Raw genomic sequence first — 144,179 nt, 5'->3', positions numbered from 1 at the left:
ATTCGCCCACATGGGTTTAAACACCTCCCACCAGGCCCCATGTACCCCAGTAGGGGGTCAAATTTCGACATGAAACTTGACAGGACCAAACAAACCGTATCCAAACCATACCACACTGCTTCTCTCCAGAATCGATGAAGAGAAGATTATCTTCCCAAGAGCTCAATCTGATGACTCACCAAGGCTGCTGGAACTGGCACCATGATGGACCTCCTTGTCAATGGCTCCTATCTTCCTGTTGACATTGATGTAGAGAAGTTTATCTTCCCCAAAGCTCAACAAGATGGTTCACCCAGGCTGCTGGAACTGGTATCATGGTGGATCTTACTGTCAATGGCTCATATCTTCCTGTTGACATTGATGTAGAGAAGTTTATCTTCCCCAAAGCTCAACAAGATGGTTCACCAAGGCTGCTAGAACTGGGCATCATGGTGGATCTTCTCGTCAATGACTTGTACCTTGTTGCTGACATGGATGTAGAGAAGTTTATCTTCCCAAGAATTCAACCAGATGTTTCACCCAGGCTGTTGGAACTGGTATCATGGTGGATCTTCTTGTCAATGGCTCATACGCTCTTGTTGGCATTGATGCAGGCAAGTTTATCTTCCCCAAAACTTAAGATGTTTCACGCAGGTTGCTGGAACTGGCACCATGGTGGATCTTACTGTCAATGGCTATTATCTTCCTTTTGACATTGATGTAGAGAAGTTTATCTTCCCCAAAACTTCACAAGATGGCTCACTAAGGCTGCTGGAACTGGCACCATGGTGGATCTTACTGTCAATGGCTCGTATCTTTCTGTTGACATTGATGTAGAGAAGTTTCTGTTCCCCAAAGCTCAACCAGATGGTTCACCAAGGCTGCTGGAACTGGGCACTATGGTGGATCGTCTTGTCAATGACTTGTACCTTGACAATGACTTGTCAATGACTTGTACCTTGTTGCTGACATGGATGTAGAGAAGTTTCTCTTCCCAAAAACTTAAAATGTATCACGCAGGCTGCTGGAACTGGCACCATGGTGGATCTTACTGTCAATGGCTATTATCTTCCTTTTGACATTGATGTAGAGAAGTCTATCTTCCCAAAAACTTCACAAGATGGCTCACTAAGGCTGCTGGAACTGGTACCATGGTGGATGTTCTTGTCAATGGCTCATACGTTCTTGTTGGCATTGATGCAGGCAACTTTATCTTCCCCAAAACTTAAGATGTTTCACACAGGCTGCTGGAACTGGCACCATGGTGGATGTCAATGGCTATTATCTTCCTTTTGACATTGATGTAGAGAAGTCTATCTTCTCAAAAACTTCACAAGATGGCTCACTAAGGCTGCTGGAACTGGCACCATGGTGGATCTTACTGTCAATGGCTCGTATCTTCCTGTTGACATTGATGTAGAGAAGTTTCTCTTCCCCAAAGCTCAACCAGATGGTTCACCAAGGCTGCTGGAACTGGGCACTATGGTGTATCGTCTTGTCAATGACTTGTACCTTGACAATGACTTGTCAATGACTTGTACCTTGTTGCTGACATGGATGTAGAGAAGTTTCTCTTCCCAAAAACTTAAGATGTATCACGCAGGTTGCTGGAACTGGCACCATGGTGGATGTCAATGGCTATTATCTTCCTTTTGACATTGATGTAGAGAAGTCTAGCTCCCCAAAAACTTCACAAGATGGCTCACTAAGGCTGCTGGAACTGGCACCATGGTGGATCTTACTGTCAATGGCTATTATCTTCCTTTTGACATTGATGTAGAGAAGTCTATCTTCTCAAAAACTTCACAAGATGGCTCACTAAGGCTGCTGGAACTGGCACCATGGTGGATCTTACTGTCAATGGCTCGTATCTTCCTGTTGACATTGATGTAGAGAAGTTTCTCTTCCCCAAAGCTCAACCAGATGGTTCACCAAGGCTGCTGGAACTGGGCACTATGGTGGATCGTCTTGTCAATGACTTGTACCTTGACAATGACTTGTCAATGACTTGTACCTTGTTGCTGACATGGATGTAGAGAAGTTTCTCTTCCCAAAAACTTAAGATGTATCACGCAGGTTGCTGGAACTGGCACCATGGTGGATGTCAATGGCTATTATCTTCCTTTTGACATTGATGTAGAGAAGTTTATCTTCCCCAAAACTTCACAAGATGGCTCACTAAGGCTGCTGGAACTGGTACCATGGTGGATCTTCTTGTCAATGGCTCATACGTTCTTGTTGGCATTGATGCAGGCAACTTTATCTTCCCCAAAACTTAAGATGTTTCACACAGGCTGCTGGAACTGGCACCATGGTGGATGTCAATGGCTATTATCTTCCTTTTGACATTGATGTAGAGAAGTCTATCTTCCCAAAAACTTCACAAGATGGCTCACTAAGGCTGCTGGAACTGGCACCATGGTGGATCTTACTGTCAATGGCTCGTATCTTTTTGTTGACATTGATGTAGAGAAGTTTCTGTTCCCCAAAGCTCAACCAGATGGTTCACCAAGGTTACTGGAACTGGGCACTATGGTGGATCTTCTTGTCAATGACTTGTACCTTGACAATGACTTGTCAATGACTTGTACCTTGTTGCTGACATGGATGTAGAGAAGTTTATCTTCCCGAGAATTCAACCAGATGTTTCACCCAGGCTGTTGGATCTTTTTGTCAAAGGCTCATATCTTCTGGTTGACATTGATGTAGAGAAGTTTATCTTCCCAAAAACTTAACAAGATGTTTCACCCAGGCTGCTGCAACTGGCCCCATGGTGGATCTTCTTGTCAATGGCTCATACATTTTTGTTGACATTGATGTAGACAAGTTATCCCAGTACTTTGGGAGGCTGAGGTGAGTGGGTCACCTGAGGTCAGGAGTTTGAGACCAGCCTGACCCACATAGAGAAACCCCGTCTCGGCCGGGCGCGGTGGCTCAAGCCTGTAATCCCAGCACTTTGGGAGGCCGAGACGGGTGGATCACGAGGTCAGGAGATCGAGACCATCCTGGCTAACATGGTGAAACCCCGTCTCTACTAAAAATTACAAAAAACTGGCCGGGAGAGGTGGCGGCGCCTGTAGTCCCAGCTACTCGGGAGGCTGAGGCAGGAGAATCCCTTGAACCCAGGAGGTGGAGGTTACAGTGAGCCGGGATCGCGCCACTGCACTCCAGCCTGGGCGACAGAGCGAGACTCTGTCTCAAAAAACACAAAGACAGAAACCAAAACCAAAAAACCCTCATTCTTCTGGAGCCCACAGAACTTCCACAACCAAAATCCCATGGCCCAGAGGGGTTGGTTTCTAGCTCTGTAGGACCGAGGATTACCCAGAAGCTGTGAGTTGCAGGATTTCAAACGTCCCTTGTCTGGCAGCTTATCCTAAAGGTTAGTGGCTGAGAAGAAGCTTCTGAGAACAGATGACAACCAGGCTTTCCAAGAAAATGAGACTGGGTTTCCCACGCTGCATGTTCTTCTGCCCACAGAAAGAATTCCCCAGGTCTTATTTTTCTCCCAGGTTTGGACCAAAACCTCCCAAACTGAGGTCCTTTTCAGGGGCTACTTACTAGCTACTTTTGTTTTTTTGTGTTTTGAGACGGAGTCTCGCTCCGTCGCCCAGGCTGGAGTGCGGTGGCGCCATCTCGGCTCACTGCAACCTCCGCCTCCCGGGTTCGAGCGATTCTCCTGCCTCAGTAGCTGAGTAGCTGGGACTACAGGCGTCCACCACCACACCCGGCTAATTTTTGTATTTTTAGCAGAGACTGGGTTTCGCCATGTTGGCCAGGATGGTCTCGAACTCCTGACCTCAGGTGATCCACCTGCCTCGGCCTCCCAAAGTGCTGGGATGACAGACATGGGCCACCGTGCCCGGCCAGCTATCGTTAAACAAAAATAAAATTCTAAGCCCCCACAACCATCGAATTGCACCCCTCCTCTCTGCCAAGGGCATTTTGGAGTTAACATTGAGTATGAAGCTCTGATTTTTTTTTTTTTTTTTATCTTCCCCAAAATTCCTATCTAAGAGGTCTGGGGAGTCATGCCCTACAAACCTTAAATTCTTATCAGATGGGTTTTTTTTCTTCTTTCTTTTTTTGAGATGAAGTTTCGCTCTGTCACCCAGGCTGGAGTGCAGTGGTGCAATCTCAGCTCACTGCAACCTCCACCTCCCGGGTTCAAGCCATTCTCCTGCCTCAGCCTCCCGAGTGGCTGGGATTACAGGTGCCCGCCACCACGCCTAACTAATTTTGTATTTTTAGTAGAGACGGGGTTTCTCCATGTTGACCAGGCTGGTCTCGAACTCCTGACTTCAGGTGATCCGTTTGCCTCGGCCTCCCAAAGTGCTGAGATGACAGGCGTGAGCCACCGTGCCCGGCCCAAACCAATGCATTTCTTAAATGTATTTGATTGATGTCTCATGCCTCCCTAAAATGTATAAAACTAGTTTGTGCCCCGACGACCTTGGACACACGTTCTCAGGATCTCCTCAGGGCTGTGTCACGGGCCATGGTCACTCATATTTGGCTTAGAATAAATGTCTTCAAATATTTCACAGAGTTTGACTCTTTTCATCGACAACATGAAAAACTGGTGGAGACTATGATGGAAGAGAAGGTCGGACAAGCCTCATGATACCCCTTCAGCAGTTTTATTTTATTTTATTTTTTATTTTATTTTATTTTATTTTATCTTATTTTATTTTATTTTATTTTATTTTATTTTATTTTATTTTATTTTGTATTTTAGAGACGGAGTCTAGCTCTGTCACCCAGACTGGAGTGCAGTGGTGCAATCTTGGCTCACCGCAACCTCCTCACGGGTTCACACCATTCTCTTTTTTTTTTTTTTTTTTTTTTTTTTGAGACGGAGTCTTGCCCTGTCGCCCGGGCTGGAGTGCAGTGGCATGGCAAGCTCCACCTCCCGGGTTCACGCCATTCTCCTGCCTCAGCCTCCTGAGTAGCTGGGACTACAGGCGCCCGCCACCACACCCGGCTAGTTTTTTTGTATTTTCAGTAGAGACGGGGTTTCACTGTGTTAGCCAGGCTGGTCTCGATATCCTGACCTCGTGATCCGCCCGCCTCGGCCTCCCAAAGTGCTGGGATTACAGGCGTGAGCCACCGCACCCGCCTACCCCTTCAGCATTAAAATGAACAATGACCTTAACTTGAGCCAAAACCATTGGCAATCTATTCTCTCTGAAGGCTGCTACCCAGAGGCCTGTTTCGTTTTTTTTTGTTTTTTTTTGTTTTTTTTTTTTGAGACAGAGTCTCACTCTGTCGCCCAGACTGGATTGCAGTGGTGAGGTCTGAGCTCACTGCAACCTCCGCCTCTGGGGTTCAAGCAATTCTCCTGCCTCATCCTCCTGAGTAGTTGGGATTACAGGTGCCCACCCACCACACCTGGCTCATATGTGTATTTTTAGTAGAGATGGGGTTTCACCATGCTGGCCAGGCTGGTCTCTGGCCGAGAGACCTCAAATTCCCGACCTTAGGCGAACTGTCTGCCTTGGACTCCCAAAGTGCTCGGATTACAGGTGTGAGCCACCATGCTTCACCTGTTTTGTCAATCTTATGATCTCTGTTTTTTTTCTTTCTTTTTTTTTTCCTTATGATCTCTGGTTTTTTTTTTTTTTTTTTTTTTTAATTGAGATAGTATCACTGCAACGCCCAGGCTGGGTTGCAATGGCGCGATCTCGGTTCACTGCAACCTTCGCCTCCCGGGTTCGAGCAGTTCTCCTGCCTCAGCCTCCCGAGTAGCTGGGATTACAGGCATGCACCATCACACTCAAATAATTTATTTTTTATTTTTTATTTTTTATTTTTTTGGTATTTTTAGTAGAGATGGGATTTCACCCTGTTGGCCAGGCTGGTCTGAAACTCCGGACCTCAGGTGATCCGCCCGCCTCCGCCTCCCGAAGTTCTGGGATGACAGGCGTGAGCCACCGCGCCCGTCCTGTTTCGTCAATCTTACGATCTTGGCTTTCCTGTGAATGCTGGTCAGCTGTGCCTGAATTCTAAAGGCAGGAGGCTGTAATGAGGCATGTCCGGCCCCGCTCTCTATGACGGCCTGAACCAGACTATTTCAGGATAAGTGTGGAAGATCCTTAGCTGAGGGAACGGATCCATTCAGATGTTTGAGTAGGCATTAGATTTTTATTTGTGGTTTACATTAGTGATAACAGGAGCCTGTGAAGGTGCTGTAAATCTCTGTTTTTTCTCTTCTTTTCTCTTTTTTTTTGGTTTGTTTGTTTGTTTTGAGACAGGCTCTCACTCTGTCGCCCAGGCTGGAGGGCAGTGGCATGATCTCGGCTCACTGCAACCTCCGCCTCCGGGTTCAACTGATTCTCCTGCCTCAGCCTCCTGAGCAGTTGAGATTACAGGCGCCCGCCACCACTACCGGCTCATTTTTGTATTTTGATTAGAAACGGAAGTCTCACCATGTTGGCCAGGCTGGTCTTGAACTCCTGACCTCAGGTGATCCTCCCACCTCAGTCTTCCAAAGTGCTGGGATTACAGGCGTGAGCCACAGTGCCTGACAATTTTTGTAATTTGTAGTAGACATAGTTTCATCATGTTGGCCAGGCTGGTGTTAAACTCCTGACCTCAGGTGATCTACTTGCCTCGGCCTCCCAAAGTGTTGGGATGACAGGCGTGAGCCACCGCACCCAGGCAGTTTTTAAAAATACTTATTTGTACACACGAGCTCTCGCTACATTGCCCAGGCTGGTCTCGAACCCCTGGGCCCCAGCGATCTGTCTGCCTCGGCCTCCCAAAGTGCTAAAATGACAGGCGTGGGCCACTGTGTCAGGCGTGACACTGTTCATTTTCAAGCTTAGGTTTAGCACAGTCTAGACGGCTGTGTAGAAACAGAACTGGCAGAAAAGGGTCCGATCTAAGGCTAATGGATGAGTGAGGAAACCCAGCCAGGCCTGTCTTTCTAGATTCTTCTTGGTGTCTCTGAGCTGAACTCCCTGCTTCTGAGTGTGAGGCAGAAGAAAGAAATGGAATTCCTCTTCCTCTCTGGAATGGAAATCTTAGGATCTTCAGTCGAACAAGGGAGGTGAGCGAATTTCCTTACAGAAGGAAAATGAGAGTCCTCTTTTTATTTATTTATTTATTTATTTATTTATTTATTTATTTATTGAGACGGAGTCTCGCTCTGTGGCCCGGGCTGGAGTGCAGTGACGTGATCTCAGCTCACTGCAAGCTCCGCCTCCCGGGTTCACGCCATTCTCCTGCCTCAGACTCCTGAGTAGCTGGGACGACAGGTCCCCGCCACCACGCCCGGCTAAGTTTTTGTATTTTTAGTAGAGACGGGGTTTCACCGTGTTGGCCAGGCTGGTCTCAATCTGCTGACCTCGTGATCCACCCGCCTCGGGCTCCCACAGTGCTGGGATTACAGGCGTGAGCCACTGCGCCCAGTCTATTTATTTTATTTTATTATAATTTTATTTTATTTTATTTTAATTTTTGAGGTGGAGTCTCGCTCTGTCACCCAGGCTGGAGTGCAGTGGCGTGATGTCAACCCACCGCAACCTCTGCCTCCCGGATTCAAGCGATTCTCCTGCCTCAGCCTCCCAAGTAGTTAGGATTACAGGCGTCTACCACGCCCTGCTAATTTTTGTATTTTTAGTAGAGACAGGGTTTCACCATGTTGGCCAGGCGGGTCTCGAACTCCAGACTTCAGGTGATCCACCCACCTCGGCCCCCCGAAGTGCTGGGATTACAGGCATGAGCCACTGTGCCTGGCCCAACACAGATCTTAAGTCTGAATAGGAAATATTTACAATCGGCTGGGTGTGGTGGCGCACGCCTGTAATCCCAGCTACTCAGGAGACTGAGGCAGGAGAATCGCTTGAACCTGGGAGGTGGAGGTTGTGGTGAGCGGAGATCACGCCACTGCACTCCAGCAGCCTGGGCGATGGAGTGAGACTCTGTCTCAAAAAAAAAAAAAAAGAAAAAGAAAAGAGAGGAGACACATTTACAATCTAGTCCCTCTCAAGCCTGCTAACTGGAGGCCTCATCTGCTTGATAAAACCTGGGTCTCCAACCCTATACCATCATAACCTACTGTGATTCCATCTCAGACCTGACTGACCAGCACTCCTCACTTCCCAAGCACCTATCCGCCAAATATATTAATTAATTATTAATTATTAATTATCATCCATTATTATTCAATTATTGTCATCATCATTAATTGATTATTAATTATCATCAATTAATAATTAATTATTAGTTATCATTAATTAATACTTATTAATTATTAATTAATTAATTTTTGAGGCAGAGTCTTGCTCTGTTGCCCAGGCTGGAGTGTAGTAGTAATGTAATCTCAGCTCACTGCAACCTCCACCTCCTGGCTTCAAGCAATTCTCCTGCCCCAGCCTCCTGAATAGACGGGATTACAGACCCCTACCACCACACCCAGCTAATTTCTGTATTGTTAGTAGAGACGGGGTTTCTCCATGTTGGTTAGGCTGGTCTCGAACTCCCAACCTCAGGTGATCCACCCGCCTTGGTCTCCCAAAGTGCTGGGATGACAGTCATGAGCCACCGTGCCCGGCCTTTATTTATTTATTTATTTATTTTTGAGACAGAGTCTTACTCTGTTGCCCAGGCTGGAGTGCAGTAGTGTAACCTCAGCTCACCGCAACCTCGCCTCCCAGGTTCAAATGATTCTCCTGCCTCAGCCTCCTGAATAGCTGGGATAACAGATGCCCACCACCATGCCTGGATAATTTTTGTATTTTTAGTAGAGACGGGGTTTCACCATGTTGGTCAGGCTGGTCTCGAACCCCAGACCTCAGGTGATCCACCCTCCTCGGCCTCCCAACATGCTGGGATGACAGGCGTGAGCCACTGTGCCTGGCCTCAGCCTCCTGAGTAGCTGGGATTACAGGCATGCGCCATCACGCCCGGCTAATTTTTGTCTTCTTAGTAGAGACGGGGTTTGCCATGTTGGTCAGGCTGGTCTCGAACTCCTGACCTCAGACCTGCCTCAGCCTCCCAAAGGGCTGCGATTCTAGGTGTGAGCCACCGTGCCTGGCTCTCAGTTAAGAATTCTTGCAAAGACAGTTACAATATTTTTTGGTTTACAAAGGCAAAACCTTTCCAAAAGTGTCCGTGTGTTGTGAAAATGGTTAAATCAGGCCGGGCGCAGTGGCTCACGCCTGTAATCCCAGCACTTTGGGAGGCTGAGGTGGGCAGATCACGAGGTCAGGAGTTCAAGACCAGCCTGGCCAACATGGGGAAACCGCATCTGTACTAAAAATACAAAAATTAGGCCAGATGTGGTGGCTCACGCCTGTAATCCCAGCACTTTGGGAGGCCGAGGCGGGCGGCTCTCCAGGTCAGGTGATCGAGACCATCCTGGCTAACACGGTGAAACCCCGTCTCTACTAAAAATACAAAAAATTAGCCGGGCGTGGTGGTGGGCGCTGGTAGTCCCAGCTACTCGGGAGGCTGAGGCAGGAGAATGGCGTGAACCCAGGAGGCGGAGCTTGCAGTAAGCCGAGATTACACCACCGCACTCCAGACTGGACAACAGAGCGAGACTCTGTCTCGAAAAAAAAAAAAATACAAAACTTAGCCAGGCGTGGCGGCGCGTGCCTGTAATCCCAGCTACTTGGGAGGCTGAAGCAGGAGAATCACTTGAACTCGGGAGACAGAGGTTGCAGTGAGCTGAGATTGTGCCACCGCACTCCACCCTGGGTGACAAGAGTGAAACTCTGTCTCAAATAATAATAATAAGGCCGCTTGTGGTAGCTCACACCTGTAATCCCAGTACTTTGGGAGACTGAGGCGGGTGGATCACCTGAGGTCAGGAGTTCGAGACCAGCCTGGCCAACATGGTGAAACCCCGTCTCTACTAAAAATGCAAAAATTAGTTGGGTACGGTGGCACGTGCCTGTAATCCCAGCTACTGGGGGGCTGAGGCAGGAGAATCACTTGAACCTGGGAGGCAGAGGTTGTAGTGAGCTGAGATCATGCCACTGCACTCCAGCCTGGACAATAGGCTGAGACTCCATCTCAAAAAAAAAAAAAAAAAAAAAAAAAAAAAAAAATCAAATAATAATAATACAGAAATAAGAAAAAAAAAAAGAAACTAACACTGTTGCATTTTTCTGTGTTTTGCTTGATTGTTTCAGATGGAAGGGCAAAGTATGTTTCCATGATTCCACCTTGGCTGAACATCTCTGTCCCTACTTTCATCACCGTCCCACAGCCCACCATGGATGTGCAGCTGTAATCCCTGTCGTCCCAGCTACTCAGGAGGCTGAGGCAGGAGAATTGCTTGAACCCTGGAGGCGGAGGTTGCAACGAGCCGAGATCGCACCACTGCACCCCAAGCTGGCAACAGAGTGAGATTCCCTCTAAAACGAAAAGAAATTGAGATGGTGAGAGTTTTTATGTTTGTACCCTCCAAATCTCATGTTGAAATGGAATCCCCAACGTTGGGGGGTGGGGTCTGGTGGTAGGTGTTTGGATCACGGGGTGAATCCCTAGTAAATAGCTTGGTTCAGGCCCTAAGGTAATGAGACAGTGAGTGAGCTCTACTCTGTGAGTTCGTGTGAGAGCTCGTTCTTTTACCATCCTGGCTAACACGGTGAAACCCTGTCTCTACTAAAAATATAAAAAATTAGCCTGGGGTGGTGGCGGGCGCCTGTAGTCCCAGCTACTCAGGAGCCTGAGGTGGGAGAATGGCCTGAACCCGGGAGGCAGAGGTTGCAGGGAACCGAGATAGCACCACTGCACTCCAGCCTGGGCGACGGAGCTAGACTCTGTCTCAAAAAAAAAAAAAAAAAAAAAAAAAGGCCCTAGCATTCCTCTTGCTTCCTTTCTCACCGTGTAATTCCTTCTATCCCTTTGCCTTGGGCCATGACGGGAAACCCTCCACCTCCAGTTCTCAGTTCTCTGTTTCCCTCCTATGTCACCTTCAGATGACATTGAGCATTTGTTTATTTATACTTCCCTGCCCTTTCCAGAAACAATGGTCCCGTGAATCCTTAACCTCCAGTGCTAAGCCCAGAACGTGGCCCTGAGGGATGTGTTCACAAGACCGAGCTCTGAGATTCATCCCAGCACCTGTAAGCGGCTTCCTGAAGGTGTCTGTCCTGGTCTGTGAACATGGGGACGGTGACATCTTTTGCTTGACGAAAACATGACCCAGAGAATGTCACTGCTTGAACAGATGTAGCTTTGTCTGCACCATCTTCTTGTTCCTTGCTGGGAAGCCCCAGTTCTCTCTTTAGAATGAGGGGTTTGGGCTGGGCAGGGACTTTCTGACCTGAAGTTTCCTCTTAGCTGAAAACAGCTGTGGTTCCTGGTGTCCTTAGCCTCTCTTTTCTCAGGGGCAGGGATGGGTGCCAGGAGAGGGAGTGGTATGAGGTAAAGCTCAGAGACAGAATTTAGATGGTGGGTTGGGCGTGGTGGCTCACAGCTATAATCCCACCACTTTGGGAGGCCAAAGAGGGGCATTTAATAAATCCACACATTGGCCACTTGGAGTGGCTCGTGCTTGTCATCCCAGCACTTTGAGAGGCCGAGGCAGGTAGATCACCTGAGGTCAGGAGTTTGAGAGCAGCCTGACCATCACGGTGAAACCCCATCTCTAATCAAAATACAAAAACTTAGCCGGCGTGGTGGCAGGCGGCTGTAATCCCAGCTACTCAGGAGGCTGAGGCAGGAGAATCGATTGAACCAGTTTTTGTATTTTTAGTAGAGATGGGGTTTCACCATGTTGGTCAGGCTGGTCTTGAACTTCTGACCTCGTGATCTGCCTGCCTCGGCCTCCCAAAGTGCTGGGATTACAGGCATGAGCCACCACACCTGGTATCTATCTATCTATCTATCTATCTATCTATCTATCTATCTATCTATCTATTATCATCTGTCTACCTATCACCTACCATCTATCATATCTATAATGATCACTTATTATATCAATTATTCTTTTATTGCATCTATTATCTGTCTATGTCTCTCTTTGTATCTACTCTCTCTCTATATATAGATAGATATCTATATATAGATCACCTATCTATCCTAATCATTTATTATATCTATCATCTAAATTTTATTTTATCTATCTATATGTCTATCTATCGATCTATCATCTACCTGTCACCTACCATCCATCATGTCTATAATGATCACTTATTATATCAATTAATCTTCTATTCCATCTATTATCTGTCTATGCCTCTCAATCTTTGTATCTACTCTCTCTCTCTATATATAGATAGATATGTATATAGATAGATCACCTGTCTATCATAATCATTTATGATATCTATCATCTAAGTTTTATTTTATCTATCTATCTATATGTCTATCTATTGATCTATCCTCTGTCTACCTATTACCTACCAACCAACTATCATGTCTATAATGATCACTTATTATATTGGTCCATCTTCTATTCCATCTATTATCTGTCTATCTGTCGATCTCTCTTTCTATGTTATCATCTATCTATCTATCTATCTATCTATCTATCTATCTATCTATCTCTATCATGTATGTATCTATGTATCTAGGTATCTATCTATGTATGTATCTATGCATCTATCTATGTATCTATCTATCTATCTCTATCATGTATGTATCTATGTATCTATATATGTATGTATCTATGTATCTATATCTATCTATGTATCTATCTATCTATCATCTCTATCATGTATGTATCTATGTATCTAGGTATCTATCTATGTATGTATCTATGTATCTATATCTATCTAGGTATCTATCTATGTATCTATCTATCATCTCTATCATGTATGTATGTATGTATGTATGTATCTATCTATCTATCTATCTATCTCTATCATGTATGTATCTGTGTATCTATCTATGCATCTATCTATGTATGTATCTATCTATCTCTATCATGTATGTATCTATGTATCTATCTATCTATGTATCTATGTATGTATCTATCTATATCATGTATGTATCTATGTATCTATCTAAGTATCTATGTATCTATGTATGTACCTATCTATCTCTATCATGTATGTATCTGTGTATCTATCTATGTATGTATCTATGTATCTATGTATGTATCTATGTATCTATCTCTATCATGTATGTATCTATGTATCTATCTATCTATGTATCTATCTATCATCTATCTATAATGGTGATTTACAGGCCCGGGAGAATTCTGCCCCCAGGGGACACTTGGCAATGTCTAGAGACAATCACAAGAGAATGAGAATGTGTGGACATCCTTGGTGTCGGTCCTGGTACGTTTGCTCCCGGCCCCCGGCGTGTGGATCCCAGGAAGGCTACTCAACAGCCTCCAGTGCCCAGGACGGCCCCACCACAGAGAATCCTGCGGCTCCAAATGTCAGCAGTGCCGAGGTTGCAAATGCCCCATCCTGCATGTCGGGGACAATATCAGTTTGCGTTTTCTTTTTTTTTTTTTCTTGAGATGGAGTCTTGCTCTGTCATCCAAGTTGGAGTGCAGTGGCACGGTCTCGGCTCACTGCAACCTCCGCCTCCCGGGTTCAAGCGATCCTCCTGCCTCAGCCTCCTAAGTAGCTGGAATTAGAGGTGTGCACCAACACACCTGGCTAATTTTTGTGTGTTTTTAGTAGAGACGGGGTTTCACCGTGTTGGCCAGGCTGGTCTCGAACTCCTGACTTGGTGATCTGCCTGCCTCGGCCTCCCAAAGTGCTGAGATGACAGGCGTGAGCCACCGTGCCCGGCCTCAGTTTGCTTTTTCTGCTGATAATGGCTCACTTTCCCTGTGGCCCCACATTCCTCTGTCCACAGACCATCCCTCCAGCCACAGACCATCCCTCCAGCCACAGAAGGAAGGAGGGTGTGACCCCAACCCCTTATCTAGCAACAGAAGGAGCTGTGGCCGGGCAGCTCCCTAGAAGCCGGAAACCTGCAAGCTTTCTGGGGAGGGTGGAGCCCATCGCCTTGCAACGTCTCCTTTCCCAGAAGTTGAAGCACACAGACTCTCAGGCCTGTTTCCAAATCATCCGAGTTACAATTTCTCAACTTCCTGAGGACGGAGCGGAGCCGCGATCCTTCCCGGGGAGGGAGAATGTGGTGGCCCCATCTCCCCCGTTCCGAGGTGGCAGCTGGTGTCTGGACCAGGGGAAGAAGACGCTGGTGGCAATAGATTTTTTTTTCTTTAATTAATTAATTTATTTATTTTTGAGACAAAGTCTCGCTCTGTCTCCCAGGCTGCAGTGCAAAAAAGTCACCATTTTTGTATTTATTTATTTATTTATTTATTTGAGACAGAGTTTCACTCTTGTTGCCCAGGCTGGAGTGCAGTGGTGCGATCTCAGCTCACTGCAACCTCCGCCTCCTGGGTTCAAGCGATTCTCCTGCCTCAGCCTTCTTAGTAGCTGGGATTACAGGCACGCGCCACCATGACCAGCTAATTTTGTATTTTCAGTAGAGACGGGGTTTCTCCATGTTGGCCAAGCTGGTCTCGAACTCCTGACCTCAGGTGATCCACCTGCCTCGGCCTCCCAAAGTGCTGGGATGACAGGCGTCAGCCACCACGCCCGGCCTTTATTTATTTATATTTTTTGAGACAGAGTCTCCCTCTGTGTCCCAGGCTAGAGTATAAAAAAGTTACCATTTTTGTTTTTATTTATTATTTATATTTTTTGAGACAGTCTCACTCTGTCACCCAGACTGGAGCACAAAAAAGGCACCATTTTTGTTTTTATTTTTATTTATGTATTTATGTATTTATTTATTTATTTGGAGACGGAGTTTCACTCTTGTTGCCCAGGCTGGAGTGCAATGGCGCGATCTCGGCTCACCGCAACCTCCGCCTCCCGGGTTCAAGCAATTACACCTTGCCTGGCCTATTATTTATTAATTTATGTATGTATTTATTTATTTTTGAGATGGAGTCTTGCTCTGTCTCCCAGCCTAGAGTACAAAAGGTTTCGCGCTTTTTTTTATTTACTTTTGAGACAGAGTCTCACTCCGTCGCCCAGGCTGGAGTGCAGTGGTGCAATCTCGGCTCACTGCAACCTCCGCCTCCCGGGTTCCAGTGATTCTCCTGCCTCAGCCTCCTGAGTAGCTGGAATTACAGGTACCCACCACCAAGCCCGGCTAATTTTGTATTTTCAGTAGAGACGGGGTTTCTCCATGTTGGCCAGGCTGGTCTCGAACTCCTGACCTCAGGTGATCCGCCCGCCTCGGCCTCCCAAAGTGCTGAGATTATAGGCGTCAGCCACCCCGCCTGGCCTTTATTTATTTACATTTGTTGAGACAGAGTCTCCCTCTGTCTCCCAGGCTGGAATACAAAAAAATTACCATTTTTGTTTTTATTTTTATGTATGTATGTATTTATTTATTTTGAGACGGAGTTTCGCTCTTGTCGCCCAGGCTGGAGTGCAATGGCGCGATCTCGGCTCACCGCAACCTCCGCCTCCCGGGTTCAAGCAATTACACCTTGCCCGGCCTATTTATTATTTATTTATTTATCTATTTATTATTTTTGACACGGAGTCTTGCTTTGTCTCCCAGGCTGGGATGCAAAAAGTTTAACGTTTTTGTTTTTATTTATTTATATTTTTTGACACGGAGTCTCGCTCTGTCTCCCAGGCTGAAGTGCAAAGAAGTTACTGTTTTTGTTTTATTTATTTATTTATTTAATTTTTTGAGATGGAGTCTCGCCCTCTCTCCCAGGCTGGAGTGCAAAAAAGTTACCGTTGTGGTTTTTATTTATTTTTACTTACTTATTTATTTATTTTGAGACGGAGTTTCACTCTTGTTGCCCAGGTTGGAGTGCAGTGGCATGATCTTGGCTCACTGCAACCTCCGCCTCCCGGGTTCCAGTGATTCTCCTGCCTCAGCCTCCTTAGTAGATGGGATGACAGGCGTCTGCCACCACACCTGGCTAATTTTTGTATTTTCAGTAGAGACAGGGTTTCACCATGTTGGCCAGGCTGGTCTCGAAACTCTTGACCTCAGGTGATCCACCTGCCTTGGCGTCCTGAAGTGCTGGGAATACACGTGTGAGCCACCACACCCGGCCTATCCATTTTTATTTTTTGAGACAGAGTCTCACTCTGTTGCTCAGGCTGGAGTGCAGTGGTGCAATCTTGACTCCCTGCAACCTCCACCTCCCGGTTTCATGAGATTCTCCTGCCTCAGCCTCCCGAGTAGCTGGGATTACAGGTGCCACCCACCACGCCCACCTAATTTTTTTTTTTTTCTATTTTTAGTGGAGACGGGGTTTCCCCATGTCGGCCAGGCTGGTCTCGAACTCCTGACCTCAAATGATCCACCCACCTCAGACTCCCAGAGGGCTGGGATGACAGGTGTGAGCCACTGTGCCCGGCCCATTATTATGGTTATTTCTTGATGATATGCTAAATAATGGGTGCTTTATTCAGACTTCCCCTTTTTAGACCACAGAGGGTGGCATTTGTAAACTGCTGGGATTGTAGCACTGAGGATGGCCAGAGGATGAGTGGGTTTTAGCGCGCCTCTTTATTGTAGCCTGTTTTATCAGCGAGATTTTTAATGACCTGTATTTTGTGCTGACCTCTTGTCTCCTTCTGTGACTTAGAATGCCTTAACTGTGGGCCGGGCGTGGGGGCTCACGCCTGTCATCCCAGCACTTTGGGAGGCCGAGGGCCGGCGGATCACCTGAGGTCGGGAGTTCGAGACCAGCCTGACCAACATGGAGAAATCCCATCTCTACTAAAAATACAAAAATTAGCCAGATGTGGTGGCGGGCGTCTGTAGACTCAGCTACTCAGGACGCTGAGGCAGGAGAATCGCTTGAACCCAGGAGGCGGAGGTTGCAGTGAGCCGAGATCGTACCATTGCACTCCAGTCTGGGCGACAGAGTAACACTGTATCCCCAAAATTAATAATAATAATAATAATAATAATAATAATAATAAAAGGCCAGGGACGGTGGCTCACGCTTGTCATCCCAGGACTTTGGGAGGCCGAGGCAGGTGGATCAGGAGGTCAGGAGTTCAAGACCAGTCTGGCCAATATCGTGAAACCCCGTCTCTACTAAAAATACAAAATTAGCTGGGCATGGTGCAGCTGTGGTCCCAGCTACTTGGGAGGCTGAGGCAGGAGAATTAGTTGAATCCGGGAGGCGGAGGTTGCAGTGAGCCGAGATGGTGCCACTGCACTCCAGCCTGGGTAACAGACCGAGACTCCGTCTCAAAAAGAAAAAAAAAATTAATAATAATAATAATAAAAGAATGCTTTAACCGTCTGAGAATGCAGCCCTGCAGGTCTCAGCCTCAATTTACCCAGCCCTTCTTCAAGTTGGATTTGCTGTAGGTTGAAACAACTTTGACAGTGCCACCTGCTGACCGGGGCCTCAGGGCATCCTGACTCCTAACTGCCAAGGGAGACCAGATTTTCTGGGCTAGGAGCTACCAGCCACAGGCCCCTTTTCTGCCCTGTGGCTCCATCCCCACATCCCAAATCCCTGTTGCAACTTTTTCTAGCGTCCCAGCTTGCCCAGGAGGATTTGCAGAGCGCTTCTGGCCCCTAGTGTCCAAAACTTCCAAATCTAAGGCAAGTCCCAGAGGACGGCTGCTCGGGGCCTCGCCTTAGCTGTCTCTGCAGGGACAAAACCTCACCCATGCTTATCATTGCTTTTTTCCTTTTTTTCCCCTCAAGACAGAGTCTCGCTCTGTCGCCCAGGCTGGAGTGCAGTGGCACGATCTCGGCTCTCTGCAACCTCTGCCTCCCGGGTTCAAGCCATTCTCCTGCCTCAGCCTCCTGAGTAGCTGGGACTACAGGCGCCGCCACCACACCCAGCTAATTGTTGTATTTTTAATAGAGACGGGGTTTCACCGTGTTGGCCAGGCTGGTCTCCATCTCCTTGCAACTTCCATCTCCCAGGTTCACGCCATTCTCCTGCCTCAGCCTCCTGAGTAGCTGGGACTACAGGCGCCCGCCACCGCGCCCGGCTAATTGTTGTATTTTTAGTAGAGATGAGGTTTCAGCACGTTAGCCAGGCTGGTCTCCATCTCTTGACCTTGTGAACTGCCTGCCTCAGCCTCCCAAAGTGCTGGGATTATAGGTGTGAGTCACCACACCCAGCCCATGCTGGTCACTTGTATTTAAAAAAAAAGACGGCCGGGTGCGGTGGCTCACGCCTGTAATTCCAGCACTTTGGGAGGCCGAGGAGGGCGGATCACGAGGTCAGGAGTTCAAGACCAGCCTGACCAACATAGTGAAACCCCGTCTCTACCAAAAATACAAAAATTAGCCGGGCGCAGTGGCGGCACCTGTAGTCCCAGCTACTCGGGAGGCTGAGGCAGGAGAATTGCTTGAACCCGGAGGCGGAGGTTGTGGTGAGCTGAGATCACACCACTGCACTCCAGCCTGGATGACAGAGCGAGACTCCTTCTCAAAAAAAAAAATAAATAAAATAAAAAAAAAAATAAAAATAAAAAATAAAAAAAGAAATAGGCTGGGCATGGCGGCTCACGCCCGTAAACCCAGCACTGTGGGAGGCCAAGGCAGATGGATCACCTGAAGTCAGCAGTTCGAGCCTGGCCAAGTTAGGGAAACCCAGTCTCTGCTTAAAAAAAAAAAAAAAAAATAAAATAAAATTAGCAGAGCATGATGGTGCACACCTCTAATCCCAGCTACTTTGGGAGGCTGAGGCAGGAGAATCACTTGAACCCAGGAAGTGGAGGTTGCAGTGAGTGGAGATTGCGCCACTGCACTCCAGCCTGGGTGACAGAGCGAGACTCCTTCTCAAAAAATAAATAAATAAATAAATAAATAAATAAATAAATAAATAAATAAAAGTAAAAAAAGAAATAGGCCGGGCGCGGTGGCTCACGCCCGTAATCCCAGCACTGTGGGAGGCCGAGGCAGGTGGATCACGAGGTCAGGAGCCAGGAGACCAGCCTGGCCAACATGGTGAAACCCCATGTCTACTAAAAATACAAAAATTAGCCGGGCGTGGTGGCGGGCGCCTGTAATCCCAGCTACTCGGGAGGCTGAGGCAGGAGAATCGCTTGAACCCGGGAGGCAGAGGTTGCAGTGAGCCGAGATTGCACCACTGCACTCCAGTCTGGCAACAGAATGAGACTCTGTCTTCAGAAAAAATAAATAAAAAATAAATAATAATAAATAAAAGAAGAAAAATAGGCCTAGCACGGTGGCTCATGCCTTTAATCCCAGCACTTTGGGAGGCCGAGGCAGGAGGATCACTTGAGCCCAGGAGTTCAAGACCAGCCTGGGCAACACAGCAAGACTGTCTCAAAAAAAAAGAGAGAGAGAGAGAAAAAAAAAAGCAGAAAAAAAAAAGCTGCTACTAATTTGATTCTGCCACCACTAGGAAAAAGATAAAAGGAACCTACATATATTGTCATACCTGGTTCTGACGTCCCTGGAGGGCAATCTGGAGGAGGTGTCTGGTGTCATATTTAAGGGGGCCAGGGACAGCTGTTTTGGTTTTTCAGTTTGGGTGGAATTCCCAGGACCAACAGGCTTTTTTTTTTTTTTTTTTTTTTTTTTTAAATTTGAGATGGAGTCTCGCTCTGTCTCCCAGGCTGGAGTGCAGTGGCACCATCTCAGCTCACTGCAACCTCCACCTCCCAGGTTCAAGCGATTCTCCTGCCTCAGCCTCCCGAGTAGCTGGGATTACATGTGTGAGCCACCACACCCGGATAATTTTTGTATTTTTAGTAGAGATGGGGTTTCACTATGTTGGCCAGGCTGGTCTTGAACTCCTGACCTCAGGTAATCCGCCCACCTCGGCCTCCCAAAGTGCTGGGATGACAGGCATGAGCCACTGCACCCACCTTTTTTTTTTTTCTTAGACATGGAGACTTGCTCTGTCACCAGGCTGGAGTGCAGTGGTTCCATCTCGACTCACCACAACCTCTGCCTCCGGGGTTCAAGTGATTCTCCTGCCTCAGCCTCCTGAGTAGCTGGAATTACAGACGTCCGCCACCGCGCCCGGCTAATTTTTGTATTTTCGGTAGAAATGGGCTTCACCATGTTGGCCAGGCTGGTCGCGAGCTCCTGACCTCAAGTGATCCACCTGCCTCGGCCTCCCAAAGTGCTGGGATGACAGACGTGAGCCACCGCGCCCGGCCAACCCTCAGACTTTAACAAGCTCCTAGCCTCTTCCTAGCTGGCTCTGGCTAAAAGTGGAATCCAGGAACCTCAATGGCCTAGAGGCGCTCTGCCGGATTTGGGCCTTGTGGTCTGGGCTGGACAGAGACCTTGCTGGTACAATGTGACATTTCCTGTCCCAGAGGCAGCTCCCGCAGAACGAGCTTCAGGCATCCCCAGGAATCCTGTTCGCAAACTCCTTGCACAGCTCCCAGCGTCCGTGATGTGGGATTAAACCAACCTGCTGGGTGTGTTTGAGGCTTGCCAGACAGCCTGGCTCCTGAGTGCCTCAGGATTCCCGCTGTGAGCTGCTTTTCCAGTCCTTTGTCTGACCCCTTTTATTGCCGACAGTCGCTGGGGGCTGAACCGGCCAGGGCTGAATCCGCAGATGGTGTCCCTGGCCCCTCTTGTGTCCAAATCAAAGGCCTGTCCCAGAGCAAGGACTGGGCGGGCTCAGGGGCCCGGGGCCTGTAGTTTAATGAGCTCTGCACGGACATTTTAAGCCTCAAGTATGCCAGAGGTTGCAAGTTCCTTTGTGTGTAAAACCAGATCTTGGCCAGGACCTTCAGCAGGAGGCCAGAAGTAACTCCTACCAGCTTAGCGTTCCAATAACGGAACGCTAGCCATAAGTGGGTTTCTCAGGAGCTCTCCACCCAGGAAAACCTGAAGGCAGCCGAGGACAGGCAGAGGCAGAAGACGGGGGGACGCGCCTGGATGGTCTGGTGGCCGGGCACGGCGGCCCCAAAATATATACTTTGAGTTCCAAATGCCTGGACTCTGGGAATGAGACCGTAGTTGGAATTCCTTCGCAGATGTCATTAGTTAAAAGAAGGGCACTGGGGCCCGCCGTTAAATTCAATACTCCTGGCGTCCTCGGGGTAACAGGGAAATCCGAGCCTGGAATTCCAGGGCTGGGGGAGGGATTCCTTTAACCCTTTCTTCTCCGGATTGCTAGGACTGAATCAAGCCCCCAGGACAGTGAACCCGCAGAAAGAACGAGCAGAAAACTGACAGCTTAAGTAACCCCGGAATCCCTCCCCTCCACCGCCACGAGAAAAGTCCGGGGCTTTCCGGCACCCTTCAACTCAACGGGTGGGCACAGGCTGGCTATTTTCTTTCCTTCTCCTTCTTTCCTTCCTCCTCCTCCTCCTCCTCCTCCCCCCTCCTCCCCTCCTCCTCCCTCCTCCTCCCTCCTCCCCTCCTTCCTCCTCCTCCCTCCTCCCCTCTCTTCCTCCTCCCTCCTCCTCCCTCTCTCTTCCTCCCCCTCCTCCTCCTCCCCCTCCTCCCTCCCCTCCTCTCCTCCTTCCTCCTCCTCCTCCTCCTCCTTCCTCCTCCTCCTCCCCCTCCTCTCCTCCTTCCTCCTCCTCCTCCCTCCTCCCTCTCTTCCTCCTCCTCCTCCTCCCTCTCTTCCTCCTCCTCCTCCTCCCTCTCTTCCTCCCCCTCCTCCTCCCCCCTCCTTCCTCCTCCTCCCTCCCCCTCCTCCCCCTCCTTCCTCCTCCTCCCTCCTCCCCCTCCCTCCCTCCTCTCCTCCTTCCTCCTCCTCCTCCTCCCTCCCCTCCTCCTCCTCTCCTCCTCCTCCCCCTCCTCCCCCTCCTTCCTCCTCCTCCCTCCTCCTCCTTCCTCCTCCTCTCCTCCTCCTCCTCCCTCCCCTCCTCCTCCTCTCCCCTCCTCCTCCCTCCCCCTCCTCCCCCTCCTTCCTCCTCCTCCCTCCTCCTCCTCCTTCCTCCTCCTCCTCCCTCCTCCCCTCTCTTCCTCCTCCTCCCTCCCCCTCCTCCCCCTCCTTCCTCCTCCTCCCTCCTCCTCCCTTCTTTCTTCTTTCTGTCTTCTCCTTTTCCTTCTTCTTTCTTCCTTCCTTTTTTTTTTTTTTTTGAGACGGAGTTTCGCTCTTGTCCCCCAGGCTGGAGCGCAGCGGTGCGATCTCGGCTCACGGCAACCTCCGCCTCCCGGGTTCAAGCGATTCTCCTGCCTCAGCCTCCCGAGTAGCTGGAATCACTGAGCCACCACGTCTGCCTAATTTTTTATTTTTAGTAGAGACGGGGTTTCTCCGTGTTGTCGAGACTGGTCTCGAACTCCTGACCTCAGGTGATCCACCCACCTCGGCCTCCCAAAGTGCTGGGATGACAGGCGTGAGCCACTTCGCCTGGCTCGAATTGTTTCATGCACGAGATCCAGGAATCCTCTGCAGGGGTCTTGGGACCTCCTACACTGTTTTTTGGGGTTTTTTTTTTGTTTGTTTGAGATGGAGTCTTGCTTTGTTGCTCAGGCTGGAGTGCAGCGGCACGATCTCGGCTCACTGCAGCCTCCACCTCCGGGTTCAAGCGATTCTCCTGCCTCAGCCTCCCGATTAGCTGGGATAACAGGCACCCCCCACCACCCCTGGCTAATTTTTTGTATTTTTAGTAGAGACGGGGTTTCGCCGTGTTGACCAGGCTGGTCTCGAACTCCTGACCTCGTGATCTGCCCGCCTGGTTTTGATTACCGTATTTATCCAAATCCCGGAACCTGAAACCAATTTCTTTCTGGGGGTTCGACTGCCACCTGCTGGCCGTGCCTGTGCTTGCAGGAGTGTGATGCTGGGAGAATTAGGCTTGGAGCCTTCATTTGTGGGGTGGGTAGATTTTCGGGCGGGCAGAGCAAACCCCGGGTCTTAAAACAACTGGAATTTATCCTCTCTCAGTCCTGCAGACCAGGAGTCTCCAGATCCAGGTGTCTCAGGACTGCACTCCCTCTGGAGGCTCTAGGGGAGGATCCTTCCTGCCTCTCCCAGCTCCCGGGGGCTCCAGGTGACCCCGGGCGTGTGGCCGCATCATTCCAGTCTCTGCCTCCATCTCCACGTGGCCTCCTCCTCTGTGTCTCTGTCTCCTCTTTTCTCTGATAAAAAACATCAGTTAGGCCGGGCGCGGTGGCTCACACCTGTCATCCCAGCACTTTGGGAGGCCGAGGCAGATGGATCACCTGAGGTCAGGAGTTCGAGACCAGCCTGACCAACATGGGGAAACCCCGTCTCTACTAAAAATGCAAAAAATTAGTCGGATGGGCCGGGCGCGGTGGCTCACGCCTGTCATCCCAGCACTTTGAGAGGCCGAGGCAGGCGGATCACCTGAGGTCGGGAGTTGGGGACCAGCCTGACCAACATAGAGAAACCCCGTCTCTGTTAAAAATACAAAATTAGCCGGGCGTGGTGGTGCATGACTGTCATCCCAGCTACTCGGGAGGCTGAGGCAGGAGAATTGCTTAAACCCAGGAGGCGGAGCTTGCAGTGAGCCAAGATCGTGCCACTGCACTCCAGCCTGGGGGACAGAGTAAGACTCTGTCTCAAAAAATAAAATAAAATAAAATAAAAACATGAGCTATTGTATTTTGCACCTATTCTAATCCAGGTTGATTGGATCTTGACATCCAGGCGTCCCTGGGCTTGTGGCCACATCACTCCAATGTCTGCCTCCGTCTCCACGTGGCCTCCTCCTCTGTGTCTGTGTCTCTTCTTCCCTTTAATAAGAACACCTGTCATTGCATTTTGGGCCTATCCTAATCCAGGCAGATCTGATCTTCAGATGGTTAACAAATGAATTCTGCAAAGACCTGTTTCAAAATAAGGTCTCACTCCAGGTTCTGGCCTTTAGGATGTGGACAGATATTTCTGAGGGCCACTGTTTTTAATCTAGTTCCTTCCAGAGGCTCTAAGGGAGGGTCCTTCCTGCCTCTCCCAGGTCCTGGGGGCTCCAGGCATCCCTGGGCTTGTGGCCGCATCACTCCAGTGTCTGCCTCCGTCTCCACGTGGCCTCCTCCTCTGTGTCTGTGTCTCCTCTTCTGTCTCTCTCTCTTTTTTTTTCAGATGGAGTCTCTCTCTATCGCCAGGCTGGAGTGCAATGGCGTGATCTCGGCTCACTGCAAGCTCCTGGGTTCAAACGATTCTCCTGCCTCAGCCTCCTGAGTAGCTGGGACCACAGGCGCCGCCACCACGCCCGGCTAATTTTTGTATATTTAGTAGAGACGGGGTTTCACCGTGTTAGCCAGGCTGGTCTCGATCTCCTGACCTCGTGATCCGCCCTCCTAGGCCTCCCAAAGTGCTGGGATGACAGGCGTGAGCCACCGTGCCCGGCCCCTTCTGTGTCTTAGACCCACACTCATGGGATTTATGGCTCGCCTTCATCCAATTTACATTTTAATTACATTTCCAAATAAGGTCCCATTATTCACAGAGACTGGAAGTTGGGGAACTCAACATACATTTTGGGGGACAGAATTCGCCCCTTAACAAATGATGCTGGTTCCTCTCCCTGCTTCTGCCTCTGGTTGTCATTGGCTGTAGAATGTCTGCCCTGGAGCCTTCAGTTTTCCTGCATGAAGAGTTCATCAATAACCCATTTATAGGCCGGGCACGGTGGCTCACGCCTATAATCCCAGCACTTTGGGAGGCCGAGGCGGGTGGATCACCTTTCTTTTCTTTTTCCTTCCTTCCTTCTTCCTCTCCTCTCCTCTCCTCTCCTCTCCTCTCCTCTCCTCTCCTCTCCTTTCCTTTCCTTTCCCTCCCTCTCTCTCTTCCTTCCTTCCTTCCTTCTGTCTTTTCTTTCTTTTGTTTTTAGAGTCTCGCTGTGTCGCCCAGGCTGTACTGCAATGGCGTGATCTCGGTTCACTGCAACCTCTGCCTCCCGGGTTCAAGCCCTTCTCCTGCCTCAGCCTCCTGAGTAGCTGGGATTACAGGCACCTGCCACCACGCCCCGCTAACTTTTTGTGTTTTTGGTAAAGATGGGGTTTCACCAAGTTGGCCAGGCTGGTCTCAAACTTCTGACCATGTGATCCACCTGCCTCTGCCTCCCAAAGTGCTGGGATTACAGGCGTGAGCCCCCGAGCCCGGCCCAGACTTTTATTTTTTTGAGACGGAGTCTCGCTCTGTCACCAGGCTGGAGCGCAGTGGTGCGATCTCGGCTCACCGCAACCTCCGCCTCCCAGGTTCATGCCGTTCTCCTGCCTCAGCCTCCCGAGTAGCTGGGATGACAGGTGCGCACCATCACGCCCATTTTTGTATTTTTAGTAGAGACGGGGTTTCACTATTTGGCCAGGATGGTCTCGATCTCCTGACCTTTGGTGATCCACCCGCCTTGGCCTCTCAAAGTGCTGGGATGACAGGCGTGAGCTGCCGCGCCCGGCCGGCCACGTTGCTTGTTGCTTCTATTTCCTGCTGGCTGCAGAACCGGTTCTGCCTGAAAAAAACCTGTCAGCGTCCTTATCTCCCGGAGTTATCTTGTCTGTGGGTGCTTCGGAAACCCCCTTCTCACCTCCAGCACTTGGCTTGAAAAATCTTCAGAAGAAAACAGACATCCGATGCCTTCCAGAAGGCCAGGACGCTCTCTGGTTTGCCAAGTTTTGAGAAAACATCCTGGGCTGGGAGACCCACAAACTGGGGTGTAACTGCCACGTGCTGGGTCCTTCCTGGGCTGGGGGGGACCTTCCTGGGCTGGGGAGCCTCCCAGTATCTTTGTTACCAGCCAGCCCACGCTGTTTTCTCCTGAGGGGTTCAGTCCTAGGCCTCAGGGCACGTTCCCACACCCCAAAAGCAAGCATTGAAGCCACAGCTGGGATGACTCAGCTGGGATCGGGAGGCACTGCTGTGTGTTGGTTTTTTAAAAATTTTTTTGAGGTGGAGTCTCGCTCTCGTCGCCCAGGCTGGAGTGCAGTGGTGCGATCTGGGCTCGCTGCAACCTCCATCTCCCAGGTTCAAGCAATTCTTTCTCCTCAGCCTCCCGAGTAGCTGGGATTACAGGCGCCCGCCACCTTATTCCCCCGTGTCTCAATCTTGACTCAGAAGAAAGCCCATCCAAGCTCTTTAGGCCCAAACCCAGTGCCAGGAAAAAATGCAGGAGAGAAAATGTGACCAGGTTACTGCGTTTTATGGTGTCACCCCATGGATGATCTTCACCCCAAATCTCCATCCCTCACAAAGAGACCACCACTCACCCCAAATCTCCATCCCTCAGAGACAGACCCCCACTCACCCCAAATCTGCATCCCTCAGACAGAGACCCCCACTCACCCCAAATCTCCATCCCTCAGAGACCCTCACTCACCCCAAATCTCCATCCCTCAGAGAGACCCCCACTCACCCCCAATCTCCACCATCGCTCAGAGACCCCCACTCACCCCAAATCTCCATCCCTCAGAGGCAAACCCCACTCACCCCAAATCTCCATCCCTCAGAGAGACCCTCACTCACCCCAAATCTCCATCCCTCAGAGGCAAACCCCACTCACCCCAATTCTCCATCCCTCGGAGACCCCACTCACCCCAAATCTCCATCCCTCACAGAGACCCTCACTCACCCCAAATCTCCGTCCCTCAGAGGCAAACCCCACTCACCCCAATTCTCCATCCCTTGGAGACCCCACTCACCCCAAATCTCCATCCGTCGCAGAGATCCCCACTCACCCCAAATCTCCATCCCTCACAGAGACCCTCACCCCAAATCATCCCTCAGAGACACCCACACACCCCAAATCTCCATCCCTCAGAGAGAGACCCCCACTCACCCCCAATCTCCACCATCCCTCAGAGACCCCCCACTCACCCCAAATCTCCATCCCTCGCAGAGACCCCCACTCACCCCAAATCTCCATCCCTCAGAGAGACCCCCACTCACCCCAAATCTCCATCCCTCAGAGACCCCCACTCACCCCAAATCTCCATCCCTCAGAGACCCCCACTCACCCCAAACCTCCATCCCTCACAGAGAGAACCCCACAAATCTAAATCTCCATCCCTCACAGAGAGACCCACTCACCCCAAATCTCCATCCCTCAGAGACCCCCACTCACCCCAAATCTCCATCCCTTAGAGACAGACCCCCACTCACCCCAAACCTCCATCCCTCACAGAGAGAACCCCACTCACCCTAAATCTCCATCCCTCACAGAGAGACCCACACACCCCAAATCTCCATCCCTCACAGAAAGACCCCCGCTCACCCCAAATCTCCATCCCTCAGAGACCCCCACTCACCCCAAATCTCCATCCCTCAGAGAGACCCCCCACTCACCCCAAATCTCCGTCCCCACCTGCTCAGTGGTCCCAGGTAATCTCTCCTCCCCTCTCCTCCCTCCTTTTTTTTTGAGATGGAGTCTTGCTCTGTCGCCCAGGCTGGAGCACAGTGGCATGATCTCAGCTCACTGCAACCTCCACCTTCCAGGTTCAAGCGATTCTCCTGCCTCAGCCTCCCGAGTAGCTGGGACGACAGGCGCCCGCCACACCCGGCTGATTTTGTATTTTTAGTAGAGGCGGGGTTTCTCCAAGTTGGTCAGGCTGATCTCAAACTCCTGACCTCAGGTGATCTGCCCGCCTCCGCCTCCCAGAGTGCTGGGATGACAGGCCTGAGCCACTGCGCCCGGCCGAGAAGGTAGCCTGTTGTGACTTACTTACCCAGGAGCTAGAAGGCCCCCACTTCCAATTTTACCCCTGCCTTTCTGGACAGAAGCAATCTGCATCGTACACAAGCTGATCAAGGTGTCATGTCTCCCTAAAATATATAAAACCAAGGGGTGCCCCGGCCACCTTGCACACCTGTTCTCAGGACCTCCTGAGACTGTATCATGGGCCACAGGTCAGTCATATTTGGCTCAGAATAAATCTCTTCAAATATTTTACAGAGTCGGCCGGGCGCGGTGGCTCACGCCTGTCATCCCAGCACTTTGAGAGGCCGAGGTGGGCAGATCACCTGAGGTCGGGAGTTCCAGACCAGCTGGACCAACGTGGTGAAACCCCGTCTCTACTAAAAAACACAAAAATTGACCGGGCGCGGTGGCTCACGCCTGTAATCCCAGCACTTTGGGAGGCCGAGGAGGGCGGATCGTGAGGTCAGAAGATTGAGACCAGCCTGGTTAACACAGTGAAATCCCGTCTCTACTAAAAATACAAAAAAAATAGACAGGCCTGGTGGCAGGTGCCTGTAGTCCCAGCTACTCTGGAGGCTGAGGCAGGAGAATGGCGTGAATCTGGGAGGCAAAGCTTGCAGTGAGCCGAGATCACGCCACTGCACACCAGCCTGGGAGACAGAGCGAGACTCCGTTTCAAAAAAAAAAAAAAAATTAGCTGGGTGTGGTGGCAGGTGCCTGTAATCCCAGCTACTTGGGAGGCTGAAGCAGGAGGATTGCTTGAACCTGGGAGGCAGAGGTTACAATGAGATGAGATCGCACCATTGCACTCCAGCCTGGGCTACAGGAGTGAAACTCCATCTAAAAAAGTATATATATTTATTATTTTTATATATTTATATAATATATTATATATATTATAAATATATATTTATAATATATTATATATATTTATAAATATATATTTATATAATATATTATATAATAAATATATATTTATATAATATATTATATATTATAAATATATATTATATTATATATTATAAATATATATTATATTATATATTATATATATTATAAATATCTATTTATATTATTTATATATATTTATATATATTATATATATATACACATTACACAGTCTGACCCCTTTTTTTTTTTTGAGACGGAGTCTTGCTCTGTCTCCCAGGCTGGAGTGCAATGGCACGATCTTGGCTCACTGCAACCTCTGCCTCCCGGGTTCAAGTAATTCTCCTGCCTCAGCCTCCTGAGTAGCTGGGATTACAGGCCTGTGCCACCACACCCAGCTAATTTTGTCTATCTATCTATCTATCTATCTATCTATCTGTCTATCTATCTATCCATCTATCCATCCAAGACAGAGTCTTGCTCTGTCACCCAGGCTGGAGTGCAATGGAGCTATCTTACCTCACTGCAACCTCCGCCTCCCGGGTTCGAGTAATTCTCCTGCCTCAGCCTCTGCCTCAGCTTCCCCAGTAGCTGGGATTACAGGTGCCCGCCACCACACCTGGCTAATTATTTGTGTTTTTAGTAGAGATGGGGTTTCTCCATGTTGGGGACGCTGGTCTCCAACTCCTGACCTCAGGTGATCCGCCTGCCTCGGCCTCCCAGAGTGCTGGGATCACAGGTGTGAGTCACCGCGCCCGGCCTCATTTTTGTGTTTTTAATACAGACAGTTTTTTGCCATGTTGTCCAGGCTGGTCTCCAACTCCTGACCTCAGGTGATCTGCCCGCCTCGGTCTCCCAGAGTGCTGGGATCACAGGTGTGAGTCACCACCCCCCGGCAGAGTTTCACTCTTTTTTTTCTGGACAACACCCAGCACCAAAAGGATGGCTCTGGAGGCTCCTCCCTCACATCCATGCGTCAGTGCCGTGGGTGGGTGAGAATATTCCTAGAAGATACCGGTCATCATGGAAGCGCCAGAACCCGGTGAGCCAGGTCTGGCCGTGACGTTGGAACCCACGGACGGATCCCTCAAAGCCCACACACAAATCAACTGCAGGTCAACTTCCCTGTCTCAACTCTGCCGAAATCTACCCCTGCCCGGGGGACACCCAGCACACGGGGAAGTTAGGCCAGAGGGGAAGTGGGAGTGGAGAGAAACCGCAGCTAAATGGAGCCGAATTGTCTCATGTTGGCAAATTTTACAAAATTGATCCCATGAAGGTAGGCGCTTCTCAGAACCCGAGACAAGCCGGACTCCTGGGTAATTCACTTGTCTCTTACTTTTGTGTTTTTATTTTATTAATTAATTAATTTATTTTTTGACACTGAGTCTCGCTCTGTCGCCCAGGCTGGAGTGCAGTGACGCGATCTTGGCTCACTGCAACCTCCGCCTCCCGGGTTCACGCCATTCTCGTGTCTCAGCCTCCCGAGTAGCTGCGATTACAGGCGCCCGCCACCTCGCCCGGCTAATTTTTTTGTATTTTTTAGTAGAGACGGGGTTTTACCGGGTTAGCCAGGATGGTCTCGATCTCCTCACCTCATGATCCACCTGCCTTGGCCTCCCGAGTAGCTGGGACTACAGGTGCCCGGCTAATTTTTTTTTTGTATTTTAGTAGAGACAGGGTTTCACCGGGTTAGCCAGGATGGTCTCGATCTCCTGACCTTGTGATTCACCGGCCTCGGCCTCCCGAGTAGCTGGGACTATAGGTGCCCGCCACCACGCCCGGTTAATTTTTTTGTATTTTTGGTAGAGACGGGGTTTCACTGTGTTAGCCAGGATGGTCTCCATCTCCTGACCTCATGATCCGCTCACCTCGGCCTCCCAGAGTGCTGGGATCACAGGCGTGAGCCACTGCGCCTGGCCGATTTTTATTTTACTTTATTTTTGAGGATGAGTGGGTTTTTCATTGCTGTGTGGACCCAGAACATGTGAGACAGGTCTCAGTACATTTATTTTATTTATTTATTTTAATTTTGTTTGAGACAGAGTCTCGCTCTGTCGCCCAGGCTGGAGTGCAGTGACGCGATCTTGGCTCACTGCAACCTCCGCCTCCTGGGTTCAAGCGATTCTCCTGCCTCAGCCTCCCGAGTAGCTGGGATTACAAGTGTGTGTCCTGCGTAGCTGGGATTACAAGTGTGAGCCACCACACCAGGCGAATTTCCATATTTTTAGTAGAGACGGGGTTTCACCATGGTGGCCGGGCTGCTCTCGAACTCCTGACCTCAAGCGATCCACCCGCCTCGGCCTCCCAAAGTGCTGGGATGACAGGCGTGAGCCACCGCGCCCGGCCTATAGTTTCCATCTTTATGTCTGTGGGTGCTCAGTCCTTAGCTCCCACTTTTAAGTGTGAGCATGTGGTATTTCATTTTCTGTTTTTGTGCTAATTTGCTTAGGATAACGACCTCCAGTTCCATCTGTGTTGCTGCAAAGACCGTGATCTCACTCTTTTCCTTGGCTCTGTAGCCCTCCACGGTCTTGCCGATGAGAAGAGTGAAATACGGCTGGGCTCGGTGCCTCACGCGTGTAATCCCAGCACTTTGGGAGGGCGAGGCAGGTGGATCACCGGAGGTCAGTGTGGCCAACATGGTGAAACCCCATCTCCACTAAGAACGCAAAAATTAGCCTGGGCGTGGTGGCAGGTGCCTGTCATCCCAGCTACTCGGGAGCCTGAGGCGGGAGAATCGCTTGAACCCGGGCGGTGGAGGTTGCAGTGAGTCGAGATTGTGCCACTGCACTGGTCCAGCCTGGGTGACAGAGCTAGATTCGATCTCAAAAAAGCAAAACAAAACAAAACAAAAAAAGAAGGGAAATAAATTAAACAGTCAAACTCGTCAGGCCTCTGAGCCGAATCTCAGCCATTATCACCGCTGTGACCTGCGCAGACAAGAAGTGTGGAGCAGCCAAAGACAAAAAAAAAAGACATAGGAGTGAAACAGCCGGTTCCTGACTTAACTGATGAACTAAAATTACAACATTTTACTATATGGTCCCTTGTCCCTGCTCTACGTTAGCGAATCAGTTGACTTTGTGCCATTGGTTTTCTAGACAAAGACTTTTAGGATTTCTCCACCATGCACCTTGCAACCCCCTCCTCTGCTAACAATCGGAAACCACCTTTGGCTGTAATTTTCCATCACTCCACCCGACTCCTACGAAGGGAGGAGACCATCCCTCATCTTGTCTTATGCGCAATGTCTGCCTCCAGAGAAAGAAGAAGTAAAAACGAAAAGGCAGACATGAAATTCATAAGCAGACAGCCGGGCACCATACCCTGGGGCCTGGTAGTTAAAGATGGACCCGTGACCTAATCGGTCCTGTTGTCTACAGATCCCAGACATTGTATAGAAAAGCACTGTGAACATCCCTATCCTGTCCTGTTCCGTTGTGATGACCAGTGCAGCCCCCAGTGACGTACCCCCTGCTTGCTCCATCCCTCACGTCCCTCTCACGCAGACCCCCTTAGAACCCTTAAGAGGGACACGAATTGCCCACTCGGGGGGGAGTTCGGTTGTTGGAGACGTGAGTGTTGCCGATCGATGGTCCCGGCCGAATAAACCCCCTTCCTTCTTTAACTCCCTGTCTGAGGCGTTTTTTTTTTTTGTTTTTTGTTTTTGAGATGGAGTCTCGCTCTGTCGCCCAGGCTGGAGTGCAGTGGCCGGATCTCAGCTCACACGCAGCCTGTTTGGTGGTCTCTTCCCACGGACGCACGTGACAAAACACTGTAAAATATTTGCAGAGATTTATTCGGAGCCAAATGTGAGTGGCCGCGGCCCGTGACGCAGCCCTCAGGAGGTCCTGAGAACAAGAAACCCCATCTCTACTAAACTGCAAGAATGAGCCGGGCGTGGTGACGGGCACCTGGAGTCCCAGCTACTTTGGAGGCTGAGGCAGGAGAATCGCTTGAACCCGGGAGGCGGAGGTTGCGGTGAGCTGAGATCGCGCCACTGCACTCCAGCCTGGGGGACAGAGCGAGAGTCCATCTCGAAAAAAAATAAAAATAAATACAGTCACAGATTCAGGTCTCCCTGACAAGGCTGCAGTAAGGAGTGTGAATAAAGACGTACATCTCAAGATGCCCAGTGTTGAGCCACAGTGTTCTGAGGCCCTTGATCTCCGCAAGCCTTGATTTTTATCACAAAAGCAGCAGGAACTGCAAGAAACGGTGTGTGCGATTCCGATCAGAGAGACTTTCGCAGACCTGCCACCAACGGAAACCTCCTCTTTCCTTCTGTCTCATTAGGAAATGTATTTGTTCACGTTAATTGATAAATAAAAACTGTGTGAAGTCCTAACATTTGAGACGGGTCTCATTGAACTTAGCTTCTTTTACCAAGGCTGAGGATGCATTCCCGTGACATCTCAAAAAAGAAACAAACAAACAAAAAAAAAAAACAAGTTCCCAAAGTACTGGGATTACATATGGGAGGCACCATCCCCGGCTGGTTTTTTAAATTTTTATTTTATTTTATTTTATATTTTTTTGAGATGGAGTCTCACCCTGTCGCCCAGGCTGGAGTGCAGTGGCGTGATCTCGGCTCACAGCAGCCTCCGCCTCCTGGGTTCAAGCGATTCTCCTGCCTCAGCCTCCTGAGTAGCTGGGACTACAGGCATGTGCCACCGCGCCCGGCTAATTTTTGTATTTTTAGTAGAGACGGGGTTTCACCATGTTGGCCAGGCTGGTCTCAAACTCCCAACCTCAGGTGATCCACCTGCCTCGGCCTCCCAAAGTACTGGGATGACAGACTTCAGAAGGCACCACCCCTGGCCGATTTTTTTCTTTTTTCTTGAGACGGAGTCTCACCCTGTCGCCCAGGCTGGAGCGCAGTGGCATGATCTTGGCTCACTGCAGCCTCCGCCTCCCGGGTTGCAGCAATTCTGCCTCAGCCTCCCGAGTAGCTGGGATTACAGGCATGTGCCACCACGCCCGGCTAATTGATTGTATTTTAGTAGAAACGGGGATTGACCGTGTTAGCCAGGATGGTGTTGAACTGCTGACCTCAGGCAGTCCACCTGACTTGGCCTCCCAAAGTGCTAGGATTACAGGCAGGACCCACGGTGCCTGGCCATTATTTTTATTTATTTTTTCCGAGACAGAGTCTGGCTCCCTCGCCCAGGCTGGAGTGCAGTGGCGCGATCTCTGCTCACTGCAATCTCCGCCTCCCGGTTCAGGCCATTCTCCTGCCTCAGCCTCCCAAGAAGCTGGGACTACAGGTGCCCGCCACTGCACCTGGCTAATTTTTTTTTTTTTTTTTTTTTTTTTGAGACGGAGTCTCGCTCTGTCGCCCAGGCTGGAGTGCAGTGGCCAGATCTCAGCTCACTGCAAGCTCCGCCTCCCGGGTTCCCGCCATTCTCCTGCCTCAGCCTCCCGAGTAGCTGGGACTACAGGCGCCACCACCACGCCCGGCTAGTTTTTTGTGTTTTTAGTAGAGACGGAGTTTCGCCGTGTTAGCCAGGATGGTCTCGATCTCCTGACCTTGTGATCCGCCCGTCTTGACCTCCCAAAGTGCTGGGATTACAGGCTTGAGCCACCGTGCCCGGCCAATTTTTTTTTTTTGTATTTTAAGTAGAGACAGGGCTTCTCCATGTTGGCCAGGCTGGTCTTGAACTCGACCTTAGGGGATCCACCCGCCTCGGCCTCCCAAAGTGCTGGGATGACGGGCGTGAGCCACCGCGCCCGGCCTTTGTTTTATGCATTTTAAGGAGACACATGAGATCTCAAGCAATATATGGAAGAAGTAACACTGGTTCTGTGCAGAAAGTCGGGGAAAACTTGAAGCAAGGAGGGGGTTCCCAGGTCACAGGTAGGTGAGAGACCCACGGCTATAGTCCTCTGAGTTTCTGATAAGCCTTTCCAAAGCAGGCAATCAGAATATGCATCTATCTCCGTGAGCAGAAGGATGACTTTGTATAGAAACGGAGGCCAGTGTGCCCAGAGCACCTGCTAGCTTGGGGAATTTTCTTTTCAGCTTAGTGATTTTGGCCAGGCTGGTCTCGAACTCCTGACCTCAGGTGATCCACCTGCCTCGGCCTCTCAAAGCGCTGGGATGACAGGCGTGAGCCACCGTGCCTGGCCTTACAGCTTGGTTTTATACTTTTTTTTTTTTTCTTTTTTGAGATGTTGTCTCACTCTGTCGCCCAGGCGTGAGTGCAGTGGCATGATCTCGGCTCACGGTAACCTCCACCTCCTGGTTCAAGCGATTCTCCCGCCGCCTCCTCCCAGGTAGCTGGGATTACAGGTGCCCACCACCATGCCCGGCTAAGTTTTGTATTTTTCGGAGACACCAGGTTCACATTGTTGGCCAGGCTGGTCTCAAACTCCTGACCTCAGACGATCCGCCCGACTCAAATTTCCAAAGCGCTGGGATGACAGGCGTGAGCCACCACGCCGGCTCGTTTTATCCATTTGAAGGAGACATGAGATCTCAAAGAGAGAGGATAAAGGCCGGGCACAGTGGCTCACGCCTGTCATCCCAGCACTTCGGGAGACATACTGAGGCGGGCGGATCACGAGGTCAGGAGTTCGAGACCAGCCTGACCAACATCTACTAAACATCTATGCTAGTCTCTACTGAAAGCGCCGTCTCTACAAAAAATACTAAAGTTAGCTAGGTGTGGTGGCAGGTGCCTGTAATCCCAGCTACTTGGGAGGCTGAGGCAGCAGAATCCTTTTTTTTTGTTTTTTGAGACAGAGTCTCACTCTGTCGCCCGGGCTGGAGTGCAGTGGCCGGATCTCAGCTCACTGCAAACTCCGCCTCCCGGGTTCACGCCATTCTCCCGCCTCAGCCTCCCGAGTCCGCCACCTCGCACCTCAGCCTCCCGAGTCCGCCACCTCGCCCGGCTAGTTTTTTGTATTTTTTTTGTAGAGACGGGGTTTCACCGTGTTAGCCAGGATGGTCTCGATCTCCTGACCTCGTGATCCGCCCGTCTCGGCCTCCCAAAGTGCTGGGATGACAGGCGTGAGCCACCACGCCCGGCCTGGAGAATCCTTTAAACTCAGGAGGTGGAGGTTGCAGTGAGCCGAGATCTCGCCACTGCACTCCAGCCTGGGCAACGCAGCGAGACTCTGTCTCAAAAAAACAAAAAGACAAACAAACAAACAAAAACCATTGAATGAAAAAAGAAAGTCAGTCTGAGACAGCTACAGACCATAAGTGCAACTATTAGACATTCTAGAAAAGGCAAAACTGGCCAGGTGTGTTGGCTCACACCTGTCATCCCAGCACTTTGGCCGGCTGAGGTGGGCGCATCACCTGAAGTCAGGAGTTCGAGACCAGTCTGGCCAACGTGGAGAAACCCTGTCTCTACTGAAAACACAAAATTAGCCAGGCGTGGTGGTGGGTGGCTGTAATCCCAGCTACTCCAGAGGCTGAAGCAGGAGAACTGTTTAAACCCGGGAGGTGGACGGTGCCGTGAACCGAGATGGCGCCACTGCACTCCAGCCTGGGAGACGGAGTGAGACTCCGTCTGAAAAAAAAATAAATAAATAAAAAGCAAAGAATGGAGACAGTACAATGATCAGGGGTTGCCAGAGGTGACAGGGTGAGAAGAACCGTATAATAGTCGATCCAGCGTCACTCTGTGTTTGTGCAAACGCACAGAAGTTACACCAGCAACAAAGAACTCTAACATGGGCCGGGCGTGGTGGCTCACGCCTGTAATCCCAGCACTTTGGGAGGCTGAGGCGGGCGGTTGAGGTCGGGAGTTCGAGACCAGCCTGACCAACATGGCGAAACCCCGTCTCTACTAAAATTACAAAACTTAACTGGACGTGGTGGCAGGTGCCTGTCGTCCCAGTTACTCGGGAGGCTGAGGCAAGAGAGTCGCTTGAACCCGGGAGGTGGAGGTTGCAGTGAGCCGAGATCGCACCACTGCACTCCAGCCTGGGCGAGAGAGTGAGACTCTGTCTCAAACAAAAAAGAACTCTAATGTGAACCGTTATTGACTATTCCGTTCATAATATATCAGTATTAGTTCCTTGTTTGTAACAAGCATACCGTACAGGAAGCTGTGAGTTGGGGAGATGATATGTAAGAACTTTCTGTACTTTCTGCAAATTTTGCCATAAACCTAAAAACACTCTAAAAATAGCCTGTATAAGTTTTTTTAAGAAAACCACTTCGGTGATTTCCTTTCATACCCATTGTAGTTGCTTTCATGGATCTCACGGATTTCTGGTAATGATGTTTACGTATTACCTATAGGAGGTTTTCTTTGGAGTAACTCCACACTTTTCCAAAAAAAAGGGCAGCTGATGGTAAATCAAGGGTAGGAAAATGGTGGAATAGAGAAGTGAAGGACCATTTACCAAATTATATTTTTATTATTATTTTACAATAATAAAGGAATATGGCCGGGCACAGTGGCTCACACCTGTAATCCCAACACTTCGGGAGGCCGAGTTGGGCGGGTCACCTGAGGTCAAGAGTTCAAGACCAGCCTGGCCAACATAGTGAAATCCCATCTCTACCAAAAATTAAAAAAAAAAATTAGCCGGGCCTGGTGGTACACGCCTGTAATCCAAGCTACTTGGGAGGCTGAGGCAGGAGAATCACTTGAACCCGGGGGGTGGAGGTTGCAGTGAGCTGAGATCATGCCATTGCACTCCAGCCTGGGCGATGGAGCGAGACTCCATCTCAAAAATAATAATAGTACTACTACTACTAATAATATCCATCTGTTCGTCAACCCACCCACCCACTCAGTCACCCATGTATCCATCCATCCATCCACCCACCCATCCATCCATCCACCCACTCATCCATCCATCCATCCATCCATCCATCCATCCATCCATCCACTCATCCATCCATCCATCTATCCATCCATCCATCCACTCATCTATCCATCCATCCGTGCATCCATCCATCCATCCATCCATCCATCCATCCATCCATCCAGCCAGCCAGCCATCCATCCGTCCATCCATCATTATTATGACGCTTGTTAAGAGTTTTTTGATTTTGGCTGGGAATGGATCTGAGTTTCTGGAAAAAAATATAGATGTCAGAGGCCTCTTCAGTGACCAGAGGATATGTCACCTACGGATGGCATGAGGTGGGGGAGTGGTGGCAAGACACTGTTCTATGGGTCCAAGCTTTAAGCACTGTCTGTAGACCAAATAAAGTAGGACATATGTTCTCAGCTGGGAGGTGAGCAAGACTTGTGTACTCACCCATCCCATCTACACATTCACCCACTCATCCACCCATCCACCCATTTCTCAATCCATCCATCCACCCACCCATCCACTCGCTCATCCTCTCATGTATCCATCCATCCATCCGTCCATCCATCCATCCATCCATCCATCCATCCAGTCCTCAGTCCATCCACCCACCCACCCATCCACTCACCCATCCTCTCATGCATCCGTCCGTCCATCCATCCATCCATCCATCCATCCATCCATCCATCCATATATCCATCCATCCACCCACCCACCCATCCACTCACCCATCCTCTCATGTATCCATCCATCCATGTACCTATCTATCCATCCATCCATCCATCCATCCATCCATCCATCCATCCATCCCTCAATCCATCCATCCATCCATGCCCTCACCCATCTACCAACCCATCTATTTATCCACCGACTAATCTACCAACCCATCCACTCATCCATCCATCTATCCATCCATTTACCCACCCACTCACTTATCTATTCATCTGTCCACCCACCCATCCACCCATTCCTCAATCCATCCATCCACCCACCCATCCACTTACCCATCCTCTCATGTATCCATCCATCCATCCATCCATCCACCCATCCATCCACCCACCCACTCACCGATCTATTCATCCATCCACTCATCCACCCATTCCTCAATCTATCCATTCACCCATCCATCCACCAACCCATCTATTTATCCACCAACTCAACTATCCACCCATCTATCCATCCATCCATCCATCCACTCACCCATCTGTCCATCCATCCACCCACACACCCACCCATCCATTTATCCATCCATCCATCCATCCATCCATCCATCCATCCATCCACCCACCTACTCATCCATCTATCCATCCACCCACCCACCCATTCATTTATCCATCCATCCATTCACCAACACATCTACCCATTCCTCAATCCATCCATCCATCCATCCATCCATCCATCCATCCATCCATCCACCCATCCATCCATCCACCCACCCACCAACCCATCTATTCATCCACCAACCCATCTAACCATCCATCCATCCATCCACTCATACATTTATCCATTCATCCACCCACTCATCCATCATCCATCCATCCATCCATCCACCAACCCATCCATTCATCTACTCAGTCATCTATCCATCCATTCATCCATCCAACCATCATTCATCCATCCATTCATTCATCTACCTATCCATCTACCCATCCATCCATCAATCTGTCCATTCATCTATCCATCCATTCATCTACTCCTTCCTCCCTCCACCCCCCATCTAACCATCCATATAACAATTTATTTATGTTTTATTATTATTATTTGAGATGGATTCTCACTCTATTGCCCAGGCTGCAGTGCAAAATTGCAGTCTTGGCTCACTGCAACCTCTCTCTCCTGGGTTCAAGTAATTCTCCTGCCTCAGTCTCCCAAGTAGCTGGGATGACTAATTTTTGTATTTTTAGTAGAGACGGGGTTTCATCATGTTGGCCAGGATGGTTTCGAACTCCAAACCTCAAATGATCCACCAGCCTCAGCCTCCCAAAATGCTGGTTTTACAGGTGTGAGCCACCACACCTGGCTCATATATCAATTTATTTATTCTGCCAACTTTTAGCCTCCCTGTGTCAGAAACAGAGTAGATATACCAAGCTCCTGGGAGGTGTAGACCCAGACTGATGGAGTTCAAATATATCAGTCTTCATTACTGTATTATTTGTTAATTTTGGTCTCCATGCAACCAGGCTTTAAGTTGTAATGTCATGTAATGACACTTTCTCATATCACAAATTAAAAGTGCTCTCTTCATTGAATCTTTTTTTTTTTTTTTTTAGATGGAGACTTGGTCCGTCACCCAGTCTGGAGTGCAGTGGTGCAATCTCAGCTCACTGCAACCTCTGCCTCCCAGGTTCAAGCAATTCTCCTGCCTCAGCCTCCCGAGTAGCTCAGACTACAGGCATGTGCCACCGTGCCTGGCTAATTTTTTGTATTTTTATTAGAGATGGTGTTTCACCATCTTAGCTAGGATGGTCTCGATCTCCTGACCTTGTGATCCACCTACCTGTATTTTAAAATACAATTAAAAAATTGTATTTTTTTAAATTTTATTTTTATTATTATTTTGAGATGGAGTTTCACTCTTGTTGCCCAGACTGGAGTGCAATGGCGCGATCTCAGCTCACCGCAACCTCCGCCTCCCCAGTTCAAGTGATTCTCCTGTCTCAGCCTCCCGAGTAGCTTGGATCACAGGTGCCCACCACCATGCCTGGCTAATATTTGTATTTTTAGTAGAGACGGGGTTTCACCATGTTGGCCAGGCTGGTCTCGAACTCCTGATCTCAGGTGATGCACCTGCCTCAGCCGCCCAAAGTGCTGGGATTACAGGTGTGAGCCAACGTGACCGGCCTATATTTCATTAGGCTCATCTCTCCCATTATACCCTGACCACTTGTCACCAACTATATTCCTTCTTGATATTTCCGTGAGAAGGAAGACTGGGGTAGGGGGTGGGGTGAGTCTGAATGCTGGAAGTCAGAAACTTGAGACAGAGTCAACCGCAGCTGCCCTTTAACCCCCCCCTTTCTAACATTTAGTTATTTATTTAGGGAACATTACTCAAGAAGGTCATCCCTTGTGGTCAGTGTTGTAATTATTCCACCTGGAAAAAATTTATGCACTTAAAGAAGATTAGTGTTTTCTTATTTTATTTTATCTTTATTTTTTTTGAGACAGAGTCTCACTCTGTCACCCAGGCTGGAGTGCACTGGTGCCATTTCGGCTCACTGCAACCTCTGCCTCCCGGGTTCAAGCAATTCTCCTGCTTCAGTCTCCCTAGTAGCTGAGGACTACCGGCATGTGCCACCACGCCTGGCTAATTTTTTGTATTTTTTAGTAGAGACGGGGTTTCACCATGTTGGCCAGGCTGGTCTTGATCTCCTGAGCTCGTGATCCACCTGCCTCGGCCTCCCGAGTAGCTGGGACTACAGGCATGTGCCACCATGCCTGGCTAATTTTTTGTATTTTTAGTAGAGACGCGGCTTCACCGTGTTGGCCAGGCTGGTCTCGATCTCCTGATCTCGTGATCTGCCCGCCTCGGCCTCCCAGAGTGCTGGGATTACAGGCCTGAGCCACCAGGCCCAGCCTTTTTTTTTTGTTTTTTTGTTTTTTTAATTGAGATGGTGTCTTGCTCTATCGCCCAGGCTGGAGTGCAGCGGTGTGATCTTGGCTCACTGCAAGCTCTGCCTCCTGGGTTCAAGCGATTCTCCTGCCTCAGCCTTCCGAGTAGCTGAGATTACAGGTGTGTGCCACCACACCCGGCTAATTTTTTATATTTTTAGTAAAGACGGGGTTTCACCATGTTGGCCAGGCTGGTCTCAAACCCCTGACCTCAGGTGACCCACCCGCCTCAGCCTCCCAAAGTGCTGGGATGACAGGCGTGAGACACCGCACCTGCCCAACAGTTTTCTGTTGCTTGTGATGTCGGCATTGACCACAGGTTCCTACCCCATTACCATGGTCTCCACTGACCTGTCCTCAGAGAGCGGGGTGGACAGGCATAGCCATAACATAAACCATCGTGGACAAGGTGGGTAACAGGTGTCCTTCTCTCTGGCATGTACAACCCCCTACCCTGTTCTACTCATGCAGTGTCTGAAGCCAGCTCTCTCTACAGCCTAAAAGGCTCTGGATCAAAATCCAACCTTGCCTCAAACAAATGAAATCACACGGACTCCTCACATTATTCTGTGCTATAAAACACTGCTGTGGCCGGGCACGGCGGTTCACGCCTGTCATCCCAGCACTTTGGGAGGCCGAGGCGGGTGGATCATGGGGTCGGGAGTTCGAGACAAGCCTGGCCATCATGGTGAAACCCCGTCTCTACCAAAAATACAAAAGTTAGCCAGGCGTGGTGGCGGGCGCCTGTAATCCCAGCTAGTCGGGAGGCTGAGGCAGGAGAATCGCTTGAATCCGGGAGGTGGAGTTGTAGTGAGCCGAGATCGCACCTTGCACTCTAGCCTGGGTGACAGAGTGAGACTCTGCCTCAAAAAATAAAATATAAAATAAAATAAAATAAAATAAAACAAAATAAAACAAAATTAAATTAAATTAAATTTAAAAAAACACTGCAGTACTATGCACATAGCCATTCCCTGTGCCGGAGTGGCAAAACACTTTGGTTAGGGTTCCCTCTAACAGCAAATACTCCCTTTTTACATTGAATTGAACCGAGTAGCTGTAATAATCCGTTTTCAGGAACCACATGTTTCTGTGTCCATGAAAGAGCCATGTCTCCAAACTACAATTCCTGAGTCTCAAAAGAGCCAAGGTGAACCCTGGTTGCCTTCTTTGACTTCAGATTGGCCTCTGTGGCCTGCCACGTCTCCCCTCGTTATCAGCCTACAATTTTCTCTGCTTCCTGTGTAAAAGTCCTGACATGACAGCTCCCAGAAGGCAACTGGAGAAGAAAGAGCTGGAAGCTCCAGTGACCCTGGGGTGTTGGGGACAATGGACAGTCGGGAGGGCTGGGGAATTGTCACAGCAAGGTGGAGGCCACTGGCTTCGGCTCAGCAATTAATCTGATAGCAAACCACATTGCTCCCGGCAGCGAGCCCCTCTTTCTTTTCACGATTATAGAAAACAGCTAGACTAGAGATCAGAGATCACCTCACAATATACATGTTGACTCAATTCAATACAGAAAGTGTCTAACATTATGGTTAACGCATTGCCCTTAGGATCTTGAATTAATGCTAAGAGCCAAGTTTTTTTTTTTTTTTCCTTTTTGAAGTAACACTAGCCTGTATTTTATTTTTAAAAAATGTTTATTTATTACTTTTTTTGAGACAGAGTCTTGCTCTGTTGCCCAGCCTAGCGTGCAGTGGTGCGATCTCGGCTCACTGCAACCTCCGTCTCCTGGGTTCAAGTGATTCTCCTGTCTCAGCCTCCCGAGTAGCTGGGACTACAGGCGCCCCCCCTCCACCATGTCGGGCTAATTTTTTTTTTTTTTTTTTTGAGACGGAGTCTCGCTGTGTCACCCAGGCTGGAGTGCAGTGGCGCGATCTCGGCTCACTGCAAGCTCCGCCTCCTGGGTTTATGCCATTCTCCTGCCTCAGCCTCCGAGTAGCTGGGACTACAGGCGCCCGCCACCACGCCCGGGTAGTTTTTTGTATTTTTAGTAGAGACGGGGTTTCACCATGTTAGCCAGGATGGTCTCGATCTCCTGACCTCATGATCCACCCGCCTCGGCCTCCCAAAGTGCTGGGATTACAGGGTTGAGCCACCGCGCCCGGCCCGGGCTAATTTTTTGTATTTTTAGTAGAGATGGGGTTTCACCATGTTGGCCAGGCTGGTCTCGAACTCCTGACCTTGTGATCCGCCTGCCTCAGCCTCCCAAAATGCTGGGATGACAGGCATGAGCCACCGTGCCAGGCCAGTAGACTTTAATAAACGGAGATGCCTATTGTGGAGAAAGCAAGGTGGGTGCAAATGCTTCACAGAGCCTTTTCCCCAACCCCCAGGAGAGCTGGAGTACACTTTGCCTCCCACTGAATCTGGGCTAACCCATGGTTTGCTTTGGCCAACACAATGTGGTGGAAATCTAGAATGTTCTGGTTCTATCAGCCTTCCAGCACAAATGGGCGGACTGTCAGCCCAGCTTCCACATAATGTAAGTCAACCATCTAGAAGGTTCCGCACCGAGTAAGTCTGCACATAGATGGATAGAGCCCTAGTCTAGCTCTCAGCTGACCTTCTGCCCAGCTTCCAGGTGAGCTTCCAAATCGATGGGCCACTGAGAATGTTCTGAATCTATTAAGTTTGCAGATAGATAGGGCCCAAGTCAAGTTCTCAGCTGACTTTTCACTCAGCCTCCAGGTGAGCTTCCAAGTGAATGGGCCCTTGAGAATGTTCTGGACCTATTAAGTTTGTAGATAGACATGGCCTAAGTCAAGCACTATCAGATGACATTCAGCCCAGCTTCCAGGTATGTGAAGGAGACATCTAGAATATTCTAGATCTATTCAGCCAGCAGATAGGCACAGCCCAAATCAGCTGACATGCAGTCCAGGTATGTGAAGGAACCATCTAGAATGTTCTGGATCTATTAAGCCAGCAGATAGGCACAGCCCAAGTCAGTTGACATGCAGCCCAACTTCCAGGTATGTGAAGGAATCATCTAGAATGTTCTAGAAGGAACTATCTAGAATTTTCTAGATCTATTAATCCAGCAGATAGGGACAGCCCAAGTCAGCTGACATGCAGCCCAGCTTCCAGGTATGTGACAGAATCATCTAGAATGTTCTGGATCCATTAAGCCTGCAGATACACACAGCCCAAGTCAGCTGACATGCAGCCCAGCTTCCAGGTACGTGATGGAATCATCTAGAATGTTCTGGATCCATTAAGCCTGCAGATACACACAGCACAAGTCAGCTGACATGCAGCCCAGCTTCCAGGTATGTGAATGAGCCATCTAGAATGTTCTGGATCCATTAAGCCAGCAGATAGATACATCCCAAGTCAAGCCCTCAGCTGAACTTCAGCACAGCTACAAGACACGTGATTGAACCAACTAGAACACACCTGCCCAGTCAATCCACAAGTTCCCTCCAGCCCCAGTCAACACCATGTAGAGCAGAAGAACCTCCCAGCTGAGCCCTGCCAGCCCTCAGAATCACACCACGTAACAACAAGTTGGAGTTCCTCCATGCCTCTACGTTTCCAGGTTAATGTGTCACATGTCAATTGATAACCAAAACAATCCCGTCACTCAGGATTAGTAAAAAGCAATCTATGGAAGAAATTACAAAGGTCTTCTTAGAGTAGCGGTTCCATGTTGAGCTGCATCCGAAGAGATGTTTGATGGCTGCCATCCTCCCGTTTTCCTCCCAGCTGACTCATGGTCCATGCCTGCTATTGTGAAACACAAACAACACAATATTGGTTTGTGGTTTGGGATAGAGATGATGAAGAAACAGGAAGTGGGGCAGGTGGGTCTGTGTCATCTGCATGACAGACAAGGATGACCTTCAGAACCTACATAGAATAAGTTTCCACTCTGGAGTCCAGAAGGAAGGACGTGCTTTGCCTGCCCCTTCAGACCTTAACGCTCCCAAACGTATCTCCTTGTAAAGGGAAGAGCCAGAGCACTGAAGTGGCTGAAGAATTTCCCTGTGTTCAATAGGAGTTCTAAGTTTCCTTTCAAAGAGTTAATATGTCAGTATGTTCAATTGTTTGCCTTCTACTTTGAAACTTAACTTCCTTGTAAAGCAACCTTTTTCCACCACCTGCTCCACCCTGACTCATTCTGGTCACCTGCTCCACCCTGACTCATCCCAATTACCTGCTACCTGCTCTGCCCTGACTCCCACCAAAGCACTGACCCCGTCACTCTTTAAATTAGCCAATCGGAATTAGTTTAGCCTGTGCGGTCTAACCCTAGCCAATAGGGGAAGGACACAACAACAGGGACCATATGCGTCAGGGATAAGAACCCCTTCCCCTCCTTTGTTCGAGTGTGCACTGCCCATTTTTCCATCTGTAAGGGTGCAGCCCTTTATAGAAGTACCTTGCCTTGCTGAAAATTAAAAAGAAAATTTTATATTTGAGTGTTATTCCTTTTGTGGCACCGAAACTTTATATATAACACCTGGCCACCGGGCATGATGGCTCATGCCTGTCATCCCAGCACTTTAGGAGGCTGAGGTGGGTGGAGTCACCTGAGGTCGGGAGTTTGAGACCAGCCTGGCCAACATAGTGAAACCCTGTCTCTAACTAAAAACACAAAAATTAGCTGGAGGTGGTGGTGGGTGCCTGTAATCCCAGCTACTTGGGAGGCTGAGGCAGGAGAATTGCTTGAACCCAGGAGGTGGACGTTGCAGTGAGCCAAGATTGAGCCACTGCACTCCAGCTTGGGTGACAGAGCGAGACTCCATCTCAAAAACAAACAAACAAACAAACACCTGGCATTTCATCTCGCTCTCCTAACTCCAGCAAACGTGTTTTTCCCGTGGTATCATCCTTCCCAGAGTCATGGTTTTCCCAGAGCCATCTAGAATGTTCTGGATCCATGTTTCTGCGTTTCAGAGGAAGGAGCTATGAAGCCTGGGGGAAACATGCTTAGTAATTGACAAGGAGGTGCAAGAGAACTGGGTGTGTTCCAAGTTCTCCTCAAGCATCATGGGTTACCCCGAAGAGCAAATATTCCTTTTATTAATTTAATTGAGCTGAGTAGCTGTAATAATCCATTTTCAGGAACCACATGTTTCTGGGTCCGTCAAAGACCTATGTCTCCGGATGACAATTCCTGAGTCTCAGAAGAGCCAAGGTGAACCCTGGTTGTCTTCTTTGACTTCAGATTGGCCTCTGTGGCCCTCCACATCTCCCCTCGTTATCAGCCTACAATTCTCTCCTCTTCATATGTAAAATGCCTGAAATCACAGCTCCCAGAAGGCAAGTGGAGAAGAGCTGGGAGCTCCAGTCACCCTGGGGCGTTGTGGACAATGGAGGGTTGGGAAGAGAGAGGAAGGGAGGTCTCTCAACTTTCAGTGGACATCTGGAAAAGGACGGAGACGTTTTTTTGCTTGTCATGACTTGGTGGGGGATACTGCTGATATTTACTGCATATAGTCTAGAGATTTGCTCCACATCCCCCAATGCACAGGACGGGCCTCACAGCAGAGAACGATGTGGATGAAAATATCCTGAATGGAAATTGCTTCAAGGTTGAGAAACCCTCACTTAGTGTGAGAAATTCTCTTTATTTTGTGTTCTTTCTCTCTATCTATCATTCATCTATCTACCCATTCATCTATTCATCCATACTTCTGTCTTTTGATCTACATATCAATTAGTATCTATCTATTTATCTATCTATTCATCCATTCTTCTACCTTTCTATGTATCTATCATCTATCTAACCATTTATCCATCTATTCATCAATCTATCTATTTATCCTGTCTATCTACCTACCTATCTATCTATCTATCTATCTATCTATCTATCTATCTATCTATCATCTATCTACTCATTCATTAATCTGTTTATCTATCTATGTATCTATCATCTATCTAATCATTTATCCATCTATTCAACTATCTAGTGATCCATTCTATCATCTATCTAGTATGTATCATCTAACCATTCATCTATCTATCTATCCATGCATCCATATACATATCCATCTATTTATCCATTCATTCATCTATCTACCCCGCCATTCTTCTATCTTTCTATGTATCTATTATCTATCCATTTATGTTTCTATTCATCTATTCTTCTACCTTTCTATCTGTCTATGTATCTATCATCTCTGTAACAATTTATCCATCTGTTCAGCTATCTATCTATCTATCTATCTATCTATCTATCTATCTATCTATCTATCTATGTGTCTATCTATCATGTGTATTATCTATCTATCTATCTATCTATCTATCTATCTATCTATTTTTTGAGATGCAGTTTCACTCTGTCACTCAGGCTGGAGTGCAGTGGTGTGATCTCAGCTCACAGCAACCTCCGCCTCCTGGGTTCAAGCGATTCTCCTGCCTCAGCCTCCCGAATAGCTGGGATTACAGGCGCACACCACAATGCCAAACTAATTTTTGTACTTTTAGTAGAGACAGGCTTTCACCGTGCTGGCCAGGATGGTCTCGATCTCTTGACCTTGTGATCCGCCAACCTCGGCCTCCCAAAGTGCTGGGATTACAGGTATGAGCCACCACGCCCGGCTCTATCTATCTATCTATCTATCTATCTATCTATCTATCTATCTATTATCTATCTATCTATCATCTATCTATCTATCAATCATCTATCTATTCATCTATCAATCCATTATCTATCTATGTATCTATCTATCATCTATCGATTTATCTATCAATCCACTATCTATCTATCATCTATCTATCTATCTATCTATCTATCTATCTATCTATCTATGAATGAAAGACAGTGATTTACAATCAGGAGTGATTTCGCCCCCCAAAGAACACTTGGCAACCTCAGTGGAATTTTTGGTTGTCACAGCAAGAGCTGGGAGGTGCTACTGACATTTAGTGGTTGGACGTCATAGATACTGCTCAACATCTTATGATGCATAGCACGGCCCACACAACCAAGAATTATCCAGCTAAAATATCACTAGGGCAGAGATCGAGAACCCCTGGGTAAGGGAGAGGCCCAGGCTGGCTTTGGGGACTTCTTCCTTTATGCCTGAAGGTCCCCAATCCAAAAACCTTCCTGACCACAGAAATGAACAGTTCTGCCTCTGCCCTTCCTCCCCCTCCACTTCCCTTTTCCTTTTCTATTTTTTCTTTTCTTTTCTTTTTTTTTTTTTTTTTTTTGAGATGGTGTCTCACTCTGTCACCCAGTTTGAGGTGCAGTCACACGATCTCGGCTCACTGCAACCTACACCTCCCGAGTTCAAGTGATTCTCCTGCCTCAGCCTCCCCAGTAGCTGGGATTATAGGCACCTGCCACCGTGCCCAGCTTATTTTTGTATTTTTAATAGAGACGGGGTTTCACCGTATTGACCAGGCTGGTCTCAAACTCCTGACCTTGTGATCCACCTGCCTCGGCCTCCCAAAGTGCTGGGATTACAGGTGTGAGCCACCGCGCCCGGCTTCTCTTCTTTTTTTTTTTTTTTTTTGAGAGGGAGTCTCACTCTGTCACCCTGGCTGGAGTGCAGTGGCGCGATCTCGGCTCACTGCAAGCTCCACCTCCTGGGTTCAAGTGATCCTCCTGCCTCAGCCTCCTGAGTAGCTGGGATTACAGGCACCTGCCACCACACCTGGCTAATTTGTTTTTTTTTTGTATTTATAGTAGAGATGGGGTTTCACTATATTGTCCAGGCAGTATTGAACTCCTGATCTCAGGTGACCCACTCACCTCGTCCTCCCAAAGTCTTGGGATTACAGGCGTGAACCAGTGCGCCCGGCCACTTCTCTTTTTCCCAGCGCTCACCATGACCGTGTCCAGGGCATACATACTTATTTCAGCTTCCTCTCCTCCTACAGAACGCATTCTTCATGAGGGCAGAGAGTCCTGTCTGTTTTTAGGCCAACCTCCTTTCTCTCTCTCTCTGCAGACTTGCCTGCTTGGGATATAAGAGCATCTATCATCCAGCAGTCACAGTGGACATTGACTGGGTGCTGAGATTCGAACAACGCTCAATCTTTTATGCCTATTGTCGCTTTGTCTCTCGGAGCCAGGTCATATTACTGTCACCTCCCCAGTGCCTGGGAGATATCAGACCCTCCAGAACTGTATCTTGAGTGAGTATTGAATGAAGCCACTTCTGACACCTGTAGGAGAAGAAGTTGTGGAGGGTCCTGGGCAAAGATGGTTCCTTTTCCTTTGTTTGTTTGTTTGAGACAGAGTCTGGCTCTGTCACCAGGCTGGAGTGCAGTGGCGCGATCTCAGCTCTCTGCAACCTCCACCTCCCGGGTTCAAGAGATTCTCGTGCCTCAGCCTCCCGAGTAGCTGGGATTGCAGGCACCCGCCACCATGCCTGGCTAATTTTTCTAGTTTTTTCAGACGGACTCTCGCTCTGTCGCCCAGGCTGGAGTGCAGTGGTGCGATCTCGGCTCACTGCAACCTCCACCTCCCGGGTTCACGCCATTCTCCTGCCTCAGCCTCCAGAGTAGCTGGGACTACAGGTGCCCGCCACCATGCCTGGCTAATTTTTTGTATTTTTAGTAGAGACGGGGTTTCACCGTGTTGGCAAGGATGGTCTCAATCTCCTAACCTCGTGATCCACCCACCTCGGCCTCCCAAAGTGCTGGGATTATAGGCATGAGCCGCTGCACCCGGCCACACCCAGCTAATTTTTGTATTTTTAGTAGAGACAGGGTTTCACCGTGTTAGCCAGGATGGTCTCGATCTCCTGACCTCGTGATCCGCCCGCCTTGGCCTCCCAAAGTGCTGGGATGACAGGCGTGAGCCACCATGCCCAGCCTATTTTCTTTTTTTTTCTTTTTTTTTTTTTTTTGAGACGGAGTCTCGCTCTGTTGCCCAGGCTGGAGTGCAGTGACTGGATCTCAGCTCACTGCAAGCTCCGCCTCCCGGGTTCACGCCATTCTCCTGCCTCAGCCTCCCGAGTAGCTGGGACTACAGGCGCCCGCCACCTCGCCCGGCTAGTTTTTCCTATTTTTCAGTAGAGACGGGGTTTCACCGTGTTAGCCAGGATGGTCTCGATCTCCTGACCTCGTGATCCACCCGTCTCGGCCTCCCAAAGTGCTGGGATTACAGGCTTGAGCCACCGCGCCCGGCCCCAGCCTATTTTCATTCTTAGTAAGGATCACTGGGCACCAACCGCCAAGAGCACATCTGTGGACAGAAATATTAGCGGTGGCCAGGCACGGTGGCTCATACCTGTCATCCCAACATTTTGGAAGGCCGAGGTGGGCGGATATCCTGAGGTCAGGACTTTGAGACCATCTTGACCCACATGGCGAAACCCCGTCTCTACTAAAAATACAAAAATTATCCCGGCGTGGTGGCAGGTGCCTGTAGTCCCAGCTACTCAGGAGGCTGAGGTAGGAGAATCCCTTGAACCTGGGAGGTGGAGGTTGCAGTGAGCCAAGATCGCGCCACTGCACTCCAGCCTGGGCAACAAGAGCAATACTCTGTCTCAAAAAAAAATAAATAAATAAACAAAACAAAAACAAAAACCGAAAAAACAGAAAAATAGGCTGGGCGCGGTGGCTCACACCTGTCATCCCAGCACTCTGGGAGGCTGAGGCGGGCGGATCACATGAGGTGAGGAGTTCGAGACCATCCTGGCCAACACGGTGAAACCACGACTCTACTAAAAATACAAAAAATTAGCCGGGCGTGGTGGTGGGCGCCTGTGGTCCCAGCTACTTGGGAGGCTGAGGCAGGAGAATGGTATGAACCCGGGAGGTGGAGCTTGCAGTGAGCTGAGATGGTGACACTGCACTCCAGGCTGGGTGACAGAGCGAGACTCCGTCTCAAAAAAAACAAAAACAAAAACAAAAAAACCCAGAAAAACAAAAAATTAGCCAGGTGGTGGCAGGTGCCTCTAATCCCAGCTACTATCCAACGTGCTACCATCCAGCGTTTATGGTGTTACGAGGACAATGGCTATAATCTGAGTCCCTGGGTCCGGGAAGCTGGTCAACGGCGAAGGTGAACCGCACAATTGTACACTCATCCAAGAGTCCCATCGTTCAGCAGAGAGCAAGAATCCCAGGCTTAGAAAGTTAGCCTGTCATATGCTTTTTTGGTGGTTGTTTTTTGAGACAGAGTCTCGCTCTGTCACCCAGGCTGGAGTGCAGTGGTGCGATCTTGGCTCACGGCAACCTCTGCCTCCCAGGTTCAAGCGATTCTCCTGCCTCAGCCTCCCGAGTAGCTGGGATTACAGGCGCCCACCACCATGCCCAGCTAATGTTTGTATTTATTTATGTATTTTTTTGGTAGAGACAGGGTTTCCCCATGTTGGCCAGGCTGGTCTGTGATATGTTTTCAAGAAAAGCTCAGGCCAGGTGCAGTGGCTCACGCCTACAATCCCAGCACTTTGGGAGGCCAAGGCGGGTGGATCACTTGAGTACAGGAGTTTGAGACCAGCCTGGTCAACGTGGTGAAACCCTGTCTCTACTAAAAATACAAAAATTAGCAGGGTGGGTGGCGTGCATCTGTAATCCTGGCTATGAGGGAGGTTGAGGCAAGAGGATGGCTTGAGCCCAGGTGTTTGAGGCTACGGTGAGCCCTGATTGCACCGCTGCACTCCTGCATGGGTGCCAGACCGAGACCCTGTCTCAAAGAAAAGGAAAGAAAAGCCAGGCACAGAGGCTGACGCCTGTAATCCCAGCACTTTGAGCGGCTGAGGTGGGCGGATCAGCTGAGGTCAGAAGTTTGAGACCAGCCTGGCCAACATGGCAAAACCCTGTCTCTACTGAAAATACAAAAATTAGCTGGGTGTGGTGGCGGGCGCCTGTCATCCCAGCTACTCGGGAGGCTGAGGCAGGAAAATCGCTTGAACCCGGGAGGCAGAGGTTGCCGTGAGCTGAGATAGCGCCACTGCACTCCAGCCTAGGGGACAGATTGAGACTCTGTCTCGGAAAGAAGAAAGGAAAAGAAAGGGAAAGGAAGGGAAGGTAGGGGAGGGGAGGGGGTAGGGGGAGGCAAAGGGAGGTGGGGAGGGGGAGGGGAGGAGAGGGAAGGGGGAATGAGGTGGAGGGGAGGGGAGGGGAAGGGGGAGGGGAAATGGGAGGGGAGAGGGGAGGGAAGGGATAGGTGGAGGGGAGAGGAAGGGAAAAGGAGGTGGAGGGGAGGTGAGGGGAAGGGGTGGGGGAGGGGAGGTGAGGGGAAGGGGTGGGGGAGGGGAGGTGAGGGGAAGGGGTGGGGGAGGGGAGGTGAGGGGAAGGGGTGGGGGAGGGGAGGTGAGGGGAAGGGGAGGGGGAAGGAGAGGGGAGGGAAGGGATAGGTGGAGGGGAGGGAGGAGGGAAGGAGGTAGAGAGGAGGGGAAGGGGGTACGGAGGGGAGGGGGAGGGGAAGGGGAGTGGGGAGGAGATGGGAGGAAAGGGATAGGTGGAGGGGTAGGGGAAGGAGGTGGAGGGGAGGGGAGAAGAAGGGGGAGGGGAGGGGAGGGGGAAGGAGGTGGAGGGGAGGGGAGATGAAGGGGGAGGGGAGGGGAGGGAGAAAGGAGGTGGAGGGGAGGGGAGATGAAGGGGGAGGGGAGGGGAGGGGGAAGGAGGTGGAGGGGAGGGGAGATGAAGGGGGAGGGGAGGGGAGAGGAAGGGGAGGGGGAGGGGAGGGGAGGGAGAAAGGAGGTGGAGGGGAGGGGAGGGAGAAAGGAGGTGGAGGGGAGGGAGAAAGGAGGTGGAGGGAAGGGGAGATGAAGGGGGAGGGGGAGGGGAGGGGAGATGAACGGGAGGGGAGGGGAGGGGGGAAGGAGGGGGAGGGGAGGGGGGAAGGAGGGGGAGGGGAGGGGGGGAGGGGAGGGGAGATGAAGGGGGAGGGGAGGGGAGGGAGAAAGGAGGTGGAGGGGAGGGGAGGGAGAAAGGAGGTGGGGGAGGGGAGGTGAGGGGAAGGAGGTGGAGGGGAGGGGAGATGAAGGGGGAGGGGGAGGGGAGGGGAGATGAAGGGGGAGGGGGAGGGGAGGGGAGGGAGAAAGGAGGGGGAGGTGAGGGGAAATGAAGGGGGAGGGGGAGGGGAGGGGGGAAGAAGGGGGAGGGGGAGGGGGGAAGGAGGTGGAGGGGAGGGGAGATGAAGGGGGAGGGGAGGGGAGGGGGGAAGGAGGTGGAGGGGAGGGGAAGGGGGTGGGGGAGGGAAGGGGGAGGGAAAGGGGAGGGGAAGAGAGGGGAGGGAAGGGATAGGTGGAGGGGAGGGGGGAAGGAGGTGGAGGGGGAGGGGAGGGTGAAGGAAAGGAAGGGAAGGGCTCAGCTCAGCCCTGTGTGTGGTAATCCTGACCCTGGATTGATTGTGTGTGTGTGTGTGTGTGTGTGTTTGTGTGTTTGACAAGTGTATCTTTTAAAATCGAGCGTCACTGTGCTTCCTGCCTGTAATCATTTCCCTAATTTCCTTTCTGCCTTTTTGAAATCGAGGGTGACCTCTGCTTATGAGTCATGAGCGATCTGCTAGTGGCAGGTTCCTGAGGACCTCACTCTCCACTCCTGTTTCAGGCATGGGACGGTTGGTTCTGCTGTGGGGAGCTGCTGTCTTTCTGCTGGGAAGCTGGATGGCTTTGGGGCAAGTAGCAACAGGTAAGCTTTCACCACCGGCCTGCATGAAATATCCTTTATTTAAGTGCCCTCTTCTTGTCCTATTTTGGTTTGTGGTTTCCTTTGCAACCAGGCACTGTTTGTTTTGTAAAACTTAAACAATGAGTGTGAAAGTTTCTTTTTTCTTTTCTTTTCTTTTTTTTCTTTGATACCGAGTCTCGCTCTTGTCGCCCAGGCTGGACGGCAGTGGCACGATCTCGGCTCACTGCAACCGCCACCTCCTGGGTTCAAGCAATTCTCCTGCCTCAGCTTCCCAAGTAGCTGGGATGAAATGTATTTATAAGTAAATACATGAATAATAACTGTATTTATTGCTCCTGGAATATCCTCTGCTTATATGCACTTTCGGTGGCCAGAACTAGGAACTGTATGTGTGCGTGTGTGTGTTTATCTATGATTGATTGATCAGTACATATATTCATGTTAATCTATCCATCAATTTATCTCATCTATCTTTTCCCATTCATCATCCATCCATCCATCATCCATCTATTATTCATTGATCCATCCACCCATCCATCAAACTATCCATCCACTCATACATTCACCCACCCATCAACCCACCCAGCCTCCATCCACCCATCCATCCACCATCCACCCATCTATTATCCATCCATCCATCCATCCATCCATCCTCCCTTCCACCATCCACCCATCAACCCACCCAGCCTCCATCCACCCATCCTTTCATCCATCCAACCACCCATCCATCCACCATCCACCCGTCATCCATCCATCCATCCATCATCCATCCATCCATCCATCATCCATCCATCCATCCATCATCCATGCATCCATCCATCCATCATCCATCCATCCATCCATCCATCCATCCATCATCCATCCATCATCCATCCACCCATCCATCCATCCATCCATCCACCATCCACCCATCATCCATCCATCCATCCATCCATCATCTATCCATCCATCCATCATCCATCCATCCATCATCCATCCATTCATACATCATCCATCCATCCATCATCCATCCATCCATCCATCATCCATCCATCCATCCATCCATCCATCCATCCATCCATCCATCCATATGCCAACACATCCATCCACCCACCCATCAAGCCATCCATCTACCCATGCATTCACCTACACTTTTATCCATTTATCCATCCATCCATCCATCCATCCATCCATCCATCCATCCATGTACACATCTACATATCCATCCATCCATCCACCCACCCACTCACCTATCTGTTCATCCATTTATCTATCCATCCACTCACTCATTCACCCACCTATCTACCCACGCTTTCATCCACTTATCCATCCATCCATCCATCCATCCATCCATCCATCCATCCACCATCCATCCATCTATCCACCATCCATCCACCAATACATCCATCTACCCATCCATCAAACCATCCATCCACCCATGCACTCAGCCACACTTTCATCCACTCATCCATCCATCCATCCATCCATCCATCCATCCATCCATGTACACATCTACATATCCATCCATCCATCCATCCATCCATCCATCCATCCACCCACCAACTCACCTATCTGTTCATCCATTTATCTATCCATCCACTCACTCATTCACCCACCTATCTACCCACGCTTTCATCCACTTATCCATCCATCCATCCATCCATCCATCCATCCACCATCCATCCACCATCCATCCATCCATCCATCTATCCACCATCCATCCACCAATACATCCATCTACCCATCCATCAAACCATCCATCCACCCATGCACTCAGCCACACTTTCATCCACTCATCCATCCATCCATCCATCCATCCATCCATCCATCCATCCACCCACCCATCCATGTGCACATCTACATATCCATCTATCCATGCATCCATCCACCCATCCACCCATTCATCTATGTATCTGTTCATCCATTTATTCATGCATCCAGTCACCCATCCACCCACCCATCCACTTGCCTTCCATCTATACACCCACCTGTCCATTGATTCATCCATCTACCCATCAATCCCTGCCTATCTGTGTCTATCTGTTTGTCTAACTATTTCTATCATCATCTATATAATTCTATCTATCTAACATTACTATGTATCTATGTATCTATGTATCTATGTATCTATATATCTATGTATCTATCTATCTATTTACCTATCTATCTATCTCTATCTATCCTCCAGATACCTCCACTTAAAACCCAACATGATAAGGTTCACTGTAGCCTGTCTTTCCAAACCTGTAACTCACTTCTTTGACAGTGAGAGACTTGGCTGCCATTATCCAAAATATCATTGCATGTTTGCTGAATTCTAAAATATTCCTATTCTCCATGTTCGGAATTACAAACCCAGACCTCTTGAAACGTCGAAGCTACTGAAGTCTAAGCAACTTTCCAAGCAAAGATAGAAATACTTCTTTAGAGTTGGTCCATTTCTGTTATTTTATTTTATTTTAGTTTATTTTGATACGGAGTCTGGCTGTGTCGCCCAGGCTGGAGTGCAGTGACACGATCTTGGTTCACTACAACTTCTGCCTCCTGGGTTCAAGCCATTCTCCTGCCTCAGCCTCTTGGGTAGCTGGGATTACAGGTGCCCGCCACCACGCCCAGCTCATTTTTTGTGTTTTTAATAGAGATGGGGTTTCACCATGTCGGCCAGGCTGGTCTTGAACTCCTGACCTCAGGTGATCTACCCACCTCGGCCTCCCAAAATGTTAAGATTACAGGTGTGAGCCACTGCACCCAGCCGGTCCATTTCTGAAGTTAGTGTGTATGGTGTTTTGAGAAAGACAGTCAGGTGGATCAATGGGGACAGTTTCCGATGCCACCTTAGGTATCCACAGGGGATGTGTCACTGGATACATGACTGATGCTCCTATCTGTGCATGGCACTAGTGGGCAAACATTACCTTTTGCAAAAACAAACAAAAGCAGCCAGGCATGGTGGCTCATGCCTGTCATCCTAGCTGAGATTTGGGAGGCTGAGGCAGGTGGATCACGAGGTCAGGAGATCGAGACCATCCTGGCTAACACAGTGAAACCCTGTCTCTCCTAAAAACACAAAAAATTAGCCAGGCGTGGTGGCGGGCACCTGTAGTCCCAGCTACTCAGCAGGTTGAGGCAGGAGAATGGTGTGAACCTGGGAGGTGGAGGTTGCAGTGAGCTGAGATCGCACCACTGCACTCCAGCCTGGGCAACAGAGTGAGACTCTGTCTCGAAAAAAAAAAAAAAAAAAGAGGCAACTATAATTGTACCCTTGTTGACATGTCTCTGAGGTTTTTGCAAAGGGTAAGGTCCACCCACTAGTGGCTTGTGCAGATATAAGCGTCAATCGTGTATCCAATGACACATCTTCTGTGGATATGTAAGGTGGCATTGTCTCTTCTGGACCAGCCTTTATGTATTCTGCAGCTCTTGCTCAAGGAATTAACAGGTAACCCGTGCACACAAACCTTGGTTTTCTCTGTCCTTTGACCTTTTATTTGTTATTATTTTTTGAGACGGAATCTAGCTCTGTCTCCCAGGCTGGAGTGCAGTGGCACAATCTCGGCTCACTGCAACCTTCTCCCAGGTTCAAGCGATTCTTCTGCCTCAGCCTCCTGAGTAGCTGGGATTACAGGCACCCACCACCACAAATGGCTAATTTTTGTAGTTTTATTTTTTTATTTATTTATTTTTGAGACGGAGTCTTGCTCTGTTGCCCAGGCTGGAGTGCAGTGACCAGATCTCAGCTCACTGCAAGCTCCGCCTCCTGGGTTTACGCCATTCTCCTGCCTCAGCCTCCTGAGCAGCTGGGACTACAGGCGCCCGCCACCTCGCCCGGCTAGATTTTTGTATTTTTTAGTAGAGACGGGGTTTCACCGTGTTAGCCAGGATGGTCTCGATCTCCTGACCTCGTGATCCGCCCATCTCGGCCTCCCAAAGTGCTGAGATTACAGGCTTGAGCCACCGCGCCCGGCCTAATTTTTGTAGTTTTAGTAGAGACGGTGTTTCACCATGTTGGCCAGGGCTGCTCTTAAACGCATGACCTCAGGCGATCTACCTGCCCCAGGCTTCCAAAGTGTTGGCATTACAGGCATGAGCCACTGCACCCAGCCAGACCTCTGTTCTTTTATTTTTTATTTATTTATTTATTTTTGAGACGGAGTCTCACTCTGTCGCCCAGCCTGGAGTGCAGTGGCACAATCTCGGCTCACTGAAACCTCCATCTCCCGGGTTCAAGTGATTCTCCTGCCTCAGCCTCCCGAGTAGCTGGGATTACAGGTGCCCACCACCACGCCCGGCTAACGTTTTGTATTTTTAGTAGAGACGGGGTTTCTCCGTGTTGGTCAGGATGGTCTCGATCTCCTGACCTCATGATCCATCTGCCTCGGCCTCCCAAAGTGCTGGGATGACAGAGGTGAGCCACCGCGCCCGGCCAGATCTCTGTCCTTTTAAACCAGCATCTCCTTCTTAGGACGAAAGTGCTGGCTTTATGCTGTCAGTTTCCAGCTGTGGGCGCGGTGGCTCACGCCTGTAATCCCAGCACTTTGGGAGGCCGAGGCAGGTGGATCATGAGGTCAGGAGATGCAGACCATCCTGTTGAATATGATGAAACCCCATCTCCACTAAAAAAGCAAAAAATTAGCCGGGGGTGGCGGCGGGCACCTGCCATCCCAGCTACTCAGGAGGCTGAGGCAGGAGAATCGCTTGAACCCTGAGGTGAAGGTTGCAGTGAGCCGAGATCACGGCACTGCCCTCCAGCCTGGGCGACAGAGAGAGACTCTGTCTCAAAAACAACGATAAATTAAAAAATAAAATAGAGTTGCCTGACAGTGAATTTCCTGCATCTCTCTGTGTCTAGGAGAAGGACTACAGATTCAGATCATGTACTTTAATCTAGAAACGGTGCAGGTGACATGGAATGCCAGCCACTACCCCAGGAGTAACCTGAGTTTCCACTACAAGTAAGTGGGCCCCACCCTGGAAGGCAAACCCCACAGCCCGGGGCTCAAAATAGCTCTTCTGAGAGCCGTCAGCGATTGGGAACGCCACAGAACGAAAGTGTGAAGCGTCACACTCGGCAAAAGCCAGAATGTTTGTTCTGTGGAACCCTCAGCCCTCACCACAACCGCAAGCTCATCGCCCCAAACCTTCTCGCCAAGGGATGGCTGACTCACGCTCAAAATCACCTACCTTCTTTTTGTTTGTTTGTTTGGTTTTGAGTCGGAGTCTCGCTCTGTCGCCCAGGCTGGGGTGCCGTGGCGTGATCTCGGCTCACTGCAACCTCCGCCTCCCGGGTTCAACCGATCCTCCTGCCTCAGCCTCCCGAGCAGCTGGGAGGACAGGCACCTGCCACCACGCCCGGCGAATTTTCGTATTTTTAGTCGTGTTGGCCAGGCTGGTTTCAAACTCCTGACCTCATGGGATCCGCCTGCCTCGGCCTCCCAAAGTGCTGGGATGACACGCGTGAGTCACGGCATCCGGCCTGAAAATCACCTAGATTATTAACGGGAGATGAAGAAAGAGATCTGTTCACCCAGGGCTGTGGGTGAACTTGAAATCTTATCTGCTAGGCAGCCGGGGAAGGAAACATTCAGTCTCTGAAACATGTCACAGCCTTACCCGGGGCTGCCTCCACCTTTGTGTCTGCCTGATGTGACTATTTTTTTATTTTTACCTTGGCTTAGTTGGACACCCAGAAGTGTGCGTGTCAGTGTTGGAGGAACGGTTTTTTACCTTTAGTCATGGGTGGTTGATTCTTCAGTTTGATAGCAAAACAGATAAACGGGAAAGTGTACAGAACAGGGAAATTTTAAAATGAAGTCACTCGGAAAGTGAGACTCACCGCGGGGAGGCCGAGGTGGGCGGATCACCTGAGGTCAGGAGTTCAAGACCAGCCTGGCCAATATGAGGAAACGCCATCTCTACTGAAAAATACGAAAATCAACTGGGCGTGGTGGCAGGTGCCAGTAATCCCAGCAACTTGCGAGGCTGAGACGGGAGAATCGTTTGAACCCTGGAGGCAGAGGTTGTGGTGAGCCGAGATCGCGCCACTGCACTCCAGCCTGGGTGACAGAGGGAGACTCCGTCTCAAAAAAAAAAAAAAAAAAAAAAAAGGAAACAATTCCTGAGCCAAGAATTCCCCGGACATTGTTGACGAGGAATAAGCCACTTGGTCTCACTCTGGGTGACAATTTTTTTTTTTCCCTGTGCAGAAAAACCAGAGTGATAGGTGATCTTGGCACATTCTTTTATTTTTTTGAGACGGAGTCTCGCTCTGTCACCCAGGCTGGAGTGCGGTGGCGCGATCTCGGCTCACTGCAAGCTCCGCCTCCCGGGTTTACGCCATTCTCCTGCCTCAGCCTCTCGAGTAGCTGGGACTACAGGCGCCCGCCACCACGCCCGGCTACTTTGTTTGTATTCTTAGAGACGGGGTTTCCCTCATGTTGGCCAGGCTGGTCTTGAACTCCTGACCTCGTGATCTGCCCGACTCGGCCTCCCAAAGTGCTGGGATGACAGGTCTGAGCCACCGCGCCCGGCCATTCTTTTACCGCAAAGGCCCTCCTGAAAGCAGGGGTCTCCTAAGGTGCCATAACAAAATACCATACGCTAAGCAGTTAAGATCAACAGTTATTCTAGTTCTGCAGGCCAGAAGTCCAAAGTCAAGGACAGGCCTCTCCTCCCTTCACAGGCTCTAGGGGAGGATCCTTCCTGCCTCTCCCAGCTCCTGGGGGCTCCAGGCGTCCCTGGGCTTGTGGCCGCATCACTCCAGTCTCTGCCTCCGTCTCCACGTGGCCTCCTCCTCTGTGTCTGTGTCTCCTCTTCTGTCTCTTAGAAGGGACACTTGTCATTCCATTTAGAGCCCATCCTAATCCAGGGTGATCTCATCTAAGATACTCAACTGAATGACACCCGCAGAGACCTTCTTTCTAAATGAGATTCTATTCACAAGTCTACGGGTTAGGACATGGACAGATCTTTTGGACGTCACCATCCCAATCCATTGCAACTGTGTCTGGTTCTTTCTGGAGGCTCTAGGGGAGGCTCCTTCCTGCCTCTCCCAGCTCCTGGGGGCTCCAGGCGTCCCTGGGCTTGTGGCTGCATCACTCCAGTCTCTGCCTCCGTCTCCACGTGGCCTCCTCCCCTGTGTCTGTGTCTCCCCTTCTGTCTCTTAGAAGGACACCTGTCATTGGATTTAGGACCCACCCTCATCCAGGATGATCTCATCTCTGGATCCTTCACTTAATCGCATCTGCAAAGAGCCTATTGCTGAATAAGGCCTTATTCCAGGTCTGGGCGTTAGGACACGGACAGATCTTTCTGACGGACACATATTAATCCACTGCAGCTGTATCCAGTTGCCTCCGGAAGCTCTAGGGGAGGATCCTTCCTGCCTCTCCCAGCTCCTGGGGGCTCCAGGAGTTCCTGGGCTTGTGGCCGCATCACTCCAGTCTCTGCCTCCGTCTCCACATGGCCTCCTCCTCTGAGTCTGTGTCTCCTCTTCTGTCTCTTAGAAGAATATTTTTCACTGTATTTCTTTGCTATCTCATAAAAATATTCTAATTGGATTGAGAGCTCACATTAATCCAGGCTGGAGCGCATTGGCGTGATCTTAGCTCACTGCAACCTCCACCTCCCAGGTTCAAGTGATTCTCCTGTCTCAGCCTTCTGAGTAGCTGGGACTACAGACACCTGCCACCACGCCTGGCAAATTTTTGTGTTTTTATTTTTAGTAGAGACACAGTTTCACCATGTTGACCGGGCTGGTCTCGAACTCCTGACCTCAGATGATCCACCCGTCTCAGCCTCCCAAAGTGCTGGGATTACAGGTGTGAGCCACCATGTCCAGCCTCCTCTTATAAAAACATTCTAATTGGATTGAGGGCTCACATTAATCCAGGAGGATTTTATGTCAGTGCTTACCTAATCATGTCTCCAAAAATCTTATTTGCAGCTAAGATCCCATTCACAGGTTCTGGGAGTTGGGACGTGGGCATGGCTTATGGATGGCCACAATTCAATATACTACAGTAACCATGCAAGGGTTTTTTGTTTGTTTGTTTTTTGAGACAGTTTCACTCTTGTTGCCCAGGCTGGAGTGCAATGGCACGATCTCGGCTCACTGCAACCTCCGCCCCCCCAGGTTCAAGCGATTCTCCTGCCTTCGCCTCCCGAGTAGCTGGGATTACAGGCATGCACCACCACGCCCGGCTGATTTTTGTATTTTTAGTAGAGACGGGGTTTCTCCATGTTGGTCAGGCTGGTCTCGAACTCTGCACCTGCACCTGGTGACACAAGGGGTTTAAATATTTATGAGAGAGCAAGTTTTTCTGTTTGGACAGGTGTTGTAGTTAGCTGTAAAGAAGGGTCATTGAAGTTAGTGAGGAGGGAACCTGGCCGGAGGCCACGGTGAGAATGGAGCGTGAAGGAACGGCCATTAGATTTGTTAAATGCTGTTTTAAGAAATGTCCAGGCTGGGCATCGTGGCTCACGCCTGTCATCCCAGAATTTTGAGAGGCTGAGGCAGGAGGATAACCTGAGGTCAGGAGTTGGAGACCAGCCTGGTCAACATGGTAAAACCCCGTCTCTACTAAAAACACAAAAATCAGCTAGGCTTGGTGGTGCATGCCTGTCATCCCAGCTACTCAGGAGGCTGAGGCAGGAGAATGGCTTGAACCCGGGAGGCAGAGATTGCAGTGAGCCGAGATCGCGCCACTACACTCCAGCCTCAAGGACAGAGCAAGACACCGTCCAAAAGGAAAAAAAAAAAAAAAAAAAGGTCAGCGTGCACACCTGTAATCCCAGAACTTTGGGAGGCCGAGGCGGGTGGATCACCTGAGGTCAGGAGTTCGAGACCAGCCTGGGCAACATGGTGAAACCCCGTCTCTACTAAAATCACAAAAATTAGCCGGGCGTGGTGGCAGGCACCTGTAATCCCAGCTACTCAGGAGGCTGAGACAGGAGAATCTCTTGAACCTGAGAGGTGGAGGTTGCAGTGAGCTGAGATCGTGCCACTGCACTCCAGCCTGGGCGACAGAGTGAGGCTCTGTCTCAAAAAAAAAAAAAAAAAAAAAAAAAAAGAGAAGCTGGATGTGGTAGCTCACACCTCTAATCCCAGCACTTTGGGAGACTGAGGCGGGTGGATCACCTGAGGTCAGGAGTTCGAGACCAGCCTGGCCAACACGGTGAAACCGTGTCTCCAGTAAAACTACCAAAATTACCTGGGCCTGGTGGCGGGTGCCTGTAATCCCAGCTACTCAGGAGGCTGAGACAGGAGAATTGCTTGAACCCAGGAGGCGGAGGTTGCAGTGAGTTGAGGTTGCACCATTGCACTCCAGCCTGGGTGGCAAGAGCAGGACCCCATCTCTAAATAAATAAATGAATAAATAAAGCACTGTTGCTAAACGGTCATTTTAAACCCCAGATTCAGTCGAGATGAGGCCTATGACCAGTGCACCGTCTACATTCTCCAGGAAGGTCACACCTCGGGGTGCCTCCTAGACGCAGAGCAGCAAGACGATATTCTGTATTTCTCCATCAGGAACGGGACGCACCCCGTTTTCACCGCCAGTCGCTGGATCTTTTATTACCGTAAGTATTGTAAAGCCAGCTCACCGTGCTTGTCGGTACTTCCTTCACCTTATTATCCCAAGGACTGAAAACCAAGCTCCTGCCAATCACCGGATCCGTGATTACCGTTAACTCTTGAAAAGCGAGCTCAGCACACTTTTCAGTACTTCCTTCAGCTTATTACCACAAGTACTGAAAAGCTCATGCAAATCGCCGGATTCAGATTACCGTAGCTATTTTTTTTTTTTTTTTTTTTTTGAGACAGTCTTGCTCTGTGCCCCAGGCTGGAGTGCAGTGGCGTGATCTCGGCTCACTGCAAGCTCCGTCCCCCGGGTTCACGCCATTCTCCTGCCTCAGCCTCCCGAGTAGCTGGGACTACAGGCGCCCACAACCGCGCCCGGCTAATTTTTTGTATTTTTTTTTTTTTTTAGTAGAGACGGGGTTTCACCATGTTAGCCAGGACGGTCTCGATCTCCTGACCTTGTGATCCGCCCGCCTCGGCCTCCCAAAGTGCTGGGATTACAGGCTTGAGCCACCTAGCCCGGGTACCGTAGCTATTAAAAAGCAAGCTCACCATGCTTTTCAGTACTTCTTTCACCTTATTACCGTAATGAAAAGCTCGTGCAAATCGCCGGATTCATGATTACCGTAGCTATTGAAAAGCAAGCTCACCACGCTTTGCAGTACGGCCTTCAGCTTATTACCATAAGTAATGAAAAGCAAGTTCATGCCAGTAGCGGGATCAATGATTACCGTAACAATTGAAAAGCAAGCTCAGCACACTTTTCAGGACTTTAAACTCACGCAAATCGCCGGATCCATGATTACCGTAGCTATTGAACAGCAAACTCACCACGCTTTTCAGTACTTCCTCCAGCTTATTACCGTAAGTAATGAAAGGCAAGTTCATGCCAGTCACAAGTTCACGCGGGATCAATGATTACCGTTAACAATTGAAAAGCCAGCTCAGCCCACTTTTCAGTACTTCCTTCAGCTGATTACCCTAAGTACTGCAAAGCCATCTCATGATAGTCGCTGGATCAATGATTACCGTAACTACTGAAAAGCAAGCCCAGCATACTTTTCAGTACTTCCTTCAGCTGATTACCATAAGTACTGAAAAGCTCATGATAATCGCCGGATCCATGATTACCGTAGCTATTGAAAAGCAAGCTCACCACGCTTTTCAGTACTTCCTTCAGCTGATTACCCTAAGTACTGAAAAGCAATCTCATGATAGTCGCTGGATCAATGATTACCGTAACGATTGAAAAGCACGCCCAGCCTACTCTTTAGTACTTCCTTCAGCTGATTACCATAAGTACTGACAAGCGAGCTCAGACAAGTCACTGGATTAGTGATTACTGTAGCTATTGAAAAGCAAGCTCACCATGCTTTTCAGTACTTCCCTCAGCTTATTACCATAAGTACTGAAAAGCAAGCTTATGCCAGTGGGGTGGGGGGGGGGGGGGAATCAATGATTACCGTAACTACTGAAAAGCAAGCCCAGCACACTTTTTAGTACTCTTTCAGCTCGTCACCTTCAGTTAGTTTCAGTAAATTCTGAAAAGCAACCTCATGGACCATTGGCCACTGGAGCCCAGTGCCCAGTTCCTGACTCCAAGTGAGGAGAAACCGGCCTTCCAGAAAGTTCCCTCTTACACACACACTGGTCGGGGTGGAGACCACATGACTGTGATTTAAGGGAATGAATTAAAGCTTGGGTGCGGTGGCTCATGCCTGTAATCCCAGCACTATGGGAGGCCAAGGCGGGCGGATCACTTGAGGTCTGGAATTCGAGACCAGCCTCACCAACATGGTGAAACCCTGTCTCTATTAAAAATAAAAAATAAACAAAATTAGCCGGGCGTGGTGGCGCACGCCTGTAATTCCAGCTATCTGGGAGGCTGAGGCACGGCAATTGCTTGAACCCGGGAGACAGAGGCTGCAGTGAGCCGAGATCACGCCACTGCACCCCAGCCTGGGCGATTTATAAATTCATTATTGAAAAATAAATAAGGCTGGGCGCGGTGGCTCACGCCTTTCATCCCAGTACTTTGGGAGGCTGAGGCAGGAGGATCAACTGAGGTGGGGAGTTCGAGACCAGCCTGACCAACATGGAGAAATCCCGTCTCTACTAAAAATACAAAATGAGCTCGGCGTGGTGGCGGGCACCTGTCATCCCAGCTACTCAGGAGGCTGAGGCAGGAGAATCGCTTGAACCCGGGAGGAGGAGGTTGCAGTGAGTTGAGATCCAGCCACTGCCCTCCAGCCTGGGCAACAGAGTGAGACTCCATCTCAAATAAATAAATAAATACATAAAATAAGGGAATTAATTAGAGATGCTGCCCTCTGGTGCCCTGTGTATACACACACACACAGACACACACACACACACACACACAGATACACACACAGACACACACACAGACACACACACAGACAGACAGACACACACACAGACACACACACACAGACACACACACGCACACACACACAGACACACAGACACACACACACAGACACAGACACACACACGCACACACACACAGACACACACACACACACAGACACAGACACACACACACAGACACAGACACACACAGAGACACACACACAGATACACACAGACACACACAGATACACACAGACACACACACACACAGACAGACAGATACACACAGACACACACACACACAGACAGACACACACACACAGACACACAGACACACACACACAGACACAGACACACACACGCACACACACACAGACACACAGACACACACACACAGACACACAGACACAGACACACACACACAGACACACACACGCACACACACACAGACACACACACGCACACACACACAGACACACACACGCACACACACAGACACACACACAGATACACACAGACACACACACAGATACACACAGACACACACACACACAGACAGACAGACACACACACACAGACACACACACAGAGACACACACACAGACACACACACAGAGACACACACACACAGACACACACACAGACACACACACACACACAGACAGACAGACACACACACACAGACACACACACAGAGACACACACACACAGACACACACACAGAGACACACACACAGACACAGACACACACAGACACAGACACACACACAGACACACACACAGATACACACACACACAGACACACACAGACACACACACAGAGACACACACACACACAAACACAGACACACACACAGACACACACACATACACACAGACACACACACACACACAGACACACACACAGAGACACACACACACAAACACAGACACACACACACAGACACACACACATACACACAGACACACACACACACACAGACACACACACAGAGACACACACACACAAACACAGACACACACACACAGACACACACACATACACACAGACACACACACACACACACGCACACACACACAGACACACACACGCACACACACACAGACACACACACAGACACACACACACACACACACACACACACAGAGGGAGCAGGAAATACTCTCTCACCGTCATCCCACTCACTGGATGTTTTATCTTTTTTTTTTTTTTTTTTTGAGAGGGAGGGTGTTGCTCTGTCGCCCAGGCTGGAGTGCAGTGATGCAATCACAGCTCACTGCAAGCTCCACCTCCTGGGCTCAAGCGATCCTCCCGCCTCAGCCTCCAGAGTAGCTCAGACCACAGACACACGCCACCGTGCCTGGCAAACGTTCTCATGTTTTGTAGACCTGGGGTCTCACCATATTGCCCAGGCTGATCTCGAACTTCTGGGCTCAAGAGATCCTCCCGCCTTGGCCTCCCAAATTTCTGGGATGACAGGCACGAGCCACTGCACCTGGCAGGTTTCCTTATGTGTGTTGAGAACTGGCTGTAAGGAAACCCTCTTTCCAAAATGTTTCTTCTGTATCCTAGAATTCTGTAAGGCTGTGGCTCTTTTTTCCTTTTTTATTTTTTAGAGGTAGGGGAAACGGATCTGTTTCAGAATCCCGTGAGAACGGCGAACTCTTTATTCGCGAAATTACTCGTAGATACTGGGTGCGTTTCCTGGGCTCTAATAGGTCACCACAAACGGGAGGTTTAAAACAACAGAAACTTATTCTCTCCTAGTGAGACGGACGTGTCTGAGAGCCCCATTCCCTCCGGAGGCCCCAGGGGAGGGTCCTTCCTGCCTCTCCCAGCTCCTGGGGGCTCCAGGCATCCCTGGGCTTGTGGCCACATCACTCCAGTCTCTGCCTCCGTCTCCACGTGGCCTTCTCCTCTGTGTCTGTGTCTCCTCTTCTGTCTCTTACAAGGACACCTGTCATTCCATTTAGAGCTCAGCTAATCCAGGGTGATCTCATCTCAAGATCTTTAACTAATTACATCTGCAAAGACCCTATTTCCAAATAAAGTCCCACTCACAGATTATGGAGAACAGGACACAAACATGTATTTTAGGGATCAACATTCAATGCATGACAGTTGTATCCAGTCCCTTCTGAAAGCTCTAGGGGAGGATCCTTCCTGCCTCTCCCAGCTCCTGGGGGCCCCAGGTGTCCCTGGGCTTGTGGCCGCATCACTCCAGTCTCCGCATCTGTCTCCACGTGGCCTCCTCCTCTGTGTCTGTGTCTCCTCTTCTGTCTCTTACAAGGACACCTGTCATTGCATTTAGAGCTCACCCTACTCCAGGATGATCTCATGTCAAGATTCTTAACTAATTACATCTGCAAAGACCCTATTTCCAAAGAAGGTCTCATTCAGAAGTTATGGAGAACAGGACACAAACATGTATTTTAGGGATCAACATTCAATGCATGACAGTTGTATCCAGTCCCTTCTGAAAGCTCTAGGGGAGGATCCTTCCTGCCTCTCCCAGCTCCTGGGGGCTCCAGGCATCCCTGGGCTTGTGGCCGCATCACTCCAGTCTCTGCCTCCGTCTCCACGTGGCCTTCTCCTCTGTGTCTGTGTCTCCTATGTCTCTGAGAAGGACACCTATGGTTGCATTTAGAATGCTTCCTTCTCCGGTATGACCTCATCTTAACTAACTAAATGCACCTATAAGGATCCCCTCTCCCCCACTTTGTTTTGAGATGGAGCCTCTCTCTGTCACCCAGGCTGGAGTGCGGTGGCACGATCTCGGCTCAATGCAACCTCCACCTCCCAAGTTCAAGCAATTCTTCTGCCTCAGCCTCCCGAGTAGCTGGGACTACAGGATGTGCCACCATGCCTGGCTAATTTTTGTATTTTTTTAGTAGAGACTGGGTTTCACCCTATTGGCCAGGCTGGTCTCGAACTGCTGACCTTGTGATCCACCCGCCTTGGCCTCCCAAACTGCTGAGATTACAGGTGTGAGCCACTGTGTCCAGCCAGATCGATTTTTTTTTTTTTTGATAGAATTTCGCTCTTGTGCCCCAGACTGGGTGCAATAGCATGATCTCGGCTCACGCAACCTCTGCCTCCGGGGTTAAAGTGATTCTCCTGCCTCAGCCTCCCGAGTAGCTGGAATTACAGGCATGCACCACCACGCCCAGCTAGTTTTGTATTTTTAGCAGAGACGGGGTTTCTCCATGTTGGTCAATCTGGTCTCGAACTCCTGACCTCAGGTGATCCGCCCGCCTCGGCCTCCCAAAGGATCCTATTTTTAAATACAATCCCATTCTGAGTTTCTGGGGAGTTGGGATTTTAACATGTATTTTTGTGGGGGACATAATTTAGCCTGTAAGAGACACACAGGACATTTTCCACAGAATTTTAGACAGTTCCTTCGCAAACCTAACAGGTTCTCGGAGCTCTGGTGAAGCTTCTCCTATAAAAGTAATGAAGACGGGCGAACCGCAAGCCCCATAAGGTATTAAGGGAAGGGAGGGGTACAAGCTAGAGAAAGGGGATGAAGTAAGCCTGTCACAGTCATCTCAGAGAGGAGGGATGTCACTGTCTGTAACATGAATCTGTTATTTCTTCTTCTCAGTGAAGCCCAGTTCTCCGAAGCAGGTGAGCTTTTCGTGGCATCAGGACGCGGTGACAGTGACGTGCTCTGACCTGTCCTACAGGGGTCTCCTCTATGAGGTTCAGTACCGGAGCCCCTTCGACACGGAGTGGCAGGTGAGCCAGGCGGCCGTGACTCAGGGCGATGGTGGCTGGGCGTCCCCCAGGTGTGGGCTGTGGGATTTGCTGTTCAATCAGACTCCCGGGTCCCCTTTGTCTACACCTGCCTGAATTCCACTGTGCTGTTTCTTCCTGAGAGAGCTCTAGTCCGGCTCGCATTTCTCTCCGTGTCTCTGAGGGGTCTCCAGAGAAAGAGAACCAATAATATGTCTGTCTGTCTATCTATCTATCTATCTATCTATCTATCTATCTATCTATCTATCTATCTGTCTGTCTATCCATCTCTATATCATTCTTTCTGTCTTTCAACCTATTATCTATCTATCTATCTAATTCTATTTTATCTGTCTCTATCTCTTTCAATCAATCAATCTATCTATCTCATTCTATTTTACCTCTATCTCTGTCTTTCAATCTATCATCTATATTGTTCTATTTTATCTCTCTCTGTCTTTCAAACTATTATCTATCTATCTATCTATCTATCTATCTATCTATCTATGATCTATCTATATCTATCCATCTCTATCTATATCATTCTCTCTGTCTTTCAATTTATCTATCTATCCATATCATTCTATTATATCTCTCTGTATCTCTTTCAATCTATCATCTATGTATCTATCTAGGTATGTATGTATCTATCTATCTACCTATCTCATTCTATTTTATCTGACTCTATCTCTTTCTATCTATCTATCTATCTATCTATCTATCTATCTAATCATTCTATTTTACCTCTATCTCTATATTTCAGTCTATTATCTATCTATCTATCTATCTATCTATCTATCTATCTATCTATCTATCTATCTATCTATCTGTCTATCTACCATTCTATCTATCTATCTATCTATCTATCTATCTATCTATCTATCTATCTATCTATCTATCTCATTCTATTTTATCTCTCTCTAGCTGTTTCAATCTGCTATCTATGTATCTCATTCTATTTTATCTGTCTTTCTCTTTCAATCTATCATCTATCTATCTATCTATATCATTTTATTTTGTCTCTCTCTGTCTTTCAATCTATCATCTATTTTATCAATTAACTCTCTTTGTTCTATCTCTCTATTGCTCTATCCATATCTATTTTATGTACCAACTCTCTTTTATCTATCTATGTACCATCAATCATCTATGTATATCATCCCTATCTCTATCTAGCTCATCTATCTATCATCTCTATCTACCTACCTATTATCTCTCTCTATTCTACCATCTACTATCCTATCTATGTATTTATCTATCTACGTATGTATCTATATATCTACCTATCAACTATCTGTCTCTATCTATTTATGTATCATCTATCTGTCTACTTCTCTGTGTCTTCTGTCTATGTATTATCTATCTATCTATCTATCTATCTATCTATCTATCTATCTATCATCTATTTATCTCTCTATCATCTATCATCTAGCTATGTATCATCTATCAAGTCTATCATCTCTCTGTTTTATCTTTTTATCTATCATTTCTTTATCTACCTGTAGTCCTACCTCTATCTCTACATATCTGTCTCTCTACACACACACACAGACATACACAGACACACACACACACAGACACACAAGCACAGGCACACAGACACACACACAAACACAGACACGCACACACACAGACACACAGACACGCACACAAAGACAGACACGGGCACACACACAGACACACACAGAAACACAGACATGCACACACAGACACACACACAGACATGCACACAAAGACACAGGCACACACACAGAGACATGCACACAAAGACAGACACACACAGGCACACACACAGACACCCACAGAAACAGGCACACACAGACGCACACACACAGACACAGATGCAGACACACACACAGACACACAGACGCACACAGACAGACACACACAGAGTCATGTGCTGCCTAAGGACCTTTTCGTCGTCAGCAGACAGCATGTATCACGGTAGTCCCCTGTGATTATCACACAGCTGTCCTATGCAGGTGTCCCAATTAGTTTCTTCTACACCCTATTTTTCCTGTAGCTTTTCTATGTTTAGATATGTTTAGATACACAAATACTTGCATTAGGTTTGCCCGCACTATTCAGTACAGTAACGTGCTGTACAGGTGTGTAGCCCAGGAACAATTTGCTATACAGCCTAGGTGTGCAGTGGGCTAGACCAGTGAGATGTTATATCTACATATATGTGTGTATACACACACACATATACACCCACACACATATATACATAGCTTATATACATACACATATACATACACATATACACACACACATATACACACACACATATATACATAGCTTATATACATAGCTTATATACATACACATATACACACACACATACACACACACATATATACATAGCTTATATACATAGCTTATATACATACACATATACACACACACATATACACACACACATATATACATAGCTTATATACATAGCTTATATACATACACATATACACACACACACACACATATATACATAGCTTATATACATACACATATACACACACACATATATACATAGCTTATATACATACACATATACACACACATATACACACACACATATATACATAGCTTATATACATACACATATACACACACACATATACACACACACATATATACATAGCTTATATACATACACATATACACACACACATATACACACACACATATATACATAGCTTATATACATACACATATACACACACACATATACACACACACATATATACATAGCTTATATACATACACATATACACACACATATACACACACACATATATACATAGCTTATATACATACACATATACACACACACATATACACACACACATATATACATAGCTTATATACATACACATATACACACACACATATACACACACACATATATACATAGCTTATATACATAGCTTATATACATACACATATACACACACATATGGGTATACACAGCTTATATAGACACATAACACACATATATACACACTTTATATACACAGCTTATATACACATATTTATACCCATGTATATACACACCTTACATACACCATATATACACACATATATAAACAGCTTATATACATATATATACACACACGTATATACACACTTTATATACACAGCTTATATATACATATTTATACCCATGTATATACACACCTTACATACACCATATATACACACATATATAAACAGCTTATATACATATATACACACACGTATATACACACTTTATATACACAGCTTATATACACATATTTATACCCATGTATATACACACCTTACATACACCATATATACACACATATATAAACAGCTTATATACATATATATACACACACGTATATACACACTTTATATACACAGCTTATATACACATATTTATACCCATGTATATACACACCTTACATACACCATATATACACACATATATAAACAGCTTATATACATATATATACACACACGTATATACACACTTTATATACACAGCTTATATACACATATTTATACCCATGTATATACACACCTTACATACACCATATATACACACATATATAAACAGCTTATATACATATATATACACACACGTATATACACACTTTATATACACAGCTTATATATACACACACGTATATACACACTTTATATACACAGCTTATATATACACACATATATACACACATATATACACATATAGATACACAGCTTATATATACACATATATACACAGCTTATATACACACACATATATACACACATATATGTACACACCTAATATACACAGCTTATATATACACATATATACACACTTATATACACACCTTATATACACAGCTTATATACACATATATACACACGTATATACATGCCTTATATATACACACATATATGTACACACCTTATATACACAGCTTATATATATACACATATACACACTCTGTGACTAGCTAGAGGTTTGTAAAATACACCAATCGGTCCTCCATAAAAATACACCAATCAGCACTCTGTGGCTAGCTAGAGGTTTGTAAAATGCACCAACCACTGCTCTGTAAAAATGCACCAATTGGTGCTCTGCGGCTAGCTAGAGGTTTGTAAAATGCGCCAGTCAGTGCTCCATAAAAATGCACCAATCAGCGCTCTGTGGCTAGCTAGAAGTTTGCTAAAATATGCCAATCAGTGAGCCATAAAAATGCACCAATCAGCACTCTGCGGCTAGCTAGAGGTTTGTAAAATGCACGAATCAGTGCTCCATAAAAAGGCACCAATCAGTGCTCTGCAGCTAGTTAGAGGTTTGTAAAATGTGCCAATCAGTGTGCCACAAAAATGCACCAATCAGTGCTCTGTGGCTAGTTAGAGGTTTGTAAAATGCGCCAATCACTGCTCTGTAAAAACGCACCAATCAGTGCTCTGCGACTAGCTGGAGGTTTGTAAAATGCGCCAATCAGTGCTCCGTAAAAAGGGACCAATCAGCACTCTGCGGCTAGCTAGAGGTTTGTAAAATGCACCAATCAGTGCTCCGTAAAAACGCACCAATCAGCACTCTGCAGCTAGCTAGAGGTTTGTAAAATGGACCAATCAGCAGGACATGGGCGGGGACAAATAAGGGAATTAAAAACTGGCCGCCCCAGCCAGCAGCAGCAACCCATCTGGGTCCCCTTCCACACTGTGGAAGATTTGTTCTTTCGGTCGTCACGATAAATTTTCGCTCTTCATGATAAATTTTCGCTCTTCACAATAAATCTTGCTGCTGCCCACTGTTCGGGTCCGTGCCACCTTTAAGAGCTGTAACCCTCACCGAGAAGGTCTATGGCTCCATTCTTTTTTTTTTTGAGACGGAGTTTTGCTCTTGTTGCCCAGGCTGGAGTGCAGTGGCACGAGCTCGGCTCACTGCAACCTCTGCCTCCCGGGTTCAAGCCATTCTGGTGCCTCAGCCTCCCGAGTAGCTGGGATTACAGGCATCCACCACCACGCCCAGCTAATTTTTGTATTTTTAGTAGAGACGGGGTTTCTCCATGTTGGTCAGGCTGGTCTCAAACTGGCGACCTCAGCTGATCCGCCCACCTCGGCCTCCCAAAGTGCTGGGATGACAGGTGTGAGCCACCGTGCCCGGCCTTGCAGCTTCATTCTTGAAGTCAGCGAGACCATGAACCCACCGGAAGGAAGACTCCAGACTCACAGGTTACATCACTAATCATTGTGTATGTGTGTGTGTGTGTGTGTGTGTGTGTGTGTGTTTGTTTCTCCAGTCCAAACAGGAAAATACCTGCAATGTCACTATAGAAGACTTGGATGCCGAGAAGTGTTATGCTTTCCGGGCCCGGGTGAAGGCCATGGAGGATGCGTATGGGCCGGACACGTACCCGAGCGACTGGTCAGAGGTGACGTGCTGGCAGAGAGGCAAGACTCGCGGTAATGTTTGTTACGCAGCAGGGCCGCATAACCTTGTCACCGGGCTGGAGTAGCCATAACCACCGACACTGTCCTGCCTTCTTGGGAGGTGGGAGGGAGGGTGTTTGTGAGCAGAGCATGTGTCTGAGCAAGCTCAGTCTTCTCTCATCCTCCAGGGCTCCATCTGAAAGCAACAAGCAATTCCGCTCCTTGCTTTGCTCCCTGCCTGCTTTCACTCGGGCTAGTTTTCCTTCTTTTTTTTTTTGAGACAGAGTCTCAGTCTGTCGCCCAGGCTGGAGTGCAGTGGTGTGATCTCAGCTCACTGCAACCTCTGCCTCCTGGGGTTCATACCGTTCCCTGCCCTAGCCTCCCGGGTAGCTGGGATTACAGGCACGCACCACCAAGCATGGCTAACTTTTGTATTTTTAGTAGAGTCGGGTTTCCCCGTATTGGCCAGGCTGGTCTGAAACTCCTGACCTTGTGATCCGCCCGCCTCGGCCTCCCAAAGTGCTGGGATTAAAGGCGTGAGCCACCATGCCCAGCTTTCAATGTATCTTTTCAGGGGGCATAATTTCAGGCGTACAGCCACCAACAGCCAAAAGCAAGCTCTCATATGCTGTAAAGACCCCAAGCAACAGGCTACATGTGGAACCTGCCCTTACTTCCTGGGAATGGCTGTGGGATGTGTTCTCGTCCAGAGACAGTGTCTCTTTCCAGAATATTTTCCATAGGAATCAAAATTTGTTGACACTAACTTCATTAAAAAAAATTAAGGCCCATCTCTACTAAAAATACAAAAATTAGCCTGGTGTGGTGGCGGATGCCTGTAGTCCCAGCTACTCAGGAGGCTGAGGCAGGAGAATCACTGTATTAAAAATACCAGACTGGGCTGGGCCCAGGGGCTCAAGCCTGTGATCCCAGCACTGTGGGAGGCCGAGGCAGGCAGATCACCTGAGGTTCGGAGTTCGAGACCAGCCTGGCCAACACGGAGAAACCCCGTCTCTACTAAAAAATACAAAAAATTAGCCGGGCGTGGTGGCGGCTGCCTGTAGTCCCAGCTACTCAGCAGGCTGAGGCAGGAGAATCGCTTGAATCCGGGAGGTGGAGGTTGCAGTGAGCCGAGATCACGCCACCGCACTCCAGCCTGGGCGACAGAGTGAGATTCTGTCTCAAAAAAAAAAAAAAAAAAGTAAGTAAAAGATTTGCTGACACTAATATTTACAAAACAAAAAACAAAAAACAAAAAACAACAACAACAAAAAAACCAAAAAAACCCGAAACTACAAATAAACAACGAAGAAGAAAAAAAACACGAAACAGTGAGGAGGGTGGTTGGGGAGGAGATGAACCATCATGTTGAAAATGCACAGCAGCCTTTTTGTTTCGTTTCAGATTCGTGCCCAGAGCCTCGCACGCCTCCCAAACCGAAGCTGTCCAAATTTATGTTAGTTTCCAGCCTGGCCATCCTTCTGATGGTGTGTCTTCTCCTTCTGTCTTTACGGAAATTATGGAGGTGAGGAGGACACCTGCCAGGCATGGGTGGAGGATTTTGCTTGCAGAGTATCTGTGAAGTGGGAGAAAAGATTAATAGCCTGACAGAATCATTTCACTGGGCTTCAGTTTCCAATACAACGTCCACTTTTCTGACAGTGCATTGCAAGAAATTTCGGAGGGTGCCGGGCACGGTGGCTCCCACCTGTAATCCCAGCACTTTGGGAGGCCGAGGCGGGCAGATCACAAGGTCACGAGTTCGAGACCAGCCTGGCCGATATGGTGAAATCCTATCTCTACTAAGAATACAAAAATTAGGGTTGGATGCAGTGGTTCACGCCTGTGACCCCAGCACTTTGGGAGGCTGAGGCAGGTGAATCACGAGGTCAAGACATTGAGATCATCCTGGCCACCAGCGTGGCCAACATGGTGAAACCCCGTCTCTAATAAAAACACAAAAATTAGCCGGGCGTGGTGACGTGCACCTGTAGTCCCAGCTACTCGGGAGGCTGAGGCAGGAGAATCACTTGAACCTGGGAGGCGGAGGCGGCAGTGAGCCGAGATCACACCAATGCACTCCAGCCTGGGTGACAGAGCGAGACTCCGTCTCAAAAAAAAAAAAAAACCAAAAAAATTAGTTCGGCTAGGTGCAGTGGCTCACACCTGTCATCCCAGTACTTTAGGAGGCTGAGGCGGGTGGATCACCTGAGGTCAGGAGTTCGAGACTAGCCTGGCCAACATTCCAAAACCCCCACCTCTACTAAAAATATAAAAATTAGCCGGGTGCACTAGCACACGCCTGTAGTCCCAGCTACTCCGGAGGCTGAGGCAGGAGAATCGCTTGAACCCAGGAGGTGGAGGTTGCAGTGAGCTGAGATTGCACCACTGCACTCCAGCCTGGGCGACAGAGTGAAACTCTGTCTGAAACAAAGAAAACACAAAATGAGCCGGGCATGGTAGCGTGCACTTGTAGTCCCAGCTACTTGGGAGGCCGAGGCGGAAGAATGGCTTGAGGCTAGGAGTTTAAGGCTGCAGTGAACTGTGACTGCACCACTGCACTCCAGCCTGGGTGACAGAGCGAGATTCCGTCTCTCAAAAAGAAAAGAAGCGCAGGTAAAGCTGGGCAGCTTGAATTTGTACAAGGTCTGGTATTGTCGTTGCTCAAGCTGCGACTGAATTTTCAGCTTTGGATCCAGTTAGAGATCTAGCCGAAACAATATTCTTTCAGACCCCAGAGAGAGCTTTTCAAAAATGTGGAGGGTGAGTCATTCTCTTATTTATTTATGTGTGTATTTATTTTGAGATGGAGTCTCGCTCTGTCACCCAGGCTGGAGGGCAGTGGTGCGATCTCGGCTCACTGCAACCTCTGCCTCCCGGGTTCAAGCCATTCTCCTGCCTCAGCCTCCTGAGTAGCTGGGGAGTTGAGTCATTTTCTTCTTTATTTATTTATGTGTGTATTTATTTTGAGATGGAGTCGCGCTCTGTCACCCAGGCTGGAGTGCAGTGGTGCGATCTCGGCTCACTGCAACCTCTGCCTCCCAGGTTCAAGCGATTCTCCTGCCTCAGCCTCCCAAGTAGCTGGGAGGTTGAGTCATTTTTCTTATTCATTTATTTGTGTGTGTGTTTATTGTGAGATGGAGTCCTGCTCTGTCGCCCAGGCTGGAGTGCAGTGGTACGATCTTGGCTCACTGCAACCTCTGCCTCCCAGGTTCAAGCCATTCTCCTGCCTCAGCCTCCTGAATAGCTGGGACTAAAGGTGTGTGCCACCGCGCCCGGCTAATTTTTGTATTTTTAGTAGAGACGGGGTTTCACCATGTTGGCCACGCTGGTCTTGAACGCCTGACCTCAGGAGATCCGTCCACCTCAGCCTCCCAAAGTGCTGGGATGACAGGTGTGAGTCACCGCACCCGGCCAACCTCCTCTTCTTATAAATACCTCAGCCCTGTTGAAACAGACCCTCCCTAGTGACCTCATTTTACCATCATCACCTTGTTAGAGACCCCCTCCCCCATTTCCAAATATAGTTTCATTGTGAGGTTGAGGATTAGAATTTCAACATAGGAATTTTCAAGATGACGGCCTCATTTCAGCCCATCTCATCAACAAGATGCAAATAACCACGTATTTAATGCAAATCCGTTGTGTGCACAGGACGTGGCTCACTGTTCATCACACCTTATTCCTGGTGGGAACTTTTTTTTTTTTTTTTTTTTTTTTGAGACGGAGTCTCGCTCTGTCGCCCAGGCTGGAGTGCAGTGGCCGGATCTCAGCTCACTGCAAGCTCCGCCTCCCGGGTTCACGCCATTCTCCTGCCTCAGCCTCCGGAGTAGCTGGGACTACAGGCGCCCGCCACCTCGCCCGGCTAGTTTTTTGTATTTTTAGTAGAGACGGGGTTTCACCGTGTTAGCCAGGATGGTCTCGATCTCCCGACCTCGTGATCCGCCCGCCTCGGCCTCCCAAAGTGCTGGGATTACAGGCTTGAGCCACCGCGCCCGGCCGGAACTTTCATATTTTTAAGACAGAGTCTCACTCTGTCACCCAGGCTGGAGTGCAATGGTATGGTCTTGACTCACTGCAACCTTCGCCTCCCGGGTTCAAGCGATTCTCCCGCCTCAGCCTCCTGAGTAGCTGGGATTACAGGCGTCTGCCACCACACCCAGTTAATTTTTGTATTTTTATTTATTTATTTTTTTAAAGACAGAGTCTCACTGTGTGGCCCAGGCTGGAGTGCAGTGGTGCGATCTCGGCTCACTGCAACCTCCGCCTCCCGGGTTCACGCCATTCTCCTGCCTCAGCCTCCCGAGTAGCTGGGACTACAGGTGCCCTGGCTAATTTTTTTCTTGTATTTTCACTAGAGACGGGGTTTCACCATGTTGGTCAGGCTGGTCTCGATCTCTTGACCTCAGGTCATCCGCCCGCCTTGGCCTCCCAAAGTGCTGGGATGACAGGCGTGAGCCACCGCGCCCAGCCTCCTGGTGGGAACTTTGTGAGGACCCCAGAGGCAGGGTCCCTGGGGAGGGTGAGGAGACACATGTATCCACGCGGAAGGCCCTGCCCTCCCATTCTTGGTGTCTCCCCGGGGTCCATACCCTGCACGTGGTTCTTCCCAGCCCTGCTTGGGGGACGGTGGCTGACCTGACCACATTCTCCGTCTCTATTTCAGAGTGAAGAAATTTCTCATGCCCAGCGTGCCAGACCCGAAATCCACCTTCCCTGGGCTCTTTGAGATACACCAAGGGAACTTCCAGGTATCCACCCTCTCCTTGTGTGTTCTCTCCTCTCCACCAAGCAGGTGCACCGTGCCCACACTCATATCTCCCTGAGCGACCCTTTTAGAGAACGACATTTAGGGCCAGGCGCGGTGGCTCACGTCTGTCATCCCAGCACTTTGGGAGGCCGAGGCGGGTGGATCACTTCAGGTCAGGAGTTTGAGACCAGTCTGGCCAACGTGGTGAAACCCCGTCTCTACTAAAAATACAAGAATTAGCCAGGCGTGGTGGCAGGTGTCTGTAATCCCAGCTACTCTGGAGGCTGAGGCAGGAGAATCGCTTGAACCGTGGAGGCAGAGGTTGCGGTGAGCTGAGATTGTGCCACTGCACTCCAGCCTGGGGAACAGAGCCAGACTCTGTCAAGAAAAAAAAAAAAAAAAAGGAGGGAAGGAAGGGAAGGAGGGAGGGAGGGAGGGAGGAAAGGGGGAGAGAGAAAGGAAGGAAGGAAGAAAGGAAGGAAGGGGAGAAAGAAAGAAAGAAAGAAAAAAGAAAGAAAGAAAGAGAGAGAAAGAGAGAAAGAGAGAAAGAGAGAAAGACAGAAAGAGAGAAAGAGAGAAAGAGAGAAAGAAAGAAAGAAAGAGAAAGAAGGAAAGAAGGAAAGAAAAGAAGGAGAAGAAGGAAAGAAAGAAAAGAAAAAGGAAGAGAGAAAGAAAAAAAAAGAAAGAAAGGAAAGAGGAAATAAAAGGGGCGCGATCTCCGCTCACTGCAACCTCTGCCTCTCGGGGTCAAGCGATTCTCATGCCTCAGCCTCCTGAGTAGCTGGGACTACAGGCACCCGCCACCACACCCGGCTCATTTTTGTATTTTTAGTAGAGATGGGTTTTCACCATGTTGTCCAGGCTGGTCTCAAACTCAAGTCCACCCACCTCGGCCTCCCAAAGTGCCGGGATGACAGGCGTGAGCCACCGTGCCCGGCCTGTGTGTTGATTTTAATGCTGCTTGGTTGTGTCTGAATTTCAAAGGGAACAGGGTAGAAGGAAGCATGTGTCCAACTCTGACTTCCCGTGATGTCTCAAACTAGGTTTTAAGATAACTTTGGAATCGCCTTGACCGAGTGGAGAGTCCGTCAGTCTGTTGCAGGGCTTAGAATTTTATTTTTGGGGGCCGGGCATGGTGGCTCATGCCTTTGATCCCAGCACTTTGGGAGGCCGAGGTGGGTGGATCACCTGAGGTCGGGAGTTCGAGACCAGCCCGGCCAACACGGAGAAACCCCGTCTCTACTAAAAATACAAAATTAGCCACGTGCGGTGGTGAACACCTGCAATCCCAGCTACTCAGTAGCCTGAGGCAGGAGAATCGATTAGAACCGGGGAGGCAGAGGTGGCGGTGAGCCGAGATCGCGCCATTGCACTCCAGCCTGGGCCACAAGAGTGAAATTCTGTCTCCAAAAAAAACAAAAAAAGGATTTTATTTTTGGTTTAGAAGGGTGTCCGTTTCAGAGCCCCCGCATGCCCCAGACAAGAGCTTTGGAGGGGACTTAGACCTCCCAGACGGGACGGCTTTTCTGTTCCATTGGGAACGGCGTGGCTTCCGTGGGAGGCTGCCCGGTTCCGGGGACGTCTGCGGTGGGTACCATGTGGACGCTATCTGTGGTGTGTCTGTTGTGTTTGAGCTAGAACGTTTCCTCCTGGTAGGAGTGGATCACAGACACCCAGAACGTGGCCCACCTCCACAAGATAGCAGGTGCAGAGCCAGAAGGTGGCCCTGAGGAGTCTCTGGTGGTCCAGTTGGCCAAGACGGAAGCCGAGTCACCCAGGACGCCGGACCCACAGACCAAGGACGGAAAGGCCTCTGGGGGATCCCTCCTGCTTCCCCACCAGCCGCCCCTGCAAGGTGGTGATGTGGTCACTCTTGGGGGCTTTACCTTTGTGATGAATGACAGCTCGTATGTGGCGTTATGATGGACAGACAGCTGTCAAAGCCAACGTCAGGATCCACGTTGACGTTTAAAGACCGAGGGGAGTGTCCCGGGGACTCCACACCACCATGGACGGGGATGGTCCCCTCCAGTGATGGTAGGGGTAGGAGGAGCCTCTGAAGATCCAGCCTCACCACCTAATGAAGATGTTCTTAGGCTCAGTTTCCTCCACGTGGGTCTCTCTGTTCAAAGGCTTGATGGCGGATGGGAGCCAATTACTGGAGGAGACGGTCTCCCAGTTCCCTTTTGTGCCTGAACGTTGTGACGTCAACCCCAAGGCAGGACGTCCAAAATGCTCTAAGACCATCTTCCGCGCTCTGTGAGCCCCCAGTTCCGTCCGTGTTCCATGTCCGTAGGACTGGATTCTCTGAGAAATTTTTGTTTGTTTGTTTGGAGACGGAGTCTCACTCTGTGGCCCAGGATGGAGGTCAGTGGCACGATCTCGGCTCGCTGCAACCTCTGCCCCCCTAGTTCAAGGGATTCTCCCGCCTCAGCCTCCTGGGCACCTGGGATTACAGGTGCCCACCACCAGGCTCGGCTAATTTTGTATTTTTTAGTAGAGACGGGGTTTCACCACATTGGCCAGGCTGGTCTCGAACTCCTGACCTCAGGCGATCCACCCGCCTTGAACTCCCAGAGTGCTGGGATGACAATCGTGAGCCACCACCTGCCTTCAAGTAATTCTTCTGCTTCAGCCTCCTGAGTAGGTGGGATTACAGGTGCCTGCCACCATGCCTGGCTAATTTTTTTTTTTTACTTGCTATAGGGTTTCACCATGTTGGCCAGGCTGGTCTCAAACTCCTGACCTCAGGTGATCCACCTGCCTCAGCCTCCCAAAGTGCTGGGATTACAGGCGTGAGCCACCATGCCCAGATCTCAGAGGAATTTTTTTTTTTTTGAGACGGAGTCTCACTCTGTTGCCCAGGCTGGAGAGCAGTGGCACAGTCTTGGCTCACTGCAACCTCCACCTCCTGGGTTCAAGCCATCCTCCTGCTTTAGCCTCCTGAGTAGCTGAGACTACAGTCATGCACCACTGCACCTGGCTAACTTTTGCATTTTTAGCAGAGACGGGGTTTCACCACGTTGACCAGGCTGGTCTCAAATTCCTGACCTCAGGTGATCCACCCGCCACAGCCTCCCAAAGTGCGGGGATGACAGGCGTGAGCCACCTGATCCGGCTTTCAGAGGATTTTCTTTTTTCTTTTTTCCAACAAAGAATAAAGCATTTCATCTTTTTTTTTTTTTTTTGAGACAGAGTCTCACTCTGTTGCCCAGGCTGGAGTGCAGTGGCGTGATCTCGGCTCACTGCAAGCTCCGTCTCCCGGGTTCACGCCATTCTCCTGCCTCAGCCTCCCGAGTAGCTGGGACTACAGGCACCCGCCACCACGCCCGGCTAATTTTTGTATTTTTAGTAGAGACGGGGTTTCACCGTGTTAGCCAGGATGGTCTCGATCTCCTGACCTCGTGATCCGCCCACCTCGGCCTCCCAAGTGCTGGGATGACAGGCTTGAGCCACCGCGCCCGGCCCTCATTTCACCTTGTCTTCTTCTGTTATGCTCCACCAAGTGAAGACAAGAGAGAAAACCTGAAATTAAAGCATTTTCACCTGTTTCTTTCTTCAACGTTTATTTCAGGTCTGGGTACATGTGCAGGTGTGTTACGTGGGTGCATTGCGTGATGCTGAGGTTTGCGGTATGAAGGATCTGGTTACCCTGATACTAAACATAGTATCCAACAGTGACTTTTTCTTTTTTCTTTCTTTTCTTTTTCTTTTTGAGATGGAGTTTCCTTCCTGTCGCCCAGGCGGGAGTGCAGTGGTGCCATCTCCGCTCACTGCAACCTCCGCCTCCTGGGTTCAAGTGATTCTCCTGCCTCAGCCTCCCGAGTAGCTGGGACTCCAGGCACCTGCCACCACCACGACCAGCTAATTTTTGTATTTTTAGTGGAGACAGGGTTTCATCATATCGGTCAGGCTGCTCTTGAACTCCTGACCTTGTGATCCACCTGCATTGCCTTCCCAAAGTGCTGGGATTAAGGTGTGAGTCACTGCACCAGGCCTAATAGTAAGTTTTTCAACCCTTGCCCCCCTCTCCCTACCCCATCTGGTAGTACCTAGGATTTCTTGTTCCCATCTCTATGTACCAAATGCTTAGCTTCTACTTTTTTTTTTTTTTTTGAGACAGAGTCTTGCTCTCTTGCCCAGGCTGGAGTGCAGTGGCACAATCTTGGCTCACAGCAACCTCCACCTCCCGGGTTCAAGTGATTCTCCTGCCTCAGCCTCCTGAGTAGCTGGGATTACAGGCACCTGCCACCAGGCCTGGCTAAAATTTTTGTATTTTTAGTAGAGACGGGGTTTCACCGTGTTAGCCAGGCTGGTCTCGATCTCCTGACCTCGTGATCCGCCCACCTCGGCCTTCCAAGTGCTGGGATGACAGGCGTGAGCCACCGCGCCCGGCCCTCATTTCACCTTGTCTTCTTCTGTTACGCTCCACCAAGTGAAGACAAGAGAGAAAAACTGAAATTAAAGCATTTTCACCTGTTTCTTTCTTCAACGTTTATTTCAGGTCTGGGTACATGTGCAGGTGTGTTACGTGGGTGCATTGCGTGATGCTGAGGTTTGCGGTATGAAGGATCTGGTTACCCTGATACTGAACATAGTATCCAACGGTGACTTTTTCTTTTTTCTTTCTTTTCTTTTTCTTTTTGAGATGGAGTTTCCTTCCTGTCGCCCAGGCTGGAGTGCAGTGGTGCGATCTCCGCTCACTGCAACCTCCGCCTCCTGGGTTCAAGTGATTCTCCTGCCTCAGCCTCCCGAGTAGCTGGGACTCCAGGCACCTGCCACCACCACGACCAGCTAATTTTTGTATTTTTAGTGGAGACAGGGTTTCATCATATTGGTCAGGCTGCTCTTGAACTCCTGACCTTGTGATCCACCTGCATTGCCTTCCCAAAGTGCTGGGATTAAGGTGTGAGTCACCGCACCAGGCCTAATAGTAAGTTTTTCAACCCTTGCCCCCCTCTCCCTACCCCATCTGGTTAGCTTCTACTTTTTTTTTTTTTTTGAGACAGAGTCTTGCTCTCTTGCCCAGGCTGGAGTGTGGTGGCACAATCTTGGCCCACAGCAACCTCCACCTCCCGGGTTCAAGTGATTCTCCTGCCTCAGCCTCCCGAGTAGCTGGGATTACAGGCACCTGCCACCAGGCCTGGCTAAAATTTTTGTATTTTTAGTAGAGACGGGGTTTCACCATGTTAGCCAGGCTGGTCTCGATCTCCTGACCTCGTGATCCGCCCGCCTCGGCCTCCCAAAGTTCTGGGATGACAGGTGTGAGCTACCGCGCCCGGCCAGCAATCTTATGGTATACATATATGTATATATAGACACTAATAGTTGATAGCAATCTTATGGGGTGTGTGTGTATATATACACACATTAATAGTGCATAGCAATGTTACAGAGTGTGTGTGTGTATATATATACACACTAATAGTGCATAGCAATGTTACAGAGTGTGTGTATCTGTGTGTGTGTGTGTATATATACACACACTAATGGTGCATAGCAATGTTACAGAGTGTGTGTGTGTGTATATATATACACAAATAGTGCATAGCAATGTTACAGAGTGTGTGTGTGTGTATATATATACACAAATAGTGCATAGCAATGTTACAGAGTGTGTGTGTGTGTATATATATACACAAATAGTGCATAGCAATGTTACAGAGTGTGTGTGTGTGTATATATATACACAAATAGTGCATAGCAATATTACAGAGTGTGTGTGTGTGTATATATATACACAAATAGTGCATAGCAATGTTACAGAGTGTGTGTATCTGTGTGTGTGTATATATACACACACTAATGGTGCATAGCAATGTTACAGAGTGTGTGTGTGTGTGTATATATATACACAAATAGTGCATAGCAATGTTACAGAGTGTGTGTGTGTATATATATACACACACTAATAGTGCATAGCAATGTTACAGAGTGTGTGTATCTGTGTGTGTGTGTATATATATACACTAATGGTGCATAGCAATGTTACAGAGTGTGTGTGTGTGTATATATATACACAAATAGTGCATAGCAATGTTACAGAGTGTGTGTATCTGTGTGTGTGTGTGTATATATACACACACTAATGGTGCATAGCAATGTTACAGAGTGTGTGTGTGTATATATATACACAAATAGTGCATAGCAATGTTACAGAGTGTGTGTGTGTATATATACACACACTAATAGTGCATAGCAATGTTACAGAGTGTGTGTATCTGTGTGTGTGTGTGTGTATATATACACTAATGGTGCATAGCAATGTTACAGAGTGTGTGTATGTGTGTGTGTGTATATATATACACAAATAGTGCATAGCAATGTTACAGAGTGTGTGTATCTGTGTGTGTGTGTGTATATATACACACACTAATGGTGCATAGCAATGTTACAGAGTGTGTGTGTGTGTATATATATACACAAATAGTGCATAGCAATGTTACAGAGTGTGTGTGTGTGTGTATATATACACACACTAATAGTGCATAGCAATGTTACAGAGTGTGTGTATCTGTGTGTGTGTATATATACACACACTAATGGTGCATAGCAATGTTACAGAGTGTGTGTGTGTGTGTATATATACACACACTAATAGTGCATAGCAATGTTACAGAGTGTGTGTATCTGTGTGTGTGTATATATACACACACTAATGGTGCATAGCAATGTTACAGAGTGTGTGTGTGTGTGTGTGTGTATATATACACAAATAGTGCATAGCAATGTTACAGAGTGTGTGTGTGTATATATATACACAAATAGTGCATAGCAATGTTACAGAGAGTGTGTGTGTGTGTATATATACACACACTAATGGTGCATAGCAATGTTACAGAGTGTGTGTGTGTATATATATACACAAATAGTGCATAGCAATGTTACAGAGTGTGTGTGTGTGTGTGTATATATACACACACTAATGGTGCATAGCAATGTTACAGAGTGTGTGTGTGTGTATATATATACACAAATAGTGCATAGCAATGTTACAGAGTGTGTGTATCTGTGTGTGTGTGTGTATATATACACACACTAATGGTGCATAGCAATGTTACAGAGTGTGTGTGTGTATATATATACACAAATAGTGCATGGCAATGTTACAGAGAGTGTGTGTGTGTGTGTGTGTATATATACACAAATAGTGCATAGCAATGTTACAGAGTGTGTGTGTGTGTGTGTGTATAAATATACACAAATAGTGCATAGCAATGTTACAGAGTGTGTGTGTGTGTGTGTATAGACATACATATACATACGAGCTGCTGTACCCATCCTGTACTTATTTATTTATTTTTGAGACCGAGTCTCACTCTGTCACCCAGGCTGGAGTGCAGTGGCATGATCTCAGCTCACTGCAAATTCTGCCTCCCTAAAATGTATAAAACCAAGTTGTGGCCAGACATGGTGGCTCACGCCTGTTATCCCAGCACTTTGGGAGGCCGAGGCGGGTGGATCACTTGAGGTCAGGAGTTCAAGACCAGCCTGGCCAACATGGAGAAACCCGGCCTCTACTAAAAATGCAAAAATTAGCCAGGCGTGGTGGCAGGTGCCTGTAATCCCAGCTACTCGGGAGGCTGAGGCAGGAGAATCGCTTGAACCAGGATCCGGGAGGCGGAGGTGGCAGTGAGCCGAGATTGCGCCACTGCACTGCAGCCCGGGCGACAGAGCGAGACTCCGAACCACCCCTCCCTCCCTCAACAGGAAAAAACAAAAAAACAAAACAAAAAAACCAAACCAAAACAAAAAAAGCTATGTCCCCACCTGTCTCAGATTTTCCGGGTTTACACATTGTTGGAAATGGACTTTTTGGTGTCACACACAAAAAAGAATCAACACAGGAACAAATGATCTCTCAGCAAGATGAGCTTTCCTTTCTGTGCTATTCAACAGCTGTCCAGCCACGAGAGCACACCGAACAAACGAGACAGTTATTTATAACCTGAGGCATCTATCCTACTGCTGTGTCCACTTTCCATCGGCTAGAATACGACGTCACATTTTACACTTTACCCAATTGGCTCTTAGTTTAAGACTTTATTTTATTTTTTTTTAATTTTTTTGAGACGGAGTCTCGCTCTGTGGCCCAGGCTGGAGTGCAGTGGTGCGATCTCGGCTCACTGCAAGCTCTGCCTCCCGGGTTCATGCCTTTCTCCTGCCTCAAGTTTAAAATTTTTTTAATTGGATAAGGGGAACAGAACAAAGAAAGAAAAAGAAGTTGCCCAGGGATTGTTAAGGAAGCATCTGCAAATAAGAAATGGCAGAGGCAGTATGGGCTGGGATATATATACACACACACAAACAAATAGTGGATAGCAATCCTAGTGTATATATGTATAGATTTATATACACACACTAATAGTGAATAGCAATCTTATAGTGTGTGTATATATATATACACACACACACAAATAATGGATAGCAATCTTATAGTGTATATATATACACACACACTAATAGTGGATAGCAATCTTATAGTGTGTGTGTGTGTGTGTGTGTGTATATATCCACCTGCCTCAGCCTCCCAAAGTGCTAGGATGACAGGCGTGAGCCACCTTATCTGGCTTTCAGAGGATTTTCTTTCTTTCTTTTTTTAAAAAACAAAGAATAAAGCATTTCGTCTTTTTAAAATATATATACACACTAATAGTGGATAGCAATCTTATAGTGTATGTGTATATGTATATATACACACTAATAATGGATAGCAATGTTATAGTGTATATATATATGTGTATATATATACACACACACACAAATAGTGGATAGCAATCTTACAGTGTGTGTATATATATATATACTAATAGTGGATAGCAATCTTATAGTGTGTATATATATACACTAACAGTGAATAGCAATCTTATAATGTGTATATATATATATTACACACTAATAGTGGATAGCAATCTTGTAGTGGATATATATACACACACACATTAATAGTGGATAGCAATCTTATAGAGTGTATATATATATACACTAATAGTGGATAGCAATCTTATAGTGTATATATATATACACACACTAATAGTGGATAGCAATCTTATAGTGTGTGTATATATATACACACACTAATAATGGATACCAATGTTATAGTGTGTATATATATATACTAATAATGAATAGCAATCTTATAGTGTGTATATATATATGCTAACAGTGGATAGCAATCTTATAGTGTACATACATATATTATACAGTAATAGTGGATAGTAATCTTGTAGTGATATATATATATATACACACACATATTAATAGTGGATAGCAATCTTGTAGTGATATATATATATATATACACACATTAATAGTGGATAGCAATCTTACAGTTTGTGTGTGTGTGTGTATATATATATATACACACACTAATAGTGGATAGCAATCTTACAGTGTATATATATACACACACTAATAGTACATAGAAATCTTATAGTGTGCATACATACACACTAATAGTGGATAGCAATCTTATAGTGTGTGTATATATATACACACACATAGTGCATAGCAATCTTATTGTGTGTATATATATACACACACTAATATGGATAGCAATCTTATAGCATGTATATATATATATACACACACACACACTAATAGTGGATAGCAATCTTACAGTGTGTGTGTGTATATATATTCTTATAGAATATATATATTCTTATAGAATATATATGTTCTTATAGAATATATATGTTCTTATAGAATATATGTTCTTATAGTATATATGTTCTTATAGAATATATATGTTCTTATAGGATATATATGTTCTTACAGAATATATATATTCTTACAGAATATATGTTCTTAGAGAATATATATGTTCTTAGAGAATATATATATTCTTAGAGAATATATATGCACACACTAATTGTGGATAGCAGTCTTACAGAGTATATATATACACAGTAATACTGGCTAGCAATCTTATAGAATATATATACACACACACACACACAGTAATGGGGGTAGCAATCTTAGAGTAAGAAATTGTGACTTTTTATAATCTTTGAAGAAGAACTTTCCCATTTCTCACAACATTACTCTGTGTCCAAAGTACGTTTGAATTTTGAAACTCTCTGTGCGGTTACCCGAAGGCCCCCTCCCTCGGCTGTGTGTTTGCTTTTCTCGTTACTGGAACAATGTGAGAGGTGTCCTGAGGTGTGGTTGGTTTCTGATGTCCCTGCAGATAGTGGAGAATGCTACTGTCGCAGGTTTCCCGTGGGCCCCTTGGCTTGAAGGATGACATGCTATCTCTGAGTTATTGAGATTTTGCTTCTTTGGGTGGGATTGGGTTTAAGTAAATTTTCCTGCAGGTGCAGTAAGTAAGCTTTCGGCAGCCGCGCTTGGAATAATTGTGTGTGTGTGTGTGTGTGTGTGTGTGTGTGTGTGTGTGTGTGTGTGAGATTGTTGTAGGGAACACAGAATTAAAATCTTTTTCCCACCAGGCACAGCGGTGGCTCACACCTGTCATCCCAGCACTTTGGGAGGCCGAGGCGGGTGGATCACCTGAGGTCAGGAGTTCGAGACCAGCCTGGCCAACATGGTGAAACCCCGTCTCTACTAAAAACACAAAAATGAGCCGGGCGTGGTGGCGGGCGCCTGTCATCCCAGCTACTCGGGAGGCTGAGGCAGAAGAATTGCTTGAACCCGGGAGGCAGAGGGTGCAGTGAGCTGAGGCCGTACCATCGCACTCCAGCCTGGGCAACAAGAGCGAAACTCCGTCCTCCCATCCCTACACAGAAAAAAGCCCCGCAGAGCATGTTCTACAGAATTAGTCATGAGTCACAGATATTATCTCTCCTTGGGGGAACATTCTGTATCAGCCGGGGGCCCCTGTTCCTTTCTCTTGAAATAACCGTTACTTGTGATCAGTAGCAGACGTGACGGGCCCATCGCTGAAAAAGCCCCAGTTGAAAACCCGGATGTTCCCGGCCAAGAGCGTGACTTAAAAACGCAGAGACAAGAAAGAACTGAGAAGCCAGGTGCAGTGGCTCACGCCTGTAATCCCGGCACTTTGGCAAGGCTGGGCTGGGTGGATCTCCCTTGAGCCCCCAGGAGTTCAAGACCAGCCTAGACAACATGACAAGACCCCATCTCTTATATAATAATAATAATAAAAATAATAAAATAATAAAATAATAAAAAATAAAAATAATTTAAAAATAATAATAAATAATAATAATAAAATAATTAAAAATAATAAAAAAATTAGCTGGGTGTACTGGCTAATTTTTATAATACACTCAGTGTTATCTAAAGTTTTTGCAAAAAAAAAAAAAGTATTTTCTTTCTTTTTTTATTTTTGAGACAGAGTCTCGCTCTGTCTCCGGGGCTGGAGTGCGGTGGCGCAATCTCCGCTCACTGCAATCTCCGCCTCCCGGGTTTACACCATTCTCCTGCCTCAGCCTCCCGAGTAGCTGGGACTATAGGCACCCGCCACCGTCCCCAGCTAATTTTTTGTGTTTTTACTAGAGATGGGGTTTCACCGTGTTAGCCAGGATGATCTGGATCTCTTGACCTCGTGATCCGCCTGCCTCGGCCTCCCAAAGTGCTGGGATTACAGGCGTGAGCCACCGCGCCCGGCCAAAAATTGTATTTTCAAATGAGCAGATTCCATCTCATAAAAGAAACGACTTCTTCATCTTCCTAGGAGGCTGTAGAGTTAATAAACTTCGTGAGTCCATTTTGTAACAGACTCAATGCCCATAACATATTGTACTTTTATGTTTTCGAGATAGAGTTTTGCTCTTGTAGCCCAGGCTGGAGTGCAGTGGCGCGATCTCGGCTCACTGCAGCCTCTGCCTCCCGGGTTCAAGTGATTCTCCTGCCTCAGCCTCCTGAGGAGCTGGGATTACAGGCAACCACCACCACGCCTGGCTAGTTTTTGTATTTTTAGTAGAGACAGGGTTTCACCATGTTGGCCAGGCTGGTCTCAAACTCATGACTTCAGGTGATCCGCCCACCTCGGCCTCCGAAAGTGCTGGGATGACAGGCGTGAGCCATGGCACCTGCATACACTGATTTTTATACATAGTGTATATTATATACACTTATTTTAAAATATACACTTATTTTATACATAGTATATATTATATATGCATGCTATTATCTATTATGGATATAATATGATATCATATGCACGTGACAATTTGGAAAGATTTTGTTGTTTACTTAGAGTTTGTAGTAGTTTGGGAATAGCTAATTTGGCTTCAATTTACTAAAAACAAAAATCTCTGGATTTTCTTCTATTTTTTCTTTCTGTTTAAGTTTTTAAATTAAAGACAGAGTCTCAGCCAGGCACGGTGGCTCACACTTGTCATCCCAGTACTTTGGGAGGCCGAGGCGGGTGGATCCCCTGAGGTCAGGAGTCTGAGACCAGCCTGGCCAACATGGTGAAACCCCGTCTCTACTAAAAATACAAAAATTGGCTCCCAGCATGGGAGAAAGAAGGAGGCTGGGAGGTTAGGCCAGTCTGATCTCTTCACGTTCTTCTGCCTGTTTTTATCCTGGCCGTGCTAACAGCTGACTAGTGGGTGCCCATCCACCACCCAGATGGAGGGTGGGTCAGCCTTTCCCAACCCACGGACTCAAATGTTCATCTCCTTGGACAACACCCTCACAGACACACCCATTATCAAGACTTGGCCTCCTTCAGTCTAATCTAGTTGACGCTCAGTATTCACCCTCCCAGGGTGAGAGCCTCTCCCAAATGAGACTGGGAGTCCTTCCATTGTCTCTCTGGGAATGTAGCTTCAGCGTGGACAAAAAAATCCTTCCACAGTGGAGACCAGGTGACCTCTCTCCATCCTGTCTTGGCAGAGACAGTAGAAAACAAACAAACAAACAAACAAACAAACACACTCAAAAGCCTCTGCAAATTCCATCTCAGGCCTGGGGGGGATTTGGCCCTGACTTTAAAAGCAAGACCTCCACAAAGGCCCTTTTCTCTTCTCTGGATTTGAGAACTTTTTTTTTTTTTTTTTTTTTTTAGATAGAATCTCACTCTGTCGCCCAGGCTGGAGTGCAGTGGTGCCATCTCGGCTCACTGCAACCTCCGCCTCCCCGGTTCAAGCCATTCTCCTGCCTCAGCCTCCCAAGTAGCTGCGATTACAGGTGCCCACTATCTCGCCAATTTTGTATTTTTTAGTAGAGACTAGGAGAGGGGCCGGGCGCGGTGGCTCAAGCCTGTAATCCCAGCACTTTCGGAGGCCGAGGAGGGTGGATCACGAGATCAAGAGATGGAGACTATCCTGGCTGACACGATGCAACCCCGTTTCTACTAAATATACAAAAAAAAAAAAAAATTAGCCGGGTGCAGTGGTGCATGCCTGTCATCCCAGCTACTCGGGAGGCTGAGGCAGGAGAATCGCTTGAACCGGGAGGCAGAGGTTGCCGTGAGCCGAGATGGTGCCACTGCACTCCAGCCTGGGCGACAGAGGGAGACTCCGTCTCAAAATAAATAAATAAATACATACGTACATAAAAATAAAAATAAAAAAAGATGTCTGCTTACCTGTCGCATCATTCTCGTTGGGAGGGCTCGCTAGACCGTGACGTTCACAGTCAGCACTGAGTTGGCCAACTCAGTTATTTTCCGTGTACCTGGGCAGGTCCTGCTGGTCCTTCCTGTGGCTGTTTTGTCCTGGGGTGGTGGTAAAAAGCCTGGGGCGGTGGGGGGGGGGGGCGGGTGACCAAGCATTGGGTCTCGTGGGCGGGATTCCAGCCGGCCTTTCTGCACCAGCCTACAGGTGCCAAGGAGGTTGGTTGGGTGACCGAGCATTGGGTATAGAGGTCAGGAGTGTGACCGGCCCTTCTGTACCTGTCTACAGGTGCCAAAGAAGCTGGTTGGGGTGACTGACAATTGCGTCCGGGGTAAAGGACTCTGGCTGGCCCTTCTGCACCTGTCTATAGAGGCCTCCGTGGGCGTCTTCAAGGCTGTATCTGGGGGTCTCCATGGCCGTCTTTCTGTAGGGGGCGTTGGCCAGCGTGGCCCCCCACTCTGGTCCTGCCTGTCTGTAGCCGAGGGGCACACCTTCCTCTGCTGTTTCTGCTGAGCATGCACAGAGCGTCTTGGTTCATGGCATCTCAGCAAACTTCTGAGCCCTTCCAGGGGATGAGGGAACCATGCCAGGTATCTGGGGGTGGGCGGCTGATTCGGATTTCTCTGCCCCGTGGAAGCCTGCAGCCACCTCTGCTGGCTGCCTTCTACTGAAGCACGCAGTTAACGTCAGCTGTTCCCTGGGTCTCAGCCTCGGGAAGCAGGCCACGGGGGCCCGCCTCTCAGCTCCCAAAATGAGGATACGGCTTTTTCTCTCTCCTGGCTGAATTCCTCCGAATTTTACCTCCCGGCCATCGGGACCTCTTCGACCTGCAAAGACGATTCCGGGGACAGCCCGGGAACCCCCAGACACACAAGAGGAAATCGTGAATCAATTCTGAGGTGTGTTTTTCTACAGAAAAAGCCTACGCCTTTCGAGTGCAATAGTTGGTGATACCCCGGGCTAACACGGTGAAACCCCGTCTCTACTAAAAATACAAAAATTAGCCTGCCGTGGTGGCAGGTGCCTGTCATCCCAGCTACTCGGGAGGCTGAGGCAGGAGAATCGCTTGAACCCGGGAGGTGGAGGTTGCAGTGAGTCGAGATGGCGCCGCTGCACTCCAGCCTGGGGGACAGAGAGAGACTCTGTCTAAAAAAAAAAAAAAAAAAAAGGCCGGGCACGGTGACTCACACCTGTAATCCCAACACTTTGGGAGGCCGAGGCAGGTGGATCACCTGAGGCCAGGAGTTCTAGAGCAGCCTGGCCAACATGGTGAAACCTGGTGTCAACTAAAAATAGAAAAATTAGCCGGGCGTGGTGGCAGGTGCCTGTCATCCCAGCTACTCGGGAGGCTGAGGCAGGAGAATGGCTTGAATCTGGGAGGCGGAGCTTGCAGTGAGCTGAGATGCGGCCACTGCACTCCAGCCTGGGTGACAGAGCGAGACTCTGTCTCAAAAAAAACAAAACAAAAACAAAACAAAACCAAAGCAAACCAAACAAAAAAGAACCCCATGGCACAGAAATAATCTTGGCATCCACATACAAGTTGTGGAAAGTTCTCTGAATCACCCTCCACATCGTGATCAGATATTTGTCAGAAGAGCTTGACCAGTCATTTGCTCAGTAGGTATTTACAGATGTTTTTACTGTGAGGAAGCAGTGGGTGCAACGGCATCTCCCTCCCCAAATTCATGTTCATGCTGTCCTTCAGAATGAGAGTTTATTTGGTTATGGAGTCTTTGCAGGTGTATTTAAGGTAAAGATCTTGAGATGAGATCATCCTGGAGTTGGGTAGGTCCTAAATGCAATGACAGGTGTCCTTTTAAGAGACAGAAGAGGAGACACAGACACAGTGGGGGAGGCCACGTGGAGACTGAGGCAGAGACTGGAGTGATGCGGCCACAAGCCCGGGGACGCCTGGAGCCCCCAGGAGCTGGGAGAGGCAGGAAGGATCCTCCCCTAGAGTCTCCAGAGGGAGCTGGATACACCTGGAGTGGATTGAACTGTGGTCCCCTAAACAGATGTCCATGTCCTAATCCCCAGAACCTGTGAGTGGGACCTTGTTCGGAAAAGGGGTCTTTGCAGATACAGTTGAATGTAAGACATCGAGATAAGGCTCCAGAAAGAACCAAACACAGTTGCAATGGGTTGGGATGGTGACCTCAAAAGATCTGTCCATGTCCTAACCCGTAGACTTGTGAATAGAATCTCATTTAGAAAGAAGGTCTCTGCAGGTGTCATTCAGTTGAGTATCTTGAGATGAGATCACCCAGGATTAGCTGAGCTCTAAATAGAATGACAGGTGTCCTTGTAAGAGACAGAAGAGGAGACAGACACAGAGGAGGAGGCCACGTGGAGACGGAGGCAGAGACTGGAGTGATGCGGCCACAAGCCCAGGGACGCCTGGAGCCCCCAGGAGGTGGGAGAGGCAGGAAGGAGCCTCCCCTAGAGCCTTGGGAGGCAACACAGCTCTGTCCACGTGTTGACCTCAGACTCCTGGTCTCCGGGACGGGGAGAGAACACATGTGTGTTGTTTTAGCCCCTAGTTTGTGGTTTGTGGTCTTTTTCTTTTTCTTTTTTTGAGACAGAGTCTGTCTCTGTTGCCCAGACTGGAGTGCAGTGGTGTGATCTCGGCTCACTGCAACTTCCGCCTCCCGGGTTCAAGCGATTCTCCTGCCTCAGCCTCCTGAGTAGCTGGGATTACTGGCCTCCGCCATCACGACGGGCTAAATGTTGTATTTTTAGGGGAGACGAGGTTTCTCCATGTTGGCCAGGCTGGTCTCAAACTCCTGACCTCAGGTGATCCACCTGCCTCAGCTTCCCAAAGTGCTGGGACAGGCGTGAGCCACCGCGCCCGGCCCTTTTTTGTTTTTTGTTTTTCTTGAGACAGAGTCTGGCTTTGCTGCCCAGGCTGGAGTATAGTGATTTGATCTCGGCTCACTGCAACCTCTGCCTCCCGGGTTCAAGTGATTCTCCTGCCTCAGCCTCCTGAGTAGCTGGGATTACAGGTGGACACCACCATGCCCAGCTAGTTTTTGTATTTTTAGTAGACACAGGGTTTCACCATGTTGGCCAGGCTGGTCTCAAACTCGTGACTTCAGGTGATCCACCTGCCTCGGCCTCACAAGGGACTGGGATTACAGGCGCCCGCCACCGTGCCTGGCCTCTGTTTTCTTTGTCGTTTAAATGGAGATGAAATTCGCATCATATCAAATGCAACGTTTTATACTCAACCTCAGTAATCATCAGGGAAATGCAGATTTTAAAATCACACAGAAACACCACCTTGCCCCAGCCAGAATGACCATTATTAAAAAGTAAAAAAAAAAAAAAAAAAAAAAAAAAAAAGATATTGGTGTGGGTGTGGTGAAAACGGAATGCTTTATATACTCCTGGTGGGGAATGTAAATTAATACAAGCTCTATGAAAAACCATATGGAGGCTGGACACGGTGGCTCACACCTGTCATCCCAGCACTTTGGGAGGCCGAGGCGGGTGGATCACCTGAGGTCAGGAGTTCAAGACCAGCCTGGCCAACATGGTGAAACCCCGTCTCTACTAAAACTACAAAAATTAGCCGGGCGTGGTGCCAGGTGCCTGTAGTCCCAGCTACTCGGGGGGCTGAGGCAGGAGAATGGCATGAACCCGGGAGATGGAGGTTGCAGTGAGCTCAGATTGCACCATTGCACTCCAGCCTGGGTGACAAGAACAAAGCTCTGTCTCAAAAAAAGAAAAGAAAAAAAAATAAAAAAATACATTACTAGGTGCAGTGGCTCACGCCTGTAATCCCAGCACTTTGGGAGGCCGAGGCGGGTGGATCACCTGAGGTCAGGAGTTCAAGACCAGCCTGGCCAACGTGACAAAACCCTGTCTCTACTAGAAATACAAAATTAGCTGGGCGAGGTGGCCCAAGCCTGGAGTTCCAGCTACTCCGGAGGCTGAGGCAGGAGAATCGCTTGAACCCGGGAGGCGGAGGTTGCAGTGAGCCCAGATCGCGCCACTGCACTCCAGCCTGGGCAACAAGAGCGAAACCCTGTCTCAAAAACAAACAAACAAAAAATCAGAGCTTCATTCTCAGAACATTTATATACATGTTTTTCAGTTTTTTATTTCTCACGAAGTTTTGCCCAGGAGCCCAGTAACTGGGTCCCATTTTGTTTTAAATAAGGGTTACTTGTCAGAGAACAAATACGTCTCCGACTCTGGCAATCGGCAAGAGTGGGAAGTCCCAGTTATAAAGACATTATCCATAATTCTGGAAGCAGCTTTCATAAGCCAGGCTCCAACGCTCTGCCCAAAACCACCGCTTAAATCTTGCTGGCTCCAAGCGACGTGCAGCTTTAAGAGCAAAACCAGACAGCAGGAACCCCCGCCTTCTGCAGAAAGGTGGAGAAGGGGGTGGGGGGGAAGCAAAAATGCCTCATGTTTCACAGCGTATGAAAGAAAAAAAATACAACGTGTGGACTGCTCACTGACAGGTGAAATAGGGTTCCCATTTTTAAAGAAAAACAGTACTTCCTCCGAGAAAGCCTGCCAGACATTTAGGAATTACTAAATTCCTAGTGTGTGGCGTTTCTGAAAAACACGTGCACGAGATGTAGTAAGCATCCTGATTAAATTAATAAATTAAGTCAATGAATTAAATTAATTTAAAAAATTAACGACTTAAATAAATCAATAAATTAAATAAATTAAATTAATTAACAAAAGCGGCGAATTAATTAAATTAATAAAACTAACAAGTTAGTTAAATTAACGAATCAAATAAACTAAATTAATTAATAAAGTGATGAATTAAATTAATTAATAAAAGAGACGAATTAATTAAATCAATTAATAAAAGCGATGAATTAATTAGATCAATTAATAAAAAGTGATGAATTAATTAGATTAACAAAAGCGATGGATTAATTAATAAAAAGCGATGAATCAATTAGATTAATTAATAAAAGCAATGAATTAATTAGATTAATTAATACATTAATGAATTAATTGGCATGTCAAATTTATAATGAACGAAATACTAAATTAATGAATAAATAAATTAATTAAGTAAATTGATTAATGATTAAATTAAATTAATTAATGACATCCTAATTAAATTAATCGGAATAATAAACCACCTAAATGCATTGACCTGGAACTGGCATCTCCCGCCCTGGGTATAAGCGCTGATGGACACTCCCCGTGAACTGCAAAGAGCAAAAGGCATTTTTGGATTCTCAGCGTCTGGGCAACATTTGTGCAAGACATTTGGGCCGTCACCTGCCTGCTCCAAGAGGGCTGACCAGGAGCAAGCGACCAGGTCCGGCTCTCAATCACTGGCCTGTCTGATTGTCAAACAAAAGCAACCCTTCTTTTAGAATTTCGCGTTTTCAGACTTTCTGTTAGCATTTGCAACAGGCTGGTGGGTGCAGGCAACCAGGCGTTAGGATGCTGGCTGTTGCAGAATTTAACTCTGCGTCCTAAGAATGAATGGCATTCATTTTGAGTTTCTGCCTGGCAATCAGCGGGTCTGCAAAAACAGCCATTCAGAGATGAGGAAAACCGGGGGCAGATACTTGAATGATAGTTTTAAAGTGAGGTGAGTCAATAGAACTAGGAATATGACTCAAGGACCCTCAGTTTTAATGATAGTTACTTTATTTGTGAGACGGCGATTCAAGGACCCTCAATTTTTATTTTATTTGTGAGACAGAGTCTCACTCTGCACCCAGGCTGGAGTACAGTGGTGTGATTTCGGCTCACTGTAACCTTCACCTCTCAAGTTCAAGGCTCAGACTCTGGAGTACCTGGAATTCCAGGCACCTGTCACCAAACCCGGCTAGTTTTTGTATTTTTAGTAGAGATGGGGTTTTGCCATGTTGGCCAGGCTGGTCTCGAACTCCCAACCTCAGGTGATCCACCCGCCTCAGCCTCCCAAAGTGCCAGGATTACAAGTGTGAGCCACTGTGCCTGGCCTCGCCTTCCCTTCCCTTCTCTCTTCTCTTTTATCTTCTCTTCCTTCTCTTCCCCTCCCTCCCTCCTTCCCTCCCTCCCCTCCTCTCCTCTCCCCTCCTTCCTTCCTTCTCTCCTTCCTTCCTTCTCTCTCTTTCTTTCTCTCTCTCCTTTCCCTTTCTTTCCTTCCCTCCCTTCCTTCCTTCTCTCCTTCTTTCCTTCTCTTTCTTTCTCTCTCTCCTTTTCCTTCCTTCCCTTCCTACCTTCCTTCCTCCCTCCCTCCCTCCCTCCCTCCCTCCCTCCCTCCCTCCCTTCCTTTCCTTCTTTCTTTTCTTTCTTCCTTTCTTTTTCTTGTCTTGCTCTGTTGCCCAGGCCGGGGTGCAGTGGCACCATCTCGGCTCACTGCAAACTCCGCCTCGTGGGTTCAAGGCATTCTTGTGCATCAGCCTTCAAAGTAGCTGGGACTACAGGTGCTCGCCACCACATCTGAATAATGTTTCATTGTTTGTAGACACAGGATCTTGCTATGTTGATGAGGCTGGTCTCAAACTCCTGGGCTCAAGGGATCTGCCCTTTTCTGGCCTCCCAAAGTGCTGGGATTAGAGGCGTGAGCCATGATGCCCGGCCCTACTATCTATTTCTACAGTTACATAGTTGTGTCCCAAAAAGGAGGCACTGTGAAATATTCTTTGCACTGTGGCTGGGTCTGCAAAAGGGAATGATGGTACCTGTGTGTCACTGGGGTCAGTTTTTATTTATTTTATCTTTTATTTATTATTTATTTATTTATTTATTTATTTTGAGACAGAGTCTCCCTCTGTCACCCAGACTGGAGTGCAGTGGCACAATCTCAGCTCACTGCAACCTACGCCTCTTGGATTCAAGTGATTCTCCTGCCTCAGCTTCCCGAGTAGCTGAGATTACAGGCACCTGCCATCACACCTGGCTAAGTTTTGTATTTTTAGTAGAGACGGGGTTTCACCACGTTGGCCAGGATGGTCTCGAACTCCTGACCACAGGTGATCCGCCCGCCTCAGCCTCCCAAAGTGCTGGAATGACAGGTGTGAGCCACTGCGTCCAGCCCTTTTTTCTTTTTTTTTGAGACAGTTTTGTTTTGTTTTGTTTTTGAGACAGAGTCTCACCTTGTCACCCAGGCTGGAGTGCAGTGGCACAATCTCAGCTCACTGCAACCTCCGCCTCCCAGGTTCAAGCGATTCTCCTGCCTCAGCCTCCGGAGTAGCTGGGATGACAGGCGTGCACCACCACGTCCGGCTAATTTTTGTATTTTTAATAGAGACGGGGTTTCACCATGTTGGCCAGGCTGGTCTCGAACTCCCGACCTCAGGTGATCCACCCACCTCGGCCTCCCAAAGTGCTGGGATGACAGGCGTGAGCCACTGCACCCGGCCGGGAATTTAAGTTTCTGCTGCCAGCTTCCTTTATCCCTGGCCTGCAGGAGCATCGACTTCCCAAGGCTGTCCAAAGTTTGCCCCTCCTCTCGGACAGAGAAAGCTCCAAGTTCACAGCCAACACTGCACCTTTGCAAAAGCTGAAGACACAGAGGAGCTATTCGGAAACTGCAGGAAGCAGGAACCGCAGGGAGTGTCTGCTTGTCTGTAAAACCGGTCTACCACCTTTTAGAAAGGCCTTCAGTTTTACTTGCAACTTGCTGTTTTGTTTCACAAACCGGGTAGACGGCGAAGGCGTTGCTCCTCAAATCGCCACTTGGTGGCAGCCAATACCTGTAACTTCCAGTGTTGCTTTTTATTTCTCTTTTTGAAACGGGAGTTTTGCTCTTATCACCCAGACTGGAGGGCAGGGGTGCGATCTGGGCTCACTGCAACCTCCGCCTCCCGGGTTCAAGTGATTCTCCTGCCTCAGTCTCCCAAGTAGCTGAAATTACAGGCACCTGCCACCACACCAGGCTAATTTTTGTATTTTTAGTAGAGACGGGGTTTCACCATGTTGACCAGGCTGGTCTTGAACTCCTGACCTCAGGTGATACACACGCCTCAGCCTCCCAAAATGCTGTGATGACAGGCGTGAGCCACCGCGCCTGGCTCAAAGAAGAGAGGTTTGATTTTGTAGGTGGTGAGTCTCATTGGCCAAAGGCATGGATGCTGCATAGTTTGGTTTCAGAGATTGAAATGGACCCCCTTTTATTGGTGCAAGAGGAGGGTTTTGGAGGTAAGAACCTTCACTACGGGTTCGTCCTGCACACCATCTGACCCTTAGGACTTTTTTTCAGGCTGGGCGCGGTGGCTCTCAGGCCTTCTCATCCCAGCACTTTGGGAGGCCGAGGCCGGTGGATCACAAGGTCCGGAGATAGAGACCAGCCTGGCCAACGTGGTAAAACCCTGTCTCTACTAAAAATACAAAACAACAACAACAACAACAACAAAAACAATGGGCCGGGCGCAGTGGCTCACGCCTGTAATCCCAGCACTTTGGGACGCCGAGGCGGGCGGATCACAAGGTCCGGAGATCGAGACCATCCTGGTTAACACGGTGAAACCCCGTCTCTACTAAAAATACAAAAATTAGCCAGGCGTGGTGGCAGGTGCCTGTAGTCCCAGCTACTGGGGAGGCTGAGGCAGGAGAATGGCGTGAACCCGGGAGGTACAGGTTGCAGTGAGCCGAGATCGCGCCACTGCACGCCAGCCTGGGCGACAGAGCCAGATTCCATTTCAAAAGAAAAACAAAAAAACAACAACAAGAAAACACCCAAAATAAACCACAGTAGTTTTTTTCAGCGCTGAAGCAAAACCAGAATTGAGACTTGATGACCATCATTATATCCACTCAACAGAGAACCAGGAGACGCCAAATGCAATAAAATGATGGAGGTCTCCCCCTCTGCATTTGCACTTTAGGGCTTTGGATAATCCAAGCAAATCGTGCCCGTTAAGAATTTTCCAGGAGAGGAAAACTTTGCGATAGGATTAAGCCCCATAAAAATATTATTAAAAATCATGTACAATTAAATGTCCCCTTTGCTTCAGACTTAAATAATTCAAAGTTTCCTTTCACCTTTTTTAAACACACACACACACACACACACACACAGAACACAATTATGTACAGGTTAACCAAATATTGCAGATGCGTTTTAGATTTCATTGTATAGATGTTCTGAAATTCAGAGTCTACTGTAATTTACCTAATACAGGTGAATTCAGAGTCTGCTGTAATTTACCTAATAGAGGTGAATTCAGAGTCTGCTGTGATTTACCTAATACAGGTGAATTCAGAGTCTGCTGTAATTTACCTAACACAGGTGAATTCAGAGTCTGCTGTAATTTACCTAATACAGGTGAATTCAGAGTCTGCTGAAATTTACCTAATACAGGTGAAATTCAGAGTCTGCTGTGATTTACCTAATAGAGGTGAATTCAGAGTCTGCTGTGATTTACCTAATACAGATGAATTCAGAGTCTGCTGTGATTTACCTAACACAGGTGAATTCAGAGTCTGCTGTAATTTACCTAATACAGGTGAATTCAGAGTCTGCTGTGATTTACCTAATACAGGTGAATTCAGAGTCTGCTGTGATTTACCTAATACAGGTGAATTCAGAGTCTGCTGTAATTTACCTAACACAGGTGAATTCAGAGTCTGCTGTAATTTACCTAATACAGGTGAATTCAGAGTCTGCTGAAATTTACCTAATACAGGTGAAATTCAGAGTCTGCTGAAATTTACCTAATAGAGGTGAACTCAGAGTCTGCTGTAATTTACCTAATACAGGTGAAATTCAGAGTCTGCTGTAATTTACCTAATAGAGGTGAATTCAGAGTCTGCTGTAATTTACCTAATACACGTGAAATTCAGAGTCTGCTGTGATTTACCTAATACAGGTGAAATTCAGAGTCTGCTGAAATTTACCTAATAGAGGTGAATTCAGAGTCTGCTGTAATTTACCTAATACAGGTGAAATTCAGGGTCTGCTGTAATTTACCTAATAGAGGTGAATTCAGAGTCTGCTGTAATTTACCTAATACAGGTGAAATTCAGAGTCTGCTGAGATTTACCTAATACAGGTGATTTCAGAGTCTGCTGTGATTTACCTAATAGAGGTGAACTCAGAGTCTGCTGTAATTTACCTAATACAGGTGAAATTCAGAGTCTGCTGTAATTTACCTAATACAGGTGAATTCAGAGTCTGCTGTAATTTACCTAATACAGGTGAAATTCAGAGTCTGCTGAAATTTACCTAATAGAGGTGAATTCAGAGTCTCCTGTAATTTACCTAATACAGGTGAAATTCAGGGTCTGCTGTAATTTACCTAATAGAGGTGAATTCAGAGTCTGCTGTAATTTACCTAATACAGGTGAAATTCAGAGTCTGCTGTAATTTACCTAATAGAGGTGAATTCAGAGTCTGCTGTGATTTACCTAATACAGGTGAAATTCAGAGTCTGCTGTAATTTACCTAATAGAGGTGAATTCAGAGTCTGCTGTAATTTACCTAATACAGGTGAAATTCAGAGTCTGCTGTAATTTACCTAATAGAGGTGAATTCAGAGTCTGCTGTAATTTACCTAATACAGGTGAAATTCAGAGTCTGCTGTAATTTACCTAATACAGGTGAATTCAGAGTCTGCTGTGATTTACCTAATACAGGTGAAATTCAGAGTCTGCTGAAATTTACCTAATAGAGGTGAATTCAGAGTCTCCTGTAATTTACCTAATACAGGTGAAATTCAGGGTCTGCTGTAATTTACCTAATAGAGGTGAATTCAGAGTCTGCTGTAATTTACCTAATACACGTGAAATTCAGAGTCTGCTGAGATTTACCTAATACAGGTGATTTCAGAGTCTGCTGTGATTTACCTAATAGAGGTGAACTCAGAGTCTGCTGTAATTTACCTAATACAGGTGAATTCAGAGTCTGCTGTAATTTAACTAATACAGGTGAAATTCAGAGTCTGCTGTGATTTACCTAATACAGGTGACATCAGAGTCTGCTGTGATTTACCTAATACAGGTGAATTTAGAATGTGCTGTGCTTTAATACAGGTGAATTCAGAGTCTGCTGTAATTTACCTAATACAGGTGACATCAGATTCTGCTGTGATTTACCTAATAGAGGTGAATTCAGAGTCTGCTGTAATTTATCTAATACAGGTGACATCAGAGTCTGCTGTGATTTACCTAATACAGGTGAATTCAGAGTGTGCTGTGATTTAACTAATACAGGTGAATTGAGGGTCTGCTGTGATTTAACTAATAAAGGTGAATTCAGGGTCTGCTGTGATTTAACTAATAAAGGTGAATTCAGAGTGTGCTGTAATTTACCTAATACACGTGAAATTCAGAGTCTGCTGTAATTTACCTAATAGAGGTGAATTCAGAGTCTGCTGCAATTTACCTTATACACGTGAAACTCATTAATACTCAAACTGCACAGGTGGGATTTCTGATTATATAATTTCTTAATGCCCCGACTCTTTCCAGTTAAAATGCTGCAGATTTGTTCCTAGTCTTTTTCGGGACTTTTTTTTTTTTTTTTTTTTTTTTTTTTTTTTTTTTTGAGACAGTCTCGCTCTGTTACCCAGGCTGGAGGGCAGTGGCACGATCTAGGCTCACTGCAACCTCCGCCTCCTGGGTTCAAGCGATTCTCCTGCCTCAGCCTCTTGAGTAGCTGGGATTACAGGAACCCGCCACCACACCCAGCTAATTTTTTGTATTTTTAGTAGAGACGGAGTTTCACTATATTGGCCAGGCTGGTCTTGATCTCCTGACCTCATGATTCGCCCACCTCGGCCTCCCAAAGTGCTAGGATGCAGGCGTGAGCCACCGCGCCCGGCCTGTGGTTGTATTTTTAACATGTTGACATTTCTCAAAGCTTTCCTCTTCCAGCCCATTGGTTTCTGAAGGTTTCCTACAAAAATCAGCCGGGTGTGGTGGCCGGTGCCTATAATCCCAGTTACTCAGGAGGCTGAGGCAGGAGAATCGCCTGAACCCAAGAGGCAGAGGTTGCAGTGAGTTGAGAGTGCACCACTGCACTGCAGCCTGGGCGACAGAATGGGACTCTGTTTCAGAAAAGAAAACAAACCAAAAAAAGAAAAAAAGAAAAGAAAGGGGAGAGGAGGGGAGGGGAGGAGAGGAGAAGAGAGGGGAGAAGAGGGGAGGAGAGCATCTAAGCAACGCAGGTGGTGTGATGGGGAAGCATCAAGGGGAGGGGAGGGGAGAGGAGAGCATCTAAGCAGTTCAAGTGGTGTGATGGGGAGGCAGGGAGGGGAGGGGAGGGGAAGAGAGGGGAGGAGAGGAGAGCATCTAACAATTCAAGTGGTGTGATGGGGAAACGGGGCGGTGAGGGGAGGGGAGAGGAGGGGAGGGTAGAGGAGGAGAGGGGAGGGGAGAGGAGGAGAGGAGAGGAGAGGACAGCATCTTAGCAACTCAAGTGGTGTGATGGGGAAGCAGCAAGGGGAGGGGAGGAGAGGGGAGAAGAGGGGAGGGGAGGGAAGGACAGGAGAGGAGAAGAGAGGAGAGCAGAGGAGAGGAGAGGGGAGGGGAGGAGAGGAGCCACACACTTACAGCAGGAAATCTAGGTGCCCTCTTGGGTCAGGATGACCCGAGAACCAAAGTTGTCACGATTTCTCTATAGTTATAAAGGATCCCTGAAAACTCAAAAACAGAATTAGCTGAATTCCTCCAGGGTGGTTCCAGACATCAAAGTTTTCAACACGAGGAATTCCTGACTGGGAGACTCCAGCCCCGAATTCCACATACGGCCAAATGCCCCCGAGGAAAAAAGGTGGTTTACATTATTCTTAAGTAAGATTTTATTACATCCTGAGGGCAACTGTGATTTAGAGGGGGCTTGTTTTATAGCAAGGAATGTCACAATGAAAGTTAGCGAACAATGAAAGAATCCGGGGAACTTTTGCATAGTAAATTCTTTTTAACAATCGTGGTCAAAAATACATCATGGAAACTTTATCGTCTTCACCACTTTCAACTTTACAACTTTGTGGCATTAACGATGTTCACATTGGCTGAGCACGGTGGCTCACACCTGTCATCCCAGCACTTTGGGAGGCCGAGGCGGGCGGATCACGAGGTCAGGAGTTCAAGACCAGCCTGGCCAACATGCTGAAACCCCGTCTCTACTAAAAATACAAAAATTAACCGGACATAGTGGCAGGTGCCTGTCATCCCAGCTACTCAGGAGGCTGAGGCAGGAGAATTGCTTGAACCCGGGAGGCGGAGGTTGCAGTGAGCCGAGATCACATCACTGCACTCCAGTCCGGGCGATGGACCAAGACTCTGTCTAAACAATACAATAAAATAATGAAATAACAGTAAATAAATGAATTAAATATTCCACTCCCCAGTATACATTTATTTATTTATTTTTATTAATATCATTTTAGACGAAGTTTCAGTAATTCTCCTGCCCAGACTACTGAGTAGCTGGGATGACAGGCGCCCATCACTACTAATTTTTGTATTTTTAGTAGAGACGGGGTTTCACCATGTTGGCCAGGCTGGTCTCGAACCCCTGACCTCAGGTGATCCGCCTGCCTCGGCCTCCCACAGTGCTGGGATGACAGTCGTGATAGAATCTTAACTCTTTTTTTTTTTTTTTAAAAACAGAGTCTCGCTCTGTCGCCCAGCCTGGAGTGCGGTGGTGCGATCTCAGCTCACTGCAACCTCCGCCTCCCGGTCCCAGTTCAAGCAATTCTCCTGTCTCAGCCTCCCGAGTAGCTGGAATTACAAGCACCTGCCACCACGCCCAGATAATTTTTGTGTCTTGATTTCTTCTGCCTCAGCCTCCTGAGTAGCTGGGACTACAGATGCGAGCCACCATGTCCGGTTAATGTTTGTATTTTTGGTAGACACGGGGCTTTGCCACGTTGGCCAGGTTGGTCTCGAACTCCCGACTTCAGGTGATCCACCCGCCTCGGCCTCCCAAAGTGCTGGGATGACAGGCGTGAGCCGCCGTGTCCGGCCTCGTAGAATCTTAACTCTGACACGGAAATCACCTCTCACTGGGTTTCTTCACCTGCCCGGGGTATCTGCTGAGGCTGACCCGTGGCAATGGTTCTGTTGTCTTATGTACCCCTTTGAGCCCCTGAAGTTCGTTCCTTAGGGCCAAAGGAACCTCGGTGGCATCGGGCCCAACCCAATTCCCTGGGAAATGCGGAGCAGCCCCCCTTGCGCAGGGAGACGGCTGGCGGCATCCCGTGCTGTGGACCGGGATTCCCTAGGCTCAGGGTACAGGCCAGTCTCCCTTCCACCCTCACACACGGTGCAGAGTTTCGGGGTGGAGACAGGGAAGACAGAGGAGGAAGACAAAGAGCCTGGATGATTCAGAGAAAGGATAGGAACAGAAAGCTTTGAAGACTGAGCTGCAGGAAACTATTTTTTTTTTGCTTTGAGACAGAGTCTCGCTCTGTCGCCCAGGCTGGAGTGCGGTGGTGCGATCTCGGCTCACTGCAAGCTCCGCCTCCCGGGTTCAAGCGATTCTCCTGCCTCAGCCTCCCCAGTAGCTGGGATGACAGGTGCCTGCACCACCACACCCGGCTAAGTTTTGGTATTTTTAATAGAGACAGGGTTTTGCCATGTTGGCCAGGCTGGTCTCGAACTCCTGACCTCAGGTGATCCACCTGCCTCAGCCTCCCAAAGTGCTGGGATGATGGGCGTGAGCCACCTTACCAGGCCAATTTTTGTATATTTAGTAGAGACGGGGTTTCATCATGTTGGCCAGGCTGGTCTCGAACTCCTGACCTCAGGTGATCCACCTGCCTCAGCCTCCCAAAGTGCTGGGATGATGGGCGTGAGCCACCTTACCAGGCCAATTTTTGTATATTTAGTAGAGACGGGGTTTCATCATGTTGGCCAGGCTGGTCTCGAACTCCTGACCTCAGGTGATCCACCTGCCTCAGCCTCCCAAAGTGCTGGGGTGACGGGCGTGAGCCCCCGCGCCCGGCCTGGAGAAAAACTCTTTATCCAGGCTGCTGAGAGAGCCAGTTGGGGACAGTTGAGACACACGCAGCAACAGAAAGCCAATGTGGCTTTGGAGGTGGAGGCAGAGAGTCCTGGGAATCCATTTGCGTGGTGCCTTGATTGGGCAGCTGTGGTGGGGACGGTGTGAGGAGGATCTCCTGCCCCAGACTCCAACGAGGCAAGTTCTAAATCCAGGACAAGTCGGGGCATCACCGGTGTGACACGCACCCTCTCCGTGAGCCCCCGTTGGCACGGCCTCCGGAGGCCTGAGAGAGACCAGTCTCCCTCCCTCCTTCTTCCTCCTGCCAGCCACAGTGGCCCTTTTAGGACCCCCGTTTCCCCGCTCCCCTCCCCTCCCCACCGGAGGTCTGCAGACGCCCTGACAAGCCTCAGCTGTTGCTGCCGTAGGCCCAGGCCCGAGGCAGGACCAGCCAGGAACGGATTTGAGCAGCGGGCAGGGTTCATAATTAATGACTTCAGCATCAAGGTGAGAAGCCAAAGGAAGCATTGGCTAAATCGTTTGATTGTTGGCAGGAAAATAAATACAAGAATTGTTCTATGGTTACCTCCCCCCACTTTTTTTTTTTTTTTAGAAGTCAGGTTGGAAGATGTGACTGAAAGCTTTCTTTTAGGACGTTTTGGTCAGGCTCAGCCTCTGGAGGAAACCCTGCTAGACGGGCTGTCTGTTAGGTGGGAGATTGGCCCTGGGCGTCCGGACCGTGTGCAGGAGAAAATCGTGATTTTCTCAAATGGCATCTGGGTTGCAGACGCGGGCTCAGCCCCACTGCAGCGGGGAGGCCGGCCGTCCTGTGGTGGTTCCCGGGTGCAAAATCCTAATTTCAGAAACAGGGCGAAAGAGGTGGGTCTTTCTCTGTCTTCTCTCTCTCCTCTCTCTCTTCTCTTTCTCTCTCCTCTCTCTTCGCTTTCTCTCTCCTCTCTTCGCTTTTTCTCTCCTCTCTCCTCTTTCTCTCTCTTCCCTCTTTCTTTCTCCTCTCTCTTCTCTCTCTCGCTCCCCCTCTCTCCCCTCTCTCTGTCTCTCCTCTCTCCCCCACTTCCCTCACTTCTCTCCCTCCTCTCTCTGTCCCTCTTCTCTTTCTGTCTCTCCTCTCTCCCTCTCTCTCTCTCCTCTCTCCCTTCTCTCTCCTCTCCCTCTCTCCTCTCTCTCTCTCTCTCCCCTCTCTGTCTCCTCTGTCTTCTCTCTCTCTCTCTTTCTCCCCCTGTCGCTGGACATGGATCTAGGATATTCTGAGTTCCAAAGTATCACCCATGAGTAAAGCTCTCAGAGTCAGGCAGACATCAGGGGTGAGACGTCCTTTCACACCTAAGTTTCTCTCTCTTTTTTGATGGAGTCTCACTCTGTCGCCCTGTCTACTTGTCTTTGATTTATTTATCTATCTATGATGTATCTATTTTTTAATTTATCTCCATCTATTTTCTATCATCTATCTCTCTCGATCCATCCATCATTTATCAATCATCTATTTATGTATCTGTCATCCATCTGTCATCTCTGTTCATCTATTATCTATCCATTATCTATTTACTTATTTTTCTGTATTATCTATCTATCTATCTATCTATCTATCTATCCATCCATCTATCTATCTATCCATCTATCTATTTTCTATGTATTTTTCTATCTGTGCATCCATTTTTCTTTCTGTTTTTTGAGACAGAGTCTCGCTCTGTCGCCCAGGCTGGAGTGCAGTGGCACGATCTCAGCTCACTGAAACCTCTGCTTCCTGGGTTCAAGCGATTCTCCTGCCTCAGCCTCCCACATACCTGGGATTACAGACGCCCACCCCCATGCCTGCCTAATTTTTGTATTTTAATAGAGATGGGGTTTCACCGTGTTGGCCAGGCTGGTCTCGAACTCCCGACCTCAGGTGATCCTCCCGCCTCAGCCTCCCAAAGTGCTGGGATGACAGGCGTGAGCCACCAAACCCTGCCAGAAGGATACTTTTATCAGACAGAACATTCCAAGGGCTCCAGGAAAAAAAATCCGTATTTGCCGGGGTGCCTCGGGCCGTGCCGGGTGGTCTGGGCCGTACTGGGTTATTTAAGCTGCTGGGATCTATGCTGGGGTTTGGGGGAACATGGGTTCACTTTCACGTCTGGAAAGGCTGAATACTGAAGTCAGCCATGCAGGAGGTTCGACCTGTCTAGGAGAACATCCCGCAGTAAAGACCCTGGAATTCCAGACCTGGATGAGGTTATCTACTCAGTAATATTTTCTACCCACGGTTCCACTGGGAAGAGAGAACAAGAAGCTCGTGCCTGCCTCTCCTATACTCTGCTCACGCATCTCTTCTCTTGGATAATTTTTGTTTGTTTGTTTTTTGAGATGGAGTCTCGCTCTGTCGCCCAGGCTGGAGCGCAGTGGCGCAATCTCAGCTCACTGCAACCTCCGCCTCCCGGGTTCAAGCGATTCTCCTGCCTCAGCCTCCTGAGTAGCTGGGATGACAGGTGCGCGCCACCACGCCTGGTAAATTTTTCTACTTTTAGTCAAGACGGGGTTTCACCATGTTGGCCAGGCTGGTCTCGAACTCCTGATCTCAAATGATCCGCCCGCCTGGGCCTCCCAAAGCGCTGGGAGGACAGGCGTGAGCCATGGCGCCTGGCGTAATTTCTTAATAACTTTATACGATCCTTTCCCTTCTCATTCGCTCAGAAGAATTTGCAATAGGCTGATGTCGTCCGCGAACGGTTTACATACACTTTTCAATTACAAATCTTTTACGACCAGGACACCACAAGGCTGTAAATAATCTCTCAAGCAGGTATATATAGACGGGAAGGACACAGGCCAAGCTATCCTGCGATATTGTATTTCAATTACTTGACTAACCTAATTATCTGTGTGCTCCGGACTCAAACAGCCTCCGAGGACCCATTTCCTGTGCGTTGCATATGTTTACGATACTTCAAAATGGAGAAAAATTCCTGTGGCTTTAATAAAAATGACCTGCACACCTGTTTGTCTATGTAACTGGAGTTTCCCCAGTGCCCTGAAGATGATGATGTGTGTGTGTGTGTGTGTATATATATATATATATATTTTTTTTTTTTTGTTTTGTTTTTGAGACAGCGTGTCACTCTGTCGCCCAGGGGTGGTGGAACATGGTCAATAGTCCCAGCTACTCGGAAGGCGGAGGTAGGAGAATCCACTGGGTCTACAGGGCCGTGGTTGCAGTGAAGCCATCATTGAACCACACCGGACTCCAGCCTGGGTGAGACAGTGAGACCCTGTCATACACACACACACACACACAAACACACGCACTCAACAATGATCCACCCAGCAAGCCCTATGTGCTTCCTTTGAGCAATTTTGGAATCACAAACTGTGTCACACATTTACTTGGTGAGTCTGTGGTGATTGTGTGTGTGTGTGTGTATGTGTGTGTGTGTGTCTGAGACACAGTCTGGCTCTGTCGCCCAGGCTGGAGTGCAGTGGCGCGATCTCGGCTCACTGCAACCTCCACCTCCCAGGTTCAAACGATTCTCCTGCCTCAGCCTCCTGAGTAGCTGGGATGACAGGCACCTGCCACCACACCCGGCTAATTTTTGTATTTTTAGTAGACATGGGGTTTCACCATGTTGGCCAGGCTGGTCTCCAACTCCTGGCCTCAGGTGATCCACCTGCCTCGGCCTCCCAAAGTGCTGGGATTACAGGCGTGAGCCACCACGCCCGGCCAATGATGCAATTTTCTAAAAAGACCTCATTGTTTTTTTTTTTTTTTTTTTTTTTTTTGAGACAGAGTCTCACTCTGTCGCCCAGGCTGGAGTGCAGTGGTGCGATCTCGGCTAACTGCAACCTCTGCCTCCCGGGTTCAAGCCATTCTCCTGCCTCAGCCTCCTGAGTAGCTGGGATAACAAGCGCCCACCACCACACCCGGCTAATTTTTGTATTTTTAGTAGAGACGGGGTTTCACCATATTATCAGGCTGGTCTCGAACTCCTGACCTCAGGTGATCCGCCCACCTTGGCCTCTCAAAGTGCTGGGATTACAGGCGTGAGCCACCGCGCCCGGCCAATGATGCAATTTTCTAAAAAGACCTCATAGTTTTTCTTGTTTTTTTTTTTTTTTTTTTTTTTTTTGAGACAGAGTCTCACTCTGTCGCCCAGGCTGGAGTGCAGTGGTGTGATCTCGGCTCACTGCAACCTCTGCCTCCCGGGTTCAAGCCATTCTCCTGCCTCAGCCTCCTGAGTAGCTGGGATGACAGGTGCGTGCTACCACGCCCAGCTAATTTTTTTGTATTTTTAGTAGAGACAGGGTTCCACACGTGTTGGCCAGGCTGGTCTCCATCTCCTGACCTCAGGTGATCCGCCCGCCTCGGCCTCCCAAAGTGCTGGGATGACAGGCGTGAGCCACCGCGCCCGGCCGGAAGATTGTGTTTTCGAACGTTCCTTCCTGACTTCCACTCAGGGACACACCCACAGACTTTCCAAATGAAAAAAAAAAGCAACGTCATTATAGTCATCAGGTGGCCACCACGTTTCACAGCTGCCTCCTCTGCAGGACCGTGCGAGGCAGGGGGGACGGTGCGTCTCTGACTGACACGTGTCTGCAGCCGCACGTTCTCAGCCGGCACGGCAGCTAATTAGAGCCAATAACAGCTTGACCGACACGTGTTCCCCCCACCCCGGCTCGCTGCTGAGAGCCGTTTCTCTGGGGACTCAGGGAGGTTTATTTTAACAGGCCTTAAAGTGGGAGCTCCTGAGCGTAAGGTAAATATGAAAGAGTGGATTAGCTTAGCCCTCCGATGAGAATCACCTGCTACTTATCCGTCGTGTGTCTGCGAGCTCAGCTGGTCCGTCACGGGGCTCGGCAAAGCTGCGCGAAGGAAACCGTCGAAAGCACACGACTATCCCTGATTGGAAAGATGCAGACGTGGGTATTACCCCATCCAGGTGTACCTTGGTATGTTGGAGACAGTGCAAATGTATTTGCAGACCATCACTATGAAGCTCATATCCCAACAAAGCGAGTCATACACGGTTTAATTTCTTACTGCCTATAAAACCTGTGGATACTGTAGTCTAGTAAGTGTGCAATACGGCTATGTTGAAAAAACAACGTACAGACATTAATGAAGAAATGCAGCCGGGCACGATGGCTCATGCCTGTCATCCCACTGCTTTGCGAGGCCGAGGTTGGGGGGGATCACCTGAGGTCAAGAGTTCGAGACCAGCCTGGCCAACATGGTGAGACTCCCGTCTCTACTAAAAATACAAAATTGGCTGGGCGTGGTGGTGTGCACCTGTCATCCCAGCACTTTGGGAGGCCGAGGCGGGAGGATCACCTGAGGTCAGGAGTTTAAGACCAGCCTGGCCAACATGGTGAAACCCCGTCTCTACTAAAAATACAAAAAATGAGCAGGGCTTGGTGGCAGGTGCCTGTAGTCCCAGCTACTGGGGAGGCTGAGGCAGGAGAATGGCGTGAACCCGGGAGGCGGAGCTTGCAGTGAGCCGAGATCACGCCACTGCACTCCAGCCTGGGCGACAGAGCAAGACTCTGTCTCAAAAAAAAAAAAAAAAAAAAAAAAGAATAAAGAATAAATAAAAATAAATAAAAAATAAAAAAACAATGTACAGATACTTGATTGCTAACTCACCATCACCTGAGGCTTGAACAAGTGATAATCTTTTTGCGGAAGACGGTCTTGCTTTGATGTTAGTGGGTGCTGACAGGTAAGGATTGTGGTGGCTGAAGGTTGGAGTCACTTTGGCAAAATTTCTGTCTTTTTGTTTTGAGACAGAGTCTCGCTCTGTCGCCCAGGCTGGAGTGCAGTGGTGTAATCTCAGCTCACTGCAACCTCTGCCTTCTGGGTTCAAGCAATTCTCCTGCTTCAGCCTCCCGAGTAACTGGGATTACAGGCGCCCGCCACCATGCCCGGCTAATTTTGTTTTATTTTATTTTATTTTTTGTATTTTTAGAGATGGGGTTTCGCCATGTTGGCCAGGCTGGTCTCGAACTCCTGATCTCATGATCTGCCCGCCTCGGCCTCCCAAAGTGCTGGAATGACAGGCGTGAGCTACTGTGCCCGGCTGGCGATTTCTTAAAAGATGACGTTTTAGTGTTTTGCAGCCCGATGTCGAACACACAGATGGTTTAACGGGCTTTGGGAATTAGAGTCGTTTTCCACGGAGACCATTCTGAATGACGTTGCGACGTTCGGCCGTCACAAGGAAATCCCAGATTAGCCCCTGAGGGTGGGCAAGGTGCATCTGGAGCCGGGCATTCAGATTTTTAACGAAATTACCCTTCTGTTTTGATTTCCGAGACAATCTAGACAAAGCAGATTTTACAGTGAATGGCAGCCTCCCCACGAGCAGAGTCTGTGTGAGGGGCACCTGGCCTGTGTGGGTATAGAAATGAGACCTGCCATTGAAATCTCTGCAAAAGACAAGGCACACCTGTCTGAGCGCGGTGGCTCACGCCTGTCATCCCAGCACTTTGAGAGGCCGAGGCGGACGGATCACCTGAGGTCAGGAGTTTGAGACCAGCCTGGCCAACATGGCGAAACCCCGTCTCTACTAAAAATACAAAACTACCTGGATGTGGTGGTGGGCACCTACCATCCCCACTACTCGGGAGGCTGAGGCAGGAGAATGGCGTGAACCCGGGAGGCGGAGGTTGCAGTGAGCCGAGATCGCACCACCGCACTCCAGCCTGGGAGACAGAGTGAGACTCTGTCTCAAACACAACCAAAAGCAAAACCAAACAAACAAAGCACAAAACAAAACAACAGCAACGACAAAAAAAAAAGGCTGGTGCGGTGGTTCATGCCTGTCGTCCCAGCACTTTGAGAGACCGAGGCAGGTGGATCACCTGAGGTCAGGAGTTGGAGACCGGCCTGGCCAACACGGCGAAACCCCGTCTCTACCAAAATTACAAAATTAGCCTGGCGTGCTGGTGTGTGCCTGGAATCCCAGCTACTGGGGAGGCTGAGGCAGGAGAATGGCGTGAACCCGGGAGGCAGAGGTTGCAGTGAGCCGAGATCGCACCACCGCACTCCAGCCTGGGCGACAAGAGTGAATGTGTGTGTGTCACAAAACCAAAGAAAGAAAAAGAAGAGGCCAACGAAGCACGAGGGGGATGATCCCGCTTTCAGAAACAAGCAGCTGAGGCAGCCCTTCCTTTTCTGAGCTAGGCGGGCCGGCCATGGGTCCACGGATGATCTTCAGGAAGGAGTCTCAGGCCCTGGCCCCAGAGTGGAGGTAGCTGCAGTGTGATCAGGATGCCGAGACGCATTCCTCCAAAACCCTACATGGAAACCTCGTCCGATTAGAGCCATATATTATTACACAGACGTGAGGCAGAAATGCCGGTGGGTTCCACTTCCTAGGCTGCGTTTTATTAGCACCTCATCAGGTCTCAGGTCTGCAAGCAGAGGCTTCCGAGAGCCCCCCCCAAAAGGCTGCACGAAGCAACCGAAGTTCTGTCTCCCATTAGAAGTGAAAGCAATTTAATAGGTTGAAAGAGGCAGGGAACGGCACGGACCCGTAAATCACCCTACACACACACACCAAAGACAGTGGGGCGAGGAATGTCGATGGCGTGAGGCTGACGGGGGGTGGAACGTGCCCCGTGTGGAAGAGATGAGGGTCCCCAAAGCGCCTTCTGAGAACTTCAAAGGTAGGACCCGACACTGTCTGAAGTTTCCCTCCTTCATCCCCTAAATGCACGTGTCGTACGTCAGGCTCCGTTTGCAGAGGACAACGCCAAGACCCCCATCCTGGTGAAACTCAGCCCCTCGTCGGAGACACAAGCAACTCTGAAATAAATCAGAAAATCACATAGCGTGTGAGAAAACCGTTGTGTTGATGGAAACGAGAGAAAGTATGCGGGCGTCAAAGCCAGTCAGTCAGTGGACAGTTTCCTGGTTAAAAGGAGGACAGGGGGTGGCTCAGGGAGAAGAAGTGAGTTTTGTGACTGACTGCACCTTTGCGGAAAACATTCTAGAACATTCTATCTGGTGATATGGGGCCGGGCACAGTGGCTCACGCCTGTCATCCCAGCGCTTTGGGAGACCAAGGTGTGGGGATCACAAGGTCAAGAGATCAACATCATCCTGGCCAACATGGTAAAACCCTGTCTCTACTAAAAATACAAAAATGAGCCGGGCGTGGTGGCAGGTGCCTGTCGTCCCAGCTACTCGGGAGGCTGAGGCGGGAGAATCGCTTGAACCCGGGAGGCGGAGGTTGCAGTGAGCTGAGGTCGAGCCACCGCACTCCAGCCTGGGTGACAAGAACGAAACTCCGTCTCAAAATAAATAAAATAAAATGAAATAAAATATGAAGTAGCAACAGATTCCAGGTTGTTAACGGCTGAACTGCACCTTCTTAAAAACTCTTATGTTGGGCCGGGCGCGGTGGCTCAAGCCTGTAATCCCAGCGCTTTGGGAGGCCGAGGCGGGTGGATCATGAGGTCAGGAGATCGAGACCATCCTGGCTAACACGGTGAAACCCCGTCTCTATTTAAAAAAAAATACAAAAAATTAGCCGGGCGAGGTGGCGGCGCCCGTGGTCCCAGCTACTCAGGAGGCTGAGGCAGGAGAATGGCGTGAACCCGGGAGGCGGAGCTTTCAGTGAGCCGAGATTGCGCCACTGCACTCCAGCCTGGGCGACAGAGCGAGACTCCGTCTCAAAAAAAAAAAGACATGAACATCTTTGAGACCATTATTCTGTCTACCACATGGAGATTAGGACGTGGACATCTTTGGGACCATTATTCTGTCTCCCACATGGGAATTCGGATGTGGACATCTTTGGGGCCATTATTCTGTCTACTCCATGAGATTAAGGTGTGCACAGTTTTGAGGCCATTATTCTCTCTACCAAATGGGGATTAGCAACGTGGACATCGTTGGGGACTATTATTCACCCAACCACAGAATCCAGTTTTCTTTACATGTCTGAGAATAGAAACTGGGCCACTTCTGCCATGCTCCAGAAACAAATTCAACCAGCGTCACATCCTCAATGGGAATCTCATGAAGGCCCCTGAGTTATTCATCCTTGGAAGGAGAAGAAGAAAGGCTTACCCATCTTCCCACTAGATTGGGATATTCTCTCGTGTACTCTCTCTTTTTTTTTTTTTTTTTTTTGAGACGGAGTCTTGCTCTGTGCCCCAGGCTGGAGTGCAGTGGCGCGATCTCAGCTCACTGCAAGCTCCGCCTCCTGGGTTCACGCCATTCTCCTGCCTCAGCCTCCCGAGTAGCTGGGACTACAGGCGCCCGCCACCTCGCCCGGCTAATTTTCTTGTATTTTTAGTAGAGACGGGGTTTCACCATGTTAGCCAGGATGGTGTCGATCTCCTGACCTCGTGATCCGCCCGTCTCGGCCTCCCAAAGTGCTGGGATTACAGGCTTGAGCCACCGCGCCCGGCCTTTTTTTTTCCTCTTGAGACAGAGTCTTGCTGTGTCCTCCAGGCTGGAGTGCGGTGGCACAACCTCGGCTCACCACAACCTCAGCCTCCCCAGTACAAACAATTCTCCTCCCTCAGGCTCCCCAGTAGTAGTGGGACTACAGACATGAGCCACCACGCCCGGCTAATTTTTGTGTTTTTAGTAGAGGCAGGGTTTCACCATGTTGGCCAGGCTGGTCTCGAACTCCTGACCTCGAGATCGGCTTAAGTGCACAGAGCAAGTAGAAGAGGGAAGCAGAAAACCAAGGTTCAGAAAAGGCTTCCGACTTCTCCCGGCGTTTTCCAGCTCTCCACAGAAAGGAATACTCACGGCATAGGGTTCGACGCTGGAAGGACAGGAAACGACCGTGTCCACCTTCCAGAAACTGATTTAATTTATTCAGCAAAGGAGTTCAAGGCCTAACACTTAGATTTAAAAGCCACATCCCAGTTAATCACCGGGAGTATGAAAGCGTAATTCCATATTTATGAAACCCAGCTAATTGTGAGGACTACCTTCAAAGGGAATTCCACATGTAAAACGCTGTGGATTTTCAAAGCTCAGGACCGGTTTTATTTTTACGTACACAGGCTTCCACGACCCAAGTTAACGCAACCACACGAAGTAAATTACAGTCGGTTAAAGCAATTTATGACTATGCCATTCGCCAATGACTTTCATTTAATCTCATGGAAATTTTCACCCCCAAAAAACACAGAAGCAAGAGGAATAAGCATTGCTCTTATTGTATGAAAGAAGGAGGGTGAAATACATTTTTTTTTTTTTTGAGACAGAGTCTTGCTCTATCACCCAGACTGGACCTCAGTGGCACGATCTCAGCTCACTGCCACCTCTGCCTCCCGGGTTCAAGCGATTCTCCTGCCTCAGCCTCCCGAGTAGTTGGGATGACAGGCGCCCGCCACCACACCCGGCTAATTTTTGTATATTTAGTAGAGACGGGGTTTCGCCATGTTGGCCAGGCTGGTCTTGAACTCCTGACCTCAGGTGATCCGCCCGCCTCGGCCTCCCAAAGTACCGGGATGACAGGCGTGAGCCACCACGCCCGACCGAGGGACCACTTTTAAGGGATCCCCCAAATGCACAATCCCGGGTGCAGTCTCATCCAAGTATCTCAGGCCGCGGTCCCCCAAGTACAACCTCGACACCACCTTGGTTCAGTCCTACACCTCTGCCAGGTAGGTGCTATCAGCGTTCTATATGCTCACATGAGAAAATAGGAACTGAAATGGAAAGAAATGGTTAGAAACTCACCCAAAACAACTGTTTGTGGACTTTGAAGGCCAGCGAACCGAAACTGGGTGGTGTGGTGAAGCGTCACCTACACCATCACTCAATTAGTTCATCCCAGACTGTCTCTTTACGTAAATATCCCATTTTATGGGCCGGACACAGTGGCTCCTGCCTGTAATCCCAGCACTTTGGGAGGCCGAGGTGGCTGCGTCATTTGCGGTCAGGAGTTTGAAACCAGCCTGGCCAACACGGTGAAACCCCGTCTCTACTAAAAAATATGAAAAAATTAGCTGGACGTGGTGGTGGGTGCCTATAATCTCAGCTACTTGGGAGGCTGGGGCGGGAGAATCGCTTGAACCTGGGAGGCGGAGGTTGCCGTGAGCCGAGATGAATCCTTCTCCCTGAGTTGGGGGAGGCATTTGCAGTCGTTTTCCCACGTCTGGCTTGTGTCATTTTCTGTCCTGTCCCTGTCCCTGCACTGACATCTGCACCTTCACCTGCCTGTGGCTGTACTTTTACTTATGCCTGTACCTGTGTCGACACCCCTTCCTTCATCTTTACCTGCACCTGCATCTATACCTGTGCCTGTGTCTGCACTTGTATCTGTACCTGTGTCTGTGCCTGAGTTTACACCTGAACCTGCACCTGAATCTGCACATGCTCCTGTGCCTACACCTGTACCTGCAAATGCACCTGTACCTATTCCCACACCTGTATTTGACCCTGAACCTGTTCCTGCACCCGAACCTGCACCTGCAGCTGCACCTGAATATTCTCCCAAACTCACGATCTTTACTTTAATCACATCTAGAAACTCCCTGTTGCCGTATAAGGTAACATGTATCTGAACCTGCACCTGTACCTGCACCTGCACGTTTACCTGTACTTGCACCTCTACCTGTACCTGCTCCTGTATTTGAACCTGAACCTGCACCTGCACCTGTACCTGCACTTTCACCTATACCTGTACCTGCACCTGCACCTGTACCTGCACTTTCACCTATAACTGAACCTATACCTGTACCTGCACTTTCACCTATAACTGAACCTACACCTGTACCTGCACTTTCACCTATACCTGTACCTGCACTTTCACCTGCACCTGTACCTGCACTTTCACCTGCACCTGTACCTGCACTTTCACCTATAACTGAACCTATACCTGTACCTGCACTTTCACCTATAACTGAACCTATACCTGTACCTGCACTTTCACCTATAACTGAACCTATACCTGTACCTGCACCTGTACCTGCACCTGTACGTGTACCTGTACTTGCACCTCTACCTGTACCTGCTCCTGTATTTGAACCTGAACCTGCACCTGCACCTGTACCTGCACTTTCACGTATACCTGTACCTGCACCTGCACCTGTACCTGAACTTTCACCTATACCTGTACCTGCACCTGTACCTGTACCTGTACTTGCACGTCTACCTGTACCTGCTCCTGTATTTGAACCTGAACCTGCACCTGCACCTACACCTGCACCAGTACCTGTACCTGCACCTGCACCTTTACTTGTACCTGCACTTTCACCTATACCTGCACCTGTACCTGCACCTGCACCTATACCTATACCTGTACCTGCACCTGCACCTGTACCTGAACTTTCACCTATACCTGTACCTGCACCTGCACCTGTACCTGAACTTTCACCTATACCTGAACCTGCACCTGTACCTGCACCTGTACGTGTACCTGTACTTGCACCTCTACCTGTACCTGCTCCTGTATTTGAACCTGAACCTGCACCTGCACCTGTACCTGCACTTTCACCTATACCTGTACCTGCACCTGCACCTGTACCTGAACTTTCACCTATACCTGTACCTGCACCTGTACCTGTACCTGTACTTGCACGTCTACCTGTACCTGCTCCTGTATTTGAACCTGAACCTGCACCTGCACCTACACCTGCACCAGTACCTGTACCTGCACCTGCACCTTTACTTGTACCTGCACTTTCACCTATACCTGCACCTGTACCTGCACCTGCACCTATACCTATACCTGTACCTGCACCTGTACCTGCACTTTCACCTATAACTGAACCTATACCTGTACCTGCACCTGCGCCTGCACCTGTGCCTGCACCTGCACCTATACGTCCACCTGCACCTGCACCTGTACCTGCACCTGCACCTGTACCTGAACCTGCACCTGCACCTGCACCTGTACCTGTACTTGTGCCTGTACTGTACCTGTATCTGTACCTGCACCTGCACCTGTACCTGCACTTTCACCTGTACCTGTACCTGTATCTGCACCTGCACCTGTACCTGTACTTGCACCTGCACCTGTACCTGCACCTGCACCTGCAGCTGTACCTGAACCTGTACCTGCACCTGTACCTGCACTTTCACCTATACCTGTACCTGCACCTGCACCTGTACCTATAAGGTAGCATTCCTCACAGATAGACGAACAGAATTGGATGCTTCTCGCCCTCCCCAGTACTACCCTCCACTGCTAGCTCTGTGAAGTTCTAGGTTGTAGCCTATGCTGGAGACCAGCGCTCTGGATCTCAGCCTGAACTGTCCTTTTCATGACAACAGCACAATAATAACGCGTCAATATCGGTTCATCAGTTGTGACTGTTGTACCCTACAGATCAAAGATGCTAAGGACAGGCGAGGCAGGGTGTGGAGTATATGAAGGTCTCTCTGTGTTACCTGGCAATGTTTCTGTAAATCAAAAACTGTTATAAAATAATTTTTTCTTTTTGAGACGGAGTCTTGCTCTGTCGCCCAGGCTGGAGTGCGGCGGCGCCACCTTGGCTCACTGCAAGCTCCGTCTCCCGGGTTCCCGCCATTCTCCTGCCTCAGCCTCCCGAGTAGCTGGGACCACAGGCGCCCGCCACCACGCCCGGCTAATTTTTTGTATTTTTTTAGTAGAGACGGGGTTTCACCGTGTTAGCCAGGATGGTCTCGATCTCCTGACCTTGTGATCCGCCCGCCTCGGCCTCCCAAAGTGCTGGGATTACAGGCGTGAGCCACCGCGCCTGGACAAAAACTGTTACAAAATAAATTTTAATGTAGTTTAATTGTTATATCATAGACATTATGCCTGTATCTTATTTATATATGCATTATATGTATATGTAGATATACATTATTAATTTTAGTATAAATGCATTATAAAATGTAGTGTGTATACATACATATATGGCACTTTATATCCATGTATATTCGTATATATACACAATATTAGGATCTCTGTATACATAGATACTAAACGTATATATTATATACACACAATAAACTGTAGCATATATGTATACTTTAGTATATATGTATATGGGTACATATACTAAAAATGTATTCAGTATGTTTCATATATAATTAGTATATATATATATACACTAAACATAAATGCACTTATACTAAAGTTTATATATTCAGTTGTTTAGTATATGATTAGTATACATGTATATATAGATGCTAAACATATATGTACATATATGAAGCTTTATAATGTATATGAAATAATTTATAGTATATACAATATGTACATATCATAATGTGTATATATGCATACATATATATCTATACTTCGGTCTCTATCACCTGTATCTATCATATATCTATCCACCTATCATCTATCTGTCATCTCTCCATCTGTCCATCCATATCTATGTACCTCATCATTTATCATTTATTTATCAATCTGTATCTATCTACCATCTATCTATCATTTGTGTATCTATCTATCTGTTTGTGTATCTATCTATCTATTATCTATCTGTCTATCCATCTCTATCTATCCATCTATTGATCACCTCTCTATCATCTATCTATCTACATATCTATCTACCATCTATCTATCTATCATCTCTGTCATCTATCTATCTATCTATCTATCTATCAATCATCTTCCTCTCTGTCTCTAACATCTATCTATCTATCTATCTATCTATCTATCTATCTATCTATCTATCTATCTATCTATCTATCTCTGTATCTATCATCTGTCTATCATCTATTGATTACCTCTCTCTGTTTCTATCATCTATCTGTCTGTCTGTCTGTCTATCTATCTATCTATCTATCTATCTATCTATCTATCTATCTATCTATCATCTACTGATTACCTCTCTCTGTTTCTATTATCTATCTATCTATCATCTATCTATCTATCTATTATCTATCAATGCATCTCTGTCTATGTATCCATCTATCTATTGATCACCTCTCTATCTATCTATCATCTTCTCTCTGTCTCTATCATATCTATCTATCTATCTATCTATCTATCTATCTATCATCTATCGATTCTGTCTCTATCATCTGTCTATCATCCATCTATGTATGTATCTATGTATGTATGTATGTATGTATGTATGTATGTATGTATCTATCTATCTATCTATCTATCTATCTATCTATCTATCTATCTATCTTTCAGCTCCCTGTCTGTCTCTGTCTATCATCTCTGTATCTATCTATGTATCTGTGTGTCTATCTATGTATTTATGTATCTATGTGTCTATCTATCTATCCATCTATGTATCAGTTATCTCTCTCTCTCTCTCTGCCTATCATCTGTCTATCTACTTACCTGCTTATCTCCCTATCTATCCACTTCCCAAAGATTTAAATAAATGTAACCGCAACGCACTCACGATGAATGCAAAGTCATCACGGCAGTTTCGGGTATGTGTGTCCATCACGGTCTGTGAGTAGGTCTCCGGAGACCTTGGCCAAGCCTGTCTTTCATGCTCCTTTCAACAAAGGCCTCTGTGTGTGCTGCCATCTTGAGAACCGGTCTTTTCCACAGCAGTTTGGTTTCTGTGTGCCATTGTTTTCAGAGAACCTGAGCCTTGTAGACTAGTTAGAGGGTGGGGGATCTTTGGAGTGTCTGGCGTGTATGATATTACTGGCATTTTTATCATCTTTTAAAATGTCAAGGCTCACATGTGATATGTAATTTGAGATCAGAACTCGTGTGTGTGTGTGTGTGTGCGCGCGTGTGTGTTTTCTCCATTGGTTAACATTTTAAATAGATGGAGGGCATACATCAGAGAGAAAGACGAGGCCCCAAAGTGTAGAGCTCTGTTTCAAATTGTCTCCGGCGTGTGCTGACCATGTGTGCGCGTGTGGAGGCTGGAGGGCCCCCTGCATTTGGGGTCTCTTTGGCTATTTGTTAAGTGGTCGCATCACTTAACTTGATACATCCTAGAAAAGAAAAATCAAAAACAAAAACAATCCGAAAAAGCACCTCAGCTTCCCCCGACTGTATTCGATTACTTTCCTCTGTCCTTTGGCTCACTCTGGATTTTTAATTACAAACGCACAAAAGGAAAGGAAATTAAACCGTAACCTGCCCCCCGCAACCTCCAACCTAGAACATTAAATCGATGAAAGCTCATAAACGTGATCGAAATCAGAGCAAAGGCTTTTCTTTCCGCCGGCCCCTGTCGTTCAGGGCTAACCCCAAGTTGCTGAGAAAGACAGTTTCCCACCCAGATGGGAATCATCGCCGTTGGGTTTCAGGGCTGGCATTCCGGTGCCACTTCTTGCAACTCAACTGTTTCTCTTTTGCTACAGAGGCTGGGCGGAGGACGGCGTCACAACCCTGCTGTCCCCAGAATCATCGTGACTTGCTTTTTTTCTTTTTTTGAGATGGAGTCTTGCTCTGTCACCAGGCTGGAGTGCAGTGGCATGATCTTGGCTCACTGCAACCTCCACCTCCCGGGTTCAAGCGATTCTCCTGCCTCAGCCTCCCGAGTAGCTGGGATGACAGGCACCTGCCACCACGCCCGGCTAATTTTTTGTATTTTTATTAGAGACGAGGTTTCACCATGTTGGCCAGGCTGGTCTCCATCTCCTGGCCTCAGGTGATCCACCCGCCTCGGCCTCCCAAAGTGCTGGGATGACAGGCGTGAGCCACCGCGCCCGGCCTCATCCACTTGCTTGGTTTATACTCTTTAAATTCCAGGGCGATTTGGGCCATCCTCAAAAAGACCCTGTTTGGTTCTGGAGGGGAGCGTGGGTCCCCTTTGGGTTGCGTCGGCTGCTGTGCCTGGCACAGAGCTGCTTTGCATCAAGCATAAACATCTTGATTGACACAGAGACATGTACACGTGTGTGCACACGGGAAACGGCTCAGGTCCTGGAGGTTCCAGCCTCTTGGGAAGTTGATGGAACAGTTGGACAGGGATTGGAGGAAGACGGGGAGGCAAAGGAAAGCCGGAAAGCTGCCGGAGCCTCACTCGAACTACGATAGGAGTCGTGAATCAAGAGGAAGCTGGGCTCGATGCAGAGTCGGTCAAATTTATTTAAGTGGATAGATAGGTAGACAGGTTAGTAGGTAGATAGACGGATGATAGACAGAGACAGACACCTGACACATAGATAGATGGATAGATAGATATAGAGATAGATAGAGATGGATAGATAGATAGACTGGGACAGATAGGGAGATGATGGAGAGATAAATGGATAGACAGATACATATAGATAGACAGATATAGATAGATGATAGACAAGACAGAGAGATGACAGATAGATAGATAGATAGATAGATAGATAGATAGATAGATGATAGTTAAATGGATAGATAATAAACAGGGCCATGCACAACCTCTTCCCAAACCCCTAATTTTTTTTTTTTTTTTTTGAGACAGAGTCTCGCTCTGTTGCCCAGGCTGCAGTGCAATGGCACGATCTCGGCTCACTGCAAGCTCTGCTTCCCGGGTTCAAGCGATTCTTCTGCGTCAGCCTCCCGAGTAGCTGGAATTACAGGTGCACGCCACCACGTCCAGCTAATTTTTGTGTTTTTAGTAGAGACGGGGTTTCACCATGTTGACCAGGCTGGTCTCGAACTCCTGACCTCAGGTGATCCACCTGCCTCAGCCTCCCAAAGTGCTGGGATGACAGGCGTGAGCCACTGTGCCCGGCTCATGAGTGTTGTTTAAGATACCGAGTTCATAGACCTGCAACCAACGTGCGTGACACTTACCCTGTTTTATTCTCAGCACATCCTGAATGCAGGTGAAATTTCAGCATGAATCAGCTCCGAACAGAAACTCTTACTGAATTCTTGGAAACCATCTTCTCCAAAGTCTGTAAGATATGGAGAGACTCTCGCTGGACGCACTGGCTCACGCCTGTCATCCCAGCACTTTGGGAGGCTGAGGCAGGCGGATCACCTGAGGTCAGGAGTTCAAGATCAGCCTGGCCAACATGGTGAAACCCCGTCTCTACTAAAAATACAAAAATTAGCTGGGAGTGGTGGCAGGTGCCTGTCATCCCAGCTACTCAGGAGGCTGAGGCAGGAGAATCGCTTGAACCCGGGAGGCGGAGGTTGCAGTGAGCCGAGATTGCACCATTGCACTCCAGCCTGGGAAACAGAGTGAGAGTGTCCCACCTCCCAAAATAAAAGCAAAATCCTGGAAATGAGTCAAACGAATTTTTTAAACAGCTAAATAAAATCTAGACGCCTTCCCTGGATGACTAAGTAGCAGTAAAGTAGGGGTAGATCTGTAGCTACTGACCTAGGAATATCTTTAAGACATAATGTTGAGTAAGAAAAGCACGTTGGCTGGCCATGGTGGCTCATGCCTGCAATCTCAGCACTTGGGGAGGCTGAGGCAGGTAGATCATGAGGCCAGGAGTTCGAGACCAGCCTGACCAACATGGTGAAACCCCGTCTCTGCTAAAAATACAAAAATTAGCCGGGCGTGGTGGTGGGTGCCTGTAATCCCAGCTACTCGGGAGGCTGAGGCAGGAGAATGGCTTGAACCCGGGAGGCGGAGGTTGCTGTGAGCTGAGATCGCGCCACTGCACTCCAGCCTGGGTGACAGAGCGAGACTCTGTCTCAAAAAAGAAAAAAAAGATACAGAGATTCTGAAAGCAAGAAAGAGAAGCTGTAGATTTTCCCAGCAGAGGGCATCCCTGGAACACAGATCCAGTTTCTGGTTAACCAGCGCACACTACTGCGGAAGCCGGCGGTTCCCGTGTATCCAAATGCTCCCGCTGTCTGTGAGTGAGGCTTTGAGACCTAGAGGACCACATTTCTTATACTGAAATTAAAAAGAATAAGACTATCCTCCCCTACCCAAGGATCAAACCCCCTCAGCACATGAATTTCCTGCAGTTCTGAGAGTCCATGTATGAAAACTGTAAAATGTCAAAACGCACCAAAAACCCAACGTCCCTGGTATAAGAGTGTAGGTAAGACAGTCACTTCGAGGCTGAGGTGGGTGGATCACCTGAGGTCAGGAGTTTGAGACCAGCTTGGCCAACATGATGAAACCCCGTCTCTACTAAAAATACAAAAAATTAGCCGGGCGAGGTGGTGGGCGCCTGTAGTCCCACCTACTTGGGAGGCTGAGGCAGGAGAATGGCGGGAACCCAGGAGGTGGAGCTTGCAGTGAGCTGAGATCCGGCCACTGCACTCCAGCCTGGGCGACAGAGCGAGACTCTGTCTGAAAAAAAAGAAAAAAGAATTTATTGTTGAAACTTCATGTAAGTGGTCGTATTATAACTTATTATGAACAAAACGTTTGCGTCTCCAAAAGCAACTCTATTCATTTATAATTGTTATATCTTCCTCCTCCCTTTTCCTTGAAGGTAAAGACAAATCATTTCCATGTACCTCTCTACCCTTCATCTTTCAACATCTCTTCTTACCAATCACCCAGCCCTCGTCTTCAGGAGAAAACTATGTGCCAAGAAATCTCTACAGATAAGTTTACCTGTGCAAAGAAATAAACAAAACAGTATTTATTTACTTTTTTTAAAAACCAGGTTAGAAACACGTCTTAGCATGCAGGAAATAAGGATTGACGAGAGAATCAGGACCAAAGTAGAAAAAAGAAGAAAAGAAGGAAGGAAAGAAGGAAGGAAGAAAGAAAGAAGAAAGAAAAAAGAAAGACAAAGAAAGAGACAAAGAAGGAAACAAGAAAGAAAAAATTTAGAAAAAAAGAAAGAAGAAAGAAAAAAGAGAAAAGAAAGAAAAAACAAAGAAAAAAGAAGGAAAAATGAAATCAAGAAAGAAAAAAGAAAGAAGAATAAAGAACAAAGAAAGAAGCAAGAAAGAAGAAAGGAATAAAGAAGGAAGAAAGAAGAAACGAAGAAAGAAACAAAGAAAGAAATAAAGAGAAAGAAAATAATAAAGAAGAAAGAAAGAAGAAAGGAAGAAAGAAAGAGAAAGAAAGAAAGAGAGAAAGAAAGAAAGTCCCAGTGCCCACGTGGGAAAAACGGTAAAGGAAGTAATAAAAGCTAAATTACAAAGCAGGAGGACTTTTATCCAGGCCTCCGACGAAATCTGAGAAGAAAATGTTATTAGGCAAAAACGAAAATGAAAAATCATACCAGATGCCCTCATTCTCGCACGCGGAAGAAATAAATGCAAGATTGGACCCAGAAAAGAAAAAAAAAATAGTCACCGAGACGCTTAAAAAGGAGAGAGAGAGAGAGGAGGGAAAATGCTTATTTTTATTACCTAATAGCCAATTTAAGTATTAACAGCTATAGTTGCCATCAGACCGTATGGTTTAAACCTCTTTGTTTCCTTCCTTCCTTCCTTCCTTCCTTCCTTCCTTCCTTCCTTCCTTCCTTCCTTCCTTCCTTCCTTCCTTTCTTTCTTTCTTTCTTTCTTTCTTTCTTTCTTTCTTTCTTTCTTTCTTTCTTTCTTTCTTTCTTTCTCTTTCTTTCTTTCTTTTTCTTTCTTTCGTTCTTTCTTTTTCTTCTTTCTTTCCTTCCTTTCTCTCTTTCTTTCTTTTCTTTTTCTTCTTTCCTTCCTTCCTCTTTATTTCTTTTTCTTCTTTCTTTCCTTCCTTCCTCCCTCCCTCTCTTTCTTTTCTTTCTTTCTTCTTCCTTTCTTTCTTTCTTTCTTTCTTTCTTTCTTTCTTTCTTTCTTTCTTTCTTTCTTTCTTTCTTTCTTTCCCTTCCTTCCTTCCTTCCTTCCTTCCTTCCTTCCTTCCTCCCTCTCTCTCTCTTCCTTTCTTTCTTTCCTTCCTTCCTTCCTTCCTTCCTTCCTTCCTTCCTTCCTTCCTTCCTTCCTTCCTTCCTTCTTTCTTTCTTTCTTTCTTTCTCTCTCTCTCTCTCTCTCTCTCTCTCTCTCCCTCCCTCTCTCCCTCCCTCCTTTCCTTCCCTCCTTCCTTCCTTCCATCTTTCCCTCTTTCCTTCTTTCTTCTTTCTTGGAGTCTCACTCTGTCTCCCAGGCTGGAGTGCAGTGGTGCGATCTCGGCTCACTGCAACCTCTGCCTCCTGGGTTCAAGCGATTCTCCTGCCTCAGCGTCCTGAGTAGCTGGGATCACAGGCACCTGCCACCACGCCTGGCTAATTTTTGTATTTTTAATAGAGGGAGACAGGGTTTTACCATGTTGGCCAGGCTGGTCTCGAACTCCTGACCTCAAACGATCCACCTGCCTCGGCCTCCCAAAGTGCTGGGATGACAGGCGTGAGCCACGGTGCCCGGCCTATTCGTGTTAGTTCTAAGGCCATGCACAAGTTCACTTTTCTTTATCTATCATGTGAATTGAGTAATCTATTATTATTATTATTATTATTATTAGTATTAGTATTAGTATTTTGGAGAGAAAAGTAAGTTTTCTATGTCCTGTAAGCCTCTCTAATGCAGGGAAACTGTCAGTTAACCTGATCGCTATTTAGGTTAGTTCAAGACAAAGCACTGTGTATCCTTTTAATTAGAACTCTGCCACCTTCCTTCCCGACTACATCCAATGTGTCAGCACTTTGACTACGGAAGGCTATTTTTAGGGGTTTATAACTCAGCTGCTAAAATTTGCTTTAGGCTGAACCCAGGCATGAAATCTCAGCCTGGAAGCAAAAGACAAAATTTAAACAAGAATCAAGGCAGTAGAGGAAGATAAAATTGGTCCCTTAATCACAGTGAGTTTCCATGCTGCTTCTTTTCTTTCTTTTTCTTTCTTTCTTTTTTTTTTTTTTTTTTTTGAGACAGAGTCTCGCTCTGTCACCCAGGCTGGAATGCAATGGTGAGATCTCCGCTCACTGCAACCTCCACCTCCCGGGTTTAAGCGATTCTCCTGCCTCAGCCTCCCGAGTAGCTGGGATGACAGGCACCCACCATCATGCCTGAAATTTTGCATTTTTTAGTAGAGACGGGGTTTCTCCAAGTAGGTCAGACTGGTCTCAAACTCCTAATCCACCTGCCTCGGTCACCCAAAGTGCTGGGATGACAGGTGTGAGCCACCACGCCAGGTTAATGTTTCGTACTTTTAGTAGAGACGGGGTTTCTGCATGTTGGCCAGGCTGGTCTCGATCTCCTGACCTCAAGTGATCCACCCGCCTCGGCCTCCCAAAGGGCGGGGATGCCAGGCGTGAGCCACGGCGCCCGGCTAACGTTTTGTGTCTTCAGTAGAGACGGGGTTTCGCCATGTTGGGGAGGCTGGTCTCGAACTCCTGACTCTCAGTGATCCGCCCACCTCAGCCTCCCAAAGTGCTGGGATGACAGACGTGAGCCACCGCGCCCGGCCGCCAGTATCATACTTTTTCTATTGATTCACCCCCAAGTCATTCCTGACTCCTTCCCCACAGAACGCCTTGGAGTGTCTCAGACAAATGATACGGCCGAAGACAGTTGTATGCCCGTCTTTCAAAAGTCCGTCCGTCTTGGTGACACATCCGTTCATTTATTCCCTGACTGCGAGACGTGGGAACGCGTCTGTCAGCAAACTCAGCCCTGGTGCCAGCTCTGGTGAGCCCAAGAACCACCTGGGGAAAGCAGGAATCACCTGCCACTTAACGGGACAGTCTCGATAATTGGAGGGAAAAAAATATGGTGTGTACCATGCTTGGAAAATGAAATAAAGCTGTGTTTATGGATACGCTGAAATAGCAGAGAGAAATATGTCGACTGAGGAATGTAGGCAAAAATAAATAAATGTGTGTAAATTCAGGCCGGGCACAAGGTCGCACCTGTCATCCCGGCACTTTGGGAGGCCGAGGCAGGTGGATCACTTGAGGTCAGGAGTTCGAGACCAGCCTGGCCAACGTGGCGAAACCCCGTCTCTATTAAAAATACAAAAATTAGGCAGGCGCAGTGGCAGGTGCCTGTAATCCCAGCTACTCAGGAGGCTGAGGCACGAGAATCTCTTGAACCCAGGAGGTGGAGGTTGCAGTGAGCTGAGATCGCACCACTGCACTCCAGCCTGGGCCACAAGAGCGAGGCTCCACCTCAAAAACAAAGTGCGTATTGGGAGGCTGAGATGGGCACATTGTGAGGTCAGGAGATCGAGACCATCCTGGCTAAACCTGGTGAAACCCCGTCTCTACTAAAAAATACAAAAAAACTAGCCGGGCGTGGTGGCGGGCGCCTGTAGTCCCAGCTACTCGGGAGGCTGAGGCAGGAGAATGGCGGGAACCCGGGAGGCGGAGCTTGCAGTGAGCTGAGATCGCGCCACTGCACTCCAGCCTGGGCCACAGAATAAGACTCCGTCTCAAAAAACAAAAACAAAAACAAAAACAAATAAACTAACATTATGGCGTCTTCTCATTGGAAGAACGGGTGACAGACAAATGATACACTGCTAGACATACAGGTTGTATATAGAAGGAAACTCTGGAGAAGTTAACGGGAGCCAGGCACGGTGGCTCACGCCTGTCATCCCAGCACTTTGGGAGGCCGAGGTGGGTGGATCACATGAGGTCAGGAGTTCGAGACCAGCCTGGCCAACATGGTGAAACCCCGTCTCTACTAAAAGTACAAAAATGAGCCAGGCGTGGTGGCGGGCACCTGTCATCCCAGCTACTCAGGAGGCTGAGGCAGGAGAATCGCTTGAACCCGGGAGGCGAAGGTTGCTGTGAGCCGAGATCGCGCCACTGCACTCCGGCCTGGGCAACAGAGCGAGACTCCGTCTCAAAACACACACACACACACACAAACAAACAAAAAAGTTCATGGGGGCTCGTGAGCCATATTGCCCAGCAGATTTCCTCATGAAGGCACACGCCCATTGAAATATCAGGAAACTGGATAAAAAAGGCCTCAAGACGGCCAGTTCAGAGGCGAGGCTGAAAGCTGGGGTTCGCCTCATTTTTCTGAATCGGTTGCCTCTGCTGACTTGAGCCCCCACTTTTGCAAAATCTGTAGGAGTTGCTTTTATCATGCAAGGAATGTTATTTTTATCTCATTCAAGGCACCCGATCCAGCCCTGTATCCCGTATTTTTGATTCGTGGTTACCCTAGAGATGGAGACGCTCGGGCCTTGTCAATGAACCAGCCTCCTAGATGCATATACTTGTAAATCGTACTGAAATTTTACTAAACGTCGAGGTTGTGTGGCCCGTGGACGTGAGGCCCGTTGAGTTCAATAACCCTTCAAGTACCCTTTCAATGATACAGCTCTCACCCAGTTCAGAGGGCTTTTGGATTACACTTCGATCTCTGAAAGAGAATCCAGAGTCATCTTTGGAGAATGCAGGTTTGACCACACCCTCTGTATCCTTTTAAACACAGAAGTAAAAACCAATTGGCATTTGTAAGCCATTTTTTTTTGTTTGTTTTAAATCTAAGGCCATTGCTCTGTATCCCTTTAAACACAGAAGTAAAAACAAATTGGCATTTGTAAGCCATTTTTTTTTTTTAATCTCAGGCCATACCTCTGTATCCCTTTAAACATAGAAGTAAAAACAAATTGGCATTTATAAGACATTTTTTTTTTTAAATCTCAGGCCATACCTCTGTATCCCTTTAAACACAGAAGTAAAAACCAATTGGCATTTGTAAGCCATTTTTTTTTGTTTTGTTTTAAATCTAAGGCCATTGCTCTGTATCCCTTTAAACACAGAAGTAAAAACAAATTGGCATTTGTAAGACATTTTTTTTTTAATCTAAGGCCATACCTCTGTATCCGTTTAAACACAGAAGTAAAAACCAATTGGCATTTATTTTTGTTTGTTTTAAATCTAAGGCCATACCTCTGTATCCCTTTAAACACAGAAGTAAAAACCAATTGGCATTTGTAAGCCATTTTTTTTTTGTTTTGTTTTAAATCTAAGGCCATTGCTCTGTATCCCTTTAAACACCGAAGTAAAAGCAAATTGGCATTTGTAAGCATGCGGAATTTTTTTTTTTTTTAAATTTAAGGCCATTCCTGCAAACAGGAAGGATCTTTTCTTTTTTGTGTGTTTATTATTATTATTATTATTATTATTATTATACTTTAAGTTCCAGGGTGCAGGTGCACAATGTGCAGGTTTGTTACATATGTATACATGTGCCATGTATACAGTTGGTGTGCTGCACCCATCAACTCATCATTTACAATACATATACCTCCTAATGCCCTCCCTCCCCGCTCCTGCTACCCCACAACAGGCCCCGGTGTGTGATGTTCTCAGGAAGCACTTTTTCGACCCCAAACTCCCAAGTCCTGTCTTCGATGCAAGCGGTTATATCACGGCCCTGTCCCCCCCCGGGGAATGGAGTTCCATGAAACAGCTTGTCAGTTTCCAAGGATTTTCCCCCCTCCACTCCCTCTTGGCACGCATGGGGTGTTTCTCTTTCCGCTGCCTTACAGACCACCCCATAGCGGCTTTCTAATTCAAGCAAGAAAACAAAGGCCGGCGCCTGAGCCTTTCTGAAAGGGGCAGCTCTCTGCTTCCTTCTCTCTGAGCTTCCTGGACCCCCCAACAGGACCCCAGGAGAGAAGCTGTGGGGACAAGGGCCTCAGGTGTCTGCAGGAAAGCTGCGGTGTTTGGAGGTAACAGGTGTAGCTGCCCTCACCACACCCTTCCCATTGGATGCATGCATTGTTGCTTTCAAATCATCCTCCTGAGAGAGACAAAATCAAGCCACGGTGCATATTGTTGGAGAAGGAAACTCATTTTGTTCTCTACTCAATGAGCTGGGGGCGGAGTCTGTTTGTTATATGTCATTGAAGGCCTTTTTTTTTTTTTTTTTCCCCCTCTCTCCCCCTCTCTCTTTCTCTCTCCCTTCATCATCTTCTTTAATCGCAGTGTCTGGTTGTTGAGCTTCAAATTGAAATATCCCGAACAGATGTAAAAACACATGTGCGCCTCTGCGCACAAGCTGTGCGCGTCTTTGTTTCATCTGCTGATGACGGGAGCCTAAAGGAGATCTTTTTAAAATTTCATCACTATTCAAAAGGATAATTAATACGTACCCCCAGGCTTTGATTATGCCGTGCGCCGTGTACACCCGCTGCTACACAGATAATGAGGACTCATCAGGCAGGATGAATATGCACCAGCAACGCTGAGCCTCCATGAGAAAATTGAAGATGGGGCAGAGGTATCGTGTAGGTGGGCTCACCTAATTTCAATTTGTAACACAATATACAATAGGTGAGATCGTGTGTCGGTAACCGGGACAGGCGTTTTGTGTACACGGAACCCCAGTCACCGTTTGGCAGATGGTCTTTTTAAAGGCTTAACTGGAGTTTTCTAATCTGCCCGCTTCTCTCTACTCTCTGTTATGGTGGACACAAAATGGCACACACGCACACACACACACTAGCACGCATGCACACACACACACACGTGCATGCACACACCACCAGGCACGCACACATATGTGTGTTCACATACAGCCCCCCACACGTGTGTTCACATACACTAGCAGGGATGCACACACTAGCATACATACACGTGTTCACATACAGCCCCACACACGTGTGTTCACATACACTAGCATACATACACGTGTTCACATATGCTAGCAGGCATGCACACAGACGCCTACATACACACAGGCACACACTAGCACGCATGCACACAAACTCACGTATGCCCACACACTAGCAGGCACACACACACCACCATGCATGCACACACGTGTGTTCACATACACTAGCAGGGATGCACACACTAACATACATATATGTGTGTTCACATACCCTAGCAGGCATGCACGCAGACGCCTACATACACATATGCACACACTAGGATGCATGCAAACACACGTGTGCACACACACACGAGCATGCATGCACACAATCACACTCACGTATGCCAACACACTAGCATGCACACACACACCAGCATGCATGCACACACATGTGTGTTCACATACACTAGCAGGCATGCACACACTAGCATACATACAGGTGTTCATATATGCTAGCATGCATGCACACAGACGCCTACATACACAGGTGCACACACTAGCAAGCATGCACACACACATGTGCACACACACTAGCATGTATACACACACGCACACAGTGGCATGCATGCACACAAACATACTCGCATATGCACACACACTAGCAGGCACACACACGTGTGTTCACATACACTAGCATGCACGCACACACTAGCATACATATACATGTGTTCACATATGTTAGCATGCATGCACGCAGATGCCTACATACACACGTGTGCACACTAGCATGCATGCACACAAACACACAGGTAGACGCACATACACTAGCATGTTTACACACACGCACACACTAGCATGCATGCACACAGTAGCATGCATGCACACACACTAGCACACACACTAGCATGCACACACATGTGTGTTCACATACGCTAGCAGGCATACACACGGAGACACCTGTATACACACACACACACACGCACAATCACGCATGCACACACATACATGCACATGCACACACTAGCATGAATGCACACACAGATGCCTACATACATGCACACACTAGCATGCATGCACAAGATGAATACATATGTACATGCACGCATATGCATACATAAACACACACTAGCATACATACCTGCGTGCACATACACTGGAATGCATGCACACAGACAGATGCATACACACACACATACATAAACACACTAGCATTCATGCACACACACGTGTGTTCACATATACTAGCGTGCATGCACAGATACAGACGCACACACACACAGATGCTTACATACACACATACATAAACACAGTAGCATTCAGGCACACACACGTGTGTGCACATACACTAACATGCATACACACAGGTGCCTACATACACACACACACTAGCATGCATATACACAGACACACACGCATGTGCACATACAATAGCATGCATGCACACACAGGTGCATACACAGGTGCATACAGATGTGTACATACACTCACATGCACATATATGTGTGCGATTACACGTGCATACAGATGCATACATACAGTCACATGCATGTACGTGTGTGCGGTTACAGTAGCACGCATGCACACACACTAGTATGCATGCACAGACACAGATGTGGACATACACAATGCACAAAGACACACACGTGCACACACGTTAGCGTGCATGAACACATACATACAGTAGGGTGTGTGCACACACGGACACATACATGCACACAGATGTATGCCTACACATGCACACACAGTAGCACATACACATGCACACACAGTAGCACATATATATATACACAGACGTGATGTATACACACATGCACACACACACCCCCGCATGCACGCATGCACACACACTAGTATGCATGCACAGACACAGATGTGTACATACACAATGCACAAAGACACACACGTGCACACACGTTAGCGTGCATGAACACACACATACACTAGGGTGTGTGCACACACGGACACATACATGCACACAGATGTATGCCTACACATGCACACACAGTAGCACATATATATATATACACAGACGTGATGTATACACACATGCACACCCCCACACATGCACGCATGCACACACACTAGTATGCATGCACAGACACAGATGTGTACATACACAATGCACAAAGACACACACGTGCACACACGTTAGCATGCATGAACACACACATACACTAGGGTGCGTGCACACACGGACACATACATGCACACAGATGTATGGCTACACATGCACACACAGTAGCACATACACATGCACACACAGTAACACATACACATGCACACACAGTAGCACATACACATGCACACACAGTAACACATACACATGCACACACAGTAGCACATACACATGCACACACAGTAACACATACACATGCACACACCGTAGCACATACACATGCACACACAGTAGCACATATATATATATACACACAGACGTGATGTATACACACATGCACACACACCCCCCCGCATGCATGCATGCACACACACACACAGAGACACAAACTAGCATGCATGCACACACAAACCGAAATGGGCATTGGTTTTCTGGACCCACAGAAAGCTCCCCGGGTCTCCCAGGGTCCTCCTAGGCCAGCATCATCCCCCTCGGTCCTCGCTCCCGGGGCAGGTCAGCAGTTGCAGTGACTGGGGATGACCGCACCCCACTTGAGCCCGGGTGACAGAGAGCGACTCGGTCTCAAAAACAAACCCAGAAACGGAGCTGTGTGTGGCGGTGTGTGCCCGCAGTGCCAGCCCCTCAGGGGAGGATCATTTCAGTTCAGCAGTCGGAGACCAGCCTGGACCACATAGCAAGACCCTCTCTCCACAAAAAATAGAAAACGTAGCCGGGTGTGGTGATGCATGATGCACGCACCTGGAGTCACAGCTGCTCCGGAGGCTGAGGCAGGAGGATCGTTTTGAGCCCAGGAGGTCGAGGCCGCGGTGAGCTTACGATGGCACTCAACTGCACTGCGGCCTGGACAACGTAGCAGGACCCCATCTCCAAAAGCAAATGCAGACATAACTGGGAACACAGACTCTACACGGCAATATTTGGTGCTCCCCTTTCTTTTCCTTCTTTCTTTCTTTTTTCTCTCTCTCTTTCTTTCTTTTCCTTCTTTCTTTTTCTTTCTTCCTTTCTTTTCTTCCTTCCCCCTTCCCGTTCCCCCTTCCCCTTTCCCTTTCTTCCTCCCTCCCTTCCTCCCTTCCTTCCTTCCTTCCTTCCTTCCTTCCTTCCTTCCTTCTTTCTTTCTTTCTTTCTTTCTTTCTTTCTTTCTTTCTTTCTTTCTTTCTTTCTTTCTTTCTTTCTTTCTTTTTCTTTCTCTGTCTTTCTTTCTTTCTTTCCCTTCTTTCTTTCCTTCTTTCTTTTTCTTCTTTTTCTTTCTTCCTTTCTTTTCTTCCTTCCTTCCTTCCCCCTTCCCCGTTCCCCCTTCCCCTTCCCTTTCTCTCTCTCTCTTTCTTTCTTTTTCTTTCTCTCTCTCTTTCTTTCCCTTCCTTCTTTCCTTCTTTCTTTTTCTTCTTTTTCTTTCTTCCTTTCTTTTCTTCCTTCCTTCCCCCTTCCCTGTTCCCCCTTCCCCTTCTCTTTCTTTCTTTCTTTCTCTCTCTTTCTTCCTTCCTTCCTTCCCCCTTCCCCCTTTCCCTTCCTTTCTTTTCTTTTCTTTTCTTTTCTTTCTTTCTTTCTTTCTTTCTTTCTTTCTTTCTTTCTTTCTTTCTTTCTTTCTTTCTTTCTTTCTTTCTTTCTTTCTTTCTGTCTTTCTTTCTTTCTTTCTTTCTCTCTCTCTCTTTCTTTTTCCTTCCTTCCTTCCTTTCTTCCTTCCTTCCTTCCTCCCTTCCTTCTGTCCCCTTTCCCCCTTCCCCCTTCCCTCTTCCCCCTTCTCCCTTCCGCCTTCCCCCTTCCCTTTTCTTTCGTTTCTTTGAGACAGATTTCTTTCTTTGTCGCCCAGGCTGGACTGCAATGGCTCGATCTTGGCTCACTGCAACCTCCACCTCCCGGGTTCAAGCCATTCTCCTGCCTCAGCCTCCAGAGTCGCTGGGATGACAGGTTCCCACCACCACGCCCGGCTAATTTTTATATTACTAGTAGAGACGGGGTTTCACCATGTTGGCCAGGCTGGTCTCAAACTCCTGACCTCAGGTGATCCACCTGCCTCGGCCTCCCAAAGTGCTGGGATGACAGGCGTGAGCCACTGTGCCCGGCTCATGAGTGTTCTTTAAGATACCGAGTTCATATGAACCGTGCACAGACTTCTCAGAAGCTTGTGTCTTCACGGGTTGAATCCAACGGCAGGTTTTTGTGGAGCCTCCTTGGGGGCACGATTGGAAAACAGCTGGGTTCCCTGGCTGCTTCTCGTTTTGTTTTCTGTTTTTTTTTTTTCTCCTTCCCTCAGACTTGCGGCCTGCCGCCACCGCCTTTCACAGCTTAACCACTTATGCAAATAGACACTAACAGGATGCCTGAAGACACCGTTTTCAAAGCTTATGTTGACTCATTTATTCAACAGATTCAACCCTATTTATTCAACAAATTGTATGAGCAAAAGTTACCGACGCCTTAATTTGCACAAACCTCGCAGCTGCCATTCGACCGGCGTTTCTTCCACAGGGAAGACGCGGTTTTGTAAACAACTCACTTGGAAGGCTGCTGAGCCGTGCCCCTTCCCCTTTCCCGGCCCCCAAACCAGCTGCCCACTGCTCGGTCCTGAAGTTACTTTTTCTGGACAGAGGTCCTAAGGAAACAGCTTCTCAAAGGTCATTCAACTTTTAAAAAATGTTCCTCACAGAATCACAGCATTCACTGGCCAGGGGCGGTGGCTCACGCCTGTCATCCCGGCACTTTGGGAGGCCGAGGCAGGTGGATCACCTGAGGTCAGGAGTTCGAGACCAGCCTGGTCAACATGGTGAAACCCCGTCTCTACTAAAAACACAAAACTTAGCTGGACGTGGTGGCGTGCACCTGTCATCCCGGCACTTTGGGAGGCCGAGGCGGGCGGATCACTTGAGGTCAGGAGTTCGAGACCAGCCTGGTCAACATGGCGCAATTCCATCTCTACTAAAAATACAAAAATTAGCTGACTGTGCTGGTGGCAGATGCCTGTCATCCCAGCTACTCAGGAGGCTGAGGCAGGAGAATCGTTTGAACCTGGGAGGCGGAGGTTGCAGTGAGCCGAGATGGCGCCACTGCACTCCAGACTGGGCGACAAGACCCAAAATCCATCTTGAAAAAACAAAAAATGTCCTTCTCATAGAATCATGACGTTTGACTGGCCATGCGCAGTGGCTCACACCTGTCATCCCAGCGCTTTAAGAAGCTGAGGTGGGTGGATCAGCTGAGGTCAGGAGTTCGAGACCAGCCTGGCCAACATGGTGAAACCCCGTCTCTACTAAAAATACAAAAATTAGCCGGGCGTGGTGGCAGGTGCCTGTAATCCCAGCTACTCAGGAGGCTGAGGCAGGAGAATCACTTGAACCCGGGAGGTGGAGGTTGCAGTGAGCCGAGATTGCACCACGTCCAGCCTGGGCAACAGAGTGAGACCCTGTCTCAAAAAAAAAAAAAAGAAAAGAGAAAAAACATAACAAAAGATAACAGCCGTTTCCCAAAGCTGACCTGCTTCTTGCCTGGGGAGTAGATTTTGCCTTTGTAGGACTAAAATTACCCACAAGATTAGAAATTATGGTTTCGGAGTCATGTAGATGGAGGCTGCAAGATTCTGGCCCTCCCTAAACTGCTCGTAGGATTAGTGCTGGAGATATTTTGGAGACTGTGTGCTTGGGGGATCCGCCGACACCACCCAGATGGATAAACTGGCTCATTGGATCTTGTATAACCCTGGCCAACACGGTGAAACCCCGTCTCTACTGAAAATACAAAAGTTAGCTGGGCCTGGTGGCAGGTGCGTGTCCTCCCAGCTACTCGGGAGGCTGAGGCAGGAGAATCACTTGAACCCGGGAGGCGGAGGTTGCCGTGAGCCGAGATGGTGTCAGATTAAAACTCCCATGTCCTTGACAGCCAGCTCTGCGTGCATTACATTTCCTCTATTGCAATTCTCCTGTCTTGATGGATCGGCTCTGTCTAGGCAGCGGACAAGGGGAACTCACTGGGTGGTTAAACCCAGGCCTCGGTGAACACCCCCAAAGTCAGATTTGCCATCACGGGGAAGGAGTGGGGTGGAGAGACTAAAATCTCAGCCCACTGCAACCTCCGCCTCCCGGGTTCAAGCAATTCTCCTGCCTCAGCCTCCCGAGTAGCTGGGATGACAGGCGCCCGCCACCACGCCCGGGTAAGTTTTATATGTTTAGTAGAGACAGGGTTTCACCATGTTGCCCAGGCTGGTCTTGAACGCCTGACCTCAAGGCATGCACCTGCCTCGGGCTCCCAAAGTGCTGGGATGACAGGCCTGAGCCATGTCTCCTGGCCGGAAGGTGGCTATTTGTTACGATCCTACAAGTCTCTCTGGGAAGTGAATGGTGCTTTGCAGCTCACCGTGGCTCTTGGAGTTTTGTTTCGTTTTGGTTTTTTTGTAGGAGTAGAGCTGTGTTGGCATCTGAATGAATGAAGGAGTGAAGGAGTGAATGGGAGCTCACACGGACAGATCCTCACCTCACAGGACTCGCCTAGCGGGATCCACCGGCAGCCGCGTCTGCCACTAACTTCCAGATGTCGCTATAACCTAATTCTCACGCAAACCAATAATCTGTTTGCGTAACAAACAGATTATTCTGTCGCTGACACAGAAAACCACACACCCCGACACACAGCTCTCCCTACACGGGGATGAGGATGAGCGGGTGACACAGAAACACACACAGATACGCACACACGTTTGCCGTCACAGGCGGAGGAGTGAACGGCTGGAACACACGCAGAGGCCCACACAACCGCACCCAGAGAACGTGGGATGTGGCTGTGACATCCACACCAGGCGTGTCACCTCTGTCGCCCTCTCTCTCTTCCTTCCTTCCTTTCTTTCTCTCTTCTTCCCTCCCTCCCTCTCTCTCTCTTTCTCTCTCTGCTTCTCTCTGTTTCTCTTTCTCTTTCGCTGTCTCTCTCTCTGTTTCTCCCTTCCTCCCTCCCTTTCTCTTTCCATCTCTCTTCCTCTCTCCCTCTCTCTCTTTCTTTCTCCCTCCCTCCCTGTCTGCCTCTCTTTTCCTCTTTCTCTCTCTCTCCCTCTCTTCCTCCCTTCCTTCCTCCCTCCCTCTCCCTCCTCTCTCTCTTTCTCTCTCACTGTGTCTCTTTCTCTCTCCCTCTTTATTTCTCTCTCTCCCTCTCTGTCTCTGTTTGTCTCTTTCTCTGTCTCTCTGTTTCTCTCTCTCTTTCCTTCTCCCTCCCTCCCTTCCTTCTTCCCTCCCTCTCCCTCCCTCTCTCTCTTTCCCTCTCTCTTTCTCTCTCCCTCTTTGTTTCTCTCCCTCCCTCTCTGTCTCTCTCTCCCTCTCTCCCTCTTCCTTTCTCTCTCTCCCTCTCTTTCTCTTTCTTTCTCCCTCCCTCCCTCTCTCTGTGTCTCTCTCCCTCCCTATCTCTCTCTATCTCTCTTTCTCTCTCTGTCTCTCTTTCTGTCTCTTTATTTGTCTCTCTTTCTCTCTGTTTCTCTCTTTGTCTCTGTCTCTCTCTTTCTCTGTCTCTATCCCTCTCCTTGTTCTCTCTCTCTCTCTCTTTCTCTTTATCTGTCTTTCTCTCTGTTTCTCTCTTTCTCTGTCTCTCTTTCGCTCTTTCTTTGTCTCTGTCTCTCTCCTTCTTGTTCTCTCTCTCTCTCTCTCTCTCTCTCTCTCTCTCTCTCCTTCTCTCTCCTCTCTCTCTCTTTCTCTCAGTTTGGGATTTGAAGAGAGAGTTAGTGACTGTAACCCAAACAGCAGACAACGTTTGTTTCCCAGGCCTAGCCTCACGGATGGACAGGTGCCCATCCATCTACAATCCACTATTGGTCGTTGACAAGGAAACCTGTGACACTCCTGAGCACCTGCCAATTCACCACCCGTTTCCTGAGTCCCAGAGCTTGGAACGTCCCGGCCACGTGACTGGGATGAGCTTTCTTATCCCACCCTCTGGGACGCAGCAGCCGGGCCGGTTTTGTGTTCTTTTCCTTGTGGATATTTACCAATGAATTTTAGGAAAATTCAAACGGATGAGACCCAGTGCTTCTGCACGACAGAGAGAGAGAGAACCGAGGTTCTGTTTGCGTGTTTTTGTGAGCAGGCTCTGAGGTCCCTCGTCACGGCCCATGTTTCAGAGAGCCCTTCACGTCGGCCCAGATAAATCGGTCTGGGCCAGTCTCCCCCTGGAGTGATTTTTGGAGTTTTATCAGGACAACGTGGGTGGAGAAGGTGGGGTGGAGGTCTCAAAAAAAAAAAAAAAGTGAGGGGGCAGTACAGTTCTGCAACTTTTTAAGAATCTGGTCCCAACATGTCGTATTTTAAAATCATCAACGTGTTTCCCGAAAGCACGTTTTCATTTTTTTAATGTTTATTTTATTTTATTTTTTTTGAGACAGAGTGTCCCTCTGTGGCCCAGGCTGGAGTACGGTGGCGCCATCTCGGTTGACTGCAAGCTCCGTCTCCCGGGTTCAAGCGATTCTCCTGCCTCAGCCTCCCCAGTAGTTGGGATTATAGGTATGAGCCACCACATCAGGCTAACTTTTTTTTTTTTTGTATTTTCAGTAGAGACGGGGTTTCACCATGTTGGCCAGGCTGGTCTTGAACTCCTGACCTCAGGTGATCCTCCCACGCCTGGTAATTGAAAGTGTTCTTTGAATCTCTATGTTGCAGGAGAAGAATTTCCAGCCCCATTTTAGGCTGTCCCAGTTATGAATGTGTATATGTGTGGCATACATATATCTGTATGTTTATCTGTATATTTATACCTATTTATTTCTATGTATATAAAAGTATTGTCTATATATACAGACGTATTAGGTCTATCTGTGTCTTCATATATCTATATGTAGTATACTTTAGTATTGTCTCTACATCTATACATATGTCTACATATATCTACATTTAAGTTTACTTAATTTATATTCATATCTGTGTCTATTCCTACATATGTCTAGGCATATCTATAGCTATGTGTATTATATCTATAGGTACACGGATATCTGTATTTATATCTGTGTATATCTACGTCTATGTCTGTGTATATCTAAGTAAATTCTGTATTTATATCTGCATCTATACCTATAGATACATCTGTATCTAAACCTATGTCTATGCTTAGCTATACCTATGTATATCAATACCTGTGCCTATCTATTCCTATATCTATGTTTGTCTAGGTGTATCTATGTCAAAGTATATTCTGTATATCTGTATCTGTATCTACCTGTGTGTGTGTGTGTGTATATATATATATATTTATGTATATGTTTTTTTTTTTTTTTTCGAGACAGAGTGTCCCTCTGTGGCCCAGGCTGGAGTACAGTGGTGCAATCTCGGTTGACTGCAAGCTCCGCCTCCCGGGTTCAAGCGATTCTCCTGCCTCAGCCTCCCGGTGATCTGGAATTACAAGCGCTCGCCACCACCACACCCAGCTAATTTTTTTGTGTTTTTAAATAGAGACGGGGTTTCGCCATGTTGGCCAGGCTGGTCTTGAACTCCTGACCTCAAGTGATCCTCCCACCCTGGCCTCCCAAAATACTGGGATGACAGGCGTGAGCCACCGCGCCTGTCCAAGCTACATACTTTTTAAGAGTCATTCTCCTCTCAGTTACCAAATCTGAAACCCCATGGATGGAAAAACACACCATTATTTCATGCACACCCCCCCACACTTTCCACAGCTGGGGAGCAGGTGCTGATTTCAGAGACGTTAACACGTGGGAAAATGTTCCTTGTAGAGCCTGCGAGAAGCATCGATACAGGAGGATATAGCTGTACAGGAGGATATAGCTCTACAGGAGGATATACCTCAGTGTGCAAATATCTATGTAAGTCACTATAGTGTGAGCTCGAAAAACGTTCATTGTCGAGGCTGCGCGAAGCATCGATACAGGAGGATATACCTCCGTGTGCAAACATCTCTGTAAGTCACTATAGCGTGAGCTTGAAAAATGTTGGTTGTAGAGCCTGCAAGAAGCATCGATACAGGAGGACATACCTCCGTGTGCAAACATCTTCTATGTAAGTCACTATAGCGTAAACTGGAAAATGTTCCTTGTAGAGCCTGCGAGAAGCATCGATACAGGAGGATGTAGCTGTATAGGAGGATATAGCGCTACAGGAGGATATAGCTCTGCAGGAGGATATACCTCACTGTACAAACATCTTCTACATAAGTCACTATAGCGTGAACTCGAAAATGTTCCTTCTAGAGCCTGCAAGAAGCTTCGATACAGGAGGATATAGCTGTATAGGAGGATATAGCTCTACAGGAGGATATAGCTCTACAGGAGGCTATAGCTCTACAGGAGGATAT

General features: G+C 48.1%; 1 protein-coding gene across 2 annotated transcripts; it reads left to right on the top strand.

The window, feature by feature from the left end:
- The first annotated feature begins 53,206 nt into the window (after positions 1 to 53,206).
- On the top strand, positions 53,207 to 93,292 carry LOC123571109 (cytokine receptor-like factor 2). 2 transcript variants are annotated; one of them, XM_065538833.2, is made up of 8 exons: positions 53,207 to 53,300; positions 58,129 to 58,231; positions 62,692 to 62,858; positions 68,841 to 68,974; positions 74,239 to 74,401; positions 75,773 to 75,893; positions 79,035 to 79,119; positions 92,951 to 93,292. In XM_065538833.2, the coding sequence occupies exons 1-8, from the start codon at positions 53,222 to 53,224 to the stop codon at positions 93,173 to 93,175; spliced, it is 1,077 nt and encodes a 358-aa protein (XP_065394905.2). In that variant the 5' UTR covers positions 53,207 to 53,221; the 3' UTR covers positions 93,176 to 93,292. The 2 variants fall into 2 exon arrangements, with proteins under 2 accessions (XP_065394905.2, XP_045239630.3); XM_045383695.3 differs by lacking the exon at positions 92,951 to 93,292 and adding an exon at positions 80,775 to 83,596.
- The last annotated feature ends 50,887 nt before the right edge of the window (positions 93,293 to 144,179 follow it).

The sequence above is a fragment of the Macaca fascicularis genome, chromosome Y, assembly GCF_037993035.2.
Source record: "Macaca fascicularis isolate 582-1 chromosome Y, T2T-MFA8v1.1".
NCBI classification, from domain to species: domain Eukaryota; kingdom Metazoa; phylum Chordata; class Mammalia; order Primates; family Cercopithecidae; genus Macaca; species Macaca fascicularis.
Note: the sequence above shows the minus strand (reverse complement) of the source record. Positions and strands in the feature narration are given on the sequence as shown.

What these genes read in the sequence shown, in the direction of transcription:
- LOC123571109 (XM_045383695.3), top strand. Translation starts at nt 53,222, where the DNA reads ATGGGACGGTTGGTTCTGCTGTGGGGAGCTGCTGTCTTTCTGCTGGGA. An exon ending in AACCTGAGTTTCCACTACAA is followed by an intron (nt 58,232 to 62,691) that starts GTAAGTGGGCCC and finishes TTTAAACCCCAG; the next exon opens with ATTCAGTCGAGATGAGGCCT. An exon ending in CCTTCGACACGGAGTGGCAG is followed by an intron (nt 68,975 to 74,238) that starts GTGAGCCAGGCG and finishes TTGTTTCTCCAG; the next exon opens with TCCAAACAGGAAAATACCTG.